The 144,179-nt window shown below is 38.0% G+C and overlaps 1 protein-coding gene across 2 annotated transcripts; it reads right to left on the reverse strand.

Moving 5' to 3' along the window:
- Positions 1-18,886: 18,886 nt before the first annotated feature.
- On the reverse strand, positions 18,887-100,031 carry RB1CC1 (RB1 inducible coiled-coil 1). 2 transcript variants are annotated; one of them, XM_075704764.1, is made up of 24 exons: positions 100,009-100,031; positions 86,835-86,947; positions 83,074-83,201; positions 80,582-80,708; positions 80,164-80,334; positions 69,215-69,417; positions 67,670-68,108; positions 63,365-63,535; positions 56,982-57,166; positions 54,341-54,527; positions 54,180-54,261; positions 53,265-53,326; positions 52,152-52,255; positions 49,706-49,832; positions 41,308-43,223; positions 36,742-36,901; positions 34,708-34,816; positions 34,346-34,586; positions 30,437-30,488; positions 29,005-29,052; positions 25,733-25,791; positions 23,807-23,934; positions 20,207-20,277; positions 18,887-19,862 (listed from the first exon to the last, which is right to left on the reverse strand). In XM_075704764.1, exons 3-24 carry the CDS (start codon positions 83,142-83,144, stop codon positions 19,785-19,787), a joined length of 4,791 nt encoding a protein of 1,596 aa, XP_075560879.1. In that variant the 5' UTR covers positions 83,145-83,201; positions 86,835-86,947; positions 100,009-100,031; the 3' UTR covers positions 18,887-19,784. The 2 variants fall into 2 exon arrangements, with proteins under 2 accessions (XP_075560879.1, XP_075560878.1); XM_075704763.1 differs by having other exon boundaries at positions 23,798-23,934.
- Between the last annotated feature and the right edge of the window lie 44,148 nt (positions 100,032-144,179).

Genomic DNA, 144,179 nt, shown 5'->3' on the forward strand with positions numbered 1-144,179 from the left:
CTGTTACAGCACAGATTTCTAATATAACAAAATGGTATATTAGTCAAAGATTTTTTTATAAATATGGGTCATGTCTGTGCTATGATGCACTTCACAGCTGTGATGCACTTGTCTGTAATGCGATAAAACGATCAAAGCTGAAAGTTTCTTGCAGACAGTTTACATTTTGTGATGACGTTCCCTGGAATCTTAAATGAAGCAGCCTTTCTTGTCTGTGGGCTTAGAGCTCTCCTCCGGGAATGGAAACATTAGCTACTGATGAAAATATTCATGAACTCTTTGCCATGCTGTTTTTATGGAAGGAAATTCCATCTATATCATGATCATAAACTGACAAGTAAACTAATCTTTGCTGTTATGTATTAGTCATATTTTCCCTTATGTTCTTTGTAGAGCAAGTGGCACATGAGTATTTAATTTAATTCTGCGTACATATTCAACAGGGCTTTTATCATATCACCTCGATAGCTCATTTGGGCTAATAGCATTTAGCCTTAAAGCCAGAAAAAACATAATTTTTTTTACACTTAATACAACAGCATATGACGTTTATCAGCACTCAGCCTTGCAAAAGTGGATGCTGATTTAAGAAAAACTAATCCTAAATCTGCACGTCTTAAGAAACTGGCCAGTGACAACTAGGATCACAACTTTTTTGTTCACTTTCAGTTACAGTATTCATGAATTTATCTGCAGATTTTACTCACTATTGTATGTCAACATCATTCAAAGAAGTTTTCAAGTGATGATACACAAATACATTTAATTCTCCAGTTCGCATGGCAGGTAGTTTTCTATATATTGTTGAATGGTTGAGAGCGGAGAGTGTAGAGTATGGATATATCCTCCATACTATGATGATGATTATTATTATTTAATATTCAGAACAACTTTGTGACACAAGACGAATAAAACAAAACCTAACATACTTACTGCCCTCAGAATAGTGCCTACAGCTTTCTGAAGGGATGTGTGGTTCCAGCTCACCAAAGACCTCTGAGAAACTTTCCTATCTGTTTTGCCTTTTATACGTTGCAGAGAGAACTTCTCATTTTCATCTTCATCAACAGGACACATTTGTGCATCACTATTAATGTTACATTTGCTGTTCATTAAAGGCACGGGGCAAGCACCTTCACTGCATCTAGCTGCAGTTTTCCTAGGAAGTGATGAGAGGAAAGCTTCCCACCTAGCCTGCCTCTTCTTTAGAGGGTATGCCATCCCCTGCTCTGGCCCCTCAAAATGCAGTAGCTAACAGGGATGAGAAGGGGAAGGGTCATGACCACGCAAGCTGCACTACTTGCATGTTGGATGGGGCATAGAGAAGCAGCCTAGGAGCTCTGTGCATGAATTCCCTGGCTCTACTCCTGCTTACCATTGCCAATATTACATCATTCCAGTAGGACAGCCAGACCAGTTTGCAAACTGCCATTGAACTGGAGGACAACTGAGTTCATCTTTCCCACCTGTACTATTTATATGCAAGGTTTGCAGGAAAAACTATATTGCACACTACTCTATTTCTGACCCAAACATATGCTTGCAAGGCAGCCTACGATCACGTACAGCTTAGAAATAGTGGGACATAAGAAGGAAAAAAATTCTTATGTAAGCTCCAGCATTACTTACACTGTAATACCAATTGAATTTGTGCTACAAGCCAATGATAGGGAGTTCGTAGTTATCAGAAGTGAGTTCAGCCACCCTAGGAATGTATCTGGGTAGCCGATTTCCGTGATTACGCATTCTGCTTCCCGATGTCTTTCTTACATAGGAAGATGCTCTAGCTGTTTAACTTCATCTCACTGGAATGTGTTTTGCAAATGTTTTAATAAGTTATGACCCTACTTGTCTATGTAATGCAGTTCCTCAAACACTTCAGCTATGCTCCTCTCCTCTCAGCTGTTTAAGCTGCAAATTCCGTAATGCTTGGGATGTTTAGGAAAAAGGGAAGTTTATAACTTGCTAAATAGGGCTGTTGCTACCCCAGTGACAAATTCTCTGGCTGGATTAATATCTAAGAGGACTTTTTTTTTTTAAAGCATGTTTGTTATCTTTCATGACTCCTAGGAACCCTTCAGACTGTGCTGGATGTTTTCCACCTCCCACAGCACAAGCATCGCAGGAGACGTAACCTGCTTGCAGATCTCTCCACATGTGGCAGCTGCAGCAGCTGAAGAGATGCTCACAGAGAAAGAGTACACTACCTCCCGCTTTGCTGCTCATTCCCAGCATCAGCATCATGTCCTGCTTACGCACAGCTCCTAAGGTGGGGGAAGCCTTGCCGTTCATCCGCTATCAAGGGGCCCTCTGCCTCCAGGAGCAGCTGTCAGAGACTTCATCCGTGTTTGAATGAACCTTGGTATTACTATACTATCGAAATGCTTAGGTAATCATTTTATTTATCAAATCCAGATTGGAGAAAGATCAAAAGGCTAAAAGTGGCTTTAAACCAAGCTGGGGGCGGGGGCAGGGGAAGGGGAGCGGGGCAGGCCAGAAAAACCCAAACCCAACATATCATGCCCATCATATTTCAAGAAGGCCACCCACCCTGAAGGAGTCTGGAAAGAGGAAATCAAATCAGGTTTTGGGTTACTGAGCCAACAGCAACAAATGCCTTTGAAGGTGTATTAAAAACATTATGTTTACATGAATGCTAAAAGTGTAAGTTAAGAAGTGAGACTTAACATTAACTGTTACTGCCTTGATCGCTTTGATTGCTCTTGTGTTTGCCCCCTTGCTAAGGCCTTGAGAAGCTGCATGAACTGCTTTTTATATGATTTAAAACATTACATTGTTCTGTCTTCTGAGCAACTCAGAACCTCACTCTCCCAAACCAGCCTGATCTCTGCAGCTTTCAGCCAGTCCACCCAGTTAGTGAAGACATGTTCATTACAGCATTTCACTGCAAATGAGATGTCAGTGTGGGATGTGGACGATTTGTCAGTAGTGGGATTTGTCAGCAGTGGGATTTGTCAGCAGGACCTAGGTTCTCAAAATTATTTTGTTGCAAGCTAAGCACTTGGCAACCTAATTAACACTAAGGACAGCCAGCAACATAGGTATAAGATAAAGTAAATTCATAGAAGCCAACTCATGTAGTGGAGGTCCACATGCATTAAGAAAGAAATGTGCAAGAAAAGCACGAGGAGTCTCGGGGAACTGGGTTTTCTTCAGGCAACACCTCAGCCACCCTGCTAGGCAAACCTGGGACCTCTCCCAATGACTCGCATCAACCAACTATTCCCATTTCTCTGGGAGTTAGGATAGCTAAACCAAATAACTGCTCACAAAACTGTGAAAGTGCTACCCTCCTCCTATACAGAGGTTTAAATCACAGGCCTCAGTAACAGGAGACATGAAAGCTGGCTCTTTCTGGTGCCTGAGGAGACCTGGACAATATTTTTTATAAACTACTTATTTACTGAAAATAACCTAGCATTCCTTTGAGAAGAAAGGCCATCACAGACCGGCAGCTGACAGCGCATCAGATACCTCAAGAAGACCTTGGCCATGAACAAGCCTGGAGATAAAACAAATGGTTGACCAATTCTGGCTGGGGGGAGAAGGAGCACATAAAACCCCCACAACTTAATATAAAAATGCAGCCCCAAAGTCCTGTTTATAACAGTTAAGCCATTAAACTCCAAAACAAAGGGAAAAGCAAAGTTCCTGCCCCTGCTTGAGAACACCTGACTCCACCTCTTCCATTTTGCCATCACATCTAACAGGACTCTGAGGGAATCATCTCCTGGGAGGTTTGTCAGTCACCTTTGTGTCTCTCTGTACACTGACACCCATAGTCACTTTTTATCAGTATTTAACTTGCTCCGCACACTAGTTTTGGTTACTGCTTTTGAATGTAATAGCGACCAATTTAAAAAAAAAAAAAAGCAATATTTCTAAATAAATACTACACTTCCAACACAATAAGAGCACCTTCAGCCATTTTCTCCCCTGGCAACCGAGGACTCAGCCAATGCAAATCTGCCCTAGAGATAATTTGATATCCACCCTCAGGATGACAGTCTGCTTTGGGATTTCTAGTCACAGAGCTGCAGGCTGGACAAACACCAAGTAGCATGTGCACAGATACACACAATGGATGCAGGAACTGGAACACATGCTCCCTCCTGAGACTTGTGGAGCCTTTGCCCTTGGAGGCGTATCTAGTTAGAGCAGTCAGTCTGGTTGGTAGATCTTTGTGAAGGTACCGTAGACCCCCCGCAGCCATAGGCAAAAAAGGCTGTTAAAGACTTCTGGAGATCAATCTATGCAAGTCAGTCAAAAAGAAGAATAAGACACAAGTATCTTCCAGAGGGGAAGATGCTTTCCTGCTTCCCATAGCCCAGAAGACACAGGGTTACTCAAGGATTTTTGCATGCAACATACTCCCTGGGCCCTGTCTAACATGCCCTGGGCCGGAGACCAGCAAAATGAGAACACAGGTTGGAAACTAAGCCATAGGCATTAGATTTAGAAGTCAGGCCCATTTTTTTTGTTCTTATTTTTTGAAAGTAATATTAACCACTGTAACAATTAGCTAGGAATTAGTGGGAGTCTTGACACCAAGACCAAGTATCCTTTTGGAAGACAGGCTTGTGTTGTTATTTTCATTTAGGCAGCTTGTGTTCAATTCAGTCCTAATGGAGAAAAATATAATGGCCTATAGCACGCCAAACTTAAGTGATCTAATCAGCCTTCTGACTTAACTACCACAAAATTAAAAAAAAAAACAAACCAACCCAGATGAAAACACTCAGTAGAACAGCAGCAAGAGAAGTCATCCCCAGCTTTTCTGGCAGATGGAAAAATTGCTTATGCTAGCTGAATATGCAGTTATTTTAAAGCCTTTCCTCAGCACTGTAGAAATAGATCAGTATAAACAAAACCTAGTTATTTCCTTTTAGTATAAGGACCTTTATTGAACTATTTAAAAGAAATTAATATTTATCTATAATTGAGACGCTTTCTCACCATGAAAATTACTCTAAGAACATAGTTGCTAGCTAAAGTTCACAGCTCAATGGATGTTTTTGGTTTTTAAGACACTTCATCTAATTAGCCTGTAGTGGAAGACCACTCTAAAGGGCTAGCTCCCAAAATAGTTACCTAGATGTTTAAGCTTATTATAATGAATGTACATTTGCTTAGTCTCACAGCACAATGCCAAGAGATTTTCAACGACTAGTTTTCCCATGACAAATTAGCATCTGCTTTTTTATCCCTGCCCCCCCCCCCCCTTTATTTTTCCCTCTTTTCAATACCTGTACTTTCCTCTCGTATTAGAGGTGCAGAATGATTTTTAAGGACAGTTTTGGCATAAACCTGTGAAAAAGTATCTTAAGTAAGATTAGATTTCCTTTTTTTTTTTTAAACTGTTGAAAAACCAAACATTAAATTAGATAGAACAGATATTGAGAGCTTCAGCTTATACATTATTTAAAAAATACCTTTAAATTTATATACCTTTAATAAAATCACAGAAGGCAGCCCTTCTAATGAAGTGTTTTTTTTATTTTGGCACATGTATTTCTTTGTAGATGGTTGTTGGTTCCTTTTATTATTTTAAAGATGTCGGAAAAAGGCTCCAACAACATTTTTCTGACCAAGCTGGCCACTGCCTGATCCTGCAACACCTCCCATGGAGTGTTTAATATCTAGGACTGCTTGAATTCTTGCAGAACACTCCATATCAGTTAATAGACTACCTTGTCCATGGCATTGCAGATGTTAGAGGAGTCAAAGGTTCATCTCAGCAAGACACTAATAGAAACCATTCTTACTGGTTACTCATGAGGCTTCTCATGAATAATGAAAAAAATCAAAGGCAATTTCATCAGTTGTCTTTTGGCTCGTATTTCCCATCACAGATGACTTTTTCCTAATTTAGAAAAAATAATACTTCAAAGCAACAGCAGGTTTTTTATTAGTTTCATAGCTACATGGGAATTTCCCACTGTTGCATTTGTGACATTCAGGAATTCAAACTATCAAAAAAATATCCACTTTCCTCACAGATACCTATCTAGTTGCCACTGCTTTCTCTAGCAGAAAAATCTCTACCCCTTTCTCCTGCCAGTCAAGAAATTCAGTTGTGTAAAGTTACAAATTCTTACCACAGGCAAAAAGAAAAAAAAACCCAAAACTCTGCCTCCTAAAAATTGGCAAAAACCATTCCAAACTCTGAATGGTTAGGACCAGTCCACTAAATTCAGTTTTTAGGTGATGTTTTGCTGTTGCCTGGACTTGCAGGTCTTCCTTTACATAACACTGCTCTGCAATGAGGAGGCATTACATTGATTTCATTTGGCATCACTGGCCTCAAAGCAAGAAAGATGCTTTCCTCCAGCAGGATGGAAGATCTGGCATTTTTAATTCACTTTCTCATGTGTCTTGACATCAATTAATCCTCTATTGCCCATCTTTGAATATATCTTGATTTTCTTATGAGATTATCTTATTCATAAACACTGTTGTCAGAAAGCATCACCCTTCTGCCTGCACACATGCTACTGTTGCAGTGTCAGCTGCTGGCATCCTAAATAACCATGGATTTTATTTTCTTTTATTTTTAACCATTGTCTGTTTTGACACTCCAATGTTACAGACTGCAGATAGGTAGGTTTCTAATGTGGTTATTCTGGGTTTTCTATTAAATCAAAAAATGGCAAAATAACTTGAAAGTATAGATCCTAGACCTTTGATGGTTTTGGACATCCTCTTCCCCCCCAGCCCAGTGCTTTAGGATGAGGAAAGCGGGTACCTGGAATCACGTATCTAAGCCTGAACTTCTCTGCAAAATCCTGCATTTCATGCTCAAACTATGGCTCATTACAAACATTACACTACCAGATATCCTTCATCTGAATCCACTGAGATGTTTCTCAGTAGTAGGTGTCTGTACTATGTAACATCACAGCAAAGCCTAAACAAGGATAATGGTACAAGAATTTAAGGGTAAAAGCATTAAGGCATGTACCTGTTTTTCCCCCTATGCAACACAAACCAATCAGAATAACTTTGATCTTCCCTAAGCCACCAGCTTGGGCTCTCTTGCTTGTCTTGGCTTTATTTTTAGCATATACAGCAGAGCTTTGAGCATTTCTTCAGTACCTCTAGTCAAAGCAGTATGAAAAGGCCTTCTCAAATCTCTGAACTGGTCAGAGACTTTCACGTATTCCTTTAAAATATCTTTATGTAACACACGAGGGATTATCATTCTGCTCTGGAAATACAGCCTCATGCAGGATCAGATGTCTCATTAACTACTTCATATATTTGCATTTTATGAACAGTGAGGATTTATGGGAATCTTTACCCATACGAGAAAACCAGCAATACTGGGAAAATCAGGATCCATGGGAATATTTGGTGAAGCACATGGGAACCTTCAGAAAACACCCATAATCTTCAGCACAAACAAAAAGCAGAGCTTGCACTGAGTCACAGCACAGCTGCATACACGGTTGATACTACCAGCACATAATCCTTTTGCCGGTGTGGAAACCAACATCAGCAGATGCCGCTTTGCAGATGTCACTGGGTCCCCGGAGCCCTGCTGGCTTTCCTTGGGGTCACAGCCACTGCTGGGCTTGCTCTTCCCAGCAGTCTGCACCCAGCAATCTTCCCCCAATTGTCCTTCTGGCTGTGGCAAAATGAATCAAAATTCCCTTCCCCCTTCAAAGTCCATAGCTATTCCTGTTATGAGAGTATCTAATCTATGAACTTTCAGGATTATTCTAGAATGTGCATCACATTGCTAATTTCTACCTCAAACCTGAATAATGTCATTTCCAGTCTGATATTTCTTACAAGTACTGACGCTTTTTCAAGCAGCTAATGACATGAATAATCAATTTTCACTTCTACCCTGAAGACGACAAAATTTTTCTCGCCTCTTCACAGTTTTAATATCTTCCTGAAATGGAAGCAGCCATTTCCTCCTTAAAATTGCCATCAAAGACGCACTCCAAGTGTGAAGTCTGCAGGTCAGAAGCAAACTATCAGCAGATAAGCTTTAGCTGCCCAGCACAGCACAGCACTGCTCCTTCTGTTCTTTCACAGTTCAGGACTTTCAGGTAGCAAATGATGCAATCTCCTCAAGGAAAATATTCTATCATATTCTCCTACAGTATCAAATAATGGAGATGAGAAATCAGGAGACAAGGAGAAAAACAAGGGCTAAACATACCCTGTAGAAAGTGGAAAACATCACAAATGGGAGAAAAGGAATAAGATGCAGAGCAGCTGCAGGTTGTAAGGCTTAGTCTACCTGAAACAAGGACCTGGAGAAGCAACTCAGCCAAGACCCTTATTTCCATCTACTAAAACATTATACAGAGAAATGAGTGGAATTACGAGTAGCCACTAAGCCACTAAGAATAACTGGAACTACAGTATAGTAATATATTATTACTTATCCTTAAGAAAGTATCCTCTAGTCCAATAGCCAGAGAGTTACTTTAGCCATTAGCTGTAGTTCTTCCTTCATGATTTTTTCTAAAACTCCACTATTTCTCTAAAATTTGGGGGTTTTGCTTCTTCCAAAGCATAAGTGTAGTGTGTATGGTCAGTCCCATGCTTCCCTTATAAATGTGGTTTGTTTGTTTTTTTTTTTTTTAAAAACAGGAGCTATGTTCACTCACAAATCAAAATTACAACTTAGTGGAAAGAGAGGAGAAATAGGCTACTTAAACTAATGCCTTGCAGGAAATTACTCTTTTTTGATATCTGTCTTCAACACATGCAACTCTGAAAAAACCAGGCCTAGAGGAAGTTGGTCTAATGAAAAGACTAATCTCAAAGCAGACAGAAACAGGAGACAGGAATTCACATTAAGCACATTCAAAACATCACATAGTCATATAGCTATCGATGCAGCAACGCTGTATTGCTGTTTTCGTGCTACATAACCTATATAGAAACATATATTAGAAACAGGGCACTAACAGCTCAGGCATACTACCTTAGTCACAGTCCTTTTCTAAAGGGTGAAACCCAGAAGGAAGAAAGCAAGTAATTCTATTGTAGCTGTTACCATATTTATTGTCTACTTTTATTGTTCATAAAATAAACACACATGAAAAGTGTCTTAAAACCACAAAATAACTAACTGCCCTGCATACATAATTAGATACAGTTCAATAAGAGACAACATTAATTTTTTAACTCTGGTGTTAAAATAAGAAAGCATCTAATTTGAAATCCTTAAAAATAGATTTAAACATTACTTATGTCAAAAAAATTGTACGGAAATAATAGTTTGCTTTTTTCCTTTTCATTGAAATAACCCACAGATTTTGTGTTATAAAAAGACTCCTAGATTCCTGGGACACACTTGAAATAGTAACTTATCAAGATCCACTTTATGCCTTCAGAAGTTTCATAATAGTCCTCCCCTGCACTGGAATTTCATCATATATTTTTTCACATCTAGAATGGATTTAAAATGAAAATAACTACTAAATTAACTACTTCCATGCTATAATTATATGCTTGTTTAAAAAGCAATAACTAAGCATGCAGAAATGGAAGTGTTACTATTGCTCTGCCATTTATCTAATAACTGTGTTCACAGACCTAACAAAAATACTCCCTTGGAAAGAAGCCCAAGAAGGTTATGCAACAGTGACAGACATCGTCTTGTAGAAACTATTCATCTATTGTAAGAAGCTAAAAATGTGGACATTATACTTTCTGGAGATGACTTAAGTATATATATATATATAAATGCTGCAGCTGCCAGTAGTTTGAATATTTGTGATTGGGAAGAGATGGAGCTGGTAGGGTAGTAGACTGAATTTTTTAGGGGGGTTGCAAATGACTACCTCTTGCAGCATCACAATTCACAGAAAAGTAGGTAAGCTTCAAACAGTGTCCTGGGTTTAGTTTCTTTGAGAACAACATATGCAGAACTGATGCTGCAGAGCACTCAGTGCTCATCTAAAACATTAAGCTTGAAGAACAGTTTCAGAAATTACTTTTTGTTCTGCTGGCCAAGGAGCTAAAACCTGTGCTAAAATGGTCTGGACCATCTGGGTACCAAGTCCCAAGATTTATGCCACGAGGAATCCCAGGAAGCTTCTGGTAGGGATTCTTCAACCCCCCACTGTCCTCCTCTTCCTCATACCTACATCCAGGAGTCAACGCAGCCACAGCAGCCTGGCTCTGTGCAAGGAAAGGCATGAGGCAAACCAACATCCTAAAGACCCTGCATCATGAGCATGGTCACAGGCCAATGACAGTCAAGACCTCTGGTTTCAGCATGGTCTACTGTTCCTCAGCACATACTCAAACATCCACTCCCTCCTTCGCTCCTTCAAACTGGCTCTGTTGCCTTCACTGAGAGAGCAAAGGGCTTGTAATACAGAACAAATTGAACTCCTGAACCCACAAAGCAGGATTCTGCAAGCAGGTCGGAGTGTAAAGCATCATATAGGAAAGAGCATTTTGTTAGAAACAAACATTTATTTCAACAGAACACTAACGCGAGCAATGGGATAATAATAATAATAATATGAAGCAGGCAACCTCAGCATCCGACTAATAACCTGCTGTGAAAACACATCAAACAAGTCACCTGGGCAGCAGAACTGGCCATAAACAGCGGGTGCGTCGCTCCCCTGGAATGTGCATGAGGTGCCATTGATAAAGCAAGCTAAAACACTGTAAAATCAGCACAGAGCAGCAGGAGAGCTGAGACCATTACGCTGGGCTTTCCATTACAACCCAGCCTAAAGCCAACGCGCTTGGTCTACAGCAAAGCAGTGCTGCCATTAATTTCCCACCTGTAAGTTCAGCAAGAGGATCACAAGTATAAACAGTGCACGCAGGGAGACTGACACCATATTTACTGAAGACAAGAAGGTATAGGCATGAAGGAAAATACCATCCACCCTGTTACAAAGTGATTCAGCTGCTGTGAAAATCCCCCATGTAAAAAAAAAAAAATCCCACCAACCCAGGGAAATAAAGAAACAAGTAAAATATAACAAATATGGAGCAACTGAAAACATGAAAAGCAGGTGAAGAGTATTTACAGAAGATGGTGTAAGTTCTGTGACAAGTAGAAAGCAAAAGGATTGCCATTTCTTCCCCACTTTTCCTTTCTTGTATTGCATAAATTTCTCCCCACTGGTCATTAAGCAGCGTTCCTGTACTCAGCACATGTGGGTATGAGCTCTCAGCCAAGGCTCTCTGTTCTTCAGGCTGTAAAAAATTCCTTTTAGTTTTAAAGCTTTCTAATTCATTTCTTGGTACCGGTGAAGATGGTAACCATAAACTCTTAAGAATACTCTTCTCACACTGGTCAACATGTAAAGTTCAGCAAAAGACAAATGTACCCATTAGCACAACATAGCAGATTTGTCATCTTTCTCATCTCATCTTTTAAAACTGGTTTCCAAGAACATCTACTGGGCAATGATTGAACAACCTCATCATTAGACTTCCTTCTTATTTAGATTACTTTATGCTTAAAAGCACAAGACATACTTTACAGATTTCTTTTCCTTACAATAAAAATAATACTTATTAGTATTATTTTGGTTCTCTTCATCTGTATTGAGGATGCTTGAACAAAAATTTCTGTAAAGTTGGAAATAAATCAAATTATGCATTGAAATTCTGAATAGGCTTACAATTTCATCTTCTATACGTGTCATAGTAAGCAAGGAGAGATACATTCATGTGAATAATTACCATATAGACAATACCATCTTTAAAATGTTGGGGTTTGCCTCAAATTTTGATTGTCAGTGAAATTACAGCAGAATTACCCAAGCTAGTCCGAGATTTGGTGACACGCCAAGCTGCTTCTGCAGAATAAAAACTGCTATGTAGCCTGTTGTTTAAAACAAAAGATGCAACACACATGTATTGATTTCAGTTGTCTGAGAAACACAAAACCAATAAATAAGTCATTGTCTGACAGGCAAAGGAGCACAACATTACAAAAAAAAAAGTTGATAGAAAGCTTAAAATATGAACACTTTGTTTAATGGATACAGAAAAACTCATTTTAAGAAATTATGAGAAGGAAAAGAGGCTAATGTATCTATTATAATAGTTGGTTATAAGAATGCTTTGTATGTAGGAGAGAGATTGGTGCCACTGGTAGCTACTAAACAGCAGTTCCATTGCGTAGAAAACGTTGCAAGTTTTGATGCTTAATTCTTGTAATTAAGGAAAAAAGAAAAAATGAACGGTGGGACCCCTTGGAGAAAGCTATTTAAGCAATGGCCTAGAAGTCAGACAGCAAGGTGTCTTCCCTTTACAGCAGATGACTCGCTTCATGCCAGATGACATGGTGGCATATCTACTCATGAGAAGTTTCCTAAACGTTAGATGTACTTCTGTGGGAAATTTCAAGTTCATAAGAGTTGGGATTTTCCAAAAAAGAACTTTCTACTAAAAACTTACCAACCAGCTCCAGCACCAGAGCATTAAAAGCTCATGCACTATTCTTTGTCACCAGTAGATAGGTTAAAGTACATATGTGCAATGGAAAAAATCTGATTCATCTACACAATGCATTTGCTCCATTCAACCATACAGGGATATAGAGAAAGGACTTGAGTTGTCAACAGTTAAGTTCCTCTTTCCAAACTCACTGAAGAGCTGGAAAGAGTAAAGTGAGACTAAAGACAGAAAAAGACAGTCAAAAGGCACCATATAAAAATCATAGCTCATCCTCTGTTTCCTATGCAGCATTGGGTCCTAAGTTTAACAAAATTTCTCAATATGATTCCTAGGGAACTACATCCACAGAAAGACTGGAAGTTCAATATGACACTTGTAGATTAGGAAAGAAAGAAGTAATTTGGCAGATGGAGAAGCACTGGGAATGATTTTTCCTTCCTTTTTTTCAAATACACACATTATGGAAGGCTAATATAAAGCAGAAAAATGCACAAGATCGCAGCAGATAGAAATTGAAACCTACAAACCCAGCTGAAAATAAATGACAGCTCTTCAATCAACCACTGTAAAAATGAATTTTCTATTGGGTGTATTAGGTCTCCCTTAAAGGTATATTCTAAAGAGGTATGGGATTTGATACACAACACAGTGCAACTGCATGCCCTGTATTATACAGGAAACTGGCTTACAGAGTAAGAACTGACCCACGCATATACCAACATACAGTTTCCATAGGTACTTAAGAGGAGAATCAGAAGTGTCAAACGGGGCATAGATGCAAAGCTGTAATTTTCAATTCAGGCGCTATGTGCCTTTGCACACATTGTTTTACTTTGTAATAGCAGTTTCTCATTTACGTAATGGAGAGAGCACAAATTGTGAGAGCACAGTATTTGAAGCTATAAACTGCTACCCTCTCAAACAGCAGTCAAGTATCTCAGATTGGTCACCCTGGTTTGCAGGTATCAAAAATAAGTGGATAATCTGGAGACTCGTGTCTTGCCTAAGGGGCACATAGCAAGCATTCGGCTCAGAAATTGTCACGATAAAAAGGACAAGATTGTATTCACATGTTCAAGGTAAGGTTTTAATGTCGAACTGTATGAACAGATGTGGAAGAGACAAGAGCAGCAGGAAAAGAGCACCTAATTAGCTAAATGAAAAGTGAAGACTCATGCATATGAAAGCAAAGTTTGACAAGCAGTTATAAGCTGACATTTCCCAATTTTTCAGTGCTTAAAAACTTAATCATTGCAAAAACTGAAGCATATGCCATCACAGTACATACACACAACACAATCGTATATCGATTCAAAAGATCTGATATTCTGGACTAGCCACAAATCAAGCACAATACTGTATATGTACTTACACTTTACTGTTAATTTGGAAATTTTTTGCAAACTCTTCAGTGTACTGTTGGCAGGTCAACAGAAGCATATTTAACTGCATGCATCATATCTCTGACAAATTATTTGTGCTTACAGAAGTTCACTTATACGCAAGAGCTACAAACATAAGGATTATAAAGACGATGAGTATTACGAGGTCTAAAATTAAAAGAGTGAATTTTACTGCTTAGCTATTTTGTTGATCAAATACTTTTAAAGGTACAATCTCTGAAAAATTATTTCAGTCCAATTCAGGAAAGCTTAGTATATACCAAGAAAGGTTATTTCCAGCTTACAGCCTTTTTAAAAGCAGGCAGTTATTTTAGGCAGTTGGTTTCACTTGAAACTAAATACCTTTTTTCAGTGTATAGAGTAGTTACACAAAATAAAGCTCTCTTCTGAAATCTAAAAAATTATCATTTTTCTACAACATTATCAGGAACTTTTTTGCTAAGTTCAGTATTCATCATAAGCTTTTACTACTATTTCAGCCATTGTGCTAAAAATACACCCCACCATTCACAAGAGACATGGTAGTCAATTAATTCTGACCAGCACCCTGTGAGAGACATAGCTCAGCAGTCTCCTGATTACCACTGCAATTACATTAGACATTAAGGGCTAACATTCCAATTACCTAAATTAATACAGGCTCAGGGATGCAAAGGTACTTAAAACTGACTGATTCTCCCTAAATATCCAGGACCTTTAGGCTATTTTATTTGTTCTTTCTTGATCTTTTTCCTACAATGACTATAGAATGGGTAAGCTTATAAGTGTTAAGCTCTAACAAAACAGAATTGCTTTGGTTATACAAGCACATAGGTCCTAGTCCTGCAGCTAAGTTTCACAAAAATTTAAAAAAAAAAAAAAAAAAAAAAAAAAAAAGAGGCATTAGTTACTTTCTGAATTTTTCTGGGCCTCTAATACTCCCAGCACAGGTAAAGAGGACAAAAACATAGCAGCTTTGGCTGCAAGTATCAGCATTTCTTAAAGGTGTGTACACAAGCGTGCATCCATGTGTTTAGAATAGGCAAATCTCATGTAGAGATCTGGGGCAGAAACAGGATTTATTAATCTACATGAGTGTGATGACAAAGATTCTCCATTAACACCCTTTGGCAAACTGTACAAATTCTTGATTAGGAGATAAGATACTAGCAACGCTCCTCCCACCACAGAAAAATCTGCTCCTTACTCAGTAATTTTGCCTAAAAAGTAAAATACACAATGAAAACCACCTGTTCAGAAAGTCTCGAGACAAACTGGTACCAAAGACAAATTTAAGTCCAACAAGCAACAGTTAGGGAAAGAAAAGCAAGGCTGTCACCCACAATCAGCATCGTAGAACTGAGACAAAAATATGGAGTAACTATTCAGCAATGCAGTGATATACCATAAATTCATGGCCTGAAACATTCTATTAAAAGTATGAAATGGAATTAACATACAGCACAAGAATTTAGTGCATCTGCTGGGAGTAGCCATAGAGATAATAATTTGGCAGCTGTCATTTCTTGCATTTAAAATTAAAAAAATATTTTATAGTGAAAGCACGGTAAAAGGTAGCATTTACGTTACATAATTAATTTTTTGAGGGGAAAATTTTAGAATTCCTCAAATTATACCATCAATTTCAACCCAGGCTTCAAAACAAAGAACTAAGTTGAACGCTTGTCAAATTAGTTGTAAACTCAAGACCTTTAGTGGAAAAGTCACAGCAATTCAGCCTGAGCAGTGGGTTGGACAAGATGACCTTGGGAGGTCCCTTCCAACCTCAACCGTTCTGCAAGTCTGACGCCTCTTGAGCGTGTCAACATTGAACTCAATTCTTAGCCAGTATTTGGAGTCTGGGGACTAGATTTTCCCATACGTGGATGTTGTTAATACAAGTGAGTGTCAACATAGTGAGTGCTGAAGGAAGTAACTGTTTATCCTTTGTCATTTATCATCACTGCTTTAGGACTGCAGAATGGCTTGTAAAGTGATCTAAAGCCATCAGTGACCTTAAAATGCAGCACTGAGCTCACTGAAGTTTAATAGGCAAATGTGGCTTGAGAAGGCAAGAGAGTTCTTATATGGTGAATGCTCTATTTCTAGAATTATCAATTTGGCACTGAGAAATAATTCCCTGTGTTACAATTTACTAATGAAAAATTTATAGAAATGAATACGCACTACAAAGTACTATTCAATTTTTGTTGTAACTCTTTACAGCCAATCTGGCTTCTAGCTAAAACTCCACAAAACAAGAAAGGCTGTAGTATTAGGTCATGGAGAAAACATGCACTGCAAAAAGGCACAAAATAGCTTTGCAGAGCAGAGGGCAGACTTTTCAGTCCTGCTATGCAACATCTATAACAACTATATTTAGGGAAAAGAGTATACTTAAGTGTAAACTGGTCCTACTCATAGACCATCTTAAGATTCAAATGACCCACAGCTGAATTCTAAACAGCACAAGCTCCTGACTTGAGACCTACTGCAGAGCAGTGCAAAAAGCCACGTGCTTCCCAGAGTATTCAAATAGATATAGCCTTCCAAGAACAATGTAAAAAAAAAAAAAACAACCAAAAAACCAAACCCTTGTAAATTACCACATCCTTTTTGTGTTAAGTCTGCAGGATAACATTTGCTTTCAATCGACTTTGTTCCTTCTTGCACTTCAAAAATACAGTTGCCTTTGTCTAAAGCCAGACTTACAGAATAAACATTTATTAGCGGTAGCAGAAGAGGCTTTTTTAGTAAGTTTCCAACATGCAGCTGCACAAAAGAATTAGAGAAATCTCACATCATCAAATTTATCCTCCAACTTTCCCCCCACCCCCCCTGAATATGCTCCTCATCCGAATTATATAGCTATATACAAAGTTTTATTACGGAGCAAGATGAAACACATAGGTAGTGCATAACAAGCATAGTTCCAAGAATTAATAAGGCTGTGAAATACAAAAAATATGTAAACTACATTTCTTTCAATGACTGTTCAGAATCATTACTGAGTATCTTACGAGTTTGTTTGACAGAATTTCCATTCTGAATAAAGATTATAAAATGAAACACACGACAAATATTCCTAAAAACCAAAGCCATTGCTGGTTATTTATATTTTAAAAATATGATGTCATGTAACAGTAACAGATACATCCTGGTATTCCTTTAAGTGGCAGATATCACCAGGGAAGGACTTTTTCTTCCCTCATACTTTGCATTACAGTACTTTATTTTAATCAATTTATTTAGGTGCTTCACAAATTCACTTTCATATATTGCTCATGTATTTCTGTTATATAAACATCAGTCACACCTCTGTCTATCTTAAGCTAGAAATCAAGCCAGCTTTCATAGCATCATAAATCATCACTGCTACTGTCCCCATATAAGCTTAAATATTTATTTTTTTAATCTGGACAACAATAAACTGAGACTAGAAAGCTCATATTTTTTTACAAAGGTGAAAGAATTTCTGTGGGGTTTTTTTTTTTTTAATTCTCAGCATAGAGTTCTGCACCCACCTCACTTTTGCACCAAGGACAACCATCCCAGAGCCAGCAATGAACTTCATGGTCTGTCATCCACACAGAGTAGCAAGACACACAGGCCTTAGTGCTTAATGAGATTAGAATATCAGAAAAACGCTTCAAATTTCGTATGCTCAAAAATGAGTGCTGCTTGTAGGTGCCCAGTCCTGTAGGCCCACCATCAAATCTGCAGTTTTATCCAGCTTGGAAGAACTTGACAAATACACCCTTTCCTCCGTGGAGAAAATTCTGGGCAACCTTTTACTTATCTTTAAAGTAGACTATTCAATAATAGAAGAGCAGGGTCTTAATGTTGTAGTGCTGGATTGCACACTGCTACGCAGATCCATTGCTGCTACTCAAGGAGTAAATGTGCTCCCAGAAATGGAGCTCTGTGCCTCTTCGCTAGGCCTGGTGGCTTCTGGGAGACAATTAGTCCCTGAAGGACAAATAATATTAAAAGCAGTAGGGAGATTATCTGAGGCTGGGAAAGTTTTGTCAGTGGGTAAAAGATAGCGAGGCTTCTAAACACTCAACATATCAGAAGGAATGAATTGTGCTACACGTGCACCTTCTTAAACCACTTATGACTCAGCTGACTAAAGGAACAAGACTGCATCCAGATTGCAGACAGAACTGAATTCCCATTTAGTTGAACGTCAAAAATTCAGTGATAAAAACCATGTTGCATCATGATTTTTTTTCTTCTTTAAAACTGTTCTATAGATCTATGTTATTTACATATTTGACAATGGGCAGTACTCAACTATGGTAATATTGTTCCTGAAGAAGGAGGCACATTTTTTTGCTAAATAATTTTAAAAAGTCAATACATCAACTAGCAAATTTAACAATCAGGTAAGAAATGACATTGTTTCCCAGAGAGCAACTGTCTTAGATTTATTTCATCAAAGGTGTGATACAATTACAAGCCCATGCATTTCATAAAAACCTTAAGTTAAAATTGTTATGTAACAAAATTTTAAATAAAGCATATACAGAAGTTTCTCAGTATTCAAGTGGACTGGTTAGTCTGGAGGAATATTATTTGCAACATATGGGCAGAAGCATTGACATTTGCATGTAATCACTTCTTTATCTCTTTTGTTCCTCCACTCCACACCTTCTGAAGATAAATCACAGTTGAATAACTCTATGGATTAAGTCCTAGACATAAGCTCATAATTGAATCCAGAATTTCACTTTCCATTAGCTACACATTTATAGTACATATTCTTATACTGTAATTAAAAAAATAAAATAAATTAGACTACATTTTTAAAATGTAGCCAGTACAACTATATTGAAAATTTTCATTTATCAGTTTGATTTGCTGATAAAATTAATTTCTGTCTACTTAAGTTCTTTTTTATTGTTACAAAGTAATTCTTGTAATTCCTGAATGTTGTTGAATATTAATGCCTCTTGTAGAAAATTTAGGTATTTCTATGTAATGAAACTGCTGGAGGAATTGGAGAGAAGCTGCAACAGATTAACATGAAATAAATATTATAGATAGTATTTAAAAGGCACACAAATACTTCAAACACATACAGTTTCAAATCTTTATTGTTTTAAAATTCTACATGTCTTTTACAATTACAATAATTTGTTACTTAAATGACTCTTGTATGGTTAATGTACAATGAGTTTTTTCCTGAAACTCAACCATGAAATACAATTTCATCAATATGATTTTTCTAAATAGATTAATACAAGATTTCTGTTTTGTTGGGAAGAACAAGTGCTTCACTTTGAACAAACAGCACAGGTGTCTTCCCTTCAGAATCTGGGTGATCAATCCATCGAAAGTGCTTCTGAAGATTGCAGATCTAACTGTGACTGATTTTCAAAATCAGTCTATCAAATTACAAGGTTTTTTTTAACATTAAAGAGCATTTTCATGTAATGAAACAAGTTGCAGTAGTTATTTTTATTCATCTACTGAGGCAAACTCATGTTGAAGAAAAATTATATGATTATCTGCATGCAATGAACACTCCTCTTTAAATAGTTGATGAATTTTACACATATAAAGAATCTGTTAAAGAGTGCAAGTACTTTGATAATGATTTCACAAAAGGACGTATGCTGGTAATAATGGTAACTAACATTTAACATCTAAATACAAGCTAATGTATATTTAACAGGCAATTAACATGGCTAACAAACCATGTTTCATGTGGTTGCCCTTTGAGAAAATGAACTCATTTGGTCCACACTCCTAAAGTTATCTGGGTAAAAAAATTGGAACAGTTAGGGCCAGAGTTTTTGATTAAATTCTTGTTTCTAAAATGTGACCTGTTAAAAAGTAAAAGCAGTACATCAATGATGTATCTTGTCACATGACCTCAGTATAAAAAGATGGCCTGCTATTTGGAGCAATGAACGAGCACTGAAGGACAAGTCAAAAAAGAATGGAGACAGAATAAACTAAGATTTTGTTGTGTTATACTTTCTTGTTCCATGGTACTGCTTTCACTCTGTAGAATTTTGTACCCAAAGGAACTTTAAATCTGTTTTGTGCCTACAAAAAAAAAAATCAAATTACATTAGAAATGTGGGATTATTCCTCTGATTTTTATATTTTTAAGCAGAAACTGATTCCCACCTCTCAGCATTTACGAGACCCTTTAGAGCCTGGCAAGGTTCTGGGCAGTATGGACACAACCACCCAAGCCACTGCTCACTCTTTTTTCTAGTTCCCCGCCTCTTGCTGTTCAGACTAAAAAACAGAGCAGGAATGGCAGAACCTAGAACAATTTTCTTCTCACTGAAGCAGAGAGTACTTCTTACAATTGTTACAAACATTAAATCTGATTTTCTTCTCTATTAATTTTATCAGATGATTTTCCATTCCTATTTCCTTACCTTTTTTGCCTGGCAATATTCCTTTTCCATCACTTTTCCTAGCACCCAAGGTCTCCTAGATGCACCTGAAGCTAAAGAGACAACATATTTCTTATTTTGGACAATCAACTACAGGTAACAGGGTATTACATTCAATATGGTTAAAGATTATTTGCTAAAGTGATTGCACTAAAAGCAGAAATTCTTAAAAAAAACCACCCTTTTTAAAATACATTAACAAAAACTAACTAAGTACAGATATCAAGACAGGTCACTAGCATTTTCAAACACAAAACCTGATATTTCAGTTTAAATTTTGTTTTAAAAGTTAACATTAGAGAAGACAAAAGCAAATCAAAACTGAAATTAATTTAATGATTCAAAATTATTCTAGTCAGCCCAGCTTGACCTTTTTTTCTGATTTAAGGTGAGAATTTCTTCAAGTATTCCAAAGGATAGAAAGTCTTCTGTACTCAGCTATTATTACTGCCTTTACTGAAATATTTGATTAATTTTCTGTATTAGTGATGGAAATTAGTTACTCATAAATAGTAATGTTAAAGCCCTGCAAGTCTGCTAGTTTTGGTTGCAGTCTTTGAGAGTACCCAATACTGTTCAGAAAGGAGAAAAGTGAAAAAAAAAACCTGACAGGTCAAAAGAACAACAAAGTGGGCATAAATACACTTTCAGCTTGTGGCCTTTTCTGTAACGGTAAGGAAATGTGTATTTGCCTTGTATTCCAAGAAATTATATCCATTTTACTTGCTTTATTATTTTCTAGCTGTCACTAATCATGGCATGAAGAAAACATCAAAACTGATGGAAGGAACAGCTCAAATACGCTCTGCATAATACCAACTATCAATAGTTTTCTAAGCATGTCTTTTTAAGAGATACTGTATCTAGTGTCTAGAACATGAGCCACTCAAGAACCAGATTTTGAAATTTTAATCTTACCCTTCAGAATTGTGTTGGTTTTGGCTGGGATAGAGTTAATTTTCTTCATAGTGGCTAGTATGGGGCTATGTTTTGGATTGGCACTGAAAACAGCGTTGACAGCACAGGGATGATTTCGTTATTGCTGAGCAGTGCTTACACAGAGTCAAGGCCTTTTCTGCCTCTCACCCCACCCCACCAGCGAGCAGGCTGGGGGTGCACGAGAAGCTGGGAGGGGACACAGCCGGGACAGCTGACCCCAACTGACCGAAGGGATATTCCATGCCATATGATATTGTGCTCAGTGTATAAAGCTGGGGGAAGAAGGAAGGAAGGGGGGGACACGTTCAGAGTGATGCCGTTTGTCTTCCCAAGTAACCATTATGCATGATGTGGCCCTGCTTTCCTGGAGATGGCCGAACACCTGCCTGCTGATAGCAAGTAGGGAACAAATTCCTTGTTTTGCTTTACTTGCATGCGCGGCTTTTGCTTTACCTATTAAACTGTCTTTATCTCAACCCATGAGTTTTCTCACTTTTACCCTTCTGATTCTCTCCCCCGTCCCACCAGGGGGAACGAACGAGCAGCTGTGTGGTGCTTAGTCCTGGCTAGGGTTAAGCCACAACAAGGATTAATTTGACTGTTGATAATGGAGCAGATTCTGTTCTACTCCACATTCCTACAAATCCTACAATGAATAATTATTCATATCTGGCCTGAATGCTCTACAACTAAAGTTTTTTTGAATTTGCTTGGCTGACAGACTTCATTCGTCTAACAAAGACAGTGAGAGAGATGCAGGTTTTTTTTCCTTACATTTGCAAATTAAAACTGTATCCCAAAGATAAGGGACAACACAGAAACTACACAGTCCTCAACCAATTTCAGTGTTGTCATAACATTCTAAGTGCTCTTAATGTAGGTAGAGACAACCTACAATAGCCTAAATTCCTGACACTTAATCCTGTAGGTGTACCTATACAGGATTAACAACTTGATATGTACATGTTGGTACAAAAGGTCAGATTTAAATGCAACATTTTGGCAGCCCTTAAAACAATAATTTCTAGCACCTAGGTCCACACCAGTTTTAATCTATCACAAATAATAGTAGTGTTATGGGTTTCATTTTCCCCACTTCCCTGATGCAGAAATAGAACGTAGACATCGTTTCCTGAAGTACTGAGCTAGAGATAAATGTGTTCCTAAGGCAAATGGTAAGTCTTTCTGTTTATTTTATCTGCAGTTTTCTCAAATTTGAGACCAACTGGTTAGCAAGTGGTAAGGAATGGAACAAGCTAAGTCCATTTGAAAACAGACAGTTCAGTAAATTGTGTACTCAGAGTAACATACAAACTGACATGCCTTTTACCTTATATATGTAAACCAATAGTAAGAAAGTAAATCATATATCACATAGTTATATATGCACTACTAATGCCATTGCTCAGAATGTATTACGTCTGTAAGATAGGAGTTCTTCCCGTGTGTTTCACAGAACACATATGGGACAGATTCTTCAGCAGTCTCAGAATGCAGTTAGAGCTTCGTGGTCTTCTGAAGACTACACAATTATTTCAGAGCTATCATCTTTCATCATAACTGAAATCTACAATGAGTCTGCTCATTGAGAATAAGTTGACAGTTTCTGACATGCAATAACATACAGAAACTTCTACTGATAAATTAGAATACAAAATGTTCTTAGACATATCTGCAAAGTTGGGAGCACAGGTGGATTTGCAAAAACATACCAGGTGTGATAGTTTAAAGACGTTTACATGAATCTAACATAGCACATTGTTTAGTGCAAAGCATCATTATTTTTCCTCATATAAAAAAGATTAATACTTCAATTTAACTAAATTTACATAGCTGCCAGAAATAGCCAATGAATAACATGAAGTTTAAGGGAGGAAAAAACTAAACGTGCATCAACCTGAACATAAGCAAAACATACAGAAACTGTTCTCTGAACTAGAAATTTCTGTTCAGTTGGGTTTTTTTTTTCAGAAACGTTATCAGCAAAAACATTGCTTGCAAATCCCCATCTACTGTGGTTTCAGACATGTATTTGGGTTCATAAATTCCAGTCACTTTGAGATGATGAGCTACAGAGAGAACAAATTTTATCCAAAGACAATCTTCAAAGGACATCATAAAATCAGGTGTTAAGAACAGAGTATGCAGTTTTGGCAGAAATGTTACCTTGAGTTTTGTATTTATTTTCCTCATCAAAAAAAGACATTGAACACATAAATCCACATAAAAATAGGCCTGAGACCTACACAACTATACATTATCATTCATGTTACTGAATAGCTAAGTAGCCTGATGGGAATGTTTTCCCCACAGACGTGTTAACATGCTCTGTGTGTGTATAAAATTGGCATTTTCTCTCTCTTTTTAACAGCTTACTTTTGAAGACGCAGATATTTTTCCTTATTTTTCCAAGATATTAAAACTGTATCAATTTTTTATTTAAAATGTTCTACCTTGAAAAATGTTTAGCATCAAAACAAATAGCAAAAGCTACAAAGATAGATGACAGCTACCTATATTACATGCTTCTCATACTTATCACACATGTATTTATAAAATCACTTAGTAAGGGTTAGAAAGCTAAGAGTGTTATTTGTAGCAGGAAATGATAATTGGAAGTAATCTGACACTTACCACACTCACCTGGTTTGAGATCCAGTGCAGCTAGTGATTCTGAGTGCAAAAAATACAAGGTTGGACTAACAGTAAACAATACATAGTTGTCATGCCTTTCGTCCAAGATAATGAGAACCAAATCGCCAACCTGAAAACTAGGGAGAAAAAAAAATCAAGGAACATAACTAAAAAAAAGCACAGAAGCTTAAAACTGCATTAATTACACTACAATTTTTTCACAAGTATTGTACAGACTGAGACTTAGTTGAACAGCAGCACGGACATTTCTACTTGTTATGCCAACTCATACACATTTTATATTTTCTGAAGCCAACAAAACACTCTACCTTTCAGAAAGTGTTTTTGAAATGGTTTCCTACATCCATCAGCTCAAATTATTTTTTTCAAAAGAACTGACAGTTTTCCTTTAAAATATAAACAGAAGTACCTAGCAAAATACTAACATTTCAATTTTGTATTATTTTTATTCACCAATAATTATAGCAATGATCACTGTACCAGTCTTTACAAACACTCTTCTGATGTTTTAAACTGAAGTCAATTTGAACACAGAAAAATACAGCAAAACATTTACGTAACTATGCAATCTTAAAATTTTAAGCGCACAGGACAAAGAAGGGAAGAAGTGTTCATCTTTGATGAAAGGGTTAACAGCAAAAGAAACAACATGGTGACTTTACACAAAAAGTTTCAAAAATCTGTTTCTTCCTGACACCAGGATAACAAAAGAAGCCACCAAGTCCTCATGCCAAGTGTCAGTAACAGAATTCAGAGAACTTTTTCTGTCTCCAATTTCTGTTTTACAGTGCAAACATGTTGGAAGCAAGTTATTCACCCATTAATGAAATGAAGTCTAAAATAGCTGCAAATTAAGCATTAGACCATGAAAGGGCTCTAAGAACAAATATGACTACTGTTCTGGGGATGGGGGAGAGGTGGCAAAGAAAGAAGAAAACTCCTCTCCATAAAACGACATCAGAGAGACACAGTCAGAGATAAACAGGAGAATCTAGAGGGAAATTTAGCTCATTTCCTTTAAAGTTCACTTTCAGATTAAATAAACAATACTCCAGGCTTTTCTGCCTGGACTTACTATGGTGACAGACTACACTGATTTAGATAAAGACATCTCTACTGGACAGATGAATTCTTCTTTCACAACATTTTTCTCACCAAAGACTATCAAGAGAATTGTCAGAGTATTCAGATGCTCACAGGAAAAGCTGATTCTGCACATACTGACCTTGTTACAATAAAAACGCAATTTGGTGTAATTCAGAAAGCATTAGAGGAATCATCTGTGTTAGTTTTCTTTCCAAAAAGATTTTTAATATTACTCAATTAACATCAGACTGATAAATGACTTAAGAATTTGTCTGTAGCTTTCATATTTTGCAAGAATTAATACTTCTTTTTCCAGTAACAATTCTACATGCAGCTTCTAACAGATTGATAATATCTAAGAAAATATTTAATTTCTTTTCATTCTTTCAAGGTAAGCCAAAAATTTTGAAGACTTCTGGAAGGTAAAACTTCTCTTGAAATACAATGCAGCACTGCAGATATTCAAGGTGAACAGGATTTCTTCTTCTTTTTCTTAGCATAATTTCAAGAAGGTTACACAGAAACAAAAAGTAATCTAAAAGAAAACTCTGGGAGGATTCTAGAAATCCCATGAGGTATTATCCTTATGAACTGTGTAAAGACAGACATGGAATTCAAGAAAGCCACCAACATACAGAATTCAGAAAGGCTTTTTTTTTGTTTAAAAAATTTGATTTATGCCTAGCTGGGATGGTTCAATAACTATAGAGATGACCTATATATCTTTTCACCACAGAGCAAGAACAGAAGAATTGTGACATTCTTTAAGTACATACTTATTACTGAAGGCATATCCATCTGTTTATATGATAATTAATGGGTACTTACTCTCTAATTGCTATTTTTTCAGAATGTCTTGAGGATACTGATGACATGCTCTGGGACATCTATAAAAAAAGAGAAAAGCTATAAAATATTGGCAAGTTATGATGAAATGTACATTGCAGGTAACAATATCATTAAGATAAATCATTTATTATCAATTTCAAACAGTGTCAATTCTTGCCGATCTTATATTCACTCAAGAAAACAGCATACCTTTCTGTCATCCTGCTCTACGGCAGGTTTGGCTGGTTTTTATTTGTTTGTGGTTTTGAGGTTTGTTTGTTTTGTTTTCAAATAGCTACCTTTGATTATGAAATTTCTTATACAACTGACTTCTCCTTCATTATTTAAAACTGAGAAGTGCTTTCTAGACCAGTGCTAGTGAAGATTTGTTCTGAGCATACCCAAGACCTATGATACAGCTGTGCACCTTAACACAGAAGCCACTGCCATTCTAAAAAAGGCTGATGGTAAAACACCGGAGGTTAAACATGTTTATTACAATTAAACTCTAGATGTTGAACTTGATATGGTGTCTCAGTTTTACTAAGGACTGTCACATAATCTAAAGTTTACTGTAATAGACAGAGCAGCACTCCCTGGAATAAAACTGAAGTAAAATTTACTAAGACCAAACAAAGGCTCAACTATATAAGGTTTTGGACATAATTCATATCTCCTATATGCATGACATTTGCCTTTAAATCCGTTTAAATTAATTAATACTGGCACATGAAACAACTTCAATAGGATAAACGATCTAACAATGAATAAGTCTACATACACTTTCTACAGTAACTGTGATAAGAAAGGAAAATGGGTAACACTACTTTGTATCTACAAAGGGGTACACAGCCCACATACAGGCAAGATAGAGAAGCTGATCTGACGTAAATGTATACATTTCATTACCCTTTGGTAATTTCCTTACAGAAGACAATTCATAACTGCCCCGCAGAAACTCTGATTAAAGGTCTTGCAGTTTATCCATAGGTTCCTACTTCCTGGACCATTTATACATGCTATTCAAATCTAGATTACTCATACCCAAAGTTTAGCACATGATTTTTCAGCTGTAACTCAAATATTGTTACATATAGCATATTTCCTATTGTCAGTCTTCCCCCCCACTTCCCTGGAAACAGTATCAGCCTGTCTTAATATGAGCTTGAAGCCTATTCACAGCTCATTTTCTTCATTTCTTCAAAGAATGAGTCCAAATTGAATACAGTACAATACAAAAATCTCTCAACTTCTGATAACACTTTCAGCAGTTTTCTTTATGAAGTCCAATTTCAGGTCAATTTTTTTTTTTTTGTTAGATACTACATTTCCTTGACTTATTCACATTGTACTTTTCTTCCTTGCAAAAGTTGCAACTAACATGGAAGTTGCCAAATGCATATAATTTGCTTTGATTGCTCACTGAAGTTTGACAGTTCTCTTCAGATGTTAAGACCAAAGGTTTTCCTAGTGGTTTTTAAAACTGGAATAAGTGTTAAATTAAAACGCAAACTAGCTTGATATCTATATTTTTCATTAACTTCTAACTTTTAGAAAAATAGAACAAATTAGAAGGTTAAGAATATTTCCATTAAAACTTAGTAAAGAATATTCTATGACTAGTGTTCTAATAGCCAGAAAAAAGGGTCCCTTTCTCAATAATCTATATAAAATAAAAAAAACCTGTAATAACATTCCTCATATTAAAAGGAGCTCCTTTGTATCTTTTATTGCTTGAAGAGGTAACCAAGAAGTTTTGCTGCAAAAGTCAGTGACTTGAAAAGATTTTCTTTTACTGTGCAAAACCTCTTCTATGTTCTTTATCTGAGGTAGCTGGATAGAAAAAAATAATGGTATTTAAGTGTTGATGTGTATTTCTGTTCTAGAAGTGTATTGGGAAGGTGGGGGAGAAAAGATGATGAAGAGACAAGAAATAAGAATAGTTTACTTTATCTGTGAAATGACCAATTTACATGTAAGAAATTGAAAAGATAGTATGTTATTATGCCCATTCAAAAACCTATTTTGAATTGCTTCAGACACCAATGAGCTGCTAGTTTCTCTTACGTGGCTTGATATTAATCATAACAACAAAAAAGAATTTTGTATTTGTCTTGTGTAACACCAGGTTTTCTTCAATTTCATTTTACTCTGAGACTACAAGAAATCAAGAGTTTAATTCAGGAAATCCACAGAGAAGTTTGGAAGACTGTCCAGGGTGTTTGAGTTTTATTGTAAAAACTATATTGAAACACCTTTGTGCACTTCACTGGCATTCTGAATTAAAAAAAAAAGAATCCTCTTTTATAAAACATGCCTTTAGATGTTTTGCAATCTTTTCTTATGCCCTGCACTAGCAGGGTTATTATGGACAGCTGTTAATGTGGAATGAAAAGTGTTTGAAAAAAAATAGCAATTTCATACCTGAATATGTAGCCAGAGTAAATTATATAGTAAATTTCAATCCTATCTCAGACCGAAAAATAGCAGCTCCTACTGGAAAAACTCAAACACTTGTGCTATGAAATGTAACTTGCAACTACACAGATATCAGTTCCCACCAAACTCCTAGATGTCACCTGTCACTTAAAGAAAGTGAGATCTCCATGGCCAGTCCAACCAATAAACTCCCAAAGGACATGTCTATTTCCCATACACACAGGAAGACTTAAGGTGGAGACCTGCTAGCAAGGATAAACTGCGGATAAATAAAAAAGGAGAAGGATTCATAGCACAGGAATCAAGGGAACTCTGTCACTATATTCTTCTTTCTTCCGTAGGCATTGACTATTATTTGAGTGTTTAAGACAATGGCTGTTTTTATTTCCAGCTGCTAGGCAGAATTAAAGTTTCACACCTTATAAAAATGACAGGTGCAGTTTTCCAAAAACAATCTCCAAGTTATTGCTAACACTCCTAATTATGCATAATGTGCAGGCATATTTACATTCTTGTAAACTGGCCTTCAATCTACTGTTGTTGAAAAACTGAGCCACAGCACCACTAAAATTAACTCCCCCTACCCCAAGCCTGGATGGCCTGCATTCTTTAGGAAGAAGTCTCTTTCTCCCCAGTCCTGTGAATCTTTTCCATGAGAAGACTGCTAAATTGAGGTACCTCTGCAAGGTTATCAGGTTACCTATTTGCCACTTGCCTTACCACTTAAAACATTTTTGAAGTTAATAAAATATATTTTTAGATTTTAACAAACTTAACATTTGTAAGCGTTTCTTATTTTCTCATGAGACTTAAAACTTGCATTGCACACTTACCAATCTTTGATTTAATCTCTTATTTTCCTCCTCTTTCAACTGCAAAGTCTGAAAGAAAAATCTTATCTGATTAACTAATACACCTTATACAGTATAAACATTTTTAAAAAGTTTTTATATGACCAGCCAGACTTATACAATATACATATTTACTACAGCTTTCAGTTTTAACACAGTATCAAAACATCTTTTGAACAGACATGTAAACAAATTTGCAGTCTAGCAATTACCACAGTGCTACAAAAACCACTGCTAAGCTGTGCTTATCTCCATACTCATCCTTCTGCTTAACTTAGAAAAACATTTCACTGACAAAACAGAAAGAGAAAGTAATACATTACTATCTTATAGCTTCTACCTGTGACAAATCCTTTGTAAGCAGATGACAGAATAAAGCATGTAAAGTGCTCCTAGTCAGAGACATCCAGCCACTTGCATCATACAGTGCCACAATCCATTAACAGAAAACATTCACGTTCTCTAACTGATCACAGATTTTAGTCTGTGATCCTAGAAAGCTGAAAGCTAAAGAATCTTTTTTTTTTTTTTTTTTAATAAGCTCAACTTTGAAGAGGCAAGAAAAGACAACTGGAATGGAGTCAGATATGACTGGATAGTTAAAAATTACTAGAATCGGAAAGATTCCAGTGTAACTACTAAGGGTTAATCTAGCCTTTTACCAAGAATAACAACTTTTATTTAATCAAATGCTTATTTAATCCATTACTCAGTGCACATTGAAAGCTATGTTCAAAATAAAAATTGTAACAGAAGTGAAAATTTTATCAAGGTTACGTATTTGGGAGAAGCAGGTGGGGTGAGGTATAAACTTACAATTCTAGCCTGTAGGAGCCTGACAGTAACTTCAGAACATTGCAATTTTAAGCACATTCATAACATGTTATTTCACTTTTTACGGAAGCAATACTGTCAAGATTATAATGCATCCCAGGAAGAATTAAAATGATCTAAATAGTAGCAGCCTAAGAGGAGAAATTACCCATTTCCAAGAGAAACAGATAGATCAATCTTAATTCCTGTCCAGCTGCTCTGGATGCCTTAATTTGAAAAAGTAATCAAAATTTTCTTTTTTTGCTACAAAAATTCCCTACATCAACGACCCACCACTCCTAAGAAGAAATGTTACACCTGACTCACTCCTACTGAAGCCTACATAAACAGAATAAAGTATAAACAAACTTTAAGCTAGGCCAAGTGTAAGTATAGTGTATTAATACTTATTTTGAATTACTTCAATGAATTATACTGATCCAAAATGAGTACAATGAAAAACCACTCCCTGGAATGATATTTATAAGCCTTGCAGATACTACGTTGCATCAGAGTATATAACTGACCACCGCACAACTTCACACATAAGTATTTATAAGTACTTAGTTGTAATGCTTAACCTCACAAACAGTCTACTCACTCTTTCTAACAGCATTATCCTCTGTTTTTCTTCAGACATATGGACATTTTCACTAAAAAAGAAAGAAGAAAATGCATAGGTTAAAACTGAAAATTTTGGTCATGATCAAAAATTATCTTTATCTACCCCTCCCATTGTCACTCAGTGATGAATGCCATGTGCTAGCACAGAGGGAACAGCACAGAAAAATACCTTAAGAATCAGCATCTACATTTCTGGCAGAAGGTTTTGGGGGATTTTTTTTTTTCTTCATTTTTTTCTTTCTTTTTTCCTCTCTTTCCTTTTTTTTTTTTTCTGCTTTAAAACCAAGGAGCTGCTTTGTTGCAACAAGCCAGTAAGTTTTCAGTCACTGATTAGTTTATAAATTTACATGGGACCATTTCTGCATATTTTGCATTATTTTCAAAACATTAGGATGAAAGATACAGCTCCAAATACCTTGGCAGTTAACCTTGATACTGTGGTTCAGGTCTACAATGTCATATTTTCCTAATCTTTACAATTTAAAGGCTCTGTGGCCTGGGACTCTGTGGTAGAGAGACACTAATGTGAGCTTGCTAATTGTCTCCATTTATCTGTGAGAAACTGAGCACTGGGGCATGATAAGATAATGCTAACACCCTAAGAAGAAATTTCCTAAGAACACAGAGAGTAATTCCTAATACAATTAAAATATATTTTTAAAGGTAGGTTAATAGGGAAGAAACAATATATTTTGTAGTCCAAATTGATTTGGTTGGGAAAAGAAAATGGACAAGTTTTTGGATATAGAGTCCATTCCTCCAGTCTGACAAAACATGCTATAAATCCAAGCAAAATGCCAAGTAGAACTAACAGAATACAATTAAGCCATGCTAATCACTACTTCGTTTCAGTTAAAAGGCTGTTTAGCTCTTATATAATAGGAAGAAGTCAACAGAAGCCTGTAAGAATTTCTGCCTCTATTACCTGACTTTTAGTACATTGAGCCAAAATTTTGTGCTCCCAGGCTTATCCAGGGTTTTTTTTTCTTTTAAAAAAAAAAAACTGCCTTGAAAATTCAGGGCTAGAATGATTACTGTAAGAAATAGTTCTCCTTCTAAAGACACGGTATTTCAGTGTTTTAATGATTATCAGTACAAGTTTAGTTTGATAAGCAACAACTGTTTTCATCCTTACTTCCACAAAGTTATTTAGTGCACTGGGTATATTGTTCTAGGTTAGGCAGCATCAGTTGTGATGGGCATGGATTAAATTAAATGTAAGTACATCTAATAACCCTGCTTTTGCTTCTCTGGCAAAACCTCATTCCACCTGTGTGTTTCCCAGTCACATTCATTACTTCTGTGAGAGGCAAGCAGAAGTCTAGGGTTGTTCAAACAGCTAGTGGCACAAAAGTGAGAAAATGCATAGGTTGCAATTGCTTAATGATCTTGCATGAAGATTCTAGGTAAAGGGGTAGCAACCGGGAGCTTACAGTCAGTTACTCTGCTTTCCTTTCAACAACAGTAAAAATCTGCAAGCTGTATCAAGTGGGTGATTCAAAGATGCGGTCAATTTCTTCAGTTAAGTGTTCTTAATGAGCAAAAAGAAACCTTTAATCATATTAGGGGAATAATGAAATTAATCTGGGATTCTAAGCTTTTTCTCCCATGCAAATGAATACAACAAACATAACACTGTACAGTTCTGAAGCAAATATCAGACATGTTTCGAGAAGCCTCAGAAATAAGAGCATATGAACTTTTGTTTTGTTTTAAATAAGATCACAAGATCTGTCTTCCCAAAACATCTCATTGCACTGAGGTAACTAGAACAAAGCAGGCTTCTTGTTTGTTCAGGGGAACATGACACAGCCTGTGATATTTATCAACTTCACAAATGAGAAATTCTATGGGAGGATTAGGAGAAGAGAGGAAATCTGACAATGCAATCATAACTGAGGTATTAAAAGTCTATTAAAAAACTACTGTAGGTGTAAAAGCATAAAAGAAAACATTCCATGTGACTGCTAATACTTGGAAGTGCCTTCCAGTTCAAATCCAAATTTCCTTAGATGCCTTAGACATGGTAGAAAAGGATCTTAAAATGAGTATTCCTAGTACAAGAGAATTAAAGAAATGTAATCTTCTGCCACGAGGACGTAGAAAGTGTTAGCATGAAGAACAATTCTTCTTTTTATTAGTAAAAAATACTAAATGTTGACTATTTCGGTTTTCTTAGGCTGCTATAAACATACTCATACTGTAGACTTCTTAAGTTTTTCTAGTTTTCCCCATTTTCTATATGGAATAAAACACCCAAACAAACCAACAGCTGGAATGCCTCGGACAAAACTTCTTCACCCTTTTTTTCTGAATTCTTTCTCAGTAGTCTACTCTGAATGGATTCTGCACTAAGCATAATAATAGTTGTGTATCTTCTAGTAATGAGTCCTATTTTAATGCACACCTAACATGTGCTATGCATTTTGTCTTATTCTAGTCAGAAAGTACATGTAATACAATGTGCTCATTTTAGTATAGAAATTTTAGGCCTAAGATTCTGCATTTGTTGAGAGAAATTTACAAAAATTGTTAAGAAAATTTAAAAAAATAGCATTTTTGCATGCATCATCATAACCCCTTCTCTTGGAGCATCAGACAGTCTTTACTATTCAAAAACCTTTACAAAATTACTTAAAGTACAGTTAAAGTAAGAATCAAGGCTCTGAACTTGATGTGCATTGTCATGGAAGTCAGTATTGAATAAACAGAAAATACATCTGCAGTAGGCTAGACTCCTGACAACAACCAACAGGACAACTTTGTACCAGTCAGAATTATTTAAGTTCAGAAGACTTCATAGTCATGTACTGAGACCAGATCACAGTCTCCTAGCTTTACATGTAGACTCTTCACTTACTAGGCAAGGTGTTGTATGCCAATAACAAAGTGTACTGCTATTGTAGGGCACCCAAAATAGAGAATATAGTGAAGTCAATGACTGCAAAAAACTCCCTAAGTTCCCCCTGATCTCTATAATCACCTCACTATTTCAAGCACAGGTTCAGACACCTACCTACAAACTAGCACCTGCCTAATTAAACCTCCATACAAAAAGGGTGATAAACAGTTAAATGTGTGTGATATTAACATAACATTATTTGAATCTGTTGTAAATCCAGATTATCAACCAGATCCAAACACAAAAGAACCAACCTTTAGTGACAAGTTTAGTTTGAAGCACGTAAGTTACTTGCCCTAGCTGTTTTCCTCAAGTAAGGGTTTAAATCATTGCAAAGTTTTTTCCCAGTCCCATCACTGCCTTCTAGTAAGTCAGCAGTACACAGCTGACAGTACTGATGATTCAGAGGTTATACAAAGGGATGCTGAATACCTCTCCTTCTCTCCAATAATACAAAAAACATCAAGCCATCAAGGCCACTTAGTCAGCCTCAGTCCCATTACTTGTTTTGAATCCTGAGGTTTCAGCCTAATTTCTACCAAGCATGCCTATCGCCCCTTGCCCTTTATCAAGGAATGTCATTACACTATCTTACAGCAGACATGTACATGAACAATCAAAGTTTTTTTGTTTGTTTTTAAATGAGAGCCAGCCACTGTTCAAAAGATATGTCAATAACATGCAGCCACCCAGCTCATTCTAGGCCATTTGACATTTCATACACTTAGGTCTATTTTTAAATCTCATAATTGTGGGGCCAAGTTTCACCTTTAAGTTGCATACTTCCAAGTCATCAAACCCACACATTTCTGATGATTGTGACACCACAACTGTATGCATACATTTAAAAGAACATTTTCAGCAAGAACATCAAAGGCAGAAGGAGTGTTAAACATGCTCATTTGTGCTTCACAACACCCAACAGCACACATTTAAAGAACGAGAGCATGCTTTGTGTATTTTACTACAATACCCCATACTTACTGCACAGCCATCATACTGGTTTCCATCATGGAGTCCATTCTCCCTTCAGCTGCAATGTCAGAAACCAATCTGTCTGTGTCAGTAAGAACATCAGCTGCGCAGGCTCCACCAGCTTCTGAAGCTGCCACTGAGTAGGCTGACGGAGAAAAATTACTAATTCTCAGTTTATTAACTTCTTCTTCAAGCTTTTTCTTCTCTTCAAGTAAGCGAGCTCGATCTTCAGAAAGTGTTTCAATCAAATCTGTGACACAAGTAAATAAAAATCTTTTAGTAACAGCAGCACTAAGGATCAAAACCAATCTGTAGCAAACGGAATTGTCCTATTAGAAAAGATTAGAATACTTTTTCAGAATTTTGCTTACCTTTATCTTTTTCTTGCTGTTGTGTAAGCATTTTTAATTTATCACTAAGATCATTAATTATGTTTTCTTTTTTCATTTTCTCCCTTGCCAGAACAGTGTTAAAGTTGGTCTGAAAACAGAAAGAAGTATTACCGAAATAAGAAATGTGCATAATGCTTTGTAATCCAGTTAGTGTCCAACAGTTGCATGTTTTATACTAAAACCAGTTACTTTAAGGATTACAATGGTTAAGACAAAGCTGCACTGCATCAAGATATGTCACATGTAATAAAAAAGAAAAATATCATTATTAATAAACTAGAATAATATACTAGAATCTGAATTAAAAATACATTTCAAGTCATGCATTAATTAGTTAACAATTAATGCAGAAGTCATACAGGAATCCTGGCTAATAGCTTGAATAACTGAACATAAGAGGCTAGCATATCCTTCCCTATCAGCCTGACAAATCTGCTTCTTCAATCCTTCCACCAGCCATTATGCCCTCACCCCTTCTACTCTTAAGGTTTGCTGACGAGACAGACAAGAACTACCAACAACTATCTATTAAAAGGATATTTTAAATTACAATTTCACTTTTTTGGTGAATTTTAAGATTGTCTTGACCTATGCCTATCAACTCTCAGTCTTAAAATGCAAGCTATTTGGCAAGCTACACACCTTACATAGTGCACACTGGCCTTTAGTATATGTCCGCATAGCAAAACTATCACACACCACAAGCATAAGTAAAACCTCTAAGATAACTTTACTGAGGAAAAAAAAATTACTTAAGGGTGAGGTGAAATACCCAGAATATTCAGTGATCAGCAGAGACAGTCCAGCACTTTCAACAGTGACTGATACACCATTTTTATGTTGTTGGGTTTTTTACTTGGTTAATCTTTGGGGGTTTGGGTTTTTTTTTTTGTTTTGTTTGGTTTTTTTGTTTGTTTAAAGAAAAAGTTCCATCTTCCCTGGAATTTGTTGTTAACGCCTCAGAACCTTCCCTTCCACGCTCTGCTGCACAAATGAATATTATCAAATAATGAGGAAAATGGCATATTAAGGCATACTCTGATGGAAAACCAAATCTTATGATTACCAATGTAATGTACAAAATATTCCTATCAGATTTACTATGTAAGGCTTAGTTCAGTATTACTGTTTGCAGTCCAAAAATTTAAAAAAATATTCTTTCCTTTGCAACTGTCTGCAATTTTCTGCTCTCTGCACCAAGTGATTCATAGCATTCATTCACCAAGCTGGCTGATCACTACATTGTCTCTTTGTCCTTATTTGATCCTACCATAGCTAAAGTAAGTAGAGGTGCCTAAAACAGAAAATCCTTTCTTAGTGTTTAAATGCAACAAAGCTGTAGATAATAGCTGTTACTAACAGAGATTTAATTTAAGAACTGAAGACTCATGTACAAAATCTGAGAAATACAAGATGTTAGGAAAGGAAAAAAATGTGTGGATACAGATATAATTATTAATCCAGTGCGATATGATTTTGTATCAAGGTGTGGAGTACATAGTGTTTCTAAGTTTATTAAGCAGAAGATAACATTCGCTTTGAACCTCAAACACCACCGGCCCAAGCTAATAAAGTTTAAAAGCCAGTAAGTGGCATTCCAAATCAATTACTATTTCAAATAATTAATTTTGTGTTGTCCACAGATTTTGTGCTGTTAACTTAAACTATACTTAACCAGTATCTTTCTGGAGTTCAACAGATTAATGGATAAAAATTTACAGCACTAGCTTAACAACTTAAGCAAAATAAGTCACAAAATAACAAAAATTGAATCTGGATTTTTTTGTGTTTTGTTTTTTTCTTTTTTTTTTAAATGCTTCAGGTTTGGATTCCATTAACACATCATATCCTGGCTCCAGGTAGCAGTGCAAATTTATAATGCTTAAGTGTTACACAGAAAAAAAACCAAAAAAACAAAAAAACAAAACAAACACACAACTCCATAACTTCAAAATGGCAAAAGAACACATAATTGTCATGGGAACAAAAGTAATAAAAAAGAATCAGCTTTACCTGCTGTTCTGCAGTGAGTGATGTTCTGATGTTCTGCATTTCTTCATTCTTTCTTTTCTCTTGTTCTTCAAGTTGCTCTAAGAACTTCATTTTTTCTTCCTGAAGCTTCTCTTGAAGTTCAGCAACCAAGCTTGATTCAGCAGATGATTCAGTGGGAGGACTTAAAAGAAAATGTTTAGGCTTTAAATTTGCAGCATATACAGAGTCCCAGAATACATGAAATAAGCAAACACACGAAAGTCAAAAGTTCCTTTTTGAGACATTTTTCTGAAATGTTTAATAAATACTGCATTCCAATTAAGTCATTAAAAAGTAGAATTGAAGATTAGTAATCATGACCATCTCACCAAATTCTCACTCTTGGGCACTCTGTTTTTTAGTGTACTACACTGGCTCTAATTTTGAAATTTTGTTGAGAGGAGAAATTTTGTTTTCATTTTTCTAACGTAACAGGTGTGGAAAGTGGTAAAAAGAGGAACAGTGACACATCAACTCCCTGAAGATTCTTAGCTTGTCAAAACGCAAAGCCTCCGGAACTCTCACACAATTAAAGCAATTCAGCAATAAATCTGATGCTAAGGAATCCAGATACGAAACTCAAAACTCTGGGTTACAGAATCTGGAGAACAGTACTAATGACCATGAAGAAAGGAAAGCCTCAACAGTCATCGAGGCAGGAAGGATAATGACCTTAAATGGCTCCTGAAACGAGCAATGTTACATAGGCCAAATATCTTCCATCACTGAACCCAAAGCATTAACTACCCTCTTCTGTGTTTTGGCCTGAGTTATCAAGAACTACCACTGAGGAACCCTGGGACAGACAAATCCCTTTGTTCGGCAACTTTTGTGAAAAGCTATTATTTTAAAATTTCTATTATTCCTCTACACCAGAATCATATTTAATAGAAAGAAAATCCCCCAAACGTAACTCTACATCTACATACATGTGTCAATGGTTTTCTCTAGTCATAGCAGCCTGGAGGTATGGTCTCCTGATGTTAGGTAAGCTGTGCTGAAAGCAAAACATCATGTGCTAATATACTAACATGCACAAGCACAACTCCTAATGCTAAAAATGCTCCAAGAATTCTTCTTGCTTCATAATGCAAAGCTTCTCTGTTAAGACTAAGGGCTGCAGAACCTCAGAGACACCAGAAAGATTCAGCATAGAGAAAAACTGAACTGTGGAGGAGGCAGGGAACCTAAAATTCTGATCTTTGCATACTGGATGGGAGTTTGGGAATCCATGAAATGACCAGTTCCAGCCATTTCTACAGTCTTTGCTTTATCATATGAACCAGCACATACTCACCTACCTCTGTTTCTGCCATCAAATCTCCCGATCAAGTTAAGAAAACACAGGGTAAGTTTGTCTGAGAAGTGTAAACAAGAGGTACGCCTGCACCTTACTTTACAAGCACAAAAAATTCACTCATATTATTCCAAGGCTGTTAGCTGCACTAAACCAAAGCGGCTATCATCTGCCTCTCAGGCTGCCTGGACTACTGACTATTTGCAAATGACAGCCAAGTAAAGGATATTGTTATTCTGCAAAGGATGCTAACACACATCCCTAGTTTTTAAAACTTGTCACTATGTTAGGTATTGAGTTCACACATTTAATCTGCAAAGGTCTCAACAACTATGGCAACAGTGACAATGCCTAACTTTTTTTAGTGGTTTCAAGATACCAAAAGCACATTTCTTCAGAGATTGGGGTTCCTTTGCAAGTAAACATCGTAATGCTCTACCCTAAGATAACAAAGGGTGTATTTAGCAACACTGCCGCTGTTCTACCACAGGGGCATGTACTGAAGATACAAACTATTATGCAGTAGCTAAGCACTCAAAAAGCCCAAAAGAAGTTGTAAATAAAAGAGCCCTGAAAGCCAACTGAAGTTCTCAGAGTGGCAAAACAACCCTTGACATTCCAGAATTCAGAAGTAAAATAAGCAGAGAGGAAAGCAAGTCATGAGACACCCAGGTAAATCTTTTTTATGCTGCTAAGAAAGCATTTTTGTGCTGGATTAAATTTCAGTTTATTTCTAAATTAAGCCTAGCTGTGAGAAAGAGCATGTACTGCTCTACAGAGAAACTTCACTACTGATGGTGGTCTGATAGAAGTGGCTGGACAACACCAAGGCTAGAAGACTCCAAAGCTGTAATTCAGGTTTCAAAGCAGTCAGGGTTCCTTTTCTGTTTTTAACATTCTCTTATAGATCTTTTAACTAACCAGCAGACTGCTTCACAATGAAAGTCATTACAGAAATTGTCGGTTTCAATTAATCTTGGCTAGTATATACTACATACAGTAGAAAGATTAAATAGGAGAGTTACAAATGCCTTGCAGTTTTATCATATTTCTAATCATAACGACTTGAATTCCAGGCACGTGATAAACAAAACACATTAATTTTCATATGTTGGTGATGCATGGGTCACGAACATTTCTTTGTCACTTCTACATATTTTTGTTAGTTTTCATGTAAGTTCAGAAACTAAATTCCCGATACCAGTGCACCACTTAAGTCAAATTTAACAATTCGTCTCCCTCTTTGTGCCTTCCAGGCAGCTAATGTAACATTGCTCTTGCAGAAAAGGACATTTATCTGACAAGCATGTAAGCACATGCCAAATAAAAGTCTGTTTCTACCATTACAAGTTAACTGGTAAACAATGACTGAGTGAGGATAAGAAGTCAGCTTGAACTACTGACTTAGCTTGGGGTTTTAGGAACTCAAAAACCAAACAGCTAGACAGTGACTTTGAAATATTAAGACAGATTCACATAACATATATGCCCTCTGGAGATAAAACACAGCATGTCCTTACTCCTAGAGAAAAAGCCTAACAGCAGATTAAAGGCATAAAGAGTAGCCTTAGGAGGCAATGCATATTTTAACATCACACTGAAAATTAAATTACTTGACAGAACTCATAACAAACCGCTAACACTTCTTTAGACTGAAGCAGATAACATTTCTTTGAAATACATTACTATCTGTTTTATCCAGTCTCTATAGGAATACACACAGCTGTGCTCCGAAGTTGTTCAAATTTAAGTGTAGATAGTGGATTTTTAAAATGTCTGATGACACAGCTACATCTTTTTCCTGCTGAGTCAAGATTTTAAAACTTCTACAGTACATTAATACATATAAAAGGAAAAGAACATAGGGTTTATGTTTTTCCTCCTCATTTTACCGTATTTCTTTAAAAAGAATACTTTGTTCCATTAAGAAAGTCAGTTCTTAATTTCATTCTATCCCAATCTCAATTCAAAGAACGTAATATTATCTTGATGTGTTTTTTCATACACTGACATACAAAACAGACACTGATACAGCATAATTTAATGACGGGTATGTTCGCATATCAAAATCCTGAGGTAATGGGACTGAAGTGCATAATTCAAGTGAAGTGCATATTCAGATTTCCCTTGCACTATGTAAGTGAATCGTGTGCACGTGTTGGACTCTGCATAACCTCCCCTCTTTTTTTTTTTTTTAAACATTACATTGATATTCAAAAGTTAAATAATAACTTAAGTCTGTATTCATGTTCTGCGGTACTCTTCTGGCTTTTATACCCATTCTGTCCAATTTATTGGTCTTTTCCCATTTCGTATACTTGGTATATCATAGTACCTAGAAAAAAAATGCTCTATTTAGGTATTGTACAAACAAGATCTATCCGCTGCATTCCTCCACACTACAGGAACATAAATGACAAATTCTAGCATTTCAAAATAGAATATCGCTTCTAAGTCACATAGAAAAATTCTAGTATTTCCATTCCACAACATCATCATCTACTCTGCTGACAGGCATTATGAACTAGTAAGTAGATACAGTAAGTCAGAAAGAGTAATTCTAGGCATTTATGGCAAGGGAAAATACAGTTTTCTTTTTACAATAGAAAAACACTGCAGAAATTAACAATGAAAAACAGTGATGTTAGGATGTTCTTTAAAATGATGTTGCCCACATGTGTTTTCCACAAGCTCAAACTGAGGACCCTGAAGTACATAACCGTGGTAGCTAAAGTCAATGGAAGTCCAGGTGGCCATCGGACAGTTCTTAGTCGATCATATCTATTCCCGCACACTTTTTCATGCCACCATTAGCATCAACACGAGTGTGCAGTTAGCCAATAAAAGAAAGCTATCAGCCTAGAAGCTAGCCAGTGCATGCTCACACAATGCTAATACCAGAGCAAAGGGTAGCAACGGAGAGAGAGGCCGAGACCATCAAAATTAGAATTTCAAGCAACATGCTATTATGGAAACACTCCTTCAACATAACATTACAAGACTGAAATATAAAACCTTCATTGCTGTCTGGAAATAATAGTGTATAAGATATTTTACAATCTTTGAGATTAACTACAGACACAGGAATATCACTAATCTATAAAATGGAAGTAACTTGAATATCGAAACAACCCAGATAAACACTATTACAAACACACCGAAATTTTAGTTACTGCATAGTGCATCATTAATATACCATATTCATTACTTTAAAATATTAAGAAAACACAGCAACTTAATTGTTACAGTACCTCCGATTTACTTGCATCTCAAGTTGTTGTATTTTTTCCAAAAGCCCTTTTTCAGCAGCTTCCCTCTGTAATTCAAACTCTTTACAAGCAGTTTGTACTGCATCCTCTTTTTCACAACTGAGCTTCTGAATGAGCAACTGCCTGTCTTGTTCATGGTTAGATACTAACAGTTCTTTCTCTTCCTTAAGCTTATGGATAATAGCTTCATATTTTTCCTGCTGCTCACAGAGAGACAATTTTTCTGTTTTTTCCTTTTCTAGGGCATTTGCTTCCAACTCTAACTTACTTTGTAGTTCCGTTATTTGCTCTGAAAGTCTTTTTTCTGCCTCAGAAGCTTTCTGATGACGAAGTGTCACTTTATTTAGTTCAGTTCTAAGCAAATTTGATTCTTCTTCATATCTGTTTACTAGCTCAGAAATGCACTGATCTTTCTCAGTTGTCATCAGAGCCCTTAGGACCGATAAGCCCACTTGATATTCATCACTGTTAATTTGTATTTTATTGTTTAATTTATCTATCTCCTTCTTTAAGCTTTCAGTTTCCTTATCAATCTGAGATTTTAAGGCCTCTTGTTGCTGGTTTCTGCTTTCTTCCAAAAGAAGCTTCATTTCATCAGTTTCTGCCTCTTTCAGGGCAAGTTCAACTTCTAATTTGCACCTCAAATCAGACAGATCTGAAACCTTGAGTTGTAACTCTTCTACCTGTTGTTGTTTCTCTTGCACAACTACTGCATGAGATTCCTGCATTTGTTCAAGTCTGTGCTGGTTCTCTTTTTTTAATTTATCTAAACAGTCCTTGTGCTCAGCTAGCACCTTCTCAAATTCCTGTAAATGCCTGGCTTGTAAGTTGCTTTCCAGTTCTTTTAAATGACTTTGCTCTAAACTCTCAAGTTCTGCCCTCAGGAGCTGTAGTTTTTCATTGCTTTCAACATGAAGTTTTTTCAAGTCTTCAAGTACTATCTCACGTGACTGTCTCAGTTCCTTAATTTCAGAATTTCGCGTCTCCATTTGGCATTCCAATTCAAGTAATTTCTGGTCTTTTTCATTCTGAAGACAAACTACAGCTTCTTTCTCATTTTTCACCACTGCAAATTCATCATTCTTATTCTGAATAACTTCCTCAAGGCCTAGTAAGTCACCTTTTAACTTTTCAATCTTCTTCTTATTTTCTTCACCATCCTCCAGTAACTTATTAATTTTAGTTTCATATTCACTTTTCAAAGACTGTAATTCTTTTTGATGTTTATCTTTTAGTGTTTTTTCAAGTGACAGTTTTACCTTCTCAATAGTATTTACTATTTCTAATGAAGTACATTTTAAAGAATTAGAAAAGTCACACTGTTCTCTTTGTACAAGTGTTCTAAAGTGGCAAAGATCTTCTTTTATACCTCTTAAATGCACCTTTGAGTCTTGAGCAATAACCCTACACTTCTCCATGCAAACACTGAGAGATGCATTTTCTGCTGAAACATCCTTTACACAAGAACTTGTATCTTGCATACGTCTACTGTCTATTGCATTGATAACTGAAGAATAAAGAGATTCCACCATCATTTCTGGACTTTGGGGATCACTTATTACATTAGGAGATACTGGATTTTCTTCTATTACAAATTCATTTACTGCTGACATAAAGTCAGATTCTGGACTTTCTGCTAATGAATCCAAATCTAATGATCCTTGCTTAAGGGCTTGCTCCAAGTTGGGATGGGCAATAGTTTCAAAATCAAATGTTTGCGCATCAATGCTGTCTGGAGACAATTCTTCTAATGGAGCTGGGGGACACACAGGAGGACACAGGGGACCCTGAAGACTGAGTGATGGAGGAGTTCTTGAAGAGGTAGCAATTGCAGTTCCTGTTGTACTTTCCATCCTTGGTGTAGTAGCAGATTGTGGCGATGCTTGACTGTTGGAGGCCTACAAGTTATAAAATACGAAACAAACACTTAACAAAGTGACAGGCAAAAGTGTTAATGTTTTAAATCGATTAAAATTTACCAGACAAAACCAAGAACTTAAAGTCAGCCTTATCTGTAACGATCAAAAATATGTATGACTAAAATTTAAGCAAAAATTGCAGAAATTCAGAGATATTTTCCATTAAGTTTCAAAAAAGCAGCTTTTGTAAATAACTAAATATTAAATGTTCACCTACCCAAAGTCCTACATAGATCACATATAATAGTATTTGAGAGGGCTGAAACACAAGTTTGGATGACACAAAAAACTGAAGTAATCAGTCAGAAATAGGCTTTTTTTTCTAACAGCCTATAGATTTTGTTTCTTCTAATAATTTTGTTACTAAAATATTTTTATTTTATTGTTGCTATTACTGCTGTTAAAAAAATCAGTGTAACCTGGTCACTATTAATATACTAAATTAAGAAGGTTTACAAAAAGTTTTACTACAACAAAAACATGTATAAGAATTGTTCTGCTTGTGATAGTGTAAAAGACAGTAGAATGAAGGGCACATTCTAATTAAAAGCAACATTCTGATTTTTTCAGAATGCAAGTCATCGCAGTATGAGTGGATTTTTTTTCCCCCTCCATGCTGCTCTCATCGCTCCCAGTTTTTGTTGTTTTGCCTCTGGATACCACCAAACCTGATTCTGTAGCACTAGATCTTTCAATCTTTAGCTGAAAAGCTAATGGTTAGAATAACCACCTATAATAATCCATCAGTAACAGCAGCTTGTAAACCAATACAAAGATCAAGCATAGCTTCTTCACCTTCACAGAACTGTGCCCAAGTAATTCTGATCAATTCCAGTGCTTTTGATTCTTAAAAGGCTAAAAACTTACCTTCAAATCAATTTTCCAATTAATTGTGATTACATAATGTTTAAATCGCATTATCATCAGTTTTTGTTCATTACTATGTGAATTATAAAGCCAGATCTCAAGTTACAGTGCATACTCTGCTGTAAAGTGTAAATGCATGCACAGTGTTTGAAAACCAGTCTTTGCTATTTCAAAGGCATCACGCTTTTCTATATTGCCATGGAATATATACTTCAAGTGAATTCAGCTGAATTTTGATTTATCATAGCTATAACAGTTGTAACTGCAGGCCAAGTTACATGCACTTATTTCTACGCATCTGAAATTGAGTAAAGTACCATTTTTAAATGCTTAAAAAAAACCAAAACACAAAACCCACAACCTCAGCAAGGCCTTAGAGACCATGCAAACAGCCTGTGTTCTGTGATCATCAAGCTTTTCGAATGTGACTAAAACTCAATTTAACTTACAGTATATCTACAAGATTACACTCAGTTATAGATTTTTCTTATCTTTGCTATGTATTTAATAGATTTAACATAATAAATTTACTGCTTGCAAGCTTTGTTTGACAGAGTAAGTGAAGTATTAAAGTCCTCTTCCTTTACTGTCTTCACATCTACTAGAACTAGGAACAAATGGTCAACCTGTAGTATATTACACTATTAATTATTAAACACAACAGGGAATATAAAAGCCCTAATGCCAACCACAGTATCACCTGCAGATTCTTAGAACAAAAATATAAACCTTAAGCTTCAGCAAGCACAGAACACATCCCAGTGGAAGCCAAAAAGCAACGTACAGCCTCCGTATCCACCAAGGATACATTCCTGAACAAGTATGTAACAGGACGGATAGCAAAGCAATTTTTCCTAAGAAATTACAGTGAAATACACACAAGTAAAACACGTAAGGAGAATATCTGTGACATGTAGGATGAAGAGGCCTGAGCAGGATCATCAGGATCACAAACTGGAAGAGATGTTGAGGTTTTTGGAATGGATCAGCATCCTGAAAGACTCAGATGCATTGGCTGTAACGCTGTAGCCCAACCATTACCTTGCTTTTCCATCCTTCATCCTTGAAGGACTTGTTTGATGATCTTCATCTGAGGAATGTAATCATCTTGAAAAGAAACTACTCGTAAAGACTCATGAGAATATTTGCACTAAAAAATTTCCATAAGATGTTCAGTATCAAAGTGCTGGAGATCTTTCAGAATGGTGCTCTTCTCCAAAAAGACAAAACTGCCTCCAGCTAATAATCCTGATAATCCCACTCATGCCTCTTTTCTAAACTATCCACACTTTCTCCATGCATTTAAATCATGTGTCTGTAATTTAGCACATTAGTTTTTATTGAAGAAACTTTTGCTATTGATTGAACCCAGCTACTTGACTGGTGACAGTTAGTGGAGAGCAGGAATAAATGGTCAGCAACAGAACTCAAAAAAAAAAAATCAGACAGAAGTGACGGATATCGGACTGCTGATGTATAAATAACCGATTTTTGTTTTCTCAATCTTTTACAAATGGCTGCTACCCAAAAAGGGACCCTAGTCTTCTCTGTACCATGTAAATGTTCTCTTAATGGAGATGTAGCGTGACTGAACTCTGAACTAAGATTTAGGAAGAATCTCTTTTCAGGTCTGACACTCATCTATATAGCTGAGCTGCATTTACTCCTCACCTCCATTAGCCTTTGCATCTATTTTGAAATCCAATGATGAAAAACCACTGTAAAAAAACCCTTATGTTCACTATATACAAAACATTGAATTCAGTTATAAAAAATGAACACAAGCCATGAGACAAAAAAGTTAAAGGGAAACCTTCCTTGGGTTTAATTTCAACTTGCTGTTTACCTAAATAAACTCAGAAAAAGAAATATTGAAGGACACTGTATATGCTGATACACATCTGGATTCAAAGCATATGCTTTAAGTGACAAACATTTAACATTGATAAACCAGAGTTTCAACAGTAATAAAAGCTAGCAACATAGATGTCAGTAAGCACATACTAAAAAAACACTTCAAAGACTCTGAATATTTGAAGGCCCTATGGAAAGCCACATGCAAAGGAAAGATGGTATCTACTTTTGGCACCCCTGCAGAATCATCCTAGAAGGTAAAGACTAAGCATACAGCATGAAGAGGAAGGGGAGGGGGAAAAAAAAAAAATCAACCAAAGAAAGACCTGTCACTGTGAGGAGCAATACTCTACTGAGCTTGATTTTCTCATGACCTGGGGCTGTAACAAATTCCATGCTTCTGCAGTGGCTGCTGTGAACTGGGTCTGTAGTTAGAGTACCAGATTACTGCCTAGTGAAGAGTTAAATTCCACATTTTGAGTAGCAGAAACTATACAGAAGACTTTGTTTACTGTCACCTATTTCCCTGAGAAGCTGGTGCCTGCCATCTAGTCTATTTACAATCTAGAGACAGCAATGTATGCGTATGTCATACAGTGTAATTCCTGTGATGACAAAGGAAAAAGAGTCAAGATAAAAAGAGAAAAAATAGAAAGCAGAGACAGAGAAGCAGAGTTAATTTTTAAGTTCTCAGGTGCTGCTGGATTACATGCCTGGTTCTAGTTATGTTACTATGATAAACATAGTTAGGGAATGGGGCAATTCTTGGAAGGATTACAAAAAGTGTTTGAATTTCAAACTCAACTAGAACAAGTGGTGGATTCATAATCTCATTTGAAAAGCCAGCTTCTCTTACTAGAGAAACTTTTAATACCAAAGGATTGCATGTGTTAATCACCTACTAACCACGGAGAAGACACCTTAATCATCTTACCTCACTCCTGTGGGGACATTAACTTTCTCCTGGACATCTTTAACTCAATCACTGATCTGCTTAAACTTTGTCTATGTTATGGAAATGAGAGGGCACAGCAGTATCTTTGGTGCGAGACCATTAAATTACAAAGAATAAGCAGAAAGCTTTAAAAAGGAAAACAGATTTCAAAGTAGTAACAAATCAAGCAAAAATCAACAACAATGTTCTTTAACTACTCTCATGTAATACTAAAAAAAGAAATTGGATATCAGATAGAGAAGCGTGTCATCATTAATGTTCTATGAACCTGAAAGCTGAAATAATAAGAGTTACAGTGACACTTAAAAAGAAACGCAACCAACATCCCCAGTAAGGGATTGGATCTCCTGACTTGCTCTTTGACCATTTGTCTGCAGCCACAGCTTTTCTCTCTTGCCTAAAGCAGCTATCAAAAGACCAGCTGCTGTGGCTGATGCAGTAGGATGAACTCCCACCTGACCATGACAGAGCCAAACTGCTGCACTACCAACAAGCCAGGGAAACTACTCCAGTCCATCTGAAAGAACCAGGCTTCTGCTGTCACTTATATGGAGAGGGAGGCTGGGGTTGAATGTGTCTCCTTGGGAGAGGACAAGATCAACATTCTGCTATATGAGCAAAACTCAACACCTGCACAGTCATCACCAACTCTGCACCAAACTGGGACGATATCTCACAGTTCACCAACAGAATGTGTAGGTGCATGAAGCTGTAGGCATCTTCAGGACTATTGTTAGATGTTTATTCATCCTTGTAATTACATACTGTAAATTCCCAGCAATACTAAGGATAAGAAAATAATATTTTCAAATTACTTCAGTAATTCTATGCAAAAAAAGAACATGGGCAAAAGTAGTGTAATTTAAAAAAACACTTCTAGACCATCTGCGGAACAAAGCAACACAGAGAAAGACCTAGTATCTTTCATCAAGTGATAACAAGAGCACCGTCATTAAGAAGGAAAAATCTGACAGATCTATTTGCTTCAATTCCAAAAAAGAGTTCAAATGAATCATTGAAATTGCACACAGAGATGGGCTTTTTCAAGATGACATCATTAATGGCCCAGTTCTGACTGTGCAATGCAATTTACTCTAAGGAAAGGGACAATTATCCAAATCTATCTAAGCACTTGACATTTCTGAGTCAGCCAAGAATTCAAACTGGTCAAAGCACAGCAAAAGAGAAGAGTGGAAAGAACAGATTCTCCTGATTTGGCAAACATCTTTTTTGTACAGCCAGACACTGATAACAATTTATCAGAGAAGCAAGTCTGAACTAAAGAGGGCAAACCATCAAGACTTGAACAAGGCACCTTTCCTGTTTATTTTTCCACTGTTATTATGTATATTTTGGATTAAAAGTTACTCCTTTGATTTATTTCACACACTTCTGACAATGCAAGCCTTAGTGAAAAATGAATTCGTCAGAACACCTGCCACTATCCTGGTTTCTTACGAGATGGATTTCAGCATTCTCCAAGCTGGAGGTGGACTTCTATGTCAGAGCATGGTCTGTTGGAAGAGCACGTTCAGAAAACGCACAGATTTCACAAAATTTACACCACTCCTAGCCATTCTATTGGCTAATACAGTGATCATTTTGTCCTTAATGGCTGTTCACATAAAAATGAACCTTCGCAAAGACAGAAAAAGCCAAGATATGACATGACAGACTTTTTGTATATTACAGAACAAAAGCAGCCCAGATCTTATATTTTACATAAATGAAAGACTTCCAGTAATCTCTTATTCAAGTTCCAGAGGAGTAAGAAGATAGAGAACTTCATGTCACCTGGTTTAAGCAGGAATTTGCCAATTCAAAATTTAACATGCCCATAACCTTGGCAGTTAAAGAAGATGCTTCCAGTCAGCATCAAAATGCATACAAACACTTACACTGGAGATGATAACATCGAGTCCAACAAAAATGACATGTTTTTTTTCTACAGCAAAACTGCTACAGAAACCCAATTTGAAGCATTCAACTTCACATATAATTTTAAGCATTGCTAAATTCACCCAGGGCTTCACTGGGACAGGCTACAGTCAGAAGCTAAAAGGACCCCATTTAGCATTTTATGAAAGTTAGAGGCTGAACACAGAGAAGCAATCAAAAGTGATTGGCAGAAACAGAGTTTCTAGGGGAAAGAATCTGCTTGACAGGCGGAGTGAAACTAGGAAGAGTTCTTTTTGCCATCTGTTCCTTCTACACTCAAAGACTATACATATTTCTTCCCTTCCCCAAAAAGCAGGGCTGCAACAAAGGAGTAGATGACACATCAATATTCAGGCTAACAGGGACAACTAATCAAGGCCCTAAATTCTCCTTAACTGCTTGTGCCAAAAGGACTTCAAGCAGCAATGCAAACATCTAGAGAAGGAACAAACAACTTCATTAAATACAAACTAAAGCAACAAGGCAAAAGGCACACATTCTGCACACAGAAGCTTGAGAAAATGGCAGAAAGCAGAAATATTAACAGAATAATTCTACTTCTATAATGTCTGTGGAATATAAGCATCTGTTAAATGTTTAGAAGATATTTAATATCTTTTGACTATTCTCTAGACAGATTCATTTGTTGAAGAGCTCAAAATTCTCAGAATATTTACTAGTATGTGATTTGAAAGGAAACTATTATTATGCAGTTATGAGACCAACTAATCTTTACATCCGGAAAAAACAGTTTCTTTCTGAAGAGGTTGATAAAACAATGCTATGAAAATATTCTATTTTCTTGAATAGAATATTCTCTTTTCTTGGTAAAGAAAAACAAAAATACCTTTTGTTCATTCAGCAGGTCTGTAATGGTTTGTGACATTTCATCCAAACTCTGTGCTGCTTTTACCAGGTTATGTAGAGCACGTACATGCTGGTGAAGAGGTTCAAAGTCACAAAGTATGGGAACCCTTAAAAACAGTATAGGATTAAATTTTTTCCATATTGTTAATCTGATATTCAAATATATTTAATTATTATGTGTATATTCCAACAAGACTAAGCTTCCCTCTACACAAGGTTTGTACTTTCTTCATTTCATCTATTTTACATGGAAAATCCACTAAAACCACCTGGTATTTGTGTTTTAAATTAAGAACTTGAGAGCTTTTAAGGAGTAGATAACAATAAACACAATGATGGGAAGTACTATGTCAGTCTTTCCTTCTGAGAAAAACATTTACCAGTAGTACCTAGAGTTACAATAACAGTAACAGAACAGAATTAGTAATGATTAGATCTGTAATTGAAGTACTTATGTTTGCAAACGACTCTTCTTCTCTCCGGTTGGATTCTCGCCAATCCAGCCCTTCCTTTGAAGTAGCTATTAATTCTCTACTATTTTATTTTAATGATAAGTAACCTAAATTAAAAGGCTGATTAATGTGTCATGATCATGTTGCAAGATAAGCTTTCGACTGCAAGTTTTCTAAACCTCTGGAAAAGCAACATTTATTTAATTTTTCTTGAGAGTCCATATATCCAGAATTTTTAATTTGTTCAGGAATAGCTCCATTGAAACCATGAAGTAGGAGTTCACTTAGACTAACAATATAATAAAAGCAGATTGCACTTCAGTGTATTTTGCATTCTCTATTCAATATACAGGGCAAGTGGCACCTAGTGTATTTTTGTAGAATTAAGATTTCAATAATTGCTCAAACATATAAGTTGAGAAGATTGAAGCACTGTAAGTAAACAGAAACATGATTTTAATTATGCAGCTCAGTGGTTCACTGCTGATAGAAAAGGACTCTGCACTGGGTCTCAGTTTACCTATTGTTTGCTTATTAGATGTTAAATGAAAATACCAAAGAAGTTTCATCTGAAGCTCAGTTTCTACCAAGGTGTGTGACAGCTTTGCCCACTCAAGTTCCAAGTCCATCCCTATCATCAATATTTCCACCAAATGTAACCCTGAGCCCAGAAACCAGGAGGAACATGACATAATCCCACCTCTATCGCCATCAAGTGGAAAGCTATGACACTACAATTCTGACCACATAAAACAGTTTGGTAAGTGGTTTTCTGACAATAGCAAGGCAAAATTCTTCCTGAACTCAGTATGAACTTCCTAGGAAGGCTGTCAAATACTCACAAACCCAAAAATCAGGCAAATATCAGCAATATGATACTACAATTTGCATTTTCTTCCTGCAGAATCACTAAGGAGCAAGCCTAAGAGCATAACGAGTAATTAAAAGGGTACATCAGCTGTATCATGATTTGGGGCAAATCCACTGTCAAGCAGACTAAGCTCACTATACTTATTGTTAATTCCAGCAGCAATACTAGAAGGATGGCCAGGAATTCCAAATCCAAAAGAATGCCAGTACAAAACAGAGGTGAAAACAGCACTAAATTCAGGTTCTGCAACTGTGCACCAATAACAGGTATCACGCTGATACTGTTGGTGAACCTGACAGATGACAGTGGAGCATCCTCTGTTTGCATGTACCTTATCATCCTTTGTGGGATTGTGGCCTTGGGGCTGAAAAATGGAATCTCAGCAAATCTCTAACGGCAGATCTCTTCTAGCAGAAGGATGATGGATACATGCAGCATCTGATTGTGGTCATACTGGCAGACAGATCTCTTCCTAGACAGAACCTTACAAAGAACTTGCTACTGCCTATTTCTTGCCCATTAACTTTGTTGGCATTTCTCTGTCCAGTTACTACAGGTTTAAGACATATGAATTTGAAAGGTCACTCTAACAGTCAACTTTTCCAGGAAGAGGCACTTAGAGAATACACCTTTTAGTAAAATAAGTCTGTCAGAGAAAAAGCAGTAATTGAATACAGGAGATCTCTGTGATCTCATGCTGGGTTAAATAAATTTATTTTATTTCCTCCAGAATACCAGGTTAACAATGGGCAAATATAAAAAAAATCTAATTCTGGTCTGACAAAACATACATGAAGTTATGAGTTTATTTCAGTTTAAGACTGACAACAAGAGTTTTTTGGGTTTTAGCCAGACACAGCTCAGAGGAATGTCAAACATCCTTTACATCTCAATACAGAACATGTGTTCAAATCATCTGAGCTTAAGTACATGAAGCATACAGGTAATACGTATTTGCATTAACCATTGAAAAGCACTGATTAAGATTGGTATTAGCTCAAAAAAATATCCTTGTCTGTTCCTTAAGAAAAATGAATTGTGGGTAGGAGCAGGACAGGAAGGGAAGCTATCTCCATAGCGCGCAGTTTAAAAAAGTGATTTACCTGAGTAACGGCTGTACTTCTGAAGGACAAAATGACTGCAAAAACTGCAAGTCACTTAATGAGATATCTGGAAGCTCACTGTCAAATCTGCGAGGTTTTCGTGTCTGTATTAAGAAAAAATTAATTTACATATTGCTGTTAAGGTAAATACCACCAAGATGACTAAGAAAGGATAAAAAAGGGCTTAATTTATAACACAGAAGAGTTGCAGTTAAATTGATCTCTCAAAGTATTTTCTTTTAAAAGAGCCATGTCTGGCCCAACTCCCACCCCCCTACAAAAAATTTCATTTACATTTCCAGCCATTAATTCTATCCATAGTGCCCTGGGCAGCCGTACTTCCTCCCTATTACCAAGCTTCATAAACATTAAGGATGTGTTTAAAAAGTTAAGGGATAAGAGATAGCACTGAAGTTTTACTTATTGTGCTATTAAACTTTGGGTCAAATATTAATTCAGTTCACTATTTAATAATGAAGTGAGTAGCGTTCTTATTTTTCCAAGTATCCTTTAAAAAAAAAAACTGCAAAGGAAAAGCTGAAAAGGTTAAGTGAGGCAAAGCGAGATGACAACATTAGAATCAGGGAGAATTATCTCACTTGAATTAACCAAGCTGTATGAAATCTAAGTTAAACAGGCAATGCTTGATTTTTCAGGTATACTTTTTCACCTCTTCGTGTTATCAGCCAAAAAAAAGAGATGAAAATGCTTTTCCACTCATCTAGTGATTACAGAAAAACATGAAAACCTTTTATTTGCTTTTACCACCCAATTAATTGTACAGCTCTATTATTCAGAAGAATGGATTAGATGATCAAATTATCCCTACTGGCTTCTTTTTTCTGATCATTAATAGGAATTTTTTGTTCAATATCAGACTCCTTGTTAAAAAGGAGTATCAAGTTGACACTTCCTCTCCCACCACACTGACAGTTATGAACCAACGTTAATATAGGTCACTTGAAATAGCAAAGAACACTAGCTCCCAGCTTTTTCGTCTGTCAGAGCAATATAACAGGCATATATCTTGAATTAATTAAGCTTAGGTTTTTAATTTATGGAAGTACTGTTTATAAAAATGAAATAAAATCCAAGAAGATATTGAGTACATACACAAAAGGATGGAGGCCAGGAGTCAAGTCCTCTAAACAAACGATTCCTTAGAAAAGACTTCCCTGGGCAAAGAAAAAATGGTCATTTAAAAGAAATAAATGCAACATATAAACAATGCCTCAAGAGAAAACAATTAAGCTACTGGAGTTTAACAGCTGAACTAAACTTGAAAGCATTACTAATTATGCCATTTCTTGACAACATAAAAATTACAAATAACCACAGAATTTGATGCAAAACCCACCATAACAGTAGACCTTCTCACTTCATTACAGCCTCTTTTTGCTTAATATTCACCCCATAAAAGCCTCAACTCCTTTTCCAAATTTTCATTGTAATCTTACTAATCTCCTTTCCAAAATTTTGATAAACTTTTGCTCAATTTTCTTATTCTAGTAGTTCATTCAGAACATAAGTTGCATACTTTGCAGAAAAAAGAAAAAATGATCACATTTCTTTTACCAGCAATTTTTTTTTTTTTTTAACCTCTTTAGACATGGGTCTTCATTCTTTTTCTTTTCTTAAGTAGTACAGAAGTAGTCATAACAATACTCAAATATTCAGTAATGGTTTCAAAAGTGTTATTTAAAAGAACAGTAAAGCTCGCAGAGTACGTTCAAACAAACTGCGTTCAAATGTAATAATTAGAAATCTCATCTTTCACAAGCACTAATCAAAATTTTCACAGTATTTTGGATAAGTTATATGAAACAGTTCATTAAGTTGATTAATAGGAAAATTAATAGAAAAATGTTTTTTCATAATTGGACCATCTGGAACACTGCTGCATGCCTTTCTGATTTAAGTATAAAAAATACGGGTATTTAAACTACAACATAATGAAAGTATTTTAACTACAAAGGCAAAAGTCATACTTAACCACAATTCTGATTTCACAGAAGAGAAAGCACTTACTGAACAGTTTACCAAAAGATTCCCTTTTTGCCTTTTCAGCTTCATATAGGTGTTTCCCATCTTTTATTAAAGCACCCGCCCACTGTGGAAGGGAAAATATGTAGTTAGCTGTTAATTTATACATTGACACAAAGGTTTGGTCTCGAAGATTACTTGCTTACCTCCCTGTAGTGTTTTATGAACATTTTTCTCCTCACCACCTCAACAACAGCTAGACAGTACATTTGAGGAACAGTACTGAGAGCCTCTACAACCTTGACCCTTTCCAGGAGCTCTGTTACAAGACGAAGCAACGCCTGTAGTTTCTCTCCATCTTGGTCAGCATGAAGCATTACAAAACAACACCACCTGCAAAAGTAGGTTACACTTTAGAAGAGAACAACTTAGTGAAATTTAAATGCAGAAAAGATGACTAAGATTAGCAACATGTCTGGATGAAGTGAACAGTGTCATAATTTTACATGGGACGACAACAGGCTATCTGGAAGTACCAAGCAATTCAAAATTCAGTAACTGCCTTGCAGTTTTCTGTTAATTCTTCACAGTAAGTGCTCAAAACGCTTACCACCATTTGCGTTAAGGTATTGTTTTTGACAAGTAATGCTCTTAGCATACATAACCTTAGGAGGAATGATAATGTAACTTTCTCCAGAAGAATTAAAAGAAGCTGGTACATCCAGAGCAAAGAGGAGACTACTTTTTGTTTATAAATCTTAAAAATACTTATTGAAAAGCATTAGCAAGAAATATTGAGGGTAAGGATACTGTTTAGGAAGTTCACACCATCTCCTCACACACTACAAACTACAGCCACAAATTCCCACACCTTGTAACCACACCTTCAATTGTTATTGATACAATCAACACATTAATTTCAAGCACAGCCACCAACATAACTAAATCACAGGATAACTACTGAAAAGGTGATCAGCTGGTGTGTTTGAGGGGAAACATTACAGCAACTTTGCCACCAGAGAAGGCATAAGGTGGAGCCATATGCCGCAAGTAACAAAAAATTAAAAATTGTTTTTCTTGACAGAAGTGAAGTGAAACTACAAATACAAACAAGTCAACATTAAACAACTAGGAACATATACTAACAGAGAAACTACAAGACATGCACTGTTGACTTTCTCATAGTAACAAGCAGTAAGAAATAAAAAGAGGGCATTATATGAATCCAACAAGTGGCCAGTTCAAAACACAAAGGGAAATACATTTTCCACACAACATATAGTGAAGTTGCAGAACTTGCAAAAAACCAGAAGTTTGTGGATTCAAAAAGAAGTTGGACTAGTTCATGGAAAAAACCACCCATCAGCAATTAAACACAGAAAAGCTTCTTCTAGATCAGAGTATTCTCTTCTAAGAATATTTATATATAGTTAAGGTTATGTTCTTTCCTCATTATTAGATTCCCAATTACAGTCACTTGCTACTAACCGCTACTGAAGAAAAGTAACATCTTGAAGAACCACCTTTGGTTTGACCCAAAATACAGTGGGTTTTTTTGTTTTTGTTTTTTTTTTTTTGGGGGGGTGGGGTGGGGGTGGGGTGGGGTGGGGGGGTTGTTAGGGGGGTTTTGTTTGTTTTGTGGGAGGGTTTTTTTGTTCTTTTTTACATCTATGCTTTACTCTTCTCTTCAGATCTATCCTCTTTGCATTCACTCTCCACACCTTACTAGTTTATTCCTTTCAAAGGGATGCTAGTATTTTGCTCTAATAACTCATTAATTAAGTGTATACTATACAAATATTTTAATATATAGGAAATAAAAGTGATATTTACAGCAACCTAGGTTCTACGTACTATCCCTAAATACCTGCTACAGTGATAAATGGTGCAAAAATGTCATCTTTTCATTGGGCTAAGAGCAGATGCATAGGCAAAAGACAGACAAATTCACATTTTGATTTACCTAGCAGTAATTTCTTTTACAAACACAACAGGATCTTTGTCACTAGTGTACTGCTGCTTCTGCTTTACTTCTTCCTGCACATTGCACCTGCCTCATCTATACAAAGTACAATCTCTTCAAGGAAAAAAAAAAAAAAAAACCACCACAAAACCCCACCACACCCAAAAATTCTACCTGATGGATATCCAGCATGGAAATCTAACAGGGTCACAACATTGCCTAATTATTAGCTGCTAGCGTAAACAAAGCTTTTTCTTCCAGAAATTAAGTTCTGTACACTTTTCCTATGTATCTGACATGACAAATCATCTAAAGCTTAATAATTAAAGTGTAGTAGTGTGAAAAACTGTATTTCCCATTGAGCAATACAGACTACTTACTGCCTTCCATATTATACAGCAATGATGTTTACATGAAAAATTACCATTTTTGCTGGCTCTGACTGGACATAATTATTTTTCATGAACTACAAGTAAATCAAACTACTGGCATGTTTTTCTGCTTTGACGTGATCACAAGCTACTGAAAAGTGTTTTATTTATGCTTATTATAATCCTTTGAAAACATCAATGTAATTGCCAGTCAAATTTTAAATAAGATACTGACAGCTTCTGAGGTTGATGAGAGGAGAGGGGATTGTAGGTTCTTGGATGTTGTTTTATTGAGATGAAGACCATTTAACCTCTAAGAAAAGTTTCTCTTACAATAATAGTTTTTTTCACACTTACAAATAATTTAATATACAAACTGAAGTGATCCAACTTTTATTTTCTCTCTCATTAAGAAAAACTCTATGCATTACCAAAGATTTTCTTAAGACACACATTCTTTAAACAGTCTTGATGGAAGTGGAAGCAATATAAAGTTGAAAAGTTATAACTTACTTCAGTCTGACTTGGAGATTATTTGCAAGCTCCTGTTTGGCAGTGGTACACTTCTGTTTAATATCTAACAGTTTTCTGTGATTAGTTAACATAATCATCAGCTGATTTGCATGACTCAAACACAAATCAGGCAGCACAGAAGGATCTTTCAAGTTCTCAGCTCTCTTCTGATTAGCCAAAAATCCCTAGAGGAAAAGTGACAATCAAAAAGCATGGAAGTTATCCATCTTCTCAGTAAGAATGCAAGCATTTTAATAAACTTACCATAACCATTGAGGAGTATAACAGAATGCTACATAGAAAAGTCAAGTGCCAAAGTTGCTTTCTTTTCATTCCATAATCCAGTCCAAACAAATCTTATCTGCTATTTCCCTCCCAAACACAGCCTTGTAAGAACTTTACACAACTAACCAACACCAGTGAAAGATCACAAAAGTTAATGCAGCAAAGTAGGTACTAGGATGGAGGGGATCAACCATCAATCTAATTTCTACAAGCAACCAGCTTATTAATTTCTGGCACATGCAAGACAACATCAACTTAGAGCATGTTCAGTACTACTGCAGACTAAAGAATATACTTTTTGCCTAAAGAAATTCACGCATGAAACTAATTCTACTTGAGAGCCAAGATCGCAGCTAGACATCTTATTTGCACATAGGATTTGGGCACAGCAAAGAATTATCTGTTGTGGATGGTAACAGGCAACCCCTAAAAGGGTGGGGGGCAAAACAGGGAAGATAGATAAACATGTCTTAGATGGCTGATTACAAGAGGTAACATATGTATGCATACACAGAAAAGACAGGGGGCTGCTGGCTTAACAACTACTGTTCCAGGCCACTGTCTTCTTCATTACATGCAACAGGTGAGAGGAAAATACTGCTGGAAACAGTGTGGTTCTTAAGGCAAGAAAATACCATCCAGCAACACCAATTTTAGCTTTGATTTTGTCAGAGACATGATATGAATGTGGACATGTTGCTTGAACATCACAGTGGTCACTATGTTTGTAGTTCTACAAACTTGGGGTTTTTAAGCCTTTGTTTTCTTAATAAAGAATTCAAAACCAGACAATAGTTTTAAGTGTTTCTTTTTGAAGCTGAAGTTGATGAGAACAGTAAACCATAGAAGGTTATACAAAACTGCTGAAAAATGAAAACCACTGTCATTACTGATTTGATACTGGATGTAAAGCAATCTTGTCATTAAGATGCTATAAAACACATTTGCAAAGCCTGCAATAAATATTTATAGCCTAGTGAGAACAGTACAGAAATCAAAGTAAGTATCAAGCAAGTCTATTAAGCATAATGAAAAGAAGCACAATGAAAATGAAGAAAATGCACACTGAAGATGGAAGGGAATACTGAAGAGTCAACCATTTACTGAACTCTGAGCAGTTTATGTACTGAATGAGCAAGGACCCTCTGGGAAACAAAGGCAGGCTGCAAACATTTTAACTGTATGTATTATCCAAGCCAAGTGAATGGAAACCAGAAAAGATGGGAAGAACTGTTATTGAGATGAAGAAGAGGACAGCCCCATCAAAAGAACTTGGGTTGTTTAGTGAAGGAAGACAAAGACATTGAAGAAACATGCTGTGATAATCGTTAAGGAATTGCCAAGCACCAAAACGAAAGGCAGTATAGGCATAAGAGCATATAGATTTGAACTAGCCAAGAATACTTTTAGATCCGAGATTAACAGATGTTTATAAACACTAGGACAATCAGATTCTATACAACTTTGACAAGAGGAATAGAGAAGTCAAGAGATAATTGCTTTTAAATAGCAGCTCAGTAAGTTTTTGAAATAAATCACATGGCATGGAGCCTGAAGTTACACAAAACTGGATGCAGTGGGCTAGAAAATCCCTTCCAGCTTTACTCTCAGTTCCAAAAGGCTATTCATAAATTTGAGTATCTTTTCCCATTTCTGTATCTGTGGACCCATCTTTAAAATAAAATATAAACTAAAACTACCCTAGTATGCAAATCATAAAGAAAAATCTCAGCAGCCTAGAAAAAGACCAGTTAAGAAAAACTGCAGTAAAATGAAGAAAAAGGAGGGGGGGGGGGGAACGGACGACACATGGACAACACCCCAACAAATTGTGGAGAAATCCAAGGCTAAATAATCAATTGTTCTCACAAGTTCTTGCCTTTCCAGCCCTGATCAGATGACAGGATTCATGACATGAGCACCAGTCAAACTAAGAAGGGTGCTGAAAAACAGGTATGATAATGCCTTTATGGATTTTTCCCAATGCCTATTTCCAAATCAAAGCAGCAGCAATAACAAATATTTTAAAACATTTTAGACTGAAGTTCAAACAATCAACAGGGAAGGCAGTCAGTGATGTAGTAAGCAGCTGAGAAGACCCTGAATCACTACAAACCTATAAATCTAAGGTTTTCTTTGATGTAAGTCAAAGAAGGAGGAAAATACAAGTACAGAATATGATAGTGATGAAGTCATTTTCCCAACAACTTCAAGTGAAAGAGAAAAAGCCCAGAATCAAGGTGGCCATCTGCTAACCAGTTTTTTTGACTATGTTTAACACAGCTAATAGAAGAGTAACACTTCTATGAACCTAACTGATGGAAATGTATTTGGATGTAACAAAATGTTTTGAAAAGCTACACTACTAATAGGGAAATTAAAAAAAAATCAAAACCAAGAAAATGTTGGAAAAGATAAACTGTTGGGCAGAATCACACTGAAAGATTAAAGAGGCTCCAAATTTTCTAGAGGCATACTCTTATTACATAATGCCACCTACTGACCACAATTCTATATCCTTCTGTTACAAATCCCAGCTTCCACAGAGAAAAATAAGGTTTTTTTAATTTAACAAAGCAGCTTTCCATATTAAGTGTTAGGGGCTAGAGATCAGCTACTCAACTATATAACTCAGGATGTAATTTTTCATATAAAAGGCTGTTTAATGGTCAGTTAATTGAAAAGGCTGAGTGGAAGCAAAAGAACTCTTAAGGCAGGTCCAGGAGCAAGCCAATTAATTAAGCAATGAGGCCTTCTAGCAGCAGATGACTTTGTTCCATGGGATTAAGTTTGGTTTGAATTTTAATAATGAAACTGAGGTTGCAGCAGAAAGTCAACTCAAATTCTGAATAGAACATCAGCTGCTTCTGGCCTGGGGAAAATAAGCCTACATCTTCCAATACAAATACTGCCAATGGGATTACCATTGAGATGTTCCTTATCCTTGTTCTATAAAGTACCTCCACTTTATTTCTTTATGAAGAGAAACAGTTCACTACTGGAAGGTGTGATGTAAAGGAAAACTGTATGAGTTTTTTTAGGTAACACTGACTATTAACAGTTATTACACAAATTGTGAGCATCACCTTTAAAAATACACAAGTCCTCATCCATATTTTTAAATATATTTAAACCCTTGCACTTTGCAATTCTTCTTAGATTTCTATGCAGGCTATCATTTAAATGAGTAACATGATACCAGCTCTAATATCTTATAAGTGTCTAATTTTTTCCAAACAGTATCCAAACAACTGCTAAAACTGGTATGAAAATACTTCCTAGGCTCAAACATAAAATCCAGGAATAAAAGCATCTGGCAGTACACTTAATCACTTGTTTAACCACAAACATTTAATTAACTGAAGCTTCAAAAAAACCAATTAAAAAAACCCCAAGCACACCATCACTTTATCTGACTGTTCTTAAAAACCCCTGTATCATAATAAAGAAATATACAATTTATAGAAAGAAAAGGCAAAGAGGAAGATTTGAAAGTTACAAGTCTCTGACAAGTCTTCAAAAGGTACAAATTCTAAATTTACAGTGGCACTTAAACAAGGTGACAATGTATCTTTCCAATTGACTTTTAGGCATCTCACTCAAAAGTGGGATTGGTAAACTTGAGGTGGGCTCTTCATTCAAGTGAAGAGGGAAAACATAGCTAAAACTACCATTCACAGCATTAGGCAGCCAAGTGTAGGGATGGAAGAGTAGCTTTTCCATCACGCTAATTCCCCCTGGATTTAGCACTGGCCTACAATGTAAACACTGAGAGACTGAGATTTAGCATAAACTTGCTTCTAGACTTACTCATTGAAATTATTTTAAGACAGGCTCCACTTTTAAACAATGTTGCCAGAAGTACTGGTAGCATGCACCTTTACATACTAGCCAGAGGATGGAGGAGGAAGCCTGGGTCCTACGCAACTGTCAGCCCCCTTCTGTTCTCCTCAGAAGGGGGCTCCAACCACCCCCAGACAGGGAGGCAACATTGTTCACTTACTCCTATTAATGATATACCAATGTGCAAGCAGAAATAAGAAACTCATGCCTTCCTTCACAGTCCCAGCTCTGATGTAATGGTGAAAATTTGAACATCAAATAATGACCACATACAGATTTTAATATACTTCCAGTTGCAAACAAGGCATTAAAGGACAATCTTAGGTATAAAGTTAACTGAAGCTCTTCACAGAAACTGTATTTAATAAAGAAGCTTTGTTATAGCACTATAATGTTTTAAAAGATATGAGCTATATATTTTACATTTAAAATAGTCTTTAATCACCCTTCTTACCACTCCAAATGACACTGTCTACTGCAGGCACACTACTCCAGCTCCTCACTACGAGCTTGGTGATCAACCGTCAATCACATTACCTCCTCCCTGATCCTGTATCGTTGAGTGACAAGTTACCAAGGACTCAGTATTTCCTTTCAAAATTAAATTTAACCTACTTGTCTCTTATCCCATATCTCCAAGTGAAGTTCTGATTTTCTAGCTGGTTTTCTATTTCTAGACCATATGGATAACGAAATCCCTCCACAACTCAAACCTGAAGGGCCCCAACTGCTAATTCCTGAAGTATATGCTGCAGCAGGGTCATAACTCCCCTTTTCAGCTCAGAAAAATAAAACAATATGTCCCTTCAGAACAAGAAAAGCTAACTGCATGGAGTGGCCCATGAGCTAAACGACATTATCAAGAGAAAGGATAAAAGGACAGTGGAGCAGCTCACCAACCATCTGACTGTATTTCTTTGACTCTGGAACTAGTCAAAGGTCAGACAACGACAACATATTAAGAACAAACCAGTGAGTTAGTGTGACAGGAAGTGTTCAGGACATGCCACCTGGGCATGATGCCAATTTCATGCCTCATTTTCCCCTTCTATTATTGAGGGGTTTTTCCATTTCTGCCTTCCATTTAATGAGAGGCTGGATGAACTAGCAAAGATGAATCAATTCACAGCATCCTGGTCTCCAGCATAAGAGCAACTGCAAACTACAGGCAACCTTTGATGGTCTACCATTGGCAAAAAGTTGTCTGCTCTTAAATGTAGCTGTAAACCATGTGGAATTTACACAGATCTGACAAAGATATGTACGGGCAGATACTAAGATAAATATTTAAGCCAGATTTTTTTCTTTTTCTTAAGCTCAGAATACTCATTAAAGACATCAGTTTTCAAATAAGCTTTAAAATAAATATCTACAGTGTTTATAGCTGTTAGACACCTTCATCAGATCCTGTTTATTAGCAGCTTTCTACATTAATGTGAAAAATGTTGCACTAATACAGCACAACCTGTTTGTAAACCATTCACTAGACTCAAGATACACCTTAACACAAGAAACACCTTAAAAAGTATTTTCAAAGTTTTTAAAATTTACCATTTTCTAAGTGATTCTTACTCATCCAGAAAAAACACCTAATTTCTAAAATAAAAATAAACTAGATGTATTCTATTCCAGAAACAATACTATATACTGATGTATCTCAGAAGCCAGCAACTCTACACTGGTGCTTTTATGAAAATGCTGATTGGCTGAATTGGAATTAAATATATTTTTCCAAACTATAACCAAGAGAATCTTCAGAGAAATACTTTAGCTATAAAAACAGCTTAATATGCAGTTGACAAAGTTGCCGTGAACTACAGCTCTACATGTTCCTAGTGCATAGGAACCTAATAATAACCTAAGTCTAGGTTATTTTAAGTAAGAAATTTTTATTTTGTAGAGTGATTTTTTCTCCATTATAGATCAAGTGACATAAATAAAAGCCCTTATATTTAAGTCCTGGCGCTGTCCAACACCCACTGTTGCATTTTCAACTAGTTTGATGTTTTAAAAAAAGTATTTAAATTAATGTGGCAGTTGGAGTTATGAGGCGAAAACATGACCACAAGATGTAAAAACTAAAAATACTTAAAATGTCAAATTATTATGAATATAGCACCCTTTTGAGCATCTCCAGTGTGGTAAGTTGAAAACTATCTTGCATTAAGACATGCAATTGTTTCGTTGTAATCTTTAACAGCATACACGTATCAAAAATCTACCATCTTCTAATATTACACACTCAAATCTATTACCTGAGCAAGTTCTTTTTGTTCATTCACCAGTCTGCTGCAGCTTGCTATCATCTGGTCCAACGCATAGAGCCTATCCTCAAGGCCTTTAATAGCCTTCATGTTCTGATTATCTAGTTTGGCGATAGTTTGTCGACATTCTGCCAGAAAGGGTTGGATGATCCTTGGATCAAGCTGGGGGCAGGGGGGGGAAAGAAATAAAAAAAAATATTTATTAGCAGTTGATATATTGAAAGGTGACATGAGCTAACTACATGAGTTTTTATAACCTTTTTTTTTTTTTAATCTAATGTGTACCTACATCTGTCATCTGTTTCAGAATTCTGAGTTAGTAAGTCTGTGGATTTTATATCACAGCATGAATTTATTTGAAGTATTCCAACCAGGCCATCATAGAAATCAGGATCCTTACAAGGGGAAGGGACATTAGTTGAGGGGACAAGGCAGGATACGGAGGGAAGAGGCAGTCTGAAGCTAACGGACACAGCCTACCCTGAAACAGAATCCATACAGCTACAATCAAAACAAGTGATGAATGTGACTCAGTGGAAAGTGCAGTAGGGAGGGTGATGGGAAAAGCTACAAGACCCATTAGCCTTTTCCCACTAAATGAATGTTTCAACTGATTCTTTAGACAAGCAGATCAGTTCTAAGTAACTGGAAAACAAGCTGTGGAAAAATAATACATTTGTAATACTTTTTACCAATGTTTTTCCTAACAAAAACACATTTTTTAAATTATTGCATCATATTCCTTCACAGGCCATTATCCAGAAAAAAGTGTTAAAAAGTGTTTGAAACATTAAGAGGCTACCAATGTCCACAGATACTAAGGGTGGCTCTTCAAGTTCCACTGTAAGCAATAAAATAAATTACAGCCTTTATTTCCCTAGTTCTAAAAACAACATAGGTAATTGCAACAGCTTATGTAGGACAGAGTTTAGTCTAAACCTGTAATATATTAGTTAGGAACATAGTAAAAGTCATTAGTGTTAACAAAACATGAACAAATTTGCCCAAATTTATCCAAAATGGTTACGGTATGCCATCTGTTATATGAGAATATAGTCAAAAGGACACTACCCTGTGAGGTCATACTGTCACAGCACTGGCTGCTTTTGTCAACATGCAGGGTTTATGCCACTTACAGAGCACACAAATTAACCCTCAAAAAAGGAGCCACTTATATGACTTAGTATTAACATAAATAAAAGTACTATTTTCCCCTCAATCTATTATTTAACTATATAAAAGCTTTCACACACAGCACTTTTTCATTCTGGAAACACACATCCGGGGTACAGAGAGAGGAATCTGAAGAGGAAAAGCATTACAAATTAAGGAGCAACTACAAAGAATAGGTCATTCATTATCTTCAAACAAACAAAACAAACCCAAAACCAACCAACCAAACAAAAGACCACAAGGGGAAGTACTAAAAACTGGTAATTAGCCCAGAACTTTTCAGAATAAATAATGCTATTATTAATGTGACAAAATACATTGAAGTTCTCTGAAAACAGCAGAGGCTAACTTTTAGTATTTTATGAATGATCTTATGAATCTTGGTCCTTCTCAAGTGAGTTGTCCATCTTCAAGAACCAGTAATAAAACTAGTCTCTGAGATTAAACCAGATTGGTTTTAGATGTTCATCTTCACTGCCATCCTATTCAGGGTTACTTGCCTGTGGCATCCCAAATTACTCTGCTGCAGCATCCAGAACAGTTTCTTAATGGTTGGACTGGATGATCTTAAAGGTCTTTTCCAACCTAAACGATTCTATGATTCTATGATTAACAGACAAAATACTGAAGAACAATATGGTGTGGGTTTTTTTTTTTTCCCCTTTTGACCTTCCTAAACTAATTCTGTTTTATCTCTTTTTTCAAAGAATGCCTATTCCTCTCATTCCACCCTGTAATTTATTTCCTCCATACATTCTTTTTATCCCATCTTTGACCTAATTGCACCTGTAGCACTCAGCTCTGCTTTCACTGGTAGATAATACTGCTCTCCTCATCTTTAAAAGTCTCTTCCTTTTCTAGCCTTTTATTTAAGTGGCTTCGACAGCACTTAACAGAAACATCTGGTTAGCTCCTACTTACCCAATGCTTTTACTGCAGCCTAGGTTTCTGCAATTAGAAGCGTCATTTTGTAGAAACACCTAGAGGCTAGAAGAACCAGATACCTAGCAGCACTCTGTGCAACACACCAGTTCTGCCAAGACTCCCAGTACAAAAGGTATAAAGCTCATACTCTGATACTCATACTACTTTACACTTTCATGAAAATCTTACCTGAATTCAGAGTTTCAAATAAGAATTGCAATCACAAACCATTTGCATGGTTCATATTTCCAAGAAGGAATGGGCATGGGGAGAATGCAGGAAAAACAATTAAAAAAATAAATTAGTGCCATTTTATTCTAGCTTGCTATGGTACAGCGTCATCTCAAGTAAATATCAGAAGAGCAGTTGTGTTGCAAGGTATTTATTTAGTATTTTCTTTTCCTCTTCAGCTACAGGCTAATTCTGTTCTCAAACTAATTCCAAATCAATGGTAGGCAAAGATTCAGTACTTTGTGCTGCTACGGAAATAGAGTAAACTACTGTCTTCCTAAGGGAAACTAGGAACTATCGCATTACTTCAAAGCTTTGGGTTTTTTGTGAACCAGACTAGATCAAGATTGATCAATCACAGTTGTCCTGTTGGTGGCCAGAATAGTCTAAAGCATTTTCCCACCTGCCAATTCTGCTTATGCCAAGAAAACAAAAAAGAAACTTCATTTTTGTAGGAGCAATCACATTTTTTTCCACTACAAAAATCAGCTTAAGTTACAAAACAATTACAATAGCTGAAACAAAGGATTTCTGACTAGTCTTAGATAAGGCAAGGACAGAAAAGCACACAGTTACAAGATAGCCTCTCTAAAACATGTGATGTATGTCAGATAGGACTACAAGTTGGTCAAAAAAGGCACAATAAGTATTTAACTAAAGTGGTTATTTTTTCACTTTTGTATGTTTAGTATCACTAATATATTTTGTAGAAACAGTTTAATGTCTGTCTCTAAAACATTGATTTTTAAGAGACATTACATTGTTAACATTATGTATACTGTTAATATTATGTACAAAGTGAATTTATTCTTTTGCAACCGAACTACTGGCTTTTGTTACTTTTGTTTTAAACTAGTAGAAAGCACCCTGCAGTGTTACTGAACAAACAGGACAGAGGATTGTCTCAGATTTCAGAAATTAGGAAGTCTTTCACATACAAAATTGAATATTGTTTTTACTAAAGAACTTGTAAAGTCCAATTTTTCTCTTAGCCTTTTCTGTACTACTAAGATTTAGACATCTCAAAATCTAAAGCAGCCCTTAATATTAAGCCCAATTCTCCAACCACTTTTAAGGCAGAATTGAAAAAATCAGCGTACAGAACTGACCACATCATAATGTTCCCTACAACAGGTGGGGTTTAGACATAACTGAGACAGTCTTCCAGTCTTACCTTAAGGAGGAAATAAAGTGTCAAAGACAATAGAAATTGTTTTCTTTGTTCAAGGTATATTGAGTTGTAATAGTATAAAATTATACATATGCAAACAAAGCTAGACAATGCAAGAAATATAAGCTACAGTGAAAGCAAAGAAAGAAGGAAATCTCTAGGCAAAGGGTTTTTAAACGGTTATAATGCTCACTGGTTAAAATAATCAATTGGAAAGCAAAGAAAGTGAGCAATGTTTTATTCTACCAGCAGCAGAAATACAAACTGACATGCTGGGCTCTTCTGAGTGCATCTGTATCAGCTAATAAAGAATGCATATATACAGTATGTAAATTTATCACAATTAACCACATGAATTTGTCCAATATTTTAATAAAAAGTCTTCAATATTTTTTACTGAAAGAACATTAACTTTGGTCCACAAAAAGGTTTACTTTCATTGTAAGCGTAATTTCTATGAAAAAGGCAAAGAAAAAATAGAAGAAAAGTCACTTTGCTTATACACTACAAGAAGCTATTGGCTTTCCAATAGGAATGGCTATTTGAGAAACATGCAAGATAACAAGCATTCATTCTGAAATTATACATTTTCCTAAAGGTCAAATTCTTAACACTCAGAACTCTTAAAATACTTCCTACCCCCCACCCCAAGTCTCTGCTTTGGTCTCCATTCAGAAAGTTATCTGAGAAACAGCGAGTTACAAAAAGTTCAGTCACTTCAAAAGCACCAGCATCTGGAAAATAAACAGCAATAGTCAATGTGATATAATTTGATTTTTAAAAAATTGTTAACTTACCCTGCTCATAGAATCAAAACATTTTCTGACCAGTGATTCAACATCATTAGGTCTATCTTGAACATTTATCCAGTCTAACAAAGACACATTGAAGGAAGGCTGATCATCATCATCTTTCAATTCTATGGATGTTTCATTGTCCTGGACAGTAGTATTTTGATCAGACTCCTTATCATCTTTTATATTTTCAGGATCTGTGCCTTCCAAAGCTGAATGTTCAACTGACTTGCAAAATGAGGCTAACATTGATTTATTGTTCACTTTAGATATATCAGAATAAAGCACCAATTCAGCAGATTTCCCATCCTCAGCTTCTTCACTTTCTGCCCCTCCATGCTCAGCTGAAGAATCCAGTCTTCCTAAACACTCTCTGTAACTATGTCTTGTTAGGCACTCCAGCAGTGGTATCTTGGCCATGACAGAAACAGCAGAACCCAAGCTTTTTTAAAAAGGGTGAAAAGGAAAAAACATCAGTATCTAGAAGCCAATGTGACAAAAACTTAGATACAAACCACCTGTAATATAAAGTACTATTTATTTTAGAATTGAAGCAGATTTCAAAATTAATTTGGTAACTACCCTTTCAAAATACTTTGTTCAGTATCACAGACAGCTAAAGAAGTTACCGTTTCTGTTCTCTCCACTGCTGAATATGAACTCTTCTAAACTGCCAAGCAAGCTTATGTTTATAATGCAATGAAAAAAGGACAGTTTGATAAACTGAGACATGCCCTTTTTTCTAACAAAAAAAAAAACAACCAAAAAAAAAACCAACCCACACAACTGGGACTTTTATGTTTCCAATCTGCATGATACCAATGCTTATTAGCAAAGATTGAGTGTCCTCTGGCTGACTACTTTTGCAGAGTTTGAATGGTTGGTAAAAGCTATGAAGTTCAACTTTATTTTTTTTTAAAGAGTAAAACATATTTGTGCTTTATTTCTTTAAGTATCCAACATCTACTTACATTCTGTTAGGCAAAGCACTCATAGAAAAACCATAATACTATAATGTCCAGAAAGATGTCAAATATTTTCCTTGAAGTAACATCCAGAGTTTGCAGGATACAAGTATACACACACACATATGTACATCCCCCACCAAAGGTAAACATATACACCAAAAGTTTGTGTTATGACTTCATACTTTCAACATAGATCATCATTCTTAATATCTGCTCAAGTGTATTAAAAAGCAATTAATTCAAAAGTGCAAATATGTGTTTAAAAATATTCATTAACATCTAAATTTATTATCTAGGTATTTCTATTGCACATTTGGAAGGACTCCAGCTCTTAAACAGCTGTCCATTAACAAGCAGATCTTCCACAATAATACAGATTTTTGTGTGGTGATGAATACAAGGAAAAAATGTCAGATAGAAAATGACTAGCATAGAACAGAAAGAATGTTTTCCTTGACACATAATCAAACAAATACATGCTTCATTAATTAAAACTAGCACTAGACATACAACACTCAAAAAATAAGTTTAAAATATAGTAACTTTGGAGATTGAGGCTGAAGTTTAATGGCAAACCTACTGTGTAAGTTTCAACTTGATATCATCTATGGACTGCAAATAGCTTGAATATACATTTTCAAACTTGAAAAGTAGCTTTTGGTAAGAGTATGTACAATCTTCCAAGTTGGCCATTATGGCAGCCCAGCCTTGATGCTGAAGATGTTCATCATGTACAAGACCTTCACAAAAGGAGCAAAGTTTCTTGGCAACCTCATACATTTCCTGGGGGAAAAAAAAAAAAAAAAAAATCCAACAGAATGCAAATCACTTCAGGTTATTACTGCGGTAACTATATAAAACGCTAAATATATAACACTTGTTACGTTATGTCTCACGTTAGTTAGCTAAAAAGTTGTACACCTTAAAACTTCATAAAAAATATCAAAACTTCCTTTATTTGTAAATAAAAAAATAATTAGATAAAAAAGGTATAGATGATTTACTAAGAAATATCTTCAAAACAGGCAGGTGAAAGCTGCAGCTCCAAAAATCCTTATAAAATTAATTAAATGCTGCTAATATAGAATATTCAGTGCACACATACATGAATAATAATGCTTGCACTAATCTGATAGAAGGAGCTGGCAAAGAAGATCCATTAAGGAGAAAACTATTGAAGAGCCAAGCAGAAGCTCAGAACAAGACAATGAATTGCAGGATCAGTCAGAAGTGCAGGTGCATCAGATGCAAGAAGAGATGCATGAGAAAAACAGCAGGGCAGATAATTAATTGAAGTCTTCCATTGATTAATAAACCAGATGCAACATGATGAGCAGCAGCGCAGAGTGTCCACAACACTAAAACACACCCTGAAACTTAGTATATGCAAAACAACATGGCAGCTTTTCTGTTAAAGAACTGGATGACACAGAGGCATTTTACTGCCATAAGAAGGTGAGAATTTAATTACCACCCAACTTGGCAGAGTTAAAACAGAGACCTACATATGGCAAAGTACCATATCTTACTAAAAGTACACTAACAGCAATTCCTATTATATTAAATTCCAAAGTTTTAACTACTAGAAGAGTAACTGTTTTAAGTTTACCTATTTAAGAAGAGAGACTGTCCCCCTAGAAGTGCCTACTACTCAAATACCAAAATGAGAAAGTAAAACAAAAGTCATACAATAAATTCTTCAGCTCAATACTTCATCAATAACATACTATGTGGAAAATATTCTCCTGAGCATACTTGTACGTTGGGTTTTAATATCCACCTACCCTGCAAGAAAGAAAATCTTACTACATTTTGCAGGTGGAGCATGCTGTTAAACCAGGACTGAACACATAACTTTCCTCTGCTATAGTACATGTGAGAAAACCATGCATGGAGAAACAAGTTATACAAATACAGTGAGAAAGCACTGTTAAAAACCCAACACATCAGTATATTTCAGAATGCATTCGCTGCTGAACACATAGTTAGCAGCACATATGCATACACAAAAAAAAAATTAAAGCCCAACACCACTTATCTTCCCGAAATAAACCACAAAGCAGCAGAGCATTTTATCCAAACCTTTCAGAACTAGTACTGACAAAACCTGAAAGTTATGAATAACCTCCCTTTTTTTAGAAGTCCAAGCCTTGTCTCAAGCAGCATGACAAAATTCCACTGTCCTTCAAATCACTGGTATCTAAGCTATCAGCAGATGAACAATGAATATACAAACACATATGCAACTCCAAGGAAATCAAAAGCTATTATTACAAATTTCTATCACTTCGTAGTAAAGATGTTACCTGTTGTCTTGTTTTCTGAACTGTGGTCACTTTCTGTGCACATGAGAATAAGGATTTCCAGTTTAAAAGAACAGTTATTATTTGCTGCATGGGCTCTCACTTCCTAAGTCAAAATCAACCAATAACACAACTAGGACAGCATCCAGATAGTGCTGAAATCTGCAAGTAATTTTCTTCAGACTATCTCCAGTTCATTTATACAATTTAAATTCACATAAGCTAATGAAATATTGACAGCTTGAAAATTTTTTTCTTAAATTCACTTTGTATACAAGTTATTCAAAGGCAAATTCCACAGGATATAAAAAAAAGCAGAATTACTGCTTCCTCAATTATCATATTAAGAACCAAAAGAACAGGCTGTTTTACCCTAAGGTCTACTAAAAAAGACACCAAAAATATGAAGCTGGAAAGGTAAATGAACGTCCCCACTGTGTTCTAATGCATGTCCCGGGAATGTACACAAGCATTTTACTTTCAACTCACAAACACTATTCTCTTCCCAAAGTCAACCTTCTTCCAAACTACTGGTAATAATTCCAGAAGTGAGAGCATATGCAGAACCACACATTAGTTGGAAGACTAAAACAATATAACCCACCTACAAAATCAAAACTCATCATAAAGTCTTTTTATGCAGTTCCTTCAAGTGAGTATCACCATTTACTAGGTAAAGTAAAGACTAGACTTCTCTCACTTTCAAACAAAAATGTTTCTTTAAAAGCCCTGGGTAGAGGCTTTTGTTAGTTCTATTTTCCTTTGGCCAACTCACTTGGCATGACACAACTCAACTGTGTAAAACACAAATGTGTACACTAGGCTTGATATGACCAGACTTTCCGCCCCGAGACATACTCTTAACTATCAGCCAGTGTTTCCTTTTTTAGCTAGATCTGCTTATTGTGTTCACAATGGAAGTCAAAAGTTACAAGTTAGTGTTGTTCTATGAAGGTTTATATGTCATTCTTGATGCTCCGTTGAGAACCTAAGTGTTGTCAATTTAAGATTTCAGTTTTAACAAGGTTGAAAGTGTTTTGCTGAGGAAACAAACACAAAACAGAAGTCACAAGTCACCAAATTTTAGTAGGAAAAAAATCATTACAATTGAGATCACCTGTTATGCTACTGATGACCAGCACTGACACTCTGTATCTAGGAGTCTAACCTGTGGCAATTTACCCAAACTTAACCAAACCAGAAGCTTGTGTCCCAGCAGTCTGACTCCTAGAAAAGTGAGAGTAAACAACAGTATTTCCCAGAGAGGCAAATTAACATTTCTTTATTTTTTTAGAAAGCATGTAACAGAAGGGCATTCTAATCAGTGTCAGGATGTCATTTAACAGCGACTTGTCCAAAGAAACAGTTATATAAAAATACCCAATGCTATCTAAGTATTCAACCAGATATTCATTGTCAGACAAGCTCCCTGTTCTATACGCAGGAGACGTGGACATTAAACAAGAAATCCCATTATGAAAGCAATCATAAATAGGATACTGAGACACAGAAGATTTTTTCTGAACTATATAAAGCTCAAACTGAACTAACATTGAGCTCAAAATTCATTAGCCTGAAAATATAGCTGTTTCTTGCAAATAACATTTTCAAAGTTACCCGTAAGCTAATACACTACAAGTCAACTCGTACAACTAAACAGACATGACTGTTTCAGCACACATATGCAAGATACTACAACAGCATTCCATATTACCATCCTCCCAAAGTTACTTCTACATTCGTATCCCAAGTGCTGAAGAAATTGTCTTGGGGGCTGGGGGAGGAGGGCAAGCAGTAGAATTCTCTCTGCATGGATGAACCTGAACACCATTAGAGTCCACAGGAACCCAGTACTACTTCTGATGCTGGTTGCTTTGGCAGTATCATGAAAGAAGTTCATTACATTCAATTAGTAAAGAATATTACTCTGAATTCAGGAGGTCCAAGTAGATGATGGTTCTAAGCTCAAACCACATGGAGTAACTTTTTTCCACCCATCGGAACTGTTTCAGTCTTAGACTATACTAAGCAGAGACCAGTGTAGGGAAAAAGAACACTATGTCAAACCATTATTTTATTTTTTCAATGTTGCATGGAGAGGTCAAGAAGAAAACACTGTTTCAGTCAATCTTATAACCGTGCTTTCAAAATGTGAGGATGTGCAGCAAGAAAATGAAGTGGTGAAGCTTTTTGCTTCCTTTAGACTATCTATGTACCTTAAAAGTAGTTAATAAATTAAAAACTACACAGATATATCTTTCTTATCATTCCATCACTACTTAAATACATCTTCAAGTGATTTGGCTTGTTCTTTCTACCATCTCCATAGATAATGTTTCTGGGGAGACCTCCTTGTGCTACTTTAGAAGGATCAAGACCAGTCTATTCCACATAACCTGTATGTCTGCATGCAGAAAAGAATTAAGCAGCTTTCCGCAAAATGAATGAAGTCTAAAAACTGAATTATGTCAGGCATATAAATAAAGGCCTGCAATCCAACATACGTTTTAACACTTCTCAGTAAAGTTGCCAGCTCCAGCACAGAAACTGAAGCCTGCCTAACAACAGGCTTGCTTTTGTCACTGATTTTTCACAGATCCACTCAAGGGTAATTGACAGACACCCAACGGTTCACAGAGCATAAAAATTCACTTCGGTTGCTTTGCAGAGCTACGTCCATCTTATTTGGCTATACCAGCATACCTAGAACACTGATAGCTTCACCACACCACTGGAACATGGACCTCAAGAAACACCACTACCAGTACAAGACTAGACAATCCCAGGTTAATCTCAACGTGCTGTTGAAGAGTAAATAAAGGCATCTTCACTTCCTAATTTGTCAAGATATTCCCAGGCCCACCAGAAAGATTTTTACCTTTGGCTGTGTGCTTTAACAGAGTGTTTATTTGAATTATTTTCTTCATTCACCCTAACTTAAGTTTAGGTGATTCTTATGATTTTAATTACTTCCATTTAGTATGTTTCAACCAAAATCAGTAGAAGCAACAAAGTATGTTTTATCTAAAACAGAAATTAACTGATAAAGTATTTCCCATCAATTTCAAGACTTCATCTTTGCATCCTACTGCTGTAATTCTGCTCATCTGAATGAAAAAAATCCAGGGAAAGTCTGTTTGTCTTAAGTGGTCTTTGGACTTACCTCTAAAGAACAAAAGTTCTCAGGAAATGCAGGGTTCTTTCCATTCTCTACAACCCTGTGGTAAAAGGAAACAAGTCATCAAAGTCCTCTATTGCCATGTGTCTGAAATTCTGTAAAAAGGACTCCTTATCGGTTTCAGTCACCCTAAAAATCAACCTCAGGCCAACAAAAAAGATCCTTGAGAGTGAAATTACACACGCCCATACACTGTAACAGCAGATAAATGCTTCCACAAAAAGTAACAGTTATCTTGCTTACCAAAATTAGTAACCAAGACCAATATTTCTAATTCATGCACCTCAAACTAAAACACCAGTAACGCTCCTAGATTAACCACTTCAGGACTTCAGCTTTTAAAACCTGTAATTGGAACAGTTAACTTTGCTGTGAGGGAGACTGATATTTCATGGCAATTTCTCTCCTTTCATTAGGCAGCTGATTGTTCCATTCTCTTTTAATATTGGTCATTTTTGGTGACTGCATCCTTTGGACATTTGTCCACACAGTTCACAACTTACTACATACTCAGAAAGTATTATTGAATCAGCATAATACAGAACAAGTTATTCTGTAAGTTACAGCTTAATGACTTTTTCTTCAATACTGTTTTCACCAGCTCTTGGCTCTGACATTAGAAGTAGGCTAGGAGAAGTCAAGTGACAGAATTTACTACCAAAATACATTGAGAAGCTGACATAAACCACCACAGCCATATAATCAAACCATGGTACAAGGTAAGTGATAATTTCTACTAGCTTGATTCCAAGCCACCCAAATCTTTTTCTCCTGGTGAATTTTCTAAAGGCTTGATCTAACAGTTCTGGTTACAAAGGCCAACTAAAACAAATGCTGTATCTTTTAGTACACCTTAGGGTAAACTAAAACCTACTCCATTTCAACCCCACGCAGCTCAATTACTTTTAAAGATTATGAGATTGATCGCTAATCCGGGTTACAAAGAAGTCTGAACTTCCACGGAGGAGCTAGAAGTGTTTCTGGCTATTAGATTAATAATTTAGCCAAAAAGAATGAATAGCATTAATTGAGCTATACAATTGTTACAAACATTACAATGCCTTTAAAATTTTAATGTTCTTTAAGTAACGCTTTTCCAGAGGGTCTCAAAACAGCTTTCTAGTAGAAGTGAAAGAACATTTCTCTAAATAGTAGATACACAGCTTTCAGGAAGCATGACTGTACTTCTTGGCTTCAGTATTACAAAGCATTTGGAACTAAAACAAGAATGATCTAGGTACTATGACTACAGCCATGGTTTTAGGCAACCAAATGAAATGACCACACAGTTTCTCACCCTTGTTTCCATTTCTCAAAGAAAAAACTGACTGGAATTGCCAGTTAGATGATTACACCAATAATATCACATGAAACATAACCACTAACAAAAAACCCAAGTTTCCAATATCCTTCTTCTGGGACAAATAACAGGGGAACTTCAGTTAGATCACTTAAAAAAAACCAAAAAACACAAAATCCTTTTCTAAAGCCTAAGCTATCAGAAATCATTTTAAGGAGTAGCGTTAAAAGACCACAAGATTAGACAAGATTCACACAACATAGTTTATTGCACAATGCACTGTGTAGAGGACAGCTTGTCTTCTCCGAAGCTTATGTGTACGTAACTTTTCACAAACACTCTGTGCACCATGCTGTCCACATACTGCAGCTCAAGGCCAAAACTCCTGAACTGGAAGGGAGGTGGGAAACTAGGCTAGCTGCAAAAAGGCAAGCTGTAACCCTTTAGGCACACACATCTCAAAGGCAAGTTTTTAGTTAAAAGGAAACCAGGATACTGGGTCATAAAATGAAAACAGGCTTAGAAAGTTGCTTTAAAAGAGATTTAAAAGGCAGAGAGTAGTTACAACAAACACTTACCAAAAAGGATCTCATACAAAAAGTTTGTAAGACAGAGACATTGCGCCACATGTGACAAAACCTATGGCAAGAATTTCAGTTTCATTGGCAAAGGAAAAGTTAAAATAACAGACATAGTTTCTTTCAAGCTACCGAATCTTTTATACTGTGAATTCTACATAAGGAGATTGCGTGCAACCAACAGAAACTTAAGAAAATCTGTACAGATGTTAAGATCATGAAAGCAAAAAGAAAGAAAAAAACTGAGGTATCTTGATATGATAATCACAGTACAGTGGAAAACCAAACAGGAGGTTTTCTCACAGGAATGATTTTTGGTTAGGAGGCATTAAAACCTAAAAAAGGCTACATGTAAGTTAATGGAGTCAGCTTCAGTTGGGAAAGAAACCCCAAAACTGACTGCTTTTACATATACCCTATACATGTATGGCCAAAAGGCTGTAAGAATGCCAGGGCCTCCACTGTGAACTAAAAGATTACTTTTGTTTATACCTGAATAGTAACTAAGGATATCTGAAAATTATGGCAAAAAAATGCAGAAAGAAAAAGTGGAATTTAAATCAATAATGGTCAGTTTTAGACAGGCAAAAACAACAGAGAGGAAATAAAGGCATGGATTAATAAAAATACTTGTTAAAGGAGAATCTAGAATCACTTGTTACTCTGAAAAAGAAAGTTAAAGACCCTATACCAGTGTAATCAAAGTATGGATCAGAAAAAGTAAATCAGAAATATCTGTCTACCTTTTTCCACAGTACAAATAAGGTTCAAAATAAGGGAAGGTAAAAAACCACCTTTCATACAGTTCTACTGCATAGTTGCCAAGTAGTACACAGTTCAAGTCACAGATGCTGAAAAAAATGATGAAATTCAACAGTTTTCAGGCAGGCTTAAAATGAGGGAGAAACAAGGTAGAAATAGAAGTCTTCACACCCCGAAATATTCATAATCTTCCACACAAGAAGTTTGCCTATTACTAAAGTAGACGTACGGCATGAGGTACAAGAGATAACCAAGAGCTCTTGCACACTAAGTTAGCAAAAATTGCTTAGAAGATGGCTGCTATTTCATATCCTGTTTACAATTTCATATTAAGTCTGATATTTTAAAATCATACTGTGTATTCTCTGGGCAGAACAGATACCAAATTAAATAGAAACTGGTAGCTATCAAATATTCTCCCCTACTTTTACGTAGTTATACATCACTGTTTCTTATTGTTGACAAGAATAGGTAAGACTTTCTATCATTAGCAATGATTTAGATTATAACTTTTATTTTCCTAATACAAAACATTTTTATTGTGTATTAGCAGTAAATATTAATGAATTAAATTTAATAATTAAATTACCCTAAATAATTACAACAGGCAAGAACTCTCCATCAAGTACTGCAACTCCGCTTTTCTGGTAAAGCAGGTTACTGTCTCTCTAAAATTAATAAAAAGACAAAGCTTGAACCATTAAGGCAGATTTTTCATGCCCATTTTCCAGGAAGTCTCCCCTACAGTATTCTCAGTGTGGCTTTGGATGCATCAATCTCACAACTACAGAGGTTCAGAGCCTTTCTAGCTCTCCCCAGACAGATCTTAATCAATTTTGAGAAGGATTAATCTCTCATGTTCCCTCTTCCTCCCAGCCAAGAGGCTTATGGTGAACCTTGAAGAAGATTAATGTTCTAACCACATTCCCAGTCCTCCCTTGGTCTCTTCTGAATTACTGCTCAATACGCTTCAAGCAGGCATCACAAAAAATTGCACTAGTACAATACTGCAATACTCCTTTATACAGTTTTCACACCTTGGTACATCTAAAGTCACAATAGCCTATTTACTAATCTTCCACCATACATGATAGTTTTGTCATTCCCCTGACCTCCCAAAGAAGTACCCGATATGTCTTCACAGATTAACACAGAGCTTATGGTTTTGAAAGATTTAAAATCTTGGATAAAATTAACTGTGGGTATAAAGGTGTATCAGATTTAAGATTATTACTACCTATTTAAATAAATTTCTAAGTTTTTCACAAAAGATTCTACTATCATTGTAGCCCTTTTACAAGCAGGGAGAACTGGAAGTGGGGAAAAGAGAATAATTTTTTCAAGATAAATCTGCAGGCTAAAAATAAAACCTCCATTCTACTTAGATCCATGTTTAAAGACCTTTAAATACTAAATTCCTCCCCCCATCCCGCAATAACATTAAATAGGTGCCATCAGGTATTGAAAGATTTATTTTCTTCTTGCAAATCAGCTCAGGATCACTCTCTCTAGATAAACTTTTCAGTCTCTAGCTAAATATTATAGCTCCAGTTAGCCAATAAAAGCTGTACTCCACGCAGAGACTTTTAAGAGTATTTCTGAAATATGAGCTTCCCTTACAGAACACTTGCCACCAGAACGAGCCAGTAAAGATCCATATAATTAATTTAAAAGCAGAAACACTGCAATAAACTTGCTTGCTCTGCATATTAATACATTCTTCAGAATCAAGGGGGAATAGAAGGGAGCACTGACAATTCTTTTCAAGTCTAAGTAGGAGTATTTTTTATAAAACTCCTGGAATATAAAAAGCTTACTCCAGAGGAATTAAATCTGTTCTATCACTGTATACTAACTTCACCAGACCAAAACAAAATTAAGAAACTTCAAGACCACAACATCAGGGATGGGATGAAGAAAGAAGATAAAATATCAACAATGAGAAATGTGAGACTGAGTACCACCACCTTTCACTTTCGTTACCTTAAGCAAAGCACTAACACGAAGACTGTAGTAATTACTACAGCCCCCCTTTCATATCAAATCAATGCTAAGCATTTAACAGATATCAGTCTTGCTGACATCTCACAAAAAAGGGTTTTAAAGCACTTTCAGTTTCAGCTGCTAAAACCAGAATCCTCACAGTCTTCAAGCACAAATGAAAACCTCCCACTCCTAGCTGAATTCACACCGATATCCACTCTTCTCCATATGACAGTCATATGATTCACAGATCCCTAATAACTCAAGGTCCTATTTACTAAGTCAGCAGTAACTGTCAACAGGTGGTGGAGAGAGGAAGAGAATCTACTGGACTCAATCCTTGCCTTAAATCAGACAGTATGTCAAGGTCAGATTATTCAGGCTAACTTTCCCTGTCTTGACACGTCAGGAGGCCAAGGGAGAAAATCAAAAAACCCTGCACTGTATGTAAGACTTCGCACTTTTCTCTGAATTAATCTGTACAGTATTAAAAACCAGCCACTTCAAGTGCTAAATATTATTTTAGACTGCATTAAAGTTCTCACTGAAATGAAGAAACTTTATTACCAAGACAACATGCTAAAACACATATATTACTATTCATTTTGTGCTAAGTGCTACACATAAGCATTCCCCCACTCCCAGCCATTGGAAGTTTAAATAATCTTTAGAGACAAGAAAAATACTTAATGCCTTTAAATGTAAAATTTGAAAAGGAAAACATGAAGAAAAGCAATCAGTCCAGCTACTGAAGGCACTCTCTTGAACACACAGCCGCTCCTATTGCATGCACACTTGACATCTTTCTGACCATGTTGCAGGGAACTAGTTCCCCCTATCAAAATAACAGAAGTAATCAAGATGGAATTCTGATAAATTTGCTTTCTATGCAAGGAAAAGCCAGCACTCAATAACAAAAGACCTGAATTTTAGTAATGGGAAGCTTAGTTTTATTAATTCCTCTCCAGTTGTTTAGACATACAAGATGAAAGGGAAGCTTAGCAAGATGCTTTTAAAAATTATACTGCTAAGTTTTTACTTGGGTTAACAATGTTTCTGAAGTAACAAACTTCTCTGTTTGCATGTTGAGGCAGACTGAAGACACTGAAAATAAGGCAGAGCATTAAGGCATGGGTCCAAAGCAACCAGATTGCTTTTATTTTGCAAATACTGTAAACATACACAGTCATAAAGCTGTATTACAATATGCTTTTGAAAGAAGCTTTGAACATGCTGAAGAAGCAAGCACCTTTCAATACATACCTTGAAACTTTGAGACAAAGCCTCTGAAGAATACATCATCACTAATATGCCATTCTTACTGTCTTTTGAACAAACTATTTCATGATTTGTATCAAGCTTCCCCTCCGACATAGAAAAAAGTTACTTTCCTTTGGTGTGCAAGTACAGTAAAAAATTACTTACCACAGCAAGTTGTGTCCGTGATGCTACCGTATGAAACACTGCAGGCATCATAAGAGATTCTTCTACTTTCAATTCCATCTCATTCTCTGCTGAAAACGTGGTTTTGGGGATAGCTGGTGGACGTTCACACAAGATCATTTCTTTGTTGAATAAAAAAATTGGGTTGGTATCCTACACTCAAAAAGAAAATTAAACCAAACACTGATTAAAGGCAACATACTGTTCAATCACCGATTATTTCATCACATGGGTAATGCCTACGTGTATAAGCTGAATACATAAACATCTGTTTCTCAAAGCAAAAAGAAATCCAGCAAACAGTACACTACAGAAAAATACTTAAAAAAATCCCTTAGTAAAACATCTTTTTCTTCCCCTATAAATTGCAGCTGAGACAAAGAATGCTGAATGCACTTACTGTTCCAGCACTGTAACTACACACTCTTCTGTCTGGTGCCATACACTCTCCTCCATTGACAACCAGTACTTGGTGCTGAATGGCAATCTTATACTTGGTTTGAATTGCATGTTTCAGATCAGCGACACTGGAAAAAAATTGGAAGACAACACTATCAGCATATTTGTGTCTCTAATTTTACATATTCCTGTCATAGAGGCAGGTGACTTGTCTGTGGCAAAGCAGAACTTTTTTTAAAGACCTCTTACTTTTTATTCTGCACAATGATATATTTCTAAGTTTTTTCAAGTGCTGTAATGTGTTGCATTCTGGACATCTAGCTAATAAACTATCGGCTAAAAGAAGACAGCCTCTGCATTACTGGTAAGTCATCAGCAATCTTTTTCCAAGAATATTCTTTGAATATATACTTTATGAATAAACAGCTGACTTGCTGAAACCCTGGAAGACGACAAGAGTATTAACACTTCATTACGCATAACATAAGCACAATTTTACCTACTCAACTGACTGATTTACTGTACATGAAGTGCAGTATAGCACTTAATAACAGGAAATTAAGCTATCCTTATATATGCAACAAATTCATATCAACATTACAGACACTTTCAAAGCAGAAACGGTAAATTAGTAAACCATCCCTTTTTTTGTTCACCATCCTCGTACCTTTAATTCTGGGTGATGACATCTTCGCATTACTGTTTATTTTAGACTTTGTCTTGAAGACACATGCAAACAGCAAACTAAACAAGAATTTACTAATATGATACAGTATCTGACTCAAACTATAACACACTGCGGTAGTACCTGTGCAAAGGTATTAAAACACTTCAGAGTACAAGTGAATAATCAATATAAGCATCAAAGGTTTTGATATAACTGGCAGGAAGCATAACGATGTTACTGGCTATACAGTACTTGAAAAATAAAGATCGGCTATCTAAAATAACCACAATTCACTACGACACCACGAATTCACTACAAATATCTCAGAAGCACAAGCTTGTAATTGCTAGCTGAGTTACAGTAAGCATTCACCTATCATCTCCATGGTTTTTGGGAAGATAGCTTGGCCTGCCCATGCATAAGGAGACAGACAAAGAACCCAAGAAAGTTAGTCTTGCTAGAAAGAGCAAGTCTATATATACAGACATACTGAATAAGAAGTTAAACTGTTCTACTGAAGAGTCTTGGATTTGGTGTGGTTCAGCCACTGGAAAGCTTCTTTCTCAACAAACTATCCAACTGAGCAAAAAGTCAGCCCATACCAGACTATTAGGTGCCTGGTCTGGCAGTTCAGATGCTGTACCTCACTCATCATGATTTAGGAACAGAATTTCACTGGAACACTATTTCAAGCTCAGTAATACCCTGAGTGTCAGTGGGCCTTGCAGAAAAGCATACAAAACCAATCAACATAGACACTCTTAGGGCCCTTCCACCCCAAACGAATTTCAAAATCCAGATTCACTTGTTGAGTCATGAAAATTACAAACAGGAATTCAGGAGAAAGGAACAATGGATCTGAGCATAAAATCCACAGCAGAAGTCTTTCAAGGACAATTACTTGCAACTCATTCATCACTGACAGAATATGAAGACAGCAGGTAAGCTTGGCTCTTGCTAGGTCTAAGGTGTATGGGCTATCATGATATTATGCACAATTTACTTGTTAGATCGGAGCCCTACATGAGAACAAGGAAAAAAGTATACAATACCTCCAATTTATCTAGACATCTCTAAAAGCACCTTTACATTTGCAAGATGCTTTTAATGTGCAGTGAAAAAATACAAATAGCACAGTTGTTGGGACTTAACTGTGAGTCTGTAACACTGCTCATGTTTCAGGCATTTGGGCATTCAGAAGTTCATGTTTTACATATAAAATGCTGTAAAACATTTTGGAGCCTTACAACATAGGACAGAACCAACTTTTACCCATCCTGGACATGAGACAAAACCCTATATGGCAGTTCTTTAGCATCTAATCTAAAAATATTATAGAGCACACACTTTCTTCAGGATGAGTATATGCTGACAGAAGAAAGAGCAATCTGCAGAATTTCTTGTGTGATAGCAGTCAACAAAAAAAATAAACCTTTTACAGAGGAATCCTAAATAAAAACGCCATCCAATAAAAGGTCATGGAAGATCAGAAGTCATTCTGACAGTTTTTCCAAAAAGCACCAAACGTTAACACCAAACTCAGCTAAGAACAGGTCATCCTCTGTCACTGCCCCAGAAAAGTAAATAACCTCTCCACTCTTTCATGGGACCTCAAACACACACAATCACCTGCAATGCACTGAAAAATGCTAATCCAAAAAAACCTCCCAAAAGTCACTGAAACATATGAAAACCTAGAAGATAACTATATGGACATACTAAAAAACAACTGAGTATCATCTCTCCAGAACTCAATATACAAAAAGTAGATATACTCTTCTTTTAATTTAAAAAACAAACAATACTTAATTAATTTACTTTCTTACTTTTGTACAGCAAGTTCCGTATCAAAGGTAAGGGTAGTTCCAGTGTTGACCAGAAACACATACAGCTTCATGATGAATTCTTTAGGTCTCTGAAGTTTATAACTTCCCCTGCTAAAATCATTTAGAAACTGAAAAAATATTGAAGTGTTAGTTTCACATACGAGTTACTAAAAGACACATGCACGCTTTTGAAAAAATACTTTTAGATATATAGTGGGTGAATACATCAGCTCTCATATTGCACAATTCTTTATCCATTATTAAACATACAGACGCTCTTCTGACCAGAAACATGGGCAAGGTAAGCCTCTACATATGTGGATAGTTAGGAGAACACATGAAAATATACACTGAGAAGAATTAAAAGAAAAGGCAACTTTCAGTTGCAGAGGACACCATCTAAGATCACTACCTGGCTTTTCTCAATTATGAAGTGCATTTTTAAAGCCCCAGATACAGTTATTTCCAAACATCTTCCCTAGATTTTACAAACAGCAGCATGATCTATGCTGTAAGTATTCATTCCTCAACTTACAGCTACAAGGTCATCTGCTCACTACTGTCCCTGTCCGTAGTTTTTTCACTCAGACATATGGAACCATTAGCAAAAAATAAAAAAAAAATAGCTAACATTATGTAGATTTTCTTTTTGTATCTCTCCATAATTAATAGCTTTCAAAAATATTTTCCTCCGTTTTCAGCACTATCTAAATCTGTAGCTACTTTCTACTGAGGGAGCTGGCAGAGGAGCTCGCCAAGCCACTTTCCATCATCTACCAGCAGTCCTGGTTAACAGGGGACGTCCCTGATGACGGGAGGCTTCCCAATGTGACGCACATCTACAAGAAGGGCCGGAAGGAGGACCCGGGGAACTACAGGCCTGTCAGCCTGACCTCGGTGCCGGGAAAGATTATGGAGCGGTTCATATTGAGTGAACTCAACAGGCATGTGCAGGCCAACCAGGGGATCAGGCCCAGCCAGCATGGGTTCATGAAAGGCAGGTCCTGCTTGACCAACCTAATCTCCTTCTATGACAAGGTGACCTGGCTGGTGGATGAAGGAAAGGCTGTGGATGTCCTCTACCGGGACTTAAGCAAAGCCTTTGACACAGTCTTCCACAGCATTCTCCTTGGGAAGCTGGCAGCTCATGGCTTGGACAGGAGTAGTCTTCGCTGGGTTAAAAACTGGCTGGGTGGCCGAGCCCAGAGAGTAGTGGTGAATGGAGTTAAGTCCAGTTGGTGGCTGGTCATGAGCGGTGTTCCCCACGGCTCAGTATTGGGGCCAGTTCTGTTTAATATTGTTATCACTGATCTGGACGAGGGGATCGAGTGCACTTGCAGTAAGTTTGCAGATGACACTAAACTGGGTGGGAGTGCCAATCTGCTGGAGGGTAGGATGGCCCTGCAGAAGGACCTGGACAGGCTGGACCAATGGGCCGAGGCCAACTGTGTGAGGTTTAACAAGGCCAAGTGTCGGGTCCTGCACTTCGGGCACAACAACCCCACGCAACGCTACAGGCTTGGGGAAGAGTGGCTGGAAAGCTGCCTGGCCGAAAAGGACCTGGGGGTGTTGGCAGACAGCTGGCTGAACATGAGCCAGCAGTGTGCCCAGGTGGCCAAGAAGGCCAACAGCATCCTGGCTTGTATCAGGAATAGTGTGGCCAGCAGGAGCAGGGAGGTGATTGTGCCCCTGTACTCAGCACCAGTGAGGCTGCACCTGGAATACTGTGTCCAGTTTTGGGCCCCTCAATACAAGAAAGACATTGAGGTGCTGGAGCATGTTCAGAGAAGGCAACAAGGCTGGTGAAGGGTCTGGAGCACAGGCCTTATGAGGAGCGGCTGAGGGAACTGGGGTTGTTTAGTCTGGAGAAGAGGAGGCTGAGGGGAGACCTTATCGCTCTCTACAACTCCCTGAAAGGAGGCTGTAATGAGGTGGGTGTTGGTCTCTTCTCCCACGTAGTTAGCAATAGGACAAGAGGAAATGGGCTCAAACTGTGCCAGGGGAGGTTTAGATTGGATATTAGGAAAAATTTCTTCACAGAAAGGGTAGTCAAGCATTGGAACAGGCTGCCCAGAGAGGTGGTGGAGTCCCCATCCCTGGAAGTGTTCAGAAAACGGGTAGACGTGGCACTTTGGGACATGGTTTAGCGGGCCTGATGGTATTGGGTTGATGGTTGGACTGATGATCTTAGAGGTCCTTTCCAATCTTAATGATTCCTAGTTTTTACTTTCATTATAAATGATCCAGCCACCAAGCCAGGAAACATGAAATTGCTACTCTACCCATAATTGGTTTAGTGGTGGACTTGGTAATGTTAGGTTAATGGTTGGACTGGATGATCTTAAAGGTCTTTTCCAACCTAAATGATTCTGTGATTCTATCATTCTTCATCACTAATAGCAAGGGATCAAGACAGTGTAGTCCAACACATTTGACACATTTTCAGTCCTGTGCCCTACAAGTATCTGGACAAGTGACTATAAGCACGTGTTTTTCCAGTGTTTGTAACAGAAGAAAAACATTGAATTCCTTTGTAAAACATTGAGATTTAACCTGAGATTTTATCACTGAAGTACTGCATACTTCTGAGCCTTTTTCTCTTCTCCTCCACAGGAGCTCCTAAGTATATGAATAATTTCCTCCACACGAACAAAGCTGCTGAAGTACAATTAGCACTGCAGTCACTAATGACCTGAAATATTTTTGATATGAAAGGAGTTATGAAAAGTTAAGCTGGAAAAGTTTTAGCCACCCGGCAATATTCTTACATCATTATGAAAATGACTTTTTGGATTAAATTGCTTCACAGAAAGATGACCCTCCTTCCCTGAAATGTTAACAGGACATACAAGGCCTACACAGCTAGTTGTATTATTCTAAAATGAGTCTGAATTTGCATTTATCTCTTTGCCTACACAGAGAAAAAACTGACAAACCATAGCAAAAAATAACAAAAACACTACTAAAATGGGGAAGGAGGAGAAGTTTTACCAGAATATAAATCCAGAAAGTCAAAAGAACTTTCTTTTGAGAGTGGCTTTCCACACACTTTTCAAGTATTAATTATAGTACATAAACCAGTCAAAACACGCATTTTCACAACAAGGCTTCAGAAACAGAGCCACATCAAATAAAAAAGCCCCAGTTAAATAATTTGATCTGAATTGAGTTTTGTTATCCTTATACCTGAACTCTACTGCATTCAGAGGCATCAGTTCCAGTTTACATTGGAAAAAGAAGAATATACTCTATAAACAAAGTTAGCAGATAGACAAAAACTGCTGAACACCAAGAACAAGCTGGCAATAATTTATTACTAAATTCTTTGGCCTAGGTTTCAGTATTAATCAGTCTCACATGTAGAGAGACTTCTCTTCACAAAGGGTGTATTTGTGACCACGGTCCAGGAAGAATTAGAAACAAATGTATTAAATAATACAATGCTTATAGCAAGCACCATAGAGCACCCACGAAAAAAAGCTCTCTTCCACCTAAGCAGAGTAAAAGGCTTGTATAGTATCTAGTTTTCATATAAACTTTACTTTCTAAATTCAAGTGATATTTAAGAGAGAATCTGTCCGGAAACATCATGTCCATAAAGCAAAATTTTAATCACACATTTCCCCCTCCATACCTTAACACTAAGCTAACTATTTAAAATACAGAAAGAGAAAACATTATCAGATCAAAAATATTTATGACAGCTTCTGCCACCCATACATCAACATTCTCAAACTTTTTAACTTCAAGCAAAGAGTTACCTTCAGGCACTATATGAAGCTACCACCTTTTTCAAGAGGGGAGTAAATGCGCACATTTGCTTTACTTGATTTTTGGCAACAGAGTAGCATGGCTGTTCAAAGCCAGAGAAGACCTGCAAAGAAAAGATACAGAATGCAATTACAGGTGTTACTAACATGTCAGGATTTTATGGTCATCACTGCATGTAACCCAGAAATCAGTGTATGTCAATGCCAGAAAGAATAATTATGTGGTAGTATTTTTTTTTTAATTAACAAAGCTATTCAGTTACAAATCTGCTCAAAACTGCTACATATGTGAATATTTTTGCCCATAAGTTCAGTCTAAAATAACCATTAGTGATATTCTTCAGTATTTACAAGGAGGTAAAGTTAGTTCACTAAAAAGAACTGCTTGTATTTCCATTAACTGAAAGTATTTTCCAGAACTGGTGCAGAACGCTGATATGATGATGCCAAGAGCAATACAGAAAGTCATAACAAAACGCAATTTATCTAAGAAAGTCCAGTGTAAAAAGGCAACCATGCTACTGCTGCCGAATCAACAGCCTTACCCTGCAACTGTATCCAACAGATTCCCTCAGGAATCAGCATCATCATCCTTTCCTGAAACAAGGTAACCTTGTCTGTTAAACTATTCATCCACTTTAGATTTTTTTTTTTTTTTAAAAATAAACTGAAGATGTTACCATTCCCAGCCGCTTGTCACTGGCATCCTTGCCCGGGCCTTCCTCTCCCAGAACTGCTGTTTAAACTACAATTGAAACTACAACAATCAATATGAGCCGGATCAACAAAGGTGGTCTTTTTAGGCTACCCTAGTTCATTTTAACCATTGTCAGTTAAGTAGTGGTGCCAAAGGAGAAGGAGCCCTGGGCAAGGACAGCAGTGATGAGCTGGGCTCAGGGCAGTCGGGCAACTGCACAATCAAACTCCAACCTGCAAACAAACATTATTTCTATCATGTTAATACCCTAGCAAGCTTTCTGAGAAGATGATCAGGCACTATAAAGGGTGATAATCCATTACTAAAAATAGGTTTGCTGAAGCATGAAAACCATTAGAATGTGTAAATCATTTTATACAACTCGTGCTACTAATGCTAAATCAAAACCACTTCACCCCAAATTTGAAACCTTATGATAAAGTAAAAAATTACACAACTATTACATCTATTTTATGTGCATGGAACAGATAGCACTTTGTTAGGCTGTTATTTGAGCTATTATCTTCCTCCCTCCTGTCCACTCCCTCTTTCCTCCTATGCAAAATGTACACACATCACTTTGTCAGAAGCAAAGATGCAGTAAAAGGGAAAAAAAGCAATGTGTTTAAGTACCACCACTGGAAAACCAGTAACTGAATTGTCCTCTTCCAGTTTAGCTATCAGCAGTCAGTAGCTGTACTTGAGGAAAATAAATTTATGAATACTTGCTTTAGATCAAAGTAACACACATTAACATGAATAACAAGACACTACTGAAACACTTCTGCCACAAAGTAGGATCACAACACTACAGTCTCTATTCTCCTAATTCCTTTGCAACCATTAAGTCAAAAAACAAGTGTTGTTTCTTCCTCCCAACATTTCAACAAACAGTCCTGGGGGAACAGAACTACACGCACGTAGGCAGGACAAATTTGTATTAGGTTACTCTTCTTTAAAGAAAAAGAAGAAGAAGAAAAAAAAAAAAGTAGAATTCACCCACTCCCAAGGTTGCCACAAATTTCAGTGAGTGCTTCCAGGAACAGAGGAATCACGTAAATCAAGGTTTCAGAGAATACGTGCCTTTAACACCAAGCTCTCCTACAGATTCACTAGTGCCCGAAAAAGGCAGGCTGCAGCCCTCCCTTCAGCAGGAGCTATGTCAAGTGCCTCTCTCCAGCTGCTTGTTTTCACAACACTGGAAGAAACTGAATTTTGAGAGCTCTCCCTAGTTTTGCATCTCTGGACAACATCTGGCTGAGTCTGGACAAGAAAGTCCAAAATTAGTTAAAGGGGGAGATGCATGAAAACCGGTCACAGTTGCCTAAGTCTCTTTTCTTTCAAAGGTCAGGTTACAACAGACTATTACAAACAAGGTCAGCTATATATCACAATTAGCCTTTAAGTTTGTTCCCAGTATTCAAGAAAATTTTGATTCAGCAGTAACACAAGTTTTTAACATAAGCTTAAGTGAAAGTCAGGCATCATCAAGCTTCAACAGAATATATCCATAAAACATACATTTTATTCTTCTTCTGTTTGTATAACCTCAACAGGCCATTAAGAGAATTTCAGGCTTTTTTAGCATTACACTGTTACATAGTGTTACAAGTTTCAAGCTTTTTAGTGTTACATTGCTGAAATTATTTTAATTCATTTTAACAGAGGTTGAACAATTGCAAAATTTGACAACTACTGAAGACAGAGCTAGCTATGTCATCAAAGTGTAACAAAATGACTAATCCACCCACATTATTTGTTTGAACTGTGTGACCTGCATCATATAAACTAGATCCTTCAAATCATGGGATGGAAGCTTGTATGATGAACAGCCATGAATTATCAGTAACACCATTAGAAAATAGCTGAAAATTTGAAAAGGAAATTTCTGTAACAGCTGCCAGAGCAGACAGAAGATGGCAGACATGAATATAAAAAAAAAGACAATGACAAAGATTAAAGAATAGCACAAAGTAGAAAAAGCTTCCAGAATTAATTCAGAAGATGTATATTTTGTTGCATTAGCTAACAAAACACCAAAACCAGCCATTAATATATTATGCTGGTTATAGTATTTATTTTACTGCTCTAGATTGTGTTTACATTGCAATGCAATTACTACATCTGCTTCACTTCATTAAAGTATTGCAAGCTTTTCCTATCCAATATAAATTCTTCAACAACTGAGCACTTTTGAAGTATGTGTTGATCAATACTTTCAGTGCATGTTGTTTATAAGTTTTGAAATGTATCTTATTTAGCTCAGAACATGCTCATTGTTACAGCTGTACAAGGAATTAATGTCTGTTTACAGACCTTTCCTTTTTATAATTACAGTACAGGCATCATGGGTTTCGCAGCACTCCACAAATAATCCTATGGCTACATTAACCATCCACTTCTGCCATTAAGTGCAGCATCCCTGCTCCGTTATCCAATTCTGACTGTTCCATTGTTTCATGGTACAATTCTTTCCAACTCACAAACTGAAACACTGAAATATGGCATTCAGGTTAGGGCAAAGACAGAAATCAACATTTGTATTGTTTGGGTTTAAAGGGGCATTATCAATTTCACTTTAAATTATACCAATATTTAAGTTCAGGCATGTTTTTGACATCTCATTTCCCATACCTCCTTTAGAAACTGGACTACAAACTAAAATTTAAGCAAAGTTATTAATACATTTTCCCTTAATTCCCTAGAATTTAAACCAAACTATGCCAAAGTCATGGCTTTCCTTTAAACCCAGTGGTCTAAAATTCTATCTTCTACAACAGCAACACACCAGCTTGCTTTTTGTGCCTGGGGAAGTACTGCTTCACATCTGTACAGCAAGTGCCATACTTATCAATGCTTCATCTCCCAGGTCATAGAGGACCAAGAGACCCAAACCCTTTCCCCCCTATGTATATCTCCAGGTTGGAAGGGGCTCAACTCTGAAAGCAGACAGGCACAACTAGCTTAACTACCTAAGGAAGGCAAGACTCTCACCATTCATTCAGAAGCCTACAATTCCACATTGCTGATTATTAGACATTCGCATAGCTCTGTATAAGCATCATCTGTATGCTGCTAATAAAGGAAATTTCTCTTCTCTTACTGCAGACCAGCTGAGGCTATACTGTAAGTAACAGACAGAGCCTCCAATATGAGTCATAAACATTACCCCTGATTACAAGGGTCAGGCGTCTCACAGGAGATCACTGCAGAATTCCTGCCTGTCAAAAGGTCAATTCATCTGAGGCAAAGGCTGACAAGTCCATCACATGCTTAAAGGACTCAAGAGCTATTCCTCTTTCACTGAATATCTTATCTGGAGAACATCTCCCCTCAAGAATAATATACCTTTATTACCTCTGGAGATGGAGAGCCAACTTTGGGGCACATTAACGTCTTCTTAAGCTGTGCTTCATTTCCATACAGCAAATCTTAAGGTTTGCCTTTGAGATGCTGCAGTTGCTGTGATTTCACCTTTCTCTCCTCTCCTTTTAGAGGATTATTTCCTGTTTCACTTCGACTTAAGCAACTCTATAATAGACAAAGGTACAAGGCTAGCACAGAATGTTCCTTCCAATTTATTTTGTTTTCTTCTACAGACTTGTTTTCTACCTCTATTTCCTTTGTTTTTTTCAGGTGCCCTTCTCAAAAAATGCTCTCTTGCTGCAACTTGCACACCTCACCTCATAAGCAAAAGATTTTATAGCACATAAATCCTAGTATCAAAGGAAAATGAACATAGAGACTGAAGCTGAATTCAAGGAAACAAATACCTTCCTTCATGTTAGTTGTAAGATGATCTCTAAAAGCAGACTTCAAGGAGCTTTTTCTTCAATACTGAAACCAAAGCATCTAACCAGAAATATATTAATTTTGCAGAAGACTACTACCACCACCAGAAGAACAGACAGAATGACCTCTTTATGAGGGCACACATTCTTTACTAATGCTTTTCGCAACAGAAATGGCTTAGTTTCTAAAATACAATGCAAATGCATACCCTTATCTGGACAACCGAGTGTTGAAAGGAAACATGCTTTAAAACGCACATAAAAAACTTAAACTTTAAAAAAAAATCGTAAGCTATGTGATGAATAAATAGTAAGGCTCCTCCTGACCCAGTTGCAGAGAACAATTTTATCCCCCGCTCCTCCAAAATAAATTTAACCGGAAGACCACATCTAATCACTGAGATACATGTTAATCCAGGTGGAGATCCTATCTCCCACTACCACCTTATATCAAAGCCTATAAACTTATGTTCAAGGCACACTGTAGTCTTAAAGAAATGCTGTCAATCCCTGACATCTGTAAGATACCATCTGGAGCTCTATTTATACTGTGTTGAGATGTGCATCAGACACAGAGGCAGTTACTTAATTACAGCATCTCCAACAGTCACTGTGTTGTTAGCAGCTCTCAAGCTCAGCTGATGGTCAGTAAAGCAAGTCTTTTCCACTGAACATAGGAATGAAGCTGCAATTCTGCAGAGCAACCAGGAAACATGCCTAAGCCCCTATTTCCCAATTCACTAAAGAGGAATTTCAAAACTCAGTAATTCAGTATACAGTAACTCATAGTATAAGAGGCTTCTTTTTTTCCCCTCCCTCTAAGATGAATCATTTTACACAATAACAACTTAAGTTATACATGACCACCACATTCAGAGCTGCTCCTGCAACTCTGAATTACATGGAAGCTCCTCATTCAGCAAAGTAGGTGGAGCAATACCTTCACAGATCCTCAACATCAACAGTGGAACAACAGGGGATCAAAAGCAACTGCATCTGGGCAGGTAAGAAAACACTGTGCATTAAAGAGTAGCTTTGAAATTGGTGTGGCCCAAAACAATGCAGCTTCTTACAAGTTCAGACACAACTTATATCATGAATTCTAGGAAAGCAATAGTTTCAAACATGTTTATGAGGCAACAAGCACATTATTGGGCATTGTGTCATGATTCCATATGTGTATATGAAATCTGAGGGTTAGCATCTATTAACACTGCTCTTTTCATTGATTTGAGGAGCTGCCAAAACACAGTCCGTATAATAGACCAGACAAAAGTTCTTCTCCTCCAACAGTAAAAAAAGCAAATAACAAACAAAAAAAAAACTTTACCACATTTTTCAAAACCCCACATCTCTTACCTGACAGAATCATAGAATCATAGAATCGTTTAGGTTGGAAAAAAACTTTAACATCATCCAGTCCAACTATTAACCTAACATTACCAAGTCCACACTAAACCAATTAAGGGGAGACTAGTCTAAACCATGTCCCCAAGTGCCACATCTACCCATTTTTTGAACACTTCCAGGGATGGTGACTCCACCACCTCTCTGGGCAGCCTCTTCCAATGCTTGACTACTCTTTCCGTAAAGAAATTTTTCTTAATATCCAACCTAAATCCCCCCTGGCACAGCTTGAGCCCATTTCCTTTCATCCTATCGCTAACTACTTGGGAGAAGAGACCAACACACACCTCACTACAACCTCCTTTCAGGGAGTTGTAGAGAGCGATAAGGTCTCCCCTCAGCCTCCTCTTCTCCAGACTAAACAACCCCAGTTCCCTCAGCCGCTCCTCATAAGGCCTGTGCTCCAGACCCTTCACCAGCTTTGCTGCCCTTCTCTGAACATGCTCCAGCACCTCAATGTCTTTCTTGTACTGAGGGGCCCAAAACTGGACACAGTATTCCAGGTGCGGCCTCACCAGCGCCGAGTACAGGGGGACAATCACCTCCCTGCTCCTGCTGGCCACACTATTCCTGATACAAGCCAGGATGCTGTTGGCCGCCTTGGCCACCTGGGCACACTGCTGGCTCATGTTCAGCCGGCTGTTGACCAGCACCCCCAGGTCCTTTTCGGCCAGGCAGCTTTCCAGCCACTCTTCCCCAAGCCTGTAGCGTTGCATGGGGTTGTTGTGACCCAAGTGCAGGACCCGGCACTTGGCCTTGTTAAACCTCACACAGTTGGCCTCGGCCCATCGGTCCAGCCTGTCCAGGTCCCTCTGCAGGGCCATGCTACCCTCGACAGAAAGTGACATTTCTGTGCCTCAGTTAACAGGTACAAGTCAGAAAACAAATGAAGGGTTTCTAACCTTCTTATTGCTAGGAAACAGCCCACAGCCTGTAGAAGTACCCTTTTTCTTTCTTTCTTTTCTGTTTTTAATTGATGGAAACAGTCTTTCCACAGCTGTCTGCAACTCTGTCTTTGACAAAGTTAACTGAAGGTTTTGTCAGCTTTTTTTTTTTAATGTATAATTTTGCCATTTCAAAAGCAGTTGTAGACTACAAGTCTGCCTCCAATTACAGAGATTAATACATTCATTTTGCAAAGAATGGTGTTCTTGGGTATGTGGAGCTTCAGGTGGTTTTATTCAAGTTACCAACTGACTCCATACTGGTGGGAAGGTTCTCCCTATAGATATATACTCTTTAAAAATAATTAGCATGTAAAATCTTACAGTGTTTGCAAACAATTCTGCAAGAAACAGCCAACAAAAATTCCTTTATTTCTTACATCAAACTCAGACAAGTCAGCACCAATGCTTCTTTCACTAACATTCTCTCTCTGGTTAACCAAGACCACAGTCACATAAGCACTGGTTATAGTAAGAGCACCAGACTTACGAATCCCTTTCCTCAGCCTGTTGTTCTGCTCCTCTCCCTGCACCAACTTTCAGTGGTGCAACTTTCCATATTTCAATGGCATAAACTGGATTACTTTGCTGTAACAAGTTAGAAACAACATACTTCCCCAGGTTACTGCTAGCTTGAGTTAGTTCCATGATCCAGTCCACTACACAGCCCCACAACCTGTTACACTACAACTAAGGCTGGAAAGAGGCTGATGAATACAGGGGATACCAAACACCAGCACCATCATCCAAGAATACAAGTGAGAATTTCCAGAAGGCATCATTCACATTCCTAAGTGCTCATGACATCATCAGTTATTACAGATAACTTCTTATAAATGGTAACCTACTATAAAAAAGTCCCAGTATCCTCTTAAAGAGCAGGCTAAGATAACTCAAAAATGGGTAATTACTACAGATGCAACTGGGGACAGCATTTCTCAAAATACAGACTATGAGGCCACTTCTCCTGCCTTCCCTTCTCCAGATACACCATCGTAATGCTACAAGGGTTTTTCTTCCCTTTTATGTGGATAGTACAAGGTAACTCAGCCAGACCTACTTTAAAGGGTAAAAGCACAGAAAGTAAGACTGATTAAATGGCATGTATTTCACAGAAATGAAAACACTACAGATAGACAAGAAAGTAAAAGATTGACAATAATGAAATGTAAGACAAGTGAAGATCCTTGTGATTTAGTCTGATTGCCTGCATAAAAGTCACAGGTTCTTCATTAATTAATTTCTATTCAGGAGCAATCATATTTTAGAATAACATTAAAGTTTTCCAGTAATAAGGAAATGAAATCCACCACCATCTTGGTAAACTGTTCAAACGTTTAGCAACTTCCAACCTTGTTTCAAATTTCTTATTCATATGGATGTTTATAAATTTAGCATTTGAACTTTCATGATCTAAAAATAGAACTTCTCTAATTTCTCATTTTTAAGTTCCTTATAATTCACATGTCACCTATGAACCTGTTCCTACTTATCAACATTTTTTTTTTTCAGTGGTATCTGAAACAGACAAGTAAAGGACCATCAGTGACATGGAGAGTCAACATAATCCCCACCCTCCCTATGAATACGTATTCAAAAATCATGTCTAGATTTTTGGCAAAACAGCTTACTACTCTATTGACATGTTACATCATTACAAATAGCCTTCAGATCTCTATTGGCATCAACCTGAAAGAAGATAACAGCAATGTATTGAGAAATGAGAAAAGCTGCAGGATGGGTTTGAAGAATATTAAATTTTATCTTATCACAAGAAGGTGTTTAGTAACTTTCAACTGGCCTTCTTTGCCTTTTGGGATAAAACTTTAGTTTAAAACAGCTAACAAAGAGCACTAATGAATCCCTTTATGGAATACTACTAACTTAAGAACTACACAACCTCACAAAAAAAAAACCAAACCACAACCCACAACAGTTGAGATACTTACAACTGTACCCCTACCTTACTGAACCCTGGTTGTGCTGTCTGCAGCCATAACATGCATGTGAAATTGTTGTTATATTACATCCGCTTTAAAATTTATAGGTATTTTATCTCTGAGTCCTTCAGTTATGTGAAGGAAAGTTTGCACATTACACCCCCTCTTTTCGTTCAGACAGAATTGAGAATTTTGAGTCATATTTTCATTTTTTGTTTAAAGAAGGATTCACTGGGTTTCAATCAAGTCTCTTTCAGTCAGTAGACAACTTGAGTATCTGTAAAGAATATTTTTAATTACAATAGACAAATAAGTCATCTTGAGTTGACTAGCAGAATACTTGCAATACAGCATAAGCATAATGTATTAGAAGAGAGCTGCTAGTCCAGTTACACAATATATTCTTATATAAGAATCTCCATCTGAATTTAATAAAAATACACACTCTAGAGGATGGAAGGAAAATGTATAAATAAAAGCACCATTTTTTTAGTATGAACTGTATACCCTAGGCACAACTACAGTAAATAAGGGTCAAATATCCATACTTTTGACATACCAGCACAGCTACTTTGCATCAACAAACCCCCCAAAAAATTTGAGATAAACCACTGACATTTAGAGTCCCTGCAATATCAGGAAAACACCACCATTCAAATGATGAAGAGCAAAAATTGCTGCAGCCATATCTACAATGTCCACAATAGACAAAAGAGCATATTTTACAGAATGTAGCATGAACATATTTAATCATGCAAAAAAGCGGCAGATAAGTCAGTTACAGAAGAGAACCTGAACACTAAATCAAAATAGAATTTGGAAATTTAGGAGCAGCTACCTCGAATGTTCACAGAAATCAGATCTCAGCAAAGTGCCATTCTTAACAGAATTTATATTTGAGCTTTGCTAAGAGTGGTCTGATTTTTGTATCCATGATAGAAGTAAAACTTTCCCTTTAATTAGTTCTTCAGTGCTGCTTTCTACCTCTAAAATACACATTGCTTTCAATCTTTTCAAACTGAAAACAGCATACTGGCCTTTCAAACACATTTTCAAGAAAAATACTGAAGATTGATGTATTGTGTTTCTGTCATACAGACACTACTTTCACCTAATTCCTCCAAACAAAAAGAGCAGGCAATTGTAATACTGAACACACTATTTCCCCACCACCAAAACTTTCCTACTTTCCTGATAAAGCAAAAATACTGTTTCAAAAATGGCTTAGGAGGTAAGAAAATATGAGCTATTTCATAACAAGAAAATAAAAGCATGTTCTGAAGTCAGAGACCCATTAGAACATTCCTTAAGCAGAGCTGCTCTCAGTGTGCTTATTGGACCTATGGCATTACACAGCAAGACAGATACAGGACATTTGGAACCCAACTAGTCAACAAAGCAGTTTCACATTTTACTTTCAGTCAATAGGTAATCAATACAGGCCAGAGAGAAATTCATATAATGCTTAAACAAGTCATTTCACATACAAAGCAGGCTACCACATTCTACATTAGCTAATTTTCTAGATGCACAAACTACTAGAGATTTATATATAGCACACTGTATTCATTTCACCTTGATGCGATAAAGACAGCAGGCCCAGCTGCAAAATCTGTTCCCAGAAGAAACTGTCAACATCTTGGATGCATGTAAAAAGCTACACTAGCTGTTGCTTGAGCTGGTAGTTTGAGTTCAGAACCCTACTGGAACCATGGACTGCAAACCCAAAGAACAAAAGGATAATACACACCTGGAGATGAACAGAAGACAGGCAAGAATTCCCCTGACATCCCAGGTGGCTCCCCTGACCAGCCAACAGTAGCTGGCCCCACCTGAATCTCAATGAAAATTCTGTATCAATAAATTTGTTTTGATACTTCTATTGACAAGTGCCAACAATTTAGATTTCGATATTATTTATGTATTATTACGCATTTAAGTATGCTCAAATCCCGTTACAGAACACATCACCAAAGTATATCCATTTCCAACACTGCTTATGAATGGGGATAGAAATAGCTGATACACGGCTATGATGTCTTCCAACTTCTCTTTCCACTGAACTCAAAACTAAATTAAAAGCGAATCTGCAATATGAATTAAGTCATAAATAGACAAGTGACTTCCACAATAACCACAGAATCCTAATTAGCTCACAAAAATAATTGTTAGCAATTTGTCTATCACCATTAATCATGCTGTAGGCTTTTACAATAAAGAATTAATTCACATAAGGATCTTTCAACCTGTACACTGAAATCATTACTCTGACAAGTCAGCTACAAAACAGACACTTTGTAATTCTAGCAACTAGATTAGTTATTTACATTAGTGATTTTTTTTCCCCCCCGCTTGGTATCAGTGCATTCAATCAAGTCCTGCAGTATAATACACTATTATTCTGTAAGTTGGCATCTTGTAATCAAGTATTGCTACTCAATAATACTGATTATCAACTCTGCATCAGAATGCTAACTATCAGTAGGGTCCTTGAAAGTACTAGGTTTCTTTCCCTCCCCCCCAGCTTCAGAAACTCTTCATATGATGTCGTTGAGCTGTGGACCAAAATCAGGAGCACAACTTTCTTGAGCAATATACATATGCAGAAGGAGACACATGACTGCTTGGACACTGTCCAAATGACTCTGAAGCAGCTCCTGTGACAGCTGGGTATGCACACTGTAGTTTTTCATTTTGACTTACTTCACCACAATATGCGAATGAATCCAACCTGTGCAAGAAAAGTCTCAAAACCCTTACACCACTCTGAGCCAGTCTCCCATGGAAACTAACTGGGAGCTTAAAACCAAATAAAGACTTAAGAACACACTGATAACAACCTACCCAACTTAAGAACGCACTGATAACATACAGAAAAATTCCTTCAAACGATCCTACTGCAACTGCCACTCTCTTATCAAAAGGAAGAAATCAACATGTGCTATTCTTACCCCCCCCATACACTCATCCCCTACTTAACCAGAATAATAGAAATTCTAGAAAAATGTACTAATAGTTTAGAAATTATATTCTTCACCTTAATTTTTGCAAGACTATGTAACCTTAGCTGCGTTGAGACTACACACAGGGACAAACAATGTTTCAAAGAGACACCACAAAAGACCTCAAAATAATCCTTGCCCTCTTCTCCAGTCAGAATGCAAGTCTGCTGCATACACTTCTAATTATAAATATGGTAACATGACATGGGGAGAGAGCCAGCCCCTTGAATATGATCTCAGAGACTACTAACCCAAATCTGTACTAAGTGCAAGGCTAGATCAACACAATACAGCATAGGATAAGTTTGCTTTTTCTTTTTAAATCTACAAAATATACAGCTACTTGTACAAAGTGTGCAACAATAATATACTGCCAAAGTGCAATTAGGTCTATCTTACAAACAGGATCTTTTGGGACAATGGATTAGTGTATCTCCAGCTCTGTAACTGGCAGAGCTGAAGTCCCTTACCTCACATTCTTCAGTAAGTTGTTTTCTTTAGTACTCCCAACAGAATAAAACAAAACCATTTTGAGTTCCAGACAGCATTTATAGTAAGTACAAATATATCCTCTGCACACTTCCATTTAAGCTAAACTTATCTAATTTCTTTCTTGTTAATATTTGCTTCTTGGCACTAAAGTTTATGTTAAAACACTAGGTAACAGTAGAGTCCTTTCTTCATGCGATTCATCTTCTAAAACCTTCCCAAGGTACTAGATACTAAACATTCTTAAGTTTACAACTTAAATATACTATAATAGCGCACAAGTTTTCTTTATTGTTATGAAGTATTTACAGTGTCTAGTATTCCTCACAGTACTTCCCAGCTGTATGAACTTCAACTGTAAGATGCACGTGTTTCCATCCTCCTTATTTCTCCAGCACCGAGGTATCTTTTACATTGCAGTCAACCAAACAACTTCAGAAGCAAGTTCTTCCATAAAGCCAATGGCATGAGCTACTTTTAACACATATTTATGTGAGTGGCAGAAGAAAATACTCAACCTCCTCATTCTCTCCCATGAAATAAAGGTGAAAGCTTTAAATACAAACCACGGGGAATGGCTCATGGACACAACATACCACTTAATTACTTCAGACAAAAACTAACTAACACTTCTGGGTCAGTTCCAAGTATCTCAGGTTCAGACATGATTCTTTTTTTTTCATCTCTAGATGAAGTAAGGCACATGAGTGTTACAAAGATAATTTCATTTAATTATCCAACATTCATATTAGCATTTCTACCTCCGGAGCACTATCAGCCAGAACTCTGTGGGGCATGGAGAAGGGAACGCCAGCACGGATCAACACAACAGCCTGAAAGTGTACACGAAAGCAGTAACGAGAAACCGACGGGAAAAATTCAGCACACGACATACGCTTCCTCGGGAGCAGAAACGAGTAAGCAACGGAGGGAAAGGCAGAACAACGTTTGTAAACACAACGCTTCTGCACGGCGCTCGTCCCACCGCTGCCGACGGCGAGCACGGAGGCGCAGCCAGGCTGAGTCATTCCTTGTAGTAACTTCACCGCGAATCCCTCGCCCTGGCAGCGGAGCCCTGGGCAGGGAGGGAGCACCCCGGCCCGCCCCCCGCCACCCCCGGCTGCGCGGGGGTCACCCCGCCACCCCGGGACCGAGGCCAGCAGCGGGATCCCGGCCCTCCCCGACACCCACCCCACCCCCCCGCCGCCTCCCAGCTCTCTGCCGCCCGCCCCACGGCTGCAGCCCTGCGTCCGGAGCCGGGACCGCCGCCCCTGGCCAAGGCCGCGCTCCCGCTAACAGAGCCCCCGCCGCGGGGGTCCCCGCCCTCGGTTGGGAGGGGCCGAGACGAGGAGCGGGGCGGCGGCGGGGGGACCCCACGCCTTATCCGGCGCCACTCACCCGAGAGTCCCGCGGCAGCGCCGCGCATCCTGCGGCGGCGGCGGCGACGCGCTCCCCCCGCCCCCCCCCCCCCCCGGCGCGACCGGGCCCGGCGGCTTGGCGGGGGCACGCACCGCCTCAGCGGTCACCGCGCCCGGGCGGGGGCGGGGAGCGGAGGCAGCGGCGGGCCGGAAAGGCGGCGCGGAGCCGGCGAGGCGGGCTGGGGAGCGCGGGGACGGGGAGCCCGGGCGCAGCCGCCGCAGCCGCCGCCGCCGATGTTTGTTATTGTCGTCAGCCGCTTCCGGCGCGAGTGCATGCCGGGAGAGGGCGGCCCGGAGGAGGAACCGCGGGCCGGAAGCGGCGGCGGCGCGTGGGTCTTGGGGGTAGGCGGAAGTCGCGCCCTCGCGCTCACCCCGGGAGACCCCGGAGACCGTTGAAGCGCGGGGCGGTCGTGAGCAGTCGTGACCGGCGGCCGTTAAGCGGCCCGGCCCGTGGGGGGGGGGGGGGGATGCCGATCCGGGGCCTCCCCGGCCCGGGGCCACCGGCTGGCTAGGCCTTACCCCAGCCCGGGTAGCGAGGCGGGCGGGAGCCCGCCTCCACCTTTAACAGACGTTGAATTCATCCCTCCCCCGGCTGGAGAGGGGGGCTCCGGCTGTACTCACCGCCCAGGCCGGGCTCCCTGCGCTGCCTCCCTGCAAGGGCCACGGGGGGGGACTGGAGCCCCTGCGGGGGCTCACCGAGCTTTTGACACAAAGCAGACCGTGAGCTGTAGGGTCAGAACCGGCCCCTTAATTCCTGTCCCGAGAAAACGAAAGTGAGCCTTGCACACGTGACTTTCAGGTTTCTTTTTTATTTCAGTTTCTTCAGAGGCTTAGCCCACTGAACTAAACTTTGAGATGAGGACATAGCCACATAGAGAAGAGCGGATTGGACAGGGGTGCGAGGAAGTGGCTTGTTTCACTCAGAACTACAGGTGGGGGTCACAGTGCTGGAGTTCCGGACATCCTCCAGCAAAGATCCTTTGAGCAGGGCGTATGGCTGGGTCATACCTTCTCTGCTGCCTCACCGTGACCTCTCCTTCTTCTGTAACATACACCATAGGCAGCAGGTCATGGAATATAAGAAATTCACAATGTTGCGGCCAGAATATGAAGCAAGCAAGAAGAGGAATGTAAAAGAGAGCGCAAGCATCTCATTTTCAGCCTGCAGGACAGATGCATTCAGTAAAACAGCTAGGTTCATTATATAAAGCATTTTCTTCCTCTTACCTGAAGTTTCCTCTTAGGCTTCTTTAAAGCTCATACGCACAGCCCTTCACCTAATTTTATTTTTTGCTTCTAGTTCATCAGTTTATAAATACTTCTCAGAAGCTGGATCAGGCTTACGGTTTTCACGGTAAACTCTTAGTAGCTTACTTCTGCCAGGCTGAAGAGCTTCAGGCCTGTCTGTAATGTTAAAGAATGTTGAACAGTCACAGCCTGTACAGACAGGTATTTGTTCTTGGAAAACCCCACTGCCATGGGCTTTTGAAAGTAAACACGGGTTTCACTACCCCCATTTGCCACCTTGTGGCACCTGATAAACAAGCGCTCTCCGATTTTGCAGCATGTTGGGAGACGTGTCCTAATTACCCACATTCTGAAAGACATCTTTGGCACTTCAGGCTACAACAATGAATGGAGCTGAGAAGACATCGGTACTCCAATGAACAGATGTAATGGGAAATGTAATACAAGTTTCTAACAAAGCAATTCAAGGCTGCTTTGTGTAATACAACACTCATGTCAAAGTTAAGTGTTGTTTTTGTTCTACAGATGTCAACTTCTGCATTTCTGCATCTCCTAAAATGGTCTTCTCCTTCATAAATTCTTTGAATGTGATGAAGGCCTAATCTTTAGTGTGAAGGAAAGGACATCCAGCTCGAACTTCACAAAACAAATGCTGTACATGCTATAAACAGGGAGGTAAGCCAGAGGTAAAAAACAAATTTGAGGTTTAGTAAGCTTGAAGCACCAGTGAGCCTCATTAAACTTGTCTTGAGGAGATGCTACTGAGAATGACCTCTTGCAGTTTGAGGACCTGAGAGAAGCAGCAGCAGCTATTGAACACTGAAGCTGCAGTGCTGACAGGGTTTATAGTTTTCTGGAAAAGCACCTCTGCCACTCAAGCCCTCAGCAATTGCATAAAATGAGGCTCCGGGCACTTAAGCACTGTTCAGTTTTTTACAGCACGTGACAGGCAGCTCAGGCAGGACTGAAGCAGGAACTGGGGAGTAAGCAAAACACTGCCAGCAGAGCAGGTTGGTCTGGCTTGTTCTTGTAACATTTCATTATGTTGCTTCCTCTCAAAGTGATCCAGAGCCACTTCATGCTGAACAACTAATTACAGGGTTTTTTCATGAGCTTGGCTGAACAAAAACAAAAGTTTAACATTATGTCTAGCACTTATATCCTGAAAAAAACTCAGTATTTTATGAAGATTATTTTGCTCTGGGATATATGAAAAAAAAAGCATTAAATTAGGGTTGCTGATAATTCTTCACATTTTCAAAGAGCTGTACCAAATACAGGTTATTGTTCTTTCAACATACTGTTTAGGATTCACCTGTATATTTTTTTCAAATTCTGTAAAATGGACAAGAAGATTGAAGGAGTTTTTCACTGTGTGCTTTTAATTTTGGGTGCTAAATTTGATATACCAAAGAATGTGTCTCTTTTAAACTACATGTTTATGCAGCTGTAGTCAGGGAGCAAAAAGAACAGGCTGCTCTGCCAGGGAAGACAAGCTGGGAGCCAAGGCAGGCAGCAAGGCAGGCAGGGGCACTTTCCTGGACAGTGGGCGCAGTCCGCCAGTACCAGGGTGAGGTCTGGTGACAAAAACCCAGTTCAGCCACCAGTTCAGTGACTGGCAGACAAGTTGATAGTGAGAAGGCAGGTCTGGGGGAGAGCCAGCACAGTGCAGCAGGATCAGTGGGGTCACAGCTGGAGCCTAGCTCAAGAAAGGGCCAAGGCCAAGGGGTGAAGCTTGAATGCAGCTCCTGAGCCATGCTGTGTCGAAGCTGGCCTCGAGCAGGGGCAGCCAGGCCCCTCGGAGGGGCAGAAGGGGTCACAGAGACTGGTCGTGCTGCCAGGGCTCTGACAGCTGCCATGACTGGAAGTAGATTCATATGCAAAGATAAAACACAGGGTAGACACAGAACCCAATATGAAATAAAGAGGTAGACCTATTTCTGTTACAGATTACCATGTCCTTGTTATAGTCAATCTCAGAATTCATTTCTCTGTTGAGTATTCGTTCCCCAAATTATTGTCAAATTATATCCAACCTAATGCCTGAATATGGGAGTCCATTCTGCCTTAGCTGTTGCATTCATGACCCCTTTCAGCTTATGCAATGACTCTGCTTCTTTTAATTTAAATATACACTTCTCAACAGATTTTGTATATTAAACTGGATACTGTAAATGTGATTTATAATGAAAAATTCCAATTGTAAAACAAAATTATACATACAAAAAAATTGGAAGCATGGTTGATTAGCTGCTACAAACTATGAGAGTGGTCGATTTCTTGAAGTCAAAAATGCCTTTTGAGAGAGAATGATTTAGAGAAAAAAACAAAACAAGTTATTGAGTTCATTCAATTCCAAAACAAAATTAGGAGATGGGAGTTAGGCTGAGCACTCCACTTTCTTCCAAAAATGAATGGGACGACTGCAAAAACTCCTGTTTGATTTACAGTGTGTTTTAGGAAAATCGAGTATGAATCTAAACTTTCAAGGATTACAGTGGCTAATTAGCATCATACTATTACCTCAGCTGGGCAGTTTCGGTGTCAGCCGTTTAATTTATATGTGTTTCTCCCTGGAGATGTCTGTTCACAAGTGGTTCCTTAACACCTCTTAGTTTTCTCCATGGCACCAAATAAACTAAGCCTCTTGAGTTCTGCTCTTAAGAGTTCATTCCCATAGTTCATCTGTAATACTCTAATACATCAAGCACCCCTCTAAAACTGTAACACCAGGTCAGAAAAATTATTTCAGTATCAAACAGAGAAGTAGCGATCAATCTTTCTGTACAATTGTAATCTGCCATGCCAGTAATGGACTAATGCTGTCAGTATTTATTTAGTTCTAAATGTACTTGAAAAACCACATCTTCCTATTTTCTTTAGCTCTACTTGCCATAAATTCTCCCTGTATACTTCTGCTTCCCTTACAGTTGCTATCTTCATCAACTTCCCTTCATTTTAGACCTGTCTTTTGGGTTTTTTTTTTTTAATACTGGAAACAGCTGCCTTCACTTCCCTGCTAACCCAGGCTGATATTTTAAACCCAAGTTCCTTCCTTCTCCGTTGAGGCTTTGTGGCATCTTGTAAAGTAATCTTGAACAAGTATTCATGTTCAGTTTAAGTTTTCCTACAACTAAGCAATTTATTCACTTTAAAAAAATAGTGATTTTTTAAAGCAGAAAGTATATATTACTGTTCTGAACTGGAATATACAAAGTAAACACCAGTCTCCAACAACACAAGTTCTCCTGCATGTTAGGGAGAGATACTTCAAGAATTTTGATCATCCTTTAATGTAGCCTGGCAATCCATAGCAAACACCAAGTTCTATCTCATCTCTTGCTTCTTTTCCAGAGCACTGACTAGTCCATAAGCTCCCAGTAATTTGTTTTTGAATGGTCAATGACTCAGGTGCAGCTGATGCCATTTTTGAAAGCACGCCACTCCCTCTGACCCCTTTTATGGATCATTCCTAACCAGTGATTTTAACATCGTGTGGCTTCCCAGTATGTTTCAGTAATTCTGACTACACAGGTTTTGAATTCATAAGTGATTTTTCTTGTTTATTGCCAGAGCTCATTGCAGGAAGGGGATAGTTAGCTTCAATTTAACATTTAGGTCATGAGATCAGTTCTTGGTTCTGGGCAGAAATATGCAAAGGACATTTAAGCCTCAGGTAGAATAGTCAGAATGGACATACCCTCAGAAGTGGTTAAGGACAGAAGCTCTTAAGGGAAAATGGGCAGCCTGAATAATCCTATAAAAATCCCCTGCTGCACATTTTGATTTAGGAGACCCCATTTCTGTAATGTAGCAACTAGACCTTCCCCCACCACCACCTGTCCACAACACACAGACGATACTGAATGCAACAAGGCCAAACAAGTAATACACTGAAGACTATATGGAACAACAGTAATAGTACACTTATAGAAAAGTATTGCTGTATTAGCATTACTGAATATTTAATGTTACTGAGAACAGAGTTGCTATTTTTTACTGTGTAGCAGCATTGGGGTTTTATACTAAAACACTTAAGTCATGTTCACATATACATCCATAGTTTAAAATGTTAAGTCTAATTTATGCTAACAATAAAATTAATTACATAAGCAGGTGTTTCGATTGAAGAAGTTACACGAGGAATTAATTTGGCCTGCATTACTAGAAACCTGATTTATTTTTCTTTTTACAGTTATGGCACAGGATATACTGTCCCCACTTGCAAAATAGTATTCAAAATATCTAATGGTCTTTGTGTTCACAGATAACATACTCTGATCCTTTCATGATTTGCATCAGTCACTCTCCTAGTTTGGTAACCATGAAGACAGAATGTATAAACCAAGGGGTGTAAGCATACCTGTGATACTTCAGCTCCTCCCTTAGCCCCAGCAGTGAACTTTGCCTCTCACTATAACCCCTGGAACAGTATGGGAAGCCAGATGCAAATGGCAGTATTGTTACAGGAACAGGGATTTTGATTGTCTCCAGCTGAAACCCTAGGCCACAAGCGAGCCAACATCACAGCAGCCGGCCTGGAAATGTGCCTCATCAGGCACTCCAGTGAGACAGACTCAGATGTTTCTAGAGTATGTCCATTCCTTCTATATTTAGATTTTAATGTGCAGTCTATTTTTTTAAAGGCTAGAAAAGTATGATTATATTTAATTTAAGTTGCTAATTTAGACATTTGGGGTTTTTTACATTTTGTTAATAAGGACTAATTGCCTTTTCAAGTAAGCATATGAATTCCCCTCTCCTTCCTGAGCTTTCTGTCAACACAAACTGGAAATTCAAGATGCAGAAGCTCTTCATTTAATGTATTTTATTAATTATATTTAAATGAACTACTAAGAGCTTGAAACCAAATACATAAAACCCACATTGTGCTTCCATGAAGATGAATTGTTAAATGAAAATGTAATTTATTAACATATTGAATGAACTTTTTGTCCTTTGTTCTAGTAACTTATAGCATTCTGCCCTTTTTGTTTCATTTTTATTCCTGAATGGAATAGAAAAAAACACATCATTTTTTTCCAGCTTCCAGAGTCTCAATTCAAAGAATTAGTCCTCAATTAATGGAATAAACTGAAATGGTGAACTAAGTAAACTGAAATGATGATTCTTTGTATCTCCACAAGAGACTACACCTATAAAAAATTCCTAAGTACCTAGTTACATTATTTTAAAATGTAGGAGTAGGCTAATTTAAACTAGGTTTTAAATATTTTTTAAAAAAAATTGACTGTTCTGAGTGCACTTGCATTCATTACTCACTCTTAGGAGCTTTTTTATACTCATTGATCAGATCAGGCGTGGGTGCTGGTACAATCCTCTTTGAGGGCTTTGCAGCTTTGGAATTTGCTCTGCACTTGAGCTTTCCAATACAGCACCTCAGATGACTGCTGGTTTGATTGCATCATTTATGTTCCCTATGCATTTTAAAAGCATGTCTAGATTGTTCAAATCAGTGTAGACAGGGAATTGTATAGAGAGATGGAGATTGTGGTGTTTTGAAGTTAAAAATATCCAAAGCTCTTAAATGAATGTTTTTCTAAAATGCATTTTTTAAATGATTGCATTTACTATATTTATACTCCAATGTATGAAGGACACCAAAATGGAGACTAACTGTCATGGTTTAACCCCAGCTGGCAACAAAGGACCACACAGCTGCTTGCTTACACACACCCCCCCCCCCCCCCCCAGCAGGATGGGGGGAAGAGAATTGGAAGGGTAAAAGTGAGAAAACTTGTGGGTTGAGATAAAAACAGTTTAATAATTGAAATAAAATAAAATAAAAATAATAACAACAACTATAATACTACTACTAATAAATTGTAATGAAAAGGAAAATAACAAAGAGATAGAAATAAAATGGTTAATTATTGGACTGGATGATCTTAAAGGTCTTTTCCAACCTAAATGATTCTATGATTCTGTGATAAAACCCAAGAAAGACAAGTGATGCAAAGGAAAACAATTGCTCACCACCAACCAACTGATGCCCAGCCAGTCCCTGTGCAGTGGGCCCCCACCTCCGGCCAACCTTCCTCCTAGTTTTATTGCTGATCATGGGAAGCTGAAAAGTCCTTGACTCAGTATAAGCAGTACTTAGCAACAACTAAAACATCAGTGTGTTATCAACATTATTCTCATACTAAATCCAAAACACAGCTCTATGCCAGCTATTAGGAAGAAAATTGGCTCTATCCCAGCCAAAACCAGGACATTCCCAAAGTCCTAGAACTAAACTCTGAACCTATAACAAGGGGCTGAAAATGTTAATGACATGAAAATGGTTTACTGCTAATTAAGAAAGTTACTCGACACTCACAGAATTTAAGTAAGTCCAGGTAACTTGGGGTTGTACACTGTGGTCCACTACAGTTAATATTAATAAAAATGTGAAAATCAGGGAAACTTCAGAAGACTGAAAGAGTACTAATGTTAGGGCAATGTTCAAAAAGGGCAAATGGATAAAACTGCTTAATCTATAGTTTGATGTGACGCTGAGAGAGTTGGGGTTGTTCAGCCTGGAGAAGAGAAGGCTGCGGGGAGACCTTATTGCGGCCTTCCAGTACTTAAAGGGGGCCTATAGGAAAGATGGGGAGAATCTTTTTAGCAAGGCCTGTTGTGACACGACAAGGAGTAATGGTTTTAAACTAAAAGAGGGTAGATTTAGACTGGATATAAGGAAGAAATTGTTTACAATAAGGGTAGTGAAGCACTGGAACAGGTTGCCCAGAGAGGTAGTGGAGGCCCCATCCCTAGAAACATTCAAGGTCAGGTTGGCTGGGGCTCTGAGCAACCTGATCTGGTTAAAGCTGTCCCTGCTCACCGCAGGGGTTTGGGCTAGATGACCTCTAAAGGTTCCTTCCAACCCAAAGCATTCTATGATTCTATACCACACTTTTTCTTTACGATGCCAACAGTTCAATTCAGTTAATACATCCAAAAGGATTAAGAACACAGTTAATGTTGCTCAGAAAGGTTTTGTGAAAATGGATCCAAACCAGTAAATTTTAATTGACGGGGATTACGTATTTGAGGAAACAACGCACGTGCTGCTTACTGAAGTTAATTTCTTCACTGTTAAATCAGGAACAATACAAAACTTTATGCAGAAATCTGATTTTGTATGTACAGTATAAAAAAAGCAAAACCCCAAAACAGTCTTCAAGGAAACAATCCTCTTCCCAACTGGGAGGGAGCATTACAGTTTTGACATAATTTTCTTTCTTTCCTGTGCCCAAATAATTATGCAGGTATTGATCACTATTATCTCTAACTTGCTTATTTCAGTAGAATTAGTAGAGATGGTTATGTGTTAGTGTGCTGGTTTTGGCGGGGGTAGAGTTAATTTTCCTCATAGTAGCTAATACGGGACTATGTTTTGGATTTGTGCTGACAACAGTGTTGATAATACAGGGATGTGTTCATTATTGCTGAGCGGTGCTTACACAGAGGCAAGGCCTTTTCTACTTCTCACACCACCCCACCAGCAAGTAGGCTGGAGGTACACAAGAAGCTGAGAGGGGGCACAGCCAGGACAGCTGACCTGAACTGGCCAAAGGGCTATTCCATACCATATGACGTCATGCTCAGTATATAAGCTGGGGGTAGTTGGCCAGGGGGCAGCAATCACTGCTTGGGGACTGGCTGGGATCAGTCAGCGGGTGGTAAGCAATGGCATCATGCATTACTTGCTTTGTATATTCTTCTTATTATTATTATTTTATTTCAATTATTAAACTCTTATTATCTCAACCCACAAGTTTTCTCACTTTTACTCTTCCAATTCTCTCCCCCATCCCACTGGGGGTGGGGGAGTGAGTGAGTGGCTACATGGTGCTTAGTTGCTGGCTGGGGTCAAAACACGATAGTCCCTTTTGGCGCCCAATGTGGGGCACAAAGGGTTTGAGATAATAACAGATTAACCAGAGTGTATTAAGGATTTTATATCTGTTATTGTTGCTGGTCACAATATTGATTCATCTGTTCTCGATACTAGTTTATCTGATCTGCGCCATGCTCTTTTTTTTGCTGTACATGTTAAAGATTGGTGTTGGTTTGTGCAGTCTGCTGTGCTCTGCAGTGATTAGTGATGTTTTGCCCCGGAGATTTGTTATTAAAACACTGGCCTTGAGTTTAATCTGGTATTTGATCTTTGTACTGAAGCCATTACTGTACTTCAAGTACCACCTGATGGAGGATATTAGCAATTATACCTCTTCCTATGAGAGTTTTTTTACGGAGGAAATACAGAATGGCACCTTCGCTACCTTCTTCTATGATGTTTTCTCCATTATTACAATAACTTTTCAGTATCTTGAACATCCTTGGGTAGTTAAGATATATCTGTTGGTATTTCTTGGGAATATTGTTTCAATTTTGTCTAAGGTTAATAAGCAGTTTAAGAATATCATCCAGAGATCTGCCCCAAGGCTGGATAGTTATGAGTGGCAGGGTGTGTGGGATAGTATGGGCAAGTACCTAGGACAGTGGGCACCTCCAGTGTTTTGGAACTTCACCTCTGAACAAGTGCAGAATCCTGAAAAACTAGTAAAGCATTTGGAAGAAGTATGTTGTCACCCTGGCAACTTCAGAGAGACACAAATCGCTGCAACATGCTGGGGCCTGGCCCATGCCTACTGAGCCCTGTTCAACATTATTCAGAACCCTCAAGGGGAAGAGAAGGTCCCTGGATCTGACAACAAAATGACAGGTCCTACAGCTACTCCAACCCCTGTGACAGGCACTGCAGCTACTCCAACCCTAGTGGCAGGCACTGCAGATACTCCAACCCCGGTGACAGTTCCTGCAGCTGAACCAGAGAATCAACCCGTGTCAGTGTCAGTCGCCCCTATACACAAGAAGAAATACACAAGAAAATCAGCTCATTTAGTAAGGGATGAAGATGAACCAGGGCCATCACGAGAACAGGAGAAAGAGGCAGAACCCATAAATGAGATGGTAACCACCTGATCCCTGTTTCTGAGTGCTCCGATGCGGGGATAACAGGGCCAGTAGCCTGGAATTAGAGGGTAGGGAAGCCAAGCAGCTGGGGTCCCTTTCTAGGGAAGCGGGCATTGACAAAGCAATTGGAAAAGGGGCACAAACACTCAGCCTCTGGAGGTGACTCCTGTCAGGCGTGAAGGAAAGGTATCCCTTCAAGGAAGATGCTATATGTCACCCAGGCAAGTGGACCAACATGGAGAGAGGATCCAGCACCTGAGGGAATTAGCCATGCTGGAGGTGATTTATGATGACCTGGACAACGAGCAGTTATCCAAAGATCCAGATGAAGTCAGGTGCACACGACCCATGTGGTGGAAGTTTGTACAGAGCGCACCATCATCGCATGCAAACTCACTGGCAGTAATGACCTGGAAAGACAGAGAGGAACAAATGGTGGATGAATTGGCTGGCCAGCTCCACCAATATGAAGAAGGTCTCTCTTCCTCCCAAACTGCTTCTTGGCTGTGGAAAAACTGTCCGAAAAACCACCCCAGGAGTTCCAGCAACTCAAAGATGGTAAGCCCTACTCCCCACCTGTACAGACCAGTATCTCAGCTAGCATCCCTTTGCTCAGGAAAGAGCATATAGTGGATACACACCACGGGGCACCCTGTGGTTTTACCTACATGACCACAGAGAGGACATGAGGAAGTGGGATGGAAAATCTACCTCGGCCCTAGAGGCATGGGTATGTGAGTTAGAAGGAAAAACAATCACAAAAGGGGGTTCTTCCAGGAAAAATGCAGCTCCAGTTTGCAGTGGGCAGTTACCCAGACAGAGTAGAAGGGCTGATTTTACTTCCGATCTTAATAAAGGGACTTTTGATTCACATTTACAAGAAATGAGTAACTATGACAAGGACTAGAGGGGCCCTGCCTCCAGCCAGGTGGAGGAAAAGGACAGCCAGGTTTACTGGGCTGTGCGGATTCGATGGCCTGTAACATCAGACCCACAGGAGTATAAGGCCCTAGTGGACACCGGTGTACAATGTACACTGCCATCAAGCTATACAAGGGCAGAACCCATCTGTATTTCTGGAGTGACAGGGGGTCCCAACAGCTAACCATATTAGAGGCCGAAGAGAGCCTAACTGGGAATGAGTGGCAGAAGCACCCCATTGTGAGTGGCCCAGACGCTCTGTGCATCCTTGGCATAGGTTACCTCAGGAGAGGGTATCTCAAGGACCCAAAAGGGTACCGGTGGGCTTTTGGTATAGCTGCCTTCAAGATAGAGGAAATTAAACAGTTGTCCATCTTGCCCAGTCTCTCAGAGGAGCCTTCTATTGTGGGATTGCTGAGGGTTGAAGAACAACAGGTGCCAATCGCTACCACAACAGTGCACCGGCAACAATATCGCACCGAGACTCCCTGATTCCCATCCACAAGCTGACTCATTGACTGGAGAGCCAAGGACTGATCAGCAAGACTCGCTCACCCTTTAACAGCTCACCCTAATGGAGAGTGGAGACTAACAGTGGACTATCGTGGCCTGAACGAAGTCTTGCCGCCACTGAGTGCTGCCATGCCGGACATGCTAGAACTTCAATATGAATTGAAGTCAAAGGCAGCCAAGTAGTATGCCACAATTGACATCGCTAATACGTTTTTCTCAATCCCTTTGGCAGCAGAGTGCAGGCCACAGTTTGTTTTCATTTGGAGGGGCGTCCAGTACACCTGGAATTGACTGCCCCAGGGGTAGAAACACAGTCCTACCATTTGCCATGGACTGATCCAGACTGCACTGGAACAGAGTGAAGCTCTGGAATACCTGCAATGACATCATCGTATGGGGCAACACAGCAGAAGAAGTTTTTGAGGAAGGGAATAAAATAGTGCAAATCCTTCTGAAGGCTGGTTTTGTCATAAAACAAAGGAAGGTCAAGGGGCCTGCACAGGAGATCCAGTTTTTAGGAATAAAATGGCAAGATGGACATCGTCAGATCCCAGTGGATGTGATCAACAAAATAACAGTCATGTCTCCACCAACTAGCAAAAAGGAAACACAAGCTTTCTTAGGCATTGTGGGTTTTTGGAGAATGCATATTCCAAATTACAGTCTGATCGTAAGCCCTCTCTATCAAGTGACCCGGAAGAAGAATGATTTCAAACGGGGTCCTGAGCAACGACAAGCCTTTGAACAAATTAAATGGGAGATAGTCCATGCAGTAGCCCTTGGGCCAGTCTGGGCAGGACAAGATTTAAAAAATGTGCTCTACACCACAGCCAAGGAGAATGGCCCTACCTTGGAGCCTCTGGCAGAAAGCACCAGGGGAGACTCGAGGTTGACCCCTAGGGTTTTGGAGTCGGGGATACAGAGGATCTGAGGCCCGCTATACTCCAGTGGAGAAAGAGATATTGGCAGCATATGAAGGGGTTCGAGCTGCTTCAGAAGTGGTTGGTACTGAAGCACAGCTCCTGCAGGCACCCCGACTGCCAATGCTGGGTTGGATGTTCAAAGAGAGGATCCCCTGTACACATCATGCAACTGATGCTACATGGAGTAAGTGGGTTGCATTGATCACACAACAGGCTCGAATAGGAAACCCCAGTCGCCCAGGAATCTTGGAAGTGATCATGGACTGGCCAGAAAGCAAGTTTTGGAATATCACCGGAGGAGGAGGTGACACGTGCTGAGGAGGCCCCACTGTATAATAAACTACCAGAAAATGAAAAGCAATATGCCGTGTTCACTGATGGGTCCTGTCATCTTGTGGGAAAGCATCAGAGGTGGAAGACTGCTGTATACTGCTGTATACTGAGTCCTATACGATAAGTCGCAGAAACTGCTGAAGGAAAAGGGGAGTCAAGTCAGTTTGCAGAGGTGAAAGCCATACAGCTGGCTTTAGATATTGCCAAATGGGAAAAGTGCCCCATAGTTTATACTGACTCATGGATGGTGGCAAATGCCCTGTGGGGGTGGCTGCAGCAATGGAAGCAGAGCAACTGGCAGTGCAGAGGCAAACCCATCTGGGCTGCTGCATTGTGGCAAGATATTGCTGCTTGGGTAGAGAACCTGGTTGTAAAAGTACATCACGTAGATGCTCATGTACCTAAGAGTCAGGCCACTGAAGAACATCAAAACAACAAGCAGGCAGATCAGGCAGCTAAGATTGAAGTGGCTCAGGTGGATCTGGACTGGCAACATAAGGGTGAATTATTTACAGCTCAGTGGGCCCATGACACCTCAGGCCATCAAGGAAGAGATGCAACATATAGATGGGCTCATGATCAAGGAGTGGACTTAACCCTGGACGCTATTGCACAGGTTGTCCATGATTGTGAAACACACGCTGCAATCAAGCAAGCTAAGCAGTTAAAGCCTCTCTGGTATGGAGGATGATGGCTGAAATGTAAATATGGAGAAGCCTGGCAGATTGATCACACTCCACAAACCCGCCAAGGCAAGCGTTATGTACTCACCATGGTGGAAGCAACCACCGGATGGCTGGAAACATATCCCGTGCCCCATGCCACCACCCAGAACACCGTTCTGGGCCTTGAAGAGCAAGTCCGGTGGTGACACATTCTATGACACGGCACCCCAGAAAGAACTGAGTCAGACAATGGGACTCATTTCTGGAACAGCCTCATAGACACCTGGGCCAAAGAGCACGGCATTGTGTGGGTATATCACATCCCCTTATCATGTGCCAAGCTCCTGAAGATCAAATGATACAATGGACTGTTAAAGACTACCCTGAGAGCAATGGATGGTGGGACATTCAAACATTCGGATATACGTTTAGCAAAAGCCACCTGGTTAGTCAACACTAGAGGATCTGCCAATTGACCTGGCCCTGCCCAGTCAAAACTCTTGCGCACTATACAAGGGGATAAAGTCCCTGTAGTGCACATAAAAAAATATGCTGGGGAAGACAGTCTGGGTTATTCCTGCCTCAGGCAAAGGCAAACCCATTTGTGGGATTGTTTTTGCTCAAGCACCTGGGTGCATTTGGTGGGTGATGCAAGAGGATGGGGAAGTCCAATGTGTACTTTAAGGGGATTTGATTTTGGGCGAGGATAGCCAATGAATTAAATTTTATTATGTTAATTGCTATATACTACTGTATATCATCATTTCTATGGTGGCTATGTGCCATATCAATGGTATTACAGTAAGAATCACCTAGAGTAATGAAGAATGAACTTTGATGAAACCAAGAAAAGTGTAGCGATGATAGAACTGGACAAGCACAGTGATAATGGAACCAGAACTGTCTTCAGCATGCAACAATCCAACACCACACACCACCTCTCCTGCCCTGAAGGACTGTTATGAGAGATGGAACCCAAAGTCATGGACTAAATGAACTCAACAAACGTTTTATAGGGATGGCCCATAGACTAAGGGAATGATATCTGTGTGTGTGTATCAAAAGACAGGAAAAGTGGTGGTGACTAATTGGAATGTACTGGAAAGCGTGGGATCTGTGCATGACGTAGATGGTAAAGAGTAAGGAAACCTGTTGTGGTTTCGGTTGGGATAGAGTTAATTTTCTTCCTAGTAGCTGGCATAGTGCTGTGTTTTGGATTTAGGATGAGAATAATGCTGATAACACACTGGTGTTTTAGTTGTTGCTAAGTTCTGCTTATGCTAGTCAAGGACTTTTCAGCTTCCCATGCTCTGCCAGGTGCACAAGAAACTGGGAGGGAGCACAGCCAAGGCAGCTGACCCAAACTGGCCAAAGGGCTATTCCATACCATATGATGTCATTCTCAGTATAGAAACTGGGGGCCAGGGACTCAGTGACCACTGCTTGGGGACTGGCTGGGATCAGTCAGCAGGTGGTGAGCGATTGCATCGTGCATCACTTGCTCTGTATATGCTTTTTTAAAAATAATAATTATTATTATTAATTACTTTATTTCAATTATTAAACTGTTTGTATCTCAACCCACAAGTTTTCTCACTTTTACTCTTCTGATTCTCGTCCACATCCCACTGTGGGGGGAGTGAGCGAGTGGCTGCGTGGTGCTTAGTTGCTGGCTGGGGTCAAACCACGCCAGGAAACAGAACAACTGACCCCTGCCTTCACTAGCTAAGGACTTTAGCTTTTCAGTGTTTCATGTTTCATAGCTTTCAGTTCACATTGCTCCTGTCCATTTGTCTTTTCCTCTGGTGTGTTACATAATACTGATTGGTTTTGTTGTTGCTGCCGTTGTTTAATTTCAGACTATGTCTTTAATATAACTAGTGAATCTGGATAAGCTCTTAGCAGTAGCTCACTCTAGATTGTGGAGTTGGGGTTTTTTGTCTGCTTATTAAATCCTTTGAAAGAATACTCAATATTCATCCACATTTTTCTTTGTATGTGTCTTTTTAGATCAATTTTGCTTATTACCTTTACCTCTGGAAAATTAGGCTAAAGGAATTGCTGGGTTTACATATGTCCCCTAATCTGAACAAAATATAACTGTTCTGAATGTGAGACAAAAAGTATTGATGGTGACTAAACAGTCACAAATCCCAGCTGAAGAATTTGTTAATCTAGATTCATCTGCAGGAGGAATTGTTTTTTGCAGGTTAGTTATAAGAGGTTATTTTTGAAAGACAGAGATGGAGAAACTGTCATAAAGAATTTTGTTTAATGTTTCTCTAAGCACTAACTCAACTTGGGAGTTTGCTTAGGATGCAGAAGAAGAGAAACCCCTGGTCTGCCCCAAATGCTTCTTAAAATCTGAGCCTGCTTAAGCTTGGGTTTGCATTATGCTTTCCAGATCCGTATAGAAATTCAAGCATTTCCTGCAATTATCTTTAATTCAGAAATACTCCAGACTACCATCTCAAAAACGCTTTGTTTTCCACACACCCCTAAGATCATTGTCCTACTTAATATTTCATGAGGTACATTCTGGCATGAATCGGGAAGTTTTGTGATTTTACTGCAGACAGCTAATCTTGGAATCGACACACAGTGCTAATGCTAATGTATGGGATTTCAGATTGTAGAAGCAGAGTGGAACTTGCTTTATGCAACTGTCTCTTTTATTGTTGACAGCACAGCTGCAACGTCATATGGCTCAGCCAAGGCTGCAAAACCAGCGAAGGGGAAATTCACAATCAGTTAACTCAGCCTAAGCTCTGTGTTGCTGCAGCTATGGCACCGGCAGCGCTGCAACCAATTCAGGGCTAGCAGAGTCAAACCTTTGACAAGAGGTTTTGTGGTGACTTTCTCTCTAATTACAGGATTACATTTCTGAAAGTCTGCGATAAAAATAATCTCAAATTGCAGATAAAGATTGGCTAGAGTATTGCACAGGTGTACTCTGAAAAAAAACATACCCACATTGATACAGGAAGTGGCAATAAAATGGAGACATTTGAAGAAAATCAAAGAGCTAAACAGCACTTGAAAACTCTTATGGCTGTAAGGAATAGCTTGGCAGTGTGATTAACATAGTTGTTAGGAAGGAAAAAAGAAACACATTAAGAAGAAAAAAAAGTGAGGAGCCAGTGAGAGCAAGCCAGATCCAAAATTAGGCACAGAAATGTTACTCTCTTCAGTGCTTGGTGAGCAGAGCAAGCCTTGGAAAAAACTAGGAAGATCGTTTTGTGATTTCAGTTCAGCTATGTTTGTGAAGTTACCCTGAATCCTCAGGTAAGCCACACAAGAGTTTCACAGCAGATTTCCTGTCATCTTTTTAACCATCCTACTGTGGTGATTTGTCCCTAAAGACAATTTTTCATATTTCACTGAAGCTGTAGATTTTTTTTTTTAATATTTAGTAGAAATAAATTGATCCCACTTCTTAAATAATTGCACAGGAAATCTAAAAGCAAGGTCTGAGCTGTAAGAGTTATGAAAAAAATTCTGTGGTGTAACCAAAGAGAAGTATTGCGTTTCCTCTCATGCCTAAATGGGCAACTGATTTAGGTCCTAGTATTGTCTTTTTTAAACCACATCTGTGCATCTAGGCTTGTTCTGTTCATGCTCATGGCTGATAAAGCCAATATGCAACAGAGATGTTTGCTTGTGTAGGGGACAGTAATAGCCTTATCCTTGCATGAAGGTCATCTTAGAAAGCAACACTGTGCTGTCCTTTCTCCACTAATGGTCCAAAGGATGCATATCCAGCAATAGTATGAAATATAATGGCCTCTCATTTACTCTTCTTGTTGGGATTTAATTCACTTTCTCCTGCTCCCCCTGTCCTACCTGTCCTGGGCATATGAGTCAGCCACAGTAGCATCTCATCTGATACATAATCCTTGTTCTTGAACCAGGTGCAAAGAAGAGTACAGAAATTTCCCCCACCCCCATATCATCAAAAACAGACGCTGTGAATCCAAACAGTATTCCACTAGTTTTTACTAGCTTTTAAGGAAAATGGCAGAGTATTTCTGCTGCTGTTAGCTTAGTTAACAGACAAAGCATTTTTACGTCTTTAAAAGAGCTTCTTCCGTGTTACACCACGTAGTTGAATAATAGTCTAGAATTACTTGGCTGTTTCATGGATGCTGTGGTTTATTGCTAGCAACACTATATTGCAGTACTTAAAACACAACACTAGAGGTCATTGCTAGTCTTTACATTTTTAATCCATCTGAAAGTAAGTGTTGGAGCTCTCAGGGTTTAAAGATAGGAATTACTTTTTTTTTTTTTCTTTAATCATACACAGTGTGGAGTATGTCTGGGATCCAAATCCCTCTTGATCTATGGTTTCATAAGTTTTCACACTTAATTTTGGAATTGTTTTTAGAATTTTTTTTTAAATAGGGTTGGGTTTTTTTAAAATTTTTTAGGAGTAGAACAGCAATCCCAGAACAGACAAGAGAATATATACATTAAAAACAACACAGTGGTCTAGCAACCTGCATGTCAGTCCTATGCGATTTATTTCTTACTCTCTAATTGGTACTTAATTATTTTCCCAATCTCTCATTTAGCAAGGATGAATTTGCCTTTTGATATTTTTCATTAAAGGAATTAGGAATTTCTACTGAATTCTGATGCATCATATAGTATGTAGAATCCTTGGTGAGGTTAGGAGGGTTTTCAGAAAGAAGGTTTATCTTTGTTCTTTTTCTTTTACAGTCCAATGATTGCGAAGTTGTATGAAGGTCTTTTACTATATGCAAAAAAACATATCTGAATATTTCTAATGCTCTAACAAAGAGCAAGTAGAAATTTAGAGATCCAGTGTAGCATGACATCAAATGTCCTGTTTCCTTTTGGATATGTGAGCATAGTACCCCCTTTTCTCAGAATATCTTGTGCAGTATATGAATGTTGTGGAGTGAAAACTGAATTTGATCATGTGGCTGTGGCAAGTACATGTAAGTAGAAACAGCAGTTTCATATGATCTTTCACTTTGAAAACTCATAAATATTTCCATGAAAAGGTGATCAGATATTCTCAGTGCAATATTACTAATCAAAATTATAAACATGGGTGTTGTCCTGGTTTTGGCTGGGATAGAGTTACTTTTCTTCCTAGTAGCTGGCATAGTGCTGTGTTCTGGATTTAGTAGGAGAAGAATGCTGATAACACACTGATGTTTTAGTTGTTGCTGAGTACTGCTTATGCTAGTCAAGGACTTTGCAGCTTCCCATGCTCTGCCAGGTGCCCGAGAAACTGGGAGGGGGCACAGCCAGAAGAGTTGATCCAAACTGACCAAAGGGCTATTCCATACCATATGACGTCATGCTCGGTATATAAACTGGGGGGGGGTGGCCAGGGAGCAGCGATTGCTGCTCGGGAACTGTCTGGGTATCGGTCGGCAGGTGGTGAGCAATTGCATTGTGCATCACTTGCTTTGTATATTATTATTACTATTACACTGATATTATTACTACTACTATTTTACTTTATTTCAATTATTAAACTGCTCCTATCTTAACCCAGGAGTGTTCTCACTCTTACTCTTCTGATTCTCTCCCCCATCCCATCAGTTTAGGGGGAGTGAGCAAGCGGCTGCATGGTGCTTAATTGCTGGCTGGGGTTAAACCACGACAGTGTTTATGAAGAGTAATGTTTAAACATAATAGCTAATGAATATGGCTCTGTTCTTCACTATGCAAGCTGAAACAGTGTGCTCGCTGAAATACTTTACAAGTGCCCTAGAGAGCATGACTTAAACCCGTCGTATTTCCTTTCTTGCTACCTTTTGTAGGAAAAAGGGACAATTTGTGGGAAAGTATGAAATATATTTAATGCATGTTCTTGTTTTGGCAATTTAACGTTTTAGTTGTTTTTGTTTATTTGGTGTTTCTTTTAGCAACATATCCTAATGTTTTTCTTCACTAGATATGTTTCCTTATTTCTTCCGTTCAGTTGTACTGAGATGTTCTGACTGTGCTTTCCTGTAGCCCACAATTCCCTTAAAGCCCTGAAACTACTAGGAGCTGCAGTCCCTGTTCCTTCCACTATCTTCTGTAATGGTATTGTTTTTTAAAGCCCCGTATTTCCTCTTTCACATTTCCTTGCTGGACATGTATGTTTAGCTGCATAGACTTTTTCAAGGCTGAGTAACTATATAGACAGAAGAAAACCTTGGATGTCCAAACTTCAGGATTAAAACTTTTTAAATGAAGTTGGGAAAAAACAGTATTTAATTCTTCTGTGTAATCACCAAACACTTGCAGAAAGTTTTTTGGACACTAGATGACAGTGGAAGATAGTAATTGCAAACAGGATTTTGAAGTAGAACGTAATTGGAAACATGTATTCAGTAAGGTTACATGTTATGATCATTGGCGCACCACTAATGTTATTTTCGGAGTTAGATATTTTGCATGTAAAAAGGAATATTATTGATATTGTCAGTTTGCTTACTTTTTTTCTAGTTTTAGTATTTAGAATGTTAATGCCCCAATTTTCTTTCTTTTCTTAGGAAGTTAAGTCATGTTTACTTCAAAGATAGATGGGATTTCTGTTTTTCTGACACAGCTGAAAGCCAAACTTGCACAACAGAATTATAATGGGATCACTGGACTAGAAGGGCAGCATCCATACTCTACTTTCATTTCATATTAGACTTGAGGGAAGAGGTTGATAACAGAAAAAACAAATTCTCTGTATGGATATTAAAGAAACATTCTTTTTATTTCTGATTATCTTATCTTGATAAGGCCAGAGACTTTTGCTTATACTCAGTGGGTATTTCTGAAAATCACAGCTTCTGAGTAAAGTGAGCCTGTGCTTTGGCTCACGGTCATTTTAAAACTAGATGTCCATCTCTGACAAATGATCCAGTATCTGGAATCTTAGATGTTGAAGGTCTACATCAGTTCCTGGTAAGGTACTATCCAGTCATTTCCAATTTCTCTTTTCCTGCATCTAGCTCACAGCCAGACCTAACAGAGTTGGATAAATGTAAAGTATGGTCTGGTAAAAAATCTGCTTTTGAATTTTTTATCTGTAGATCTTCAGGTCTAAAAAAAAATGTTCCATTGTGTGTGTAAGGAAAGAAGACAAAATTTTGCATCACAGACAGTCTCATCATTAAGGATTTTGAAAACTAGATTAAAACAGTTACTTTATCTGTGAATTCACATGCAGTAAAGCTCTGAAGTCTGAAAAAGCATTCATCTGAATTATTCTTGCCTCAAGCCATTGCTATTCATGCTATCAGTAATAAATTAGTACAGTAATATATGAGTAAAAGTACACTTTCTTATGAGCATCTTTGGAAGGAGCAAAATAAAGACGGTCAGTAGTTAAAAATATGGCAGAGCCAACAAACTGGTATTGACAGTCCTGTGATGCAGGAGCCTATTTTTAGTTTGAAATTCAAATTACAATATGTAGTTATGCAGAGTTGGATACAAGCTTTGTGAGGCCATTTGTAAGTAGTGAGAGACTTACATGCATGCCCACAGAAGTCTTATTTGTAATTTATTCATCAGCAGTTATTCTTAACCACACATTAATAGAAATAGTCTTCCAAATAAGCCATTATTGAATAAAATATTCCAGAAAATGCCTGCCATTCATCTCATATTCTTAAAAATAAATTTTCATTTTATAGTAGGTTAGATATAATGGGAATAGTATAGATGTAACACAACATATAGAGATATAAATGCTGGATTTAATCAGTATAATCTAAAACCTGAATGCATGGTCCAAATCAAATAATCTGTATTGCCTATTAATCTGGTCCAGTTGCCAAAGAAAATGTTAGCAGTCTTTCAGAGGTCTAAAACGTTTCATTGATTTTAACAGATATCAGATAAATATAGTACATTTCATAAGCCATGAAGATATATATATATATATATATGCACACCTCTTACGTTTTAGATATCAAGATGGACTTTTTTTTCCTTAAGAACTAATACAGGCCTTAGCAAATAAAAGCTTACCATAAAATTAGCATTTTGTATTGCAAGAGGAAAGACTTTGCATTGTGAGCTTGTTGATACTGTGGTATTTTGTTGAAGTTAATTCTGGTTGACATGAAAGGAAAGAAACAGTCTGAGGTTAACATGAAAACGTTGCACTGGGAAGAGAACACTGAACATTTCACTGTAATTACAGAACACCACAGTGGTAATTTCAGAAGACATTTTTCTCTGCATTCCTGCAAGTATTTCTAACAGTGGGTTGTGTGCAATATATCTTTAAATTGTATCACTTGTTATAAACTGTAAGTGTAAACTAATATCTGGAAACATTCCAGATATTTCATGAGTCACAGTTAACAATGAGGGAATTATTAGTTCTAATTTGACATTCAGTCAAAACAAATGCATTAAATGACCAAAAACTATCTAAAATAAACATCTTGATCTTGAGATAAATCCAGTCAGTGTGAATATGGGCATGATGCTTATTTTCTATGTGTGAATTAATAACCATGACAATATTTATTATTCATGGTCTAAAGAATTCAGTGTTGTTTTCAGACCACCGCTCTCATCATAACTGGCCCAAAGCCAACACCTCAGTGCCCACTGTAGCATAGAGTCTGGCTGTGTTGTGTATCCTGGGCCTTACAAGTTTGTAGATAAAAAACTGATGAAACCAAACCACATTTTTGGAGTCCTTGAACACTGATAATCTGAAAATAGAGAATAGACATTCCCAATATAATCCTCCAGAAATCATGAACTGTTACCCATCCTAGCTGTGGGGTATGAGAGACAGCATCTCTTGTCTGTCTAATATGTGAATCTGACTGCTTTTCACTAGGGAATTACTTTAGCCTTACTAATAGTTCTATGAAATCATCTTAACACTAAGGAAGCCTTTTCAGCACAGGGTTAAGTAAGCATAGTGGGTTTCTAACTTTCTTGATGTGCATAAATTGATAAAATAAGTTTACATGCTGTATATTAAAGTCAAAGACGCTTAGTAATACACTAATGCAAGAATAAATGTTTCAGATAACACAGTTATGTTCACCAGTGCATATCCTCACATCCTGGTAGTGGTCAGTGTCAGCAAGGACTCTCTAATTGTTCTTTTAAGTGTCAATAAAAAATGACTTGGATGCATCAAGCCGCATAGTTTCACAGAAACCTTATTCTTTGACAACAGAGCAAAATGCTTTGCCAACTTCTCCGTAAAACACCTTCCTGAGGATCAGTTCTAAGATACCATTCCTGCTCTCCTCTCTTTTCTGTATCCATAACTATTTTTAAAACTTTCAGAAGATAGAAGGATCATGAGACATGGAAATATACAAGCCCCCATTTTGATTAGTTCTTTATCTTTTATCAGTGAAGGTCCCCTGGTTCTCATATTGTGGAACAGTGACCAAATGAGCATCAAGCTCTTGGAGCTAATGTGTCAGTGAATCTTCTTGAAACACCAGGGTGAAATCCTTAGTACAATCAGTGGGGATTAACCACTTGTTTCAGTAAGGTCAAGATTACATCTTATGAACACCTATATACTGCAGTACAATAGCACCTGCGTCACAGTTTTAAAAATGTAGGAGATGGACTAACTGTAAGCATAGTACACGGATTGCCAATAGGGCATGCCTAAAGGGATGCTATAGATGTTCAGGGAAGTATCACTAAACGGAACAAGTTTCAGCCCTGCAGTTGATACATTTATCTAACAAATCACCACTGCCAAAATGTGTCACTGGACAATGAGTGGCAAAGAGTAGTCAGATTGTGGTAGCTCTAATGTTGGGTTAGCTGAAGGCAGTGTTTAATCCATTTTCAGCAGTTCTAAGAAGGCATTTATTGCTTTCATTGACCTTATCAGAGTAACTAACTGTAGCCATTTATTACTTTCTTGGGAAAGAACAGAGATCCCCTCTGCTTAACTTGAGCTTAGAATCACAGAATAACTTAGGTTAGAAGGGACTTCTGGCATCCAAACCTTTCTCACCTCCCCAGCCTAACTTGCAGGGCCAACTTCAATGTTAGATAAGGTTGCTCAGGGCCTTTTCCAGTCAACTTTTGGATATCTGCAAGGATGGAGATTTCAGAACATCGTTGGGCAACATGTTCCAGGGCTTAACCACTCTCATTTTGATTTTTTTTTTTCATATAGCTGTCAGAATTTCCCCTGACACAGCTTGTGGCTGTTGCCTGACATCCTATACACTTCATAGAGAACCTGGAGTGAGAGTCTTCTATAGCCTGCACTTAGGTTGCTGGAGACTACAGTTACACTCCCTCACCTTTAGTCTTATCTTCTCCAGGCTGAAATAAGCCACTTTCTTTAGCCTGTCCTCATATTATGTTACAGCACCTTAACCATCTTAGAGCCTTTCTGCTAGACTTCCTCCAGTTTCTCAATCTCTCTTTTGTACTGGGGAGGAAGGGTACACAAAAGAACGTAGTAGGTTAGACTTACCTTCACAAATGCTGACTAGAAAGGAATAATCACTCCCCTTGACTTCTTGATACAGGCTTGCTAATGTAGGGGCACACTGCAACCTCACCCAACTTGTCTACCAGCCTCTCAGGCTATTTTCTGTAGGGCTGATCCCCAGTCAGCCAGAGCCCAACCTCTACTATTGCATGGGATTATTTTGTCCCAGACACTGGACTTCGCCTTCATGTTCACTAAACTTCCTGAGGTTTCTGCCAGGAAACCTGTTCCTCATGCCTGTCAAAGCCCCTCTGACAGGCAACCCTTTCTGCCAGCCTATTGACTACTCCCTCCCATCAGCGCCACCTGCAAGCTTGCTGAGAGTGCACTGTATGTATCCCATCATTCAGGTCATAAATGAAGATGTTAAGCACTATCTGCTCCAGAATCAATTCTTGGGAATGGTGCTTGGCACTAGCCACAGTCAGGCTGCAAACTGTGGATGCTGCTTTCAGCCTGCAAGTCCCGTCAGTTTTCCAGTGGCCTTAATGTACACCTATCCAAACCCTCTTGCTCCAGTTCGTCTGTAAGGATGCTGTGGCAGATGGTGTTGAAGGCCTGGCTAAAGTCAAGGTAAACGAAGTTGAATGTTTTTCCCCTTGTTCACAGAATCAGTCTCTTCCTCGTGGGAGGGAAGAAGGTTGGCCAGCTGCCTTGGTAAAGCCCCACTGGCTGCTCCTGGTCATCTGCTTGCCCAGCATATGCCAGGAAATGGCTTCTAAGCAGACCTGCTCATAAAATGCTCCAAGGGGCTGAAGTGAGGCTGACCAGCCTACACCCTCTGCCTTGCCCTTTTTGAAGGCTGGCACAACATTAATCTTTCCACTTCTTCATAATCTACTTTCTGGTTCACTTTCAAAACACGCTTATGGCCACTTTGCTGCTTCTGTAGTATTTGCCATCTGAAATTGAATATTCTTTCAGTACCATGTAACCTGCATAACACTTCTTGGTAACAAATGGCCAAATTAAGAGAAAGACTTGATCTCCAGCTCTGCTGTGTTCTCAGAGGAAGGGTTTAATTGTTATGTTTGCATCTGTGATGATAAGAATTTATAGAGCTACTACTCTGAATCTTTAAAAAAAAAAATCCTAAGTACAAAAATGTCTAAGCACATATGACATGAATTGCATCAAAGAATAACACTTTTATTGGGAACTGCACATCCTTTATTACATAGCAGTAATAAAGCCCAATATTTGATTAAGAAATAAGATAATGAAAAAATACTGCATTTGTTAAAGAAAATCAGCTCTAACTGAGATTCAGAAATACTATCTCATTCTTGTACTGACATTTTATCAAATAATTTCCTGGGTGATGGAAGAACAGAGAATTTTTCAGGATAAAATCAAACTTTTCTCCAAATTATGTATAAAAATATTCTAATTTTAATGTCAGTGTCTTGACAGGTCATGAAAATCAATGAAAGTAGGGAGTTTGGTTACAGAACACTTGCATTTATTTGCTAGATTTCATAAATAGAGCTTATTTTTCATGAGGATAGAAATTGCACTATTAAAATGAAAACTTTCAGTTTTAGAGTTACAGCTGAACACATTTCTAACCACTTGCTTCGTAGTTCAGCAGACATGTTAATGCAAACTTCAAGAGCTGTGGTTTGTCTTGTAAAACCTCTATTTGAACCAAGCCAGCTGCTTGTGTTTTAGCTTGCAAAACCTCTATTTGTACCAAGCCAGCTGCTCAGCAATGAAGCTACACCATCAGCTGGGTTGGTATAGAAATGATGAGTGGTTGTTAACCTGAATAACCTTCCATTCAAACAGCAGCACCTTGGAACAGTGCCAGCAAGAAAAAGCTGCTTTTCTGCAGGAGGTGAGACCACGGTAATGGAAAAACAAAAAAATGTAATGTGCATGTATGAAGAAAAGGCACATTCTCTGATTAGATCCAGAGTCTCGACTTTGCAAGCTATGAGGAAAAATGTGTAAAAGTTGAAAAAATCACTTGACTTACTGAAACAGCTAAAATTATGGGGAAGGAACATCATTAGTTTTGGTGCTAGAGCAACTAGCACGTGAAATTCCTCCTATGAAAGTGGTGTCAGGCAAATAGACCCACTAGAGCCCATAGCTAACTTTTCCCAAATTGCTGCCTGCATGGAAACATCTAAAGCCTGCAAGTTCAAAAGCAGCCACATCATGAGAAATGAAAAAGTTGAACTGTATATTATGACAACTCGCTATCTTCATTTTCATCCCTGAGTACAAAATCCATTTATAAGCATGTTTTTCCTTCCCTCCAGATATTCACCCTGCTAGTAGTAAAGGTGAATGAAGCTCAGCTAAGTGGAAAATAACTTAGTATTGAAAGTCATGCTCAAATTGGTTTAGCGATGTCAAAATAGGGAACAGCTGAGAAACAGTTGTCTAAAAGGATTTTGATTTCCAATGTATATAGTTTTGGGAAATAGATTGGATATAAGCAAAGAAAAATTATTAGAAGGGGAAAATTATTTTTTTAAAAAATCTTTCTCTGTTGTTTTTAAATAATAGTCAAAATAATTTGGATAGCTGCTTGTTCCAACCTCCTAAATAGATTTATTTAAAGATATTAATATTAAAAAAACCTGAAAGCTGCAATTATGCTCCTTCAAATTTCAGCATTAAAGAAATGCTCTGAAAAGCATTTTAAAACCTGTTCTTTTTAAAAAAGAACCACTCTAAGTGGGAGAGAATTTTTGAGAAATAAGGGGAATATACTGTAGTAACGTAGAGCTTGCAGAAAGGAGCACAGACAGAAGGAGAGAGAAATGTGGAAGAAGCAGAGGAGAGTTACTCTGTACAGCTACGGCTGGAGTGGAAACCACATATGTAGTACTTTTTCAAATCTTCACTGAAGACAGATTTATGGTTACATCCATTTTATATGAGCAAACCAGACCTCTTTCCCTCAAAACTAACTGCTCAGTCAAAACCAATTAAAAATCTCTGGTCCTACTTCTGTATACATTTGATTTAATAGTTATATAACTGACTATTTACCTAAATTTAAATTTTACAGTAGAAAGCCAGTTGAACGACTTAATTTTGAGTTACAAAAGAGTACTGGAAAGAGAACCTTATCTTATCCATTTCCAAGAGGAACTAATTTTCACAGTGGAATAATTTAAGGGTTTCTTTGAGTAACAGCTTTTACATATTTTAATGAGAAATATGTCTTCACAACAATAAGATATACTATGTGATATTAGAGAGGCATTCACATGTTTTCTTGGTGCCTGGTGAATATGTCTGATGAGTGTTTTATGCAGGCTTGAGAGGATCTTACAGCTGCAAGTTAGTGTGAGCAGAAAGAAACCATCTTGGCTTCTTTATCCATCTTTTACTTGGTGCCAGGAGCTTGCTGGTATTTTGAAATATGCAGTCTTCAAGACATTTCAATAACCATATCAAACAGCAGAAAAAAATGAAACCTGGAGAAAAGCTGAGGAAACTAAACCAAAGGAAAACTACGTTTTGAAGCAAGAGAAAACCATGGTATTCAGAATTACTCATAACATTAGTACATATTTCTGGAAAGTTAAGATGGGACAATATCTACTCAACCATAATTTTTGCACAAAAATGTGTTTTGGAGAGAAGCCAGCATGATCCAATATTAACAGCCATTTCACCATATATGTATTTAGGAAACTTTTGTATTTTCAGTTGTTCCGTAACAGATATATGAAGTGTGGGAAGAAACAGAGTGAGGGAACAGGGACCTGAGAAATTTTTGGTAATTTTGTTGAATGTTTTATGTGCATTTGGTTCCTAAATGCTTGGAATGGAAATGCAGGATTGTGAGAGGATCATGTTAGCTGTCTGCTTTTTCTAGGGTGATAAGTGATGAAGCAATGTGCAGTATTAAATTTTACTCTAACTTCTTTAGATTTCAGAGTTGGTGTTTCATTAAAATTAATTGACTGTTCACAGCTCTCAGAAAGATTATTTCAGATAGGTAAAGCAGACTTACAAGCATTTGTAGCCAGCTCATCATGGCAAAGGAAAATAATTTGTTTATACTTACATTTCTTTGAACAGCCACATCAGCTACTGCTCCAGTGTCATTGCTTCATTTGCACCACTACAATTCTTTGTGGAGCTGTGTGATAGACAAGGAACAGGGATGAGTTAAAAATAGCCTTTTTTCACTGCTGGTTTAATTTCCAGCCATGAATTTCCCCTTCCAGCTGATCACATAGATAAATAAGACAGTAGGACAGGAGCAAGGATCAGGGCTGTGAGCAGCTTACTCTTTCATTGAAAGAAACATGATGATAACTGTACTTGGAAGTTAGAGCACAGTTTGGCATCTGGAACATGCAAGGCATGTGAATTCCTGGATTCAAACACAGCTCCAATTCTTGTACTTGGGAATCTAGTTACAATGTTTTCAATCTGCTAATTTTCTCTAGTATTTTCTACCACTTAAGATCCAGCTATGCAACTTGATCAAATTATTTACCCTCTCAGAATGTGGCCAGGGAGAAATGCAGAGGAGACAGTGGCTGGGTTTGTAGGTGACTGAAAAAAGGAAATTACATTCCACAGAAAATTCCAAAATTAATTACCTTTACTTTCATTCCACATGAAATCCTTCCCTAGCTCAACCAGAGACAAAGGCCATGGTACACGGAGGAGCTGTGTTAGATACTTGGCAAGCTGAGATAAGTTGATCTCTTAGGAGACTGAAAGTGTGAATGAACAACAATTTTCATGAAATACAACAGCAGTTGACCTGAACATATTGATTAATATTGATAAAATTTAAAATTCAGAGCACATTTTGAGTCAATACAATGCAACATTCATGTCATTTCTTCAGAGAAATTCCATTGAAATACTTCTTTTCCCATGAATTTTTTTTCAAATAAAACTTTATGCTATTATTAAGGAAGAGAAGAGACTAGTAAGAGAAGAAATTAGCAGAGATCTTATGGTAGAGGAGTGAAATTCTCTCTCTTCTTGTTAGAAGATCAGTATAGAGCAATACATTAGGTTTTTTTTAATGCCTTTCAAAATGCATAAATAAAAAGTTCACACATAGTCTCTTCCATCTGCTTTAGGTATCTAAAACATCACTAAAGTGTTTTTGTTTTTAAACTACTTTGCTTATAAATTCTAGAAGAAAGAAACATCATGTTACATTCGATCCAAAAACCATTCAACATTTTAAGCATTTTCCCTTTTAGCGTCTGGCAAAGAGCAAAGCAAAGACCCAGATATCACTGGGGACAAAACATATTCTCTACTTTGGCATCCAGCAGTCCTGTCAAAGCCAAATGTGCTCCCAGGCAGGCTAACGGCTGTTATTAGTTGCTTGAGGTGCCAAAACTGGTGTTTGGAGAATGATGTTAGAAAATGAAAAATTAATCAGCATACATTAGTTTTCTTCATAGCTATCTATGTTAGTAGAAACTGTGTGATATCATATGGCAGACACCTGAGCTAAATATTTTGTTTTGCATAAGATCTCTTAAGTAACATTTCTGGTAAGCATGAGTTAAGGCTCAGTTCCTCTTACAGAAGAGTATAATGGTAAAGGAAAGGACTAAAGGTATTACTCACACTTTTCCCCCTGTTCATTAGCCCACAGAATATCAAATTTTCAATATCCCTTTTGCGCTACAGACCTGAGCGCAAGCCCTATAGCAGTACCAAAGACTGAAGTCAGAGAAAAGCGTGTATCTCCCAGGGAACACGTCACAGTACTTAAGGTAGCTAACTCAAAATCACACTCTGGCTAGCATATACGATTTATTGATTGTTGCCTCATTCTAAACTCAGCCACCATGGGTATCAGATGTGAAGTATGTCTTATTTTGTAGAACAAAAGATTTTGTTCTCCTTTGCATTATAGAAAGAAAGAAAACATGTGATAACTATTTGTTATATTAGAGAAGGCAAAGTCAAAGAAACCCATTTGTCATTGAAAAGTGGGTGGTTAGATCTATGTGGTAACTACCTCTAAGTAACTTTCTTTCAGAGGCTGTTTCTTAAAAGTTAATCCAATTATAACCTAACCCTGCCATGGTTAGTAATTGTTGCTTTCTTATCTGGTTAGTTAATGAGAAGTCAGCAGTCATACATTCAAAATTCCTTGTCTTAGCAATTCTCTTCAACATTTTCATACTAACCCCTCTTTCATTTAAAAACCTGCTAAAGATATCTATTCTGGAGTCTGGCAATGTCTCCTGAGAGTATTAAAGAACAATGTAAAAATACATTGTCGAGGGTTGACCCTGGCCAGCAGCCAAACACCCACATAGCTGCTTGCTCACTCCCCCTCTCCCCCAGCAGGACATGGCAGAGAACAGGAAGAGAAAAAGCAAGAAAACTCCTGGGTTGAGCTAAAGACAGCTTAATAAGTGAAGGAAAGAGAAAAAAACAAGTGATGCCAAGGTAGTCACTGCCTCAGACAGAGGGACAGCTAGTATCTGAGCAATGGCCCCAAATCCCTACCCTGTTTTTCCTCTACCCCAGTTTTTATTGCTGAGCATCATGATATATGGTATGGACTATCCCTTTGGCCAGCTGGGGTCAGCTGTCCTGGCTGTGTCCCCCCCCAGCTTTTTGCTTGCCCCCAGCCTGCTCACTGCAGGGGGCAGAGTGAGAAAAAGAGAAAGCCTTGATGCTGTGCAAGTACTGATCAGCAACAGCCAAAATACTAGTGTGTTTTCAATGCTGTTCTAGCTACATATCCACAACAGTACCATATGGGCTGCTATGAAGAAAGTTAACTTCATCCCAGCCAGACCCAGTATGGGCACTTTTCAGTGCGTGTGTAATGATGACAGCCTTTGACAACTCCTCTTTGACAGTGTTGATGAAGAGAAGCAAAATATGATGATGAAGAAGAATCGGCTCTTACTGACAGCTCAGGACCTCACACTGAAGAGCCCTCCACTTTTGAGTCTAAAGACTGTACACCCTATTCCACTCCACCTACACAGCGAAATTTGCTGTCATTAGCTCTGCAGCATACAGGTCTGCTGCGAGGTCAGGAAAGACTTATGCTCGTATGGCATCAGATCCATCTGCTAAAGGAGCTCTTTTTTCTTTTTAAGGATTATTTGCTGCCTGTAGCAACAAGTAGTCTCTATCATGGATCGAGTCTGGGCTGAGCACCCAGACCCACACAAGGAACAAATACACAGGTTCTGGCCCTTGATGCTTTCAGTTTATGCAGAAATCATAAGAGACAGGTCAAGGAAAGAGCAAGACACTATTCATAGTCCCTGGGCAGAATATATTTTACTGCCTATTTGCTCAGAGCACCTAATCTCACCCAACAGAAATGCTTTCTTACAAAGAAGATGTTACTGAAAATACAAGCAATCCTTTCTACAGTGAACAAAGACAGCAGTGAATATGAAATGTGATCAACAGCATGAACTAATTTTTTTTTCAGACAGCAGTGCAAAATAAAGACATATTTATATTAGTGGTTTATTTTCATCTGGAGAATTATTCTTGAACTCTAACACAATTCATTTTAATGTAAGTGTGCAGTACAGAATACAGGATTTCATTTTACTTAAAAAAATTTTTAATGTGTTTTAATTACTGAAAATCGCCATTGTTAGAAGTCTTTGAAAACACAAGAAAAATAATATTTATGGGAAAAAAGTTTTTAAGGACAAATAATTCAAATACTCTTCAAGATTAAAAAAAAAAAAGCAGACCAGCTCTTGATTAGAAAAGAGGTGCAATAGGAAACATTCTCAAACATTTCTTGAGGAAGATCTGAGACCCTCCAAAGGACTGCAGCAGTTTTTATCTATACTGATTTTATGTCTATAAACATATGTAAGGCCAAGAGGATGGGTTCTTATTCCACATGGTGGATCTGAACAGGACATGCATTACCAGATCCACATAAGTGACTGACAATGTCATCATGGGGAAAAAGGACTTCCTTGTATCCAGTCAACACCTCTCTTGTTTCAAATTGTGCCTGTGGTCTCCCATACTCCCACTGCTTCACTATGAAGCACCCATCCCTCTCTTCTTGATATCGTACCTTGGGTATTATGCATGAAAGTAAAAAACTATTTTCTGTTGTTAGTGTAAAAAATGTAGCCTTTCAATATGGTTAATGCAATCACCTTTCCAATTGGCTATGCTATTCTTGAAGATGGCTAGGAATACGTAGCAAATATTATTTCTAACATTTCTGGAGGACCAAAACAGACTCACATACTGTTAGATATATCGTGCTATTTGGTTAATGACATAGAACCTCAACCTAAGTTCACTTAAGTAAATTTTATTTTCAGTAAGGAATGCTGTTGTATCTTTTCTACTTCATCTTTGATGAGAAGTGATACTGGGAAATATAATAGGTCTCACACAAACACTCCTACTGAACAAATGAATGTTAAAATGAGATGCTTTATTGAAGTAACCTATTCCTAAACATTACCATAAAGTAAACGTCAAATGTTGTAATGTACAAGTCCAGCTCACCGAGAACTAAACTACACTTCTCCACTGGAGCAACTACAGCAAGGCAATAAGCTGCCATGGTTTCAAGCTTAGCTTTACTTGTGCTCTCTCCATAATTCTCCAAAGGTTAACAATCTGCACTGTTTTCCAAATACTCAGGTTGTAATTTAGTACTGCAGACTGCACAAAAGTAAGAAATGTAATGTTGACATTAATTTAAGCTTCTTAGAGCTATGACTGAATAATACAGTTTAGCTAGTCTGTCTGTGTTCATGAGATGAGTCGACCACATAGCAGTGCATAGATGTGTTTAACCAAACACACCACCTGCATGCACCAGTCTGTAATCCCCCTGAGACTGGCAAGAGACTTTCCACTGCAAGCTTTGATTAAAATGTTCCTGCTAATTTAGCTTAGCTGGAATAGCTCTGTAAAATAAAATAAAACCATTAACTTCAATGGTGGGTGTCTGTGTGTTGGAACAAGGAAATTAGATGAGCCTCATACCATACTGTTTAATTGAGTGTGGGTAGAGAGATAAATTATGTGTACTAAACCAAATTTGGATTGTTGTAGGCTTCGCCTCCCTGTAATTTTTTTCTGTCACTGAAAATTGTGGGGATGAAAATGACTGCAATCAGCTCTGATTTTTGTTTTCTGAGCAAGCAGTAGATTAGCAAATTTATTAACATTTGTAGACAGGTGGGTTGAACCTTTAGTTCTCCCTCTTAAATATATTTTGCATTTCTAATAAATTATTTATATTGCATATTCCTGCATGTCTTCATGACAAAATTAATAACCACTTGTTGTTAAATAATTACTCCAGTGCCCAAATGTTGACATAGTGCTGCTGAATTTGGATGCTGAAAACTGGCTTCTAATATGAACAGTAAAAAGTAAAGAGGATGGTTAATTTTAAATTTAGAAAGATAAGACACAACTCGAGGTGAATAAAATTAAAAAAAGGAAAAAAACCTTTTGCCATGTGTCATGGTTTAGCCCCAGCCAGCAACTAAGCATCACGCAGCCGCTCACTCACTCACACCCCGATGGGATGGGGGAGAGAATTGGAGGAGTAAGAGTGAGAAAACTCCTGGGTTGAGATAAGAACAGTTTAATAATTGAAATAAAGTAAAATAGTAATGATAATAATAACAATATAATAATAATAATAATAATAATATACAAAGCAAGTGATGCACAATGCAATTGCTCACCACCCACCGACCGATATCCAGGCAGTTCCCGAGCAGCGATCGATCCCCCTGGCCAACTCCCCCCAGCTTATATACTGAGCATGACATCACATGGTATGGAATAGCCCTTTGGCCAGTTTGGATCAACTCTTCTGGCTGTGCCCCCTCCCAGTTTCTTGGGCACCTGGCAGAGCAGGGAAGCTGAAAAAGTCCTTGACTAGCATAAGCAGTACCTAGCAACAACTAAAACAGCAGTGCATTATCAGCATTCTTCTCCTACTAAATCCAGAACACAGCACTACACCAGCTACTAGGAAGAAAATTAACTCTATCCCAGCTGAAACCAGGACACCATGGAAGTGTACATACATAAGACTGGAGATGAGGAAAATACAAATATATAAATGTGAATGGTAAAGGGGAATTATTTTAAAATATTTTAACATGTGCAAGAGAAAGAAAGCCCTTTTAATTTCCACTCTACTTGTTGAACTGAAGTGAAAACTGAGAAAACAAAACTCCTGATCCCTCCAATACATAGCACATGGGCAATATAGGCTAGAAATTCAAATCAACAACAATGAAATGCAAATAAAGTTGACAGTTACAAAGAGGAATGCATGAAAATTATGCTCAAGGAGGTTAAGGATAAGGCATTTTTTAATATATTAGAAACACTAGAGTCCAACTATAGCACAGGTTCAATACAGTTGCCAGCATCATAACTACATTTCAAGCAGGAGCTTTACACAGGGCTGTTGTAGTAGCTCTTAAATGTACTTGAGAAAACAGTTGAAGGCACGACTGTATGTTTGGGTACCCTTGAGAGCTTTTCCTGTAATGCCCCTGACTGCAAGAGCTTTCCCCATAACATGTTTTTAGGGATTTTAATATTGGTAGGAATAGAATGGCTTGATATGTTAGAGAAATTTGGTTCAGTTTTATCCTGAGAGCTTTTTGAAAGAGTATTTTTGAAAACACAGACTTGCAATAGTGCAATAAAGTTGGAAAAAACCCTCCTGATTCTATTAAAATTCCACTTAACCGGAAGGATTTTGCATAGCACATCTATCATCCCATTCGTTTGTAAAGCAGGCTCTTCATCTTCTGCAGCTTAACCTGGTGATGTCCTGTCCTGTAAAGTCTCTTGTTGTTAAAGACTGAAACTGCTCTGAAGTTTCAATTTCTTTTTTGCCTTAAAATGAAATTCCTGTATTTACTGCCTCTCTCTCTTTCCTTATGCCTATGCACAATTTTAGGTCATAGCATGTGCTTTTATGAGAGAATCCTTCCTACACTTCGTGCTGCTTTCCACCTAAAATTGGAAAAACATAAAATTTTTGCTCTTAATTACTATTACTTATAAAATCTTATTACTACACATGTTGATGGTATCACGTCTTTTTAAGAGATATGCTATGAGCTTTGGCCAGCTTTTACATGGGCATGTTTTACAAGGCTCAGTGAAAACTGATTTTGTGATAGTGTTGATGTGCTATCAAAGTAGGAACTCTGCACAGGAGTTAGTAGGGTTCATTGCAAGAGCTTTAAACTAGACTTGGAGGGGAAAAGGGATAAAAACCAGGCTCACAACAGATAAGTCTAAGGGGGGCATGCCGATGTTTGAGGGACAGTGTGCTAGCAAGGTCCTTCAGTCTGCTGTCTCAGTGGAGGTAGGGGATGGAAATCTATGTGGCAGCAAAGACGCAAGGGTTATTGATGTCTTAGAAACCATGGAAGCACCTGAGAGTGGTCATGTAGGAATTAGGGCTTCTTCCCCCCAAAAGGTAGCAAAATAGCCCAACTGAAGCGCATCTACACAAATGCATGGGCAGCATGGGAGTTGGAAGCCATTGTGCAGCTGAAAAACTATGACATAGTTTCCATCACGGATACATGGTGGGATGACTTGCACAACTGGAGTGCTGCAATGGATTGCTAGAAATCCTTCAGAAGGGACAGGCAAGGAAGGAGAGGTGGTGGGGTAGCCCTGTATGTCAGAGAGTGTTTTGATTGTCTAGAGCTTGACAATGGTGATGAAAGGGTCAAGTGTTTATGGGTGAGAATCAGGGGGAAGGCCAACAAGGCAGATATCATGGTGGGAGTCTGTTGTAGACCACCCAACCAGGATGAAGAGGCAGACAATATATTCTATAAGCAGCTGGGAGAAGTCTCACAATTGCTAGCCCTTGTTCTCGGGGGGTGACTTCAACTTGCCAGAGGTCTGCTGGAAATACAATACAGCAGAGAGGCAACAGTCTTGGAGGTTCCTGGAGTGTATGGAAGAGAACTTCCTGACACAGCTGGAGAGTGAGCCAACTAGGGAAGGTGCCCCGCTGGACCTGTTGTTTGCAAACAAAGAAGGACTTGTGAGTGATGTGGTGGTTGGAGGCTGTCTTGGGCATAGCTAATCACGATGGAGTTTTTGATTCTTGGAGCAGTAAGGAGCGGGGTCAGCAGAAGTGCCACGTTGGACTTCTGGAGGGCAGACTTTGTCCTGTTTAGGGGCCTGGTCAACAGAGTCCTTTGGGAGGCAGTCCTGAAGGGCAAAGAAGTCCTGGAAGGCTGGACATTCTTCAAGAAGGAGATCTTAAAAGCACAGGAGCAGGCTGTCCCCATGTACCAAAAGACAAGCCATCGGGGAAGAAGGCTGGCCTGGCTGAACAGGGAACTTTGGCTGAAACTCAGGAAAAAAAGAAGAGATTATGACCTTTGGAAGAAGGGTCAGGCAGCTCAGGAGGACTACGAAGATGTCATGAGGTTATGCAGCAAGAAAGTTAGAAGGGTAAACTAGAACTTAATCTGGCTGCTGCCGTAAAAGACTATAAAAGACTTTTCTATAAATAGGTTAGCAGCAAAAGGAGGGCTAAGGAGAATCTCCATCCTTTATTGGATGTGGGGGGAAACATAGTGACAAAGGATGAGGCAAAGGCTGAGGTACTTAATGCCTTCTTTGCCTCAGTCTTGAATAGTATGAGCAGTTGTTCTCCAGGTACCCAACCCCCTGACCTGGAAGACAGGGACGGGGAGCAGAATGAAGCCCCCATAATCCAAAGGGAAATGGTTAGTGACCTGCTACCTCACTTAGACACACACAGATCTATGGGGCTAGATGGTATCCACGCAAGCGTACTGAGGGAACTGGCAGAAGTGCTCACCAAGCCACTTTCCATCCTTTATCAGCATATATAACTTAGTCTCATTCATAGTGTCACCCTACCAAATCTCATCATTAAGACAGATTTGAGGCCTTGTGAGGTTCTCCAAAATGAAAAAGAACACGAAAAATTAATCAAGTTAATATTTTTAGTAATTAAAAAGTGAACACCTTGTTCAGCAAGGACTGAGGAGTCTTTGTTTCATTTCAAGTCTTTCTAGCCAGGACTCTTCCCAAAAGGCTTTGTCTTTTATCCCTTGCTATGTGGTGGGGGCAGGGAATATTTCTCTAGCTACAAACCCTTTCTACATTTTCTTTTGCAATTCTTTGCTGCTTGTTGCAAACATGCTGCCCAAAAAAACAATTTGCATTTTCTTTCAGCCTCTTTACTAAACCCTTCTTTTGCTCACGTAGTTGTACCCGAGGCTGTGGCTCTTCCAGGCTACAAGATTGTGCCACAAGAAGCTGAACTGTATTTTCACACAGAGAGCCAGCTGCAGAGGCAGCCTGTGTCAGTGAGGACCCTCCCCACGGCTCTGCCCACATCTTCCCTGTGCAAAACTCATCAGTTGGCTGGGCTGACTGGAGACAATGATCAGTCAAATCTGTTTCTGTTTAGAAGATGGTGTTTCCCATGAAACAGTCAGCTGAGTTATTTGAAACTGTACCTACGTGGTTAGCTTTTCGCTATGCATGAAATTCCTTTGACAAAGAAATTACTGATTTTATTTGTTTTTCTCTCTACACAGTAGAATGAGCACCTAGGAAGCACTTCATATTCACAAACCTGAATTTATTGGCAATGAAAGTGTTAGGTCTCACATGGTTTTGTACAACCAACCTTTTTAACAGTATTGTTAAGAGCAATAAATAAAGTATTCATTTGAATTTCTGAAATATGTTGGAAATACTATAAGCTAGAAGTTTAAATAAAGTGTTTCTGAAAAACACTGTTTTTGCATTTGAATTGTTTTCTACAGTTCAGTGGAGGAAAATCCATCTTGTATTGAATTATGGATTTCACAATTTAATTTCTATGAACATTCTTCTGAATGGTCATAAATCTTCAGGCTCAAGTTACTAATTATGGCTAAAGAATTACTTTGTGAAAGATTTTTATTTTTTCCCATTCAAAAGTATGGGATATTTACTAGGTGCAAGAAATTTACCCTTATTTAGAGACTAAGAGGGGGAAAAAGAAGAGAGAAAGCTAGCCCATCTGCTTTAATCCGTCTGGTAAAGTATTATTAAATCTGTGAACAATGTAGTGATAGCACCATGAGCATGAGGAGAGAGTTAACATCAGAAAATGGGGAATGGCAACTCTGCTTTTCAGATCTACAAAAGAAAGAAAAAAGGAAACTGAATGGAACACATTTGAATCTTCCTGAATTGAAATTAAATGAAAATGTAATTTCAAAATTAAATTGTGTTTCAGTGTAACTGAAATTGTTACAGAATTACCTTTTGTAGCCATGGAAATGGAACAGAAAGGTATTGTGACAATTACCATTGTGTGACTATTGGCTTGTTTAATGATCCTTGTCCATAAGCATTTTCCAAGCCAATACCCAAAACTTTTATGCAAGCTTGTAATTTGATGTAGGCATAGATCCAATGCACTTAAGCGTATAGTAAAACCAGTTGTTCTCTGGGTACCCAGCCCCCTGAGCTGGAAGACAGGAACAGGGAGCAGAATGAAGCCCCCATAATCCAAGGGGAAATGGTTAGCAACCTGCTACACCACTTAGACTCACACAAGTCTATGAGGCCAGACGCTGCAAGGCCTTCGCCTCACCCCATGCATCACTCAGTCTGCTTTGCAAGGTAAACATCTCAAGACAAAATCCCACCACCTCCTGCTGACTCATGGTGACCTCCACACAACCTCTACATTCAGCACCAACAAGTGTGGACAAGTCTGATGTCCCACACATTCTCCTGGAGAAACTGGCAGCTCATGGCTTGGACGGGTGTACTCTTCACGGGGTGAAAAACTGGCTGGCTGGCCGGGCCCAGAGAGTTGTGGTGAATGGAGTTAAATCCAGTTGGCAGCTGGTCACAAGTGGTGTTCCCCAGGGCTCAGTACTGGGGCCAGTTCTGTTTAATATCTTTATCACTGATCTGGAGAAGGGGATCAAGTGCACTTGCAGTAAGTTTGCAGGCGATACCAATTTGGGCGGGATTGTCAATCTGCTTGAGAGTAGGAAGGCTCTACAGAGGGATTTGGACAGGCTGGATCAATGGGCCGAGGCCAACTGTATGAGGTAAAACAAGGCCAAGTGCTGGGTCCTGCACCTGGGTCACAACAACCCCATGCAACGCTACAGGCTTGGGGAAGAGTGGCTGGAAAGCTGCCTGGCAGAAAAGGACCTGGAGGTGTTGCTGAACATGAGCCAGTAGTGTGCCCAGGTGGCCAAGGCAGCCAACAGCATCCTGGCTTGTATCAGGAATAGTGTGGCCAGCAGGAGCAGGGAGGTGATTGTTCCCCTGTACTCGGCACTGGTGAGGCTGCACCTGGAATACTGTGTCCAGTTTTGGGCCCCTCACTCCAAGAAAGACATTGAAGTGCTGGAGCATGTCCAGAGAAGGGCAACAAGGCTGGTGAAGGTTCTGGAGCACAGGCCTTATGAGGAGCGGCTGAGGGAGCTGGGGTTGTTTAGCTTAGAGAAAAGGAAGCTGAGGGGAGGCCTTATCACTCTCTACAACTATGTGAGAGGAGGGTGTAGGAAGACAGGTGTTGTCTTACTGTCTGACATAAAGAATGGCCTTACTGGGTCTGAATTAATATTACTGAACTGGTGTTAAAATATCCTGCTGTTCCTATGAAAAGGTTGAAAATGCTCCAACACTCCCCTTAACACAGTTTTAATTCTGAACCTTACAAAGCCTACAAGGGATATTTATCACTCATCTGCTTCATTCAGATGCCACCTTTAGGCAAGATGGCTATTAATTTACAGAAGGCATTCAGGCACAACATTGTGTGTGTTCCCCGCCAATGAAAAAGTCAATGCCACTGCTTAAGTACACGTTTATAGACCTGAGACATTACAGCGTTCCTTTTAATTTAAAAATAAGAGTAATTATATAAGGATATGTCCTGGTTTCAGCTGGGTTAGAGTTAATTTTCTTCCTAGTAGCTGGCATAGTGCTGTGTTCTGGATTTAGTAGGAGAAGAATGCTGATAACACACTGGTGTTTTAGTTGTTGCTAAGTACTGCTTATGCTAGTCAAGGACTTTTCAGCTTCCCATGCTCTGCCAGGTGCACAAGAAACTGGGAGGGGCCACAGCCAGAATAGTTGATCCAAACTGGCCAAAGGGCTATTCCATACCATATGACGTCATGCTCAGTATATAAACTGGGGGGAGTTGGACGGGGGCAGTGATTGCTTCTTGGGGACTGGCTGGGTATCGGTCGGTGGGTAGTGAGCAGTTGCATCATTTGTTTTTTCCTGGGTTTTGTTTCTCTCTCTCTTGTTCTCCTTTTCATTACAATTTCTATTACTATTATTATTATTATTATTTTATTTCAATTATTAAACTGTTCTTGTTTCAGCCCACAAACTTTCTTACTTTTGCTCTTCCAATTCTCTCCCCCATCCCACAAGGTGGGAGGGTGAGCGAGCGGCTGTGTGGTGTTTGGTTGCTGAAAGGGGCTAAACCACAACAGGATGCAATAAATGTCTCTTAACTAACCCTTCTTCAGCATCTATTAAAGCCAAAAAAAAAAGTCAGAAGTTCTGACTTATCTTCAGGTAAGTCTGACATTTTGGATGGTTGTTTAAACCACTCCTGTTAAGCTGTGCATACCACTGCCTAACATGTCTTTAAAAGTTTATTATCTCATGATGCACGGTATTGGAAATAATAGTAAATACATATATGTACCTTTTAAAGCCTGATGTAAACCTGCATATCTCAAATCATCTCTTATGTTGCTATTAACAGTGACTCAAACACAAAAAAATCCCTTGACACCGAGGAATTCAATCTAAGGAAAAGAGGGTGTAACAAATATTGCAGAAATCACATTACTTAGTTTGAACAAATGCTTTTTTTCCCTCAAAAAAACCCAGAGATAAGATTTGTTGTTGTTTTGTTCCCCATTTGTTAGCTGTGGTATTGCTGAAAACCACGTGGCACAGCGTCCCAGCTCCACTTTTCTGTGTTAGACATGGATAGATCAGCCTCAAAACAGTTGAATGCACAAAGCACTCCCACAAACACCAGAGACCTAATTATCTTCAAAAACATCAAAAGTATTTTATGTAACACCTCTTTTAGTGTCACCAATTCCAGAAAAGTAAGATTTTTCATTGTGCTTCTAGAAGTTTTGTTTTGCTCATGACAGCTTAGTCACTTGGGAGAAAAAGAAATCAAACAATTCAGTTGAACCAGGTGGGATTTAAAGGTTTCTAACAACATTTTGTCAGTGAGTTGGCTGTTTCTATAAAAGGCTATTTTTTTTTTTTTTTTTTTTTTTTTTTTTGCTTTCTTTGAAATATCAGTCCCCACATGAAGACCAAACACGTCCCAGGTATATCTAGCTGTCCTACCTTTCATCAAGTTATGCAGGACATCCTGGGTAGCACCTCTTACTCCAAGCTCACCCTGGAAGTCAAGGGGTTTGTTTTACAAATACCTGTTTTCCATCTGCATCGACACACTTTACAGTCCTTGTCTTTTTCTGCTCTAAATCATTTCTTCTTGTTCCACTTGACCAACTCTTGGTCACCTTCACATTCCATTAAAATGTGTCATTTTTCTTCTCTTTAAATGTCTCTGCAAAGTCCTTGCTTTCCAAGCTGCTCCGAACTGCTGCTTCAAGGTCATTCAAAATTTTACCCTCATCTCCCACTTATTTTGTTTTATTTCACTGTACTAAAACCTGCCTTCCAAATTCACTTCATAGCTCAGTTTCCACCACATACATTCTCACCTTTGTAACTTTTTCTGTGCTATCTTATGTTTCTCATTTGTCTATTCAAATCAGCTGTAAGCTGAAATCTGCATTTCCGGAGATTGCTTTTGAAGATCAGTTAGACCTTCTATAGATAATGATGCTGACTTAGCCAGTGGGGTTAATACTGCAATATTATTCACTAATTTTAGCGTATCTAATGCAAAATACTCCATAAAATCAAAGGTTTTGGAACAAGCTATCCATTAATATAATTAAACTTTATTTCCAGATATACTCTGTGGATAAAAAATATACGATATGTGATCTTGTGGTAAATGGGAGAGAATTCTATTTGGATGTTAAAAGCACTAATACACACAATCCAATATGAAAATCCCAGGAGTCCTACTTTGGAATTATAACACAGCATCTCAGTTCACAGTAGTGTCTGTGCTACACATCCACTAAGTATATATTAGTACAAACATAGAGCGGTGCAGGGATTTTTCCTAAAAAATATGCAGTGGCGTTAGACTGAAATACTAATTTTCTAGTTCAAAGAACAATTAAGAAGAGGTATTAGACTTCTTTTTTCATTCTAAATATGAAAAAATGTTTGTCCCATGTCATATAAAACCCATGCCATTAGTCTTAAGCAAAGCCCTGTTTTTCATACAGCTGCAATTAATGTACTAAAGAGTTGTATTACCTCACAGTCCAGCATCTGGGATCAGCTAGGGGCCCTTGAAACAGGCCAGCATTCATTCCATGTTATCAAAGTTAATATTATCATATTTTTCCTGGGAAGACATCTGATGTACAGCCTAAATCTGTGCTGAAAACTGAGACTAGTTTTAGCCAGACAAGTGACTTTGCAAATTAACATATCATGGAATATACCGCACATTGTTTGTAATTGGAACATTCTCATGAGTAAATATTTATCGTCAGTGAACTGTTACTGATAAATTTGTTCTTGGCACATATACTAGAGAGATAGATTTTTTTTTTTCCACATTGTTAAAAAAAGGGGGTTTAATGAGTTTTGTATCCCTCACATCTCAAAAAAAAAAAATATGCAATAAATCAAAAAGAAAATTAAGTGGAATCTTTAATGTAAACATTTTGAAACAATTAAAAAGGAGCATTTTGTTATACCATTTAAATTAAATTTAGAAACATTTCCATCTTTTAAATTCTAATGTCCAGGAATCATTTAAATGTATCACTAGATCTGTATCGTTCCCCAGTTCAAACATCCAAGACTTCTATTCCTTTGTTAACTATGGAACAGACACTTTTCAATCCAGTTTGCAAGAAAGCTCTGAAGTTTTAGAATTTCCAGTGAGATTAACAGTCCAGTTTCCAGCCATTTCAGGAAGCATCGTATAATTTGGTAAGTTATTTTGTATTATAAAAGCATACAGAGAAGTCACATCCTAAATACCACTTCCCAGCACTATATATATATTTGGATAAGTCAAAATCAAATGCTGTAATCCTTGGTTTAAGTTTCCTTCCAGAGTTGGGCAGTCTTTAGGATCCAGGCTGATTCCCTCTAGACTGACTGACTTTTCTCTGGAAAGAAAGACTGTTGCCAGCCTTTCTCTGACTGAAATTCATATCAGCCAGAGCACAATCAGCAGTTCTGTGCAGTCTTCAAGGGCAGAATGGAATCTTCCCATCTGGACAACCTTCAGCATATTTTGCAGGATTTGAGCAGAGAAGAGAAAGCAAATTAGTATGCATTTTCATACTGATCTGCAGTGCAACTTGCAGCTGAAGAGCTAATGAAGTGAATCACCAAATTAAATACCTGAGCAAAAATGATAAAAAAATAGAAATACTAATATTTTGCTGTCTGGTTTACATTAA

Source organism: Pelecanus crispus, chromosome 2, assembly GCF_030463565.1.
Source record: "Pelecanus crispus isolate bPelCri1 chromosome 2, bPelCri1.pri, whole genome shotgun sequence".
Classification (NCBI taxonomy): domain Eukaryota; kingdom Metazoa; phylum Chordata; class Aves; order Pelecaniformes; family Pelecanidae; genus Pelecanus; species Pelecanus crispus.

Coding starts and splice junctions, on each gene's coding strand:
- RB1CC1 (XM_075704763.1), bottom strand. CDS start 83,144: ATGAAGCTGTATGTGTTTCTGGTCAACACTGGAACTACCCTTACCTTT. Junction 54,528..56,981: donor AATCTCCAAGTCAGACTGAA/GTAAGTTATAAC, acceptor CTACTTTTGCAG/GTGGTGTTGTTTTGTAATGC. Junction 30,489..34,345: donor ACCAGTATGATGGCTGTGCA/GTAAGTATGGGG, acceptor TTTCTTTTTTAG/TGAAAATGTCCATATGTCTG.